The 122788-nt window shown below is 42.4% G+C and overlaps 1 protein-coding gene across 1 annotated transcript; it reads left to right on the forward strand.

Moving 5' to 3' along the window:
* The first annotated feature begins 7477 nt into the window (after nucleotides 1–7477).
* On the forward strand, nucleotides 7478–100517 carry ccdc13 (coiled-coil domain containing 13). The gene is made up of 15 exons (XM_060825738.1): nucleotides 7478–7929; nucleotides 18349–18497; nucleotides 29839–29978; nucleotides 31235–31321; nucleotides 32777–32896; nucleotides 33981–34085; nucleotides 36944–37114; nucleotides 41406–41582; nucleotides 41821–42027; nucleotides 57519–57673; nucleotides 67476–67559; nucleotides 73667–73786; nucleotides 74496–74644; nucleotides 77387–77501; nucleotides 99237–100517. The coding sequence occupies exons 1-15, from the start codon at nucleotides 7478–7480 to the stop codon at nucleotides 99391–99393; spliced, it is 2388 nt and encodes a 795-aa protein (XP_060681721.1). The 3' UTR covers nucleotides 99394–100517.
* Nucleotides 100518–122788: the final 22271 nt, after the last annotated feature.

Consider the following 122788-nt stretch of genomic DNA (forward strand, 5'->3'; position numbering starts at 1 on the left):
CATGTTGACTACCTGCAATCAAATTGTTGCTTGAGATGATTATAAATCATATCTCTCATAATCCTTTCCAAAACTTTTCCTACAACAGATGGAAGGCTCACTGGTCTATAATTAGGTCATCTCTACTGCCCTTCTTGAACAAGGGCACAGCATATACGATCCTCCAGTCCTCTGGGACTTAACCTGTAGACAATGATGATTCAAATTTCAAAGAAAAAGGCTCCAACACCACCTCCCTAGCTTCCCAGAGATTCCTCTGATAAATCCCATCTAGCCCAAAGGACTTGTCTACTTTTCACTCCTAGAATTGAGGACACGTCTCCCTTACTAGCTTCAATCCTTTCTAGTCTAATATCCCGTATCTCATTCTTCTCTACAATATTCTTCTTTTCCTAATTGAAAACCAATGAGAAATATTCATTTAACACCTGATCTCCACAGGGTCCACACACAATTTCCCACTTCTGTGTTTGGCCCTATTGCTACCCTAGTCATTCGTCATTCTTTTTTTCCTCACCATACCTATAGAAAATTTGTGTTCTCCTTTTATTCTACCTGCTAAAGTCACTCTCCCTCTCTCCCATCAAGGACACCATATCGGTTCCATAAACCAGCTCCACGTTTGTCTGCATCCCCTGCATTTTACTACCCCATTCTATGCACCCTAAGTCTTGCCTAATCGTATTATAATTGTCCTTACCTCCTCGAACTCCTGACCTTTGGCATGTACCTATCCCTTTCCATCACCAACTAAACAGAACTGAATTATGGTCATTCTCTCCAAAGTACTCCTATCACTAAATCAAACACCTGGCCTGGTTCATTACACTGGATCTGGTACTTGGTAGACTCCCTCTTGTCAGCCCTTTGCTGTACTGTCAGGAAACCCTCCTGCACTCATTGGACAAAAACTGATCCATCTGACGTACTACAGTTATAGCATTTCCAGTCAATGTTGGGGATGCTAAAGTCCTCCATAATGACAACCCTGTTCCTTTCACTCCTAGCCAGAACTGTTTTGCCAATCCTCTCTTCCACCTCTCTTGAACTCTGTGGAAGCCTATTTTTAAAAAAAACTTCCAGCAGTGTGACCTCTCCTGTTTCTAACCTCCACCCATACTACTTAAGTAGACGAGTCCTTGTCAGCAGTCCTTTCAGCTACTGTTATACTGTTCTTGACTAACCATGCCACCCCCATGTTTACCACCTTCCCTGTTCTTCATGAAAGATTTAGAACCTGCAACATCCATTCCTGACCCTGCTCTATTCAGGTCTCTGAAATGGTCACAACACAAGTACCACGTACCTATCCATGCTGCAACCTCACCTACCTTATTTCAGATACTCCTGGCATTGAAGTAGACACCCTTCAAACCAGCTTGCTGTCTGCCAGCACATTCTTGTGACTGTGAAATCCTGTCCATACCCTCCCTACTCCCCTCCTCCTGTGCACTGGAACTATACCTCAGGTTCCTATCCCCCTGCTGAGCTAGTTTAAATGCACCTGAATAACACCAGCAAATTTCCCACCCAAGCTATAAGTATCCCTCTGGTTCAAGTGAAGACTGTCCTGTTTGTAGAGGTGCCACCTTCCCCAGAATGAGCCCCAATTATCCATGTACCTGAAACCCTCCATCCTACACCATCCCTGCAGCCACGTGTTCAGCTATCTCTCCCTATTCCTTGCCTTGCTGTCACATGGATTAAAAAAACCAGAGGTAACAACTCTGTTTGTTTTAGCTCTCAGCTTCCAATCTCGCTCCCTGAAATCCTGCCTTACATCCCTATCCCTCTTCCTAATTATGTCGTTGGTACCTATGTGGACCATGACTTGAGGCTGGTCACCTTCTGCTTTCAGGACCCGAATGACACAATCTGAGACATCACGGATCTTGGCACCTGGGAGGCAACACACCAACTGTGAGTTTCGTTCATTCCCAACAGACCTATCTGGCCCTCTTGACTATTGAGTTGCCAACAACTAACATGACAGATCCTTAGCAAGCAGGATTAAAGAAAACCCCAAAGTCTTTTCATATATAAGGACCAAGAGGGTAACTAAGAAAAGGGTTGGCCCACTCAAAGACAAAGGAGAAATGCAACGTTTGTGAAGGTTTGTAGCTAAGGTTGAGGTTTAGGGTGTAGGTTTGCTCACTGAGCTGTAGGTCTGATATCCAGACGTTTCATTTTTTGGATTAGTGGTGCTGGAAGAGCACAGCAGTTCAGGCAGCAACCGAGGAGCAGCAAAATTGATGTTTTGGGCAAAAGCCCTTCATCAGGAATAAGGGTAGAGAGCCTGAAGCGTGGAGAGAGAGAAGCTAGAGGAGGGTGGAGTTTAGAAGATTAAGGGGACACTTTATAGAGACGTACAAGATAATGCATGGCTTGGAAAGGGTGGACGCTAGGAAATTGTTTCCATTAGGCGAGGACTCTAGGACCCGTGGACACAGCCTTAGAATTAGAGGGGTAAATTCAGAACAGAAATGCGGAAACATTTCTTCAGCCAGAGAGTGGTGGGCCTGTGGAATTCATTGCCACAGGGTGCAGTGGAGGCCGGGACGCTAAATGTCTTCAAGGCAGAGATTGATAGATTCTTGTTGTCTCGAGGAATTAAGGGCTACGGGGAGAACACTGGTAAGTGGAGTTGAAATGCCCATCAGCCATGATTGAATGGCGGAGTGTACTCGATGGGCCAAATAGCCTTACTTCCATTCCGATGTCATATGGTCTTATGGGTGGGGTGGGGGGAAAGTAGCATGGAGTGGGGGAGGGGATGAAGGTGATGGGTCAGGGAGGAGGGTGGAGTGGATAGGTGGAAAAGAAGATAGGCAAGTAGGACAGGTCATGGGGATAATACCTCCAGACTTTTCATTACCTGGCTAGGTAACACTTGGAGGTCGCCACTGATTATGTTACCTAGCCAGGTAATGAAACATCTGGATATCAAACCTACAGCTCAACGAGCAAACCTACACCCTACAAAGAAGAAATGATATGTATGGGACAGAAAATAAGTGAGATTCTTCATGAGTACTTTGCATCAGTATTCACTGAAGAGAGAGAGATACATGGCGGATGTTGAGGTTAGGGATAGATCTTTGATTACTCTAGGTTACGTTGACATAAGGAGGGAGGACGTGTTGTGTCATCTGAAAGGCATTAAGTTGGACAAATCCCCAGGCCGGATGGGATATATCCCAGGTTACTGAGGGTAGTGAGAGAAAATAGCTGGGGCTTTAACAGATTTTTGCAGCATTCTTGAACACTGGGGAGGTCCCAAAGGACTGGAGAATTGCTAATGTTGTCCCCTTGTTTAAGGGTAGCCAGGATAATCCAGGTAATTACAGACCTGTAAGCCTCACGTCAGTGGTAGGGAACCTACTAGAGAAGATAGTTCGGGATAGGATATATTCCTATTTGGAAGAAAATGGGAAATATAAGTAATAGGCAGCATGGTGTTGTGCAGGGAAGATCACGTCTTACAAACCTAATAGAATGTTTTGAAGAGGTGACAAAGTTGATTGAAGGAAGGGATGTAGATGTCATATACATGGACTTTAGTAAGGCATTTGATAAGGTTCCCCATGGTAGATTGATGAAGAAGGTGAAGTCGCATGGGGCCCAGAGTGTTCTAGCTAATGGATAGAGAACTAGCTGGGCAACAGGAGACAGTAGTAGTTGAAGGGAGCTTCTCAAAATGGAGACCTGTGACCAGTGGTGTTCCACAAAGATCTGTGCTGGGACCACAGTTCGTGATATACATAAATGATTTGAAGGGTAGTGTAGGTTGCCTCATAAACAAGTTTGCAAGTGACAGTAAGATTGGTGGAGTAGCAGATAGTGAAGGGAACTGTCAGAGAATACATCAGAATATAGATAGATTGGAGAGTTGGGCAGAGAAATGGCAGGTGGAGTTCAATCCAGACAAATGTGAGGTGATGCATTTTGGAAGATACAATTCCAGAGCGAACAATAGAGTAAATGGAAAACTCCTGATGAAAATTGATGTGTGGCAACGCAGGTCAGCAGCATGGTCAAGAAGGCATACAGCATGCTGTCCTCCATCAGACAGGGTATTGAGTACAAGAGTTGGCAGCTCATGTTACAGTTGTATAAGACTCTGGTTCGGCCACATTTGGAATACTGCGTACAATTCTGGTCGCCACATTACCAGAAGGATGTGGATGCTTTGGAGAATATGCAGAGGAGGTTCACCAAGATGTTGCCTAATTTATAGAGGGTGTTAGCCATGAGGAGAGGGTAAGTAGATTAGGATTATTTTCATTGGAAAGAAGGAGTTTGAGAGGATTGAGGCCTACAAAATCATGAGAGGTATAGATAGGGTGGATAGCAAGAAACTTCCTCCCAGAGTGGAGGACTCAATTACTAGGGGTCATGAGTTCAAAGTGAGAGGAGAAACGTTTTGGGGAGATATACGTGGAAAGTTCTTTACACAGGGTGGTGGATGCCTGGAATGCGTTGCCAACAGAGGTGTTAGGGGCAGGAAAGATAGCATCGTTTAAAATGTATCTGGACAGATACATGAATGGGCAGGGAGCAAAGGGATACAGATCTTAGAAAATAGGTGGCAGACTTAGATAGAGGATCTAGATCAGCACAGGCTTGGCGAACCGAAGGGCCTGTTCCTGTGCTGTAATGTTCTTTGTAGTGAAAGAGCTTCTTTGGCACACTTGTCTTCATTAGTCAGTGTATTGAGTATAGGAGTTAGGATATCATGTTGCAGCTGCACAGAATATTTGGTGAGGCCACTTTTGGAATACTTCATTCAGTTCTGGTTTCCCTGCTACAGGAAAGATATTAAAGTTGAAAGCTCTCAAAGATTTACAAGGATATTGGAGGATTTAAGCTATAGGGAGAGGTTGAATAGGCTGGGGCTATTTTCTCCTGGAGCGTTGAATGCTGACGGGACAAGCTAGAGGTTTATAAAAATCATGAGGGGCATTTATAGGGTGAATAGCCAATGTAATTTTTTTCCATGATAGACAAGTCCAAAACTAGAGGGCAAAGGACTAAGGTGAGAGGAGAAAGATTTAAAAGGGACCTGACAAGCAACTTTTCCACACAGAGGGTGGTGCGTGTACGGAATTAGCTGCCAACAGAAGTGGTGAAAGCTGGTACAATTACAACATTTTAAAAGGCATCTGATGGGTTAATGAAAAAAAAGGGTTTAGTGGGATATGCTGACTAATGGGACTAGATTAGTTTAGGATATCTGGTTAGTACAGACAAGTAAGGTAAAGAGTCTGTTTCCATGCTATATAAATCTGATTATATAATGACAAGTTTTCCCACATTATACTCCACCTGTCAGAATTTTTTTGCTTAGTCATTCCATCCATCTATAATCTGTCTCCTCTTTATCTTCATATTGTTAGTTCCTATCGTTGTGGTCTTATGCAAATTTAGCTACCGTGCATTTGCTCCTCAATCTTTCATGTAACTAACAATGTTGACTTTCTAGCACAGCCCATTGCAGGAATCCACTCATAACATTCTTGCCGATCAAACAAAGATCTATTTATGCATATCACTGTTTTTTGCCAGCCAGCTTATCTTCTGTCCATGTTCATCTGTTGCCCCTATACTATGAGCTTTCGTTCTAAAGACATTGATGATGTGGCGCTTTGCCAAATGCCTTCTGGAAATTCAAGTACAGTACATCTACAGGCTGACCTTTTATCCGCAGTGCATGTTTCTCCTTCAAATAACTCCAGTAAATTGGTTTAATGTGTTGTAACTTTGACAAAACCATGCTGACTTACTCTGATTATTTGTGTTTAATCTGTAAATACAGCAATGATCAACTCTCACCTTCCCCACAACTGATGTCAAGCTAACTCACTTAAAGTTTCCTCTTTTCTGCTTCCCACCCTTGATGTTTGGTACTTTGGTAATTTTACCATGATGATTACCAGAGTAGGAGAAACTGGAGTTCTTTACTCTGGACCCTGTAGCAGCCTTTTAAAATTCTGAAAGGGTTTGATAAGATAAACAATCCAGAATGTTTCTTATTTGCAGGTGCAAGTGGAGCGCCGCTCCAAAAGCTAGTGTGCTTCCAATTAAACCTATTGGACTATAACCTGGTGTTGTGTGATTTTTAACTTTGTACACCCCAGTCCAACACCGGCATCTCCAAATCATGACTCCTACGAATATGGTCTCCTTGAAACAGGCTTATGAATAGCAAAGCTTTAGAGATACCACCAACTATAAAAAATGGTGTGTGGTTGTTTCTAATATTAATGGTCTTCACCCTGATGTGCATTAGTCGTGGAAAGAAAAATAGTACAAGGGTCACGTGTTAGAAATACATGATTAAAAAAATCATTGTTTTGCTTGTCAATATATTCATTTTACCAGAAGGCATATGGCTTCCATTGGAGGTTTTTTTTGAGAGAGTAGCACTTACAATGCCTCGAGGAAAGGAGATGAAGTAGCCTTTAACAAAAAAGGACATTCCGAGATCCAAAATGAGAGAATTCGATGGGCTATAGGATGTCAAGTGAAGCGAGCACATCTGTGTTGGGTGATTTTGAATGGGCATATTATCTTACAGTGCTCGATGACCTGTTCATGAAGGTTGCTGCCACCATCCCCTTTAATTGCAGGAGACTGTGGTTTGCATGGCTATGTTGTAGAGGGAAAACCAGTTGCTGGTCTAACTGCGAAAAATTCTTGAATTTAACAAAGTATAGTTTACATGTTTGTAATCAGTTACAGGTGACACTGATTTGATTTACATTGTTAGAGACTTTGAGGAGCGTCAAATGTCTTGTCACACTCCTGCAAGACCTTAACTGTTCTGTCATAGTGAGAGATGCATAACTGAGCTGTTAACTAACCCTACTGCAAAAGGAAATGCATTAGGTCTTTACTGAGAGAAGTCGATTTGGTTCAAGTTTAGTATCAAGTGAAGTGTTTAGGATACAGGGTGTGTAATGCTGGAGGTGATGAGGAAACTGAACTGAAAGAGGTGAATGGAATACTGTGAATGAGGTTCAGGATGTACATTGGAAGAGGTCGAGCGTGTGTGGTGCTGGAAAAGCACAGCAGGTCATGCAGCATCTGAGGAGCAGGAGAATCGACATTTTGGGCAGGAGCCCTTCATGCAATCCTCACTTTTTCCCGTAGGAAGAGGTGCCTAGGGCAGATAGTGGATAAACTATAACTTGCACTGAAGGAATTGGGATGGAGGGTGAGAACTGGAACAAATGAATGACGTACAGAAGGCTGGATATCCCAGAAGGGGACAATTGCCACCTCTCAGATTTGTGGAGGATGGATGGTGAATCTTCAATGTTACTGAAAGCCTGCATGAGACTAAATTTAAATACATTTTTAAGAACCATGACGGGGCAGAAAGGGCATTTGTTTTTTTTTAAGTCACAATCGGGAAAAGTAAAAAGGAGTGGGATTTAAAAATAAAAACGATTGACGAGGGGCATGTGTTCAGTGGATGAGGAGGGTGAGGTGGCCAGGTAGGCCGCGTTTCCCCTGGTTACTGTTGCTATGCGACGTTGGCGGCGGCCGCCATCAGAGGCCTCGAAAGCGACCGGGTAGAAGGGAATCAGCAGAAAATATCCGCACTGGGGCGCGTCCCAAGAAGGGAGAGGGTAAGGCCGGCTCAGCAACAGCGGCCGGGCCGTGCGGGGGGTTTAACTCGATGGACAGCGCGGATGAGCTGGTGACCCAGGGCCTGAGGCAGCAGTTCCAGGCCCTGCAGGAGCAGCAGCAGCAGAGGAGGAGGCAGAGGATGGCGCTTGTACGCTGTGAGAAGAAGGAGCAGGGCCATGGCCCTGGCACCGGCACCGGCCCCGGCCCCGCGGGCACCTCCACACTGTCGGAGGAAGACCTGGGGCTGCAGCTGGTGAAGGCCGAGATCTGCAGCACTACCGACATCAGCAAAAGGTAAATACATACACGTACAGAAACGTATACAGGGTATATACAAACAGACATATAATACACACACATGCATATATAATATATATATAGACAGCAGACACATAGAAACGTATATATACAAACATATAATACACACATACTGACATATAAATGTACATACACACACAGATATGCACATACAGTATACTGATACTTACTCATAAATATGAGGGAGGGGACAGCCTAATAGTTGGACTTGTTAATTCAGAGACCTAGGGAGTAATTTGGGACCCTGGTTTGAAACCTGCCCACAGCAGATTGTGGAATTTGAATTCAATTTTAAAAATCTGGAATCAAGAGGCCAGTGATGACCATGAATCTGTTGTTTTTGACTGTCAGAAAATCTCATCTGGTTCACTAACGTCCTTTAGGAAGGAAACTGCCATCCTTATGTGGTCTGGCCTACATGTAAATCAGGTCCCACATGGCTCTTAACTAAAATTTTGGGCATAGGGATGGGTGATAAGTGCTGGCCCAGCCTGCAATGCCCTTGTCATACATACACACATACTTACACATGCATACATATAATACACATGGATACATATATACACATACCGATGCATACAAATATCCATACTAATACATATATATGTAGATACATAGAAGCATATATAATAAACATATATGGATAGATATATACACACATGCAAGCATACATATACCAACGCGCACACATATACACACATATAATGCACAGAATTAGATATATACTGACAAACAAACAGATACATAAATACGCACCCACATGCATATACACATATACATACACACACACACACATCTACATGCAGGTGTAAGTGGGCATTCAGTGTTTCTATTTTAAACAATCAATGTGCAAGAGGCAAAGACAGGAGAATGGTGCAAAGTGATGATGTTCATTTGGGAGAGCCGCAAGGGGATGAATGCTGTCCCCACCCCTGCACCGTAACAAATCTTAATCTCAAATAGTCAGCACAGTCAGAAGATAATTTATAAAAGAAGCAAATGTAAGGCACAAGTAAACATTTTCACACAGTGAGCAATCATGGCATGGATTGTGCTGCCTGGAAGTGGATATGTGAGTTCAGTTGAGGCATTCAAGAGGACATTGGATAAAACAGAGTGCAGGAGAATGGCACAAAATGGTGATGCTCATTGAAAGAGCATGTGCAGATATGATGGGCCAAATGCCATAACACTTCTGTTGATGCAGGAATGATGTTCCCAATCACGGGGGAGTCCAGAACCATGGGTCACAGTCTAAGGAAATGGGATTAAACCATCAAGACTGAGATATGGAGAAATTTCTTCACCCAGAAATTGGTGAGCCAGTGGAATTCACTATTAGAAAAAGCAGTTGAGACCAAAACATTGGCAAGAGTACAAAATGTGCTCTGGGTAGGAGATTTCAGTGTTCATTACCAAGAATGGCTTGCTAGCAGCACGACTGATTGACTGTGTCAAGCCCTAAAGAACATAGCCTGTGGCAGGTGGTAAGGCGACCTAGCCCTATCCCTACAATCTTCCCATGGCCTACACATCTCTGGACACTATGGGCAATTAAGCATAACCAATCCACCTGACCCACACATCTTTGGACTGTGGAAGGAAACCAGAGGAAACCCACACAAACATGGGGAGAACATGCAAACTCCACACAGACAGTCACCCGAGGCTGGAATTGAACCCGGGTCCCTGGTACTGTGAAACAGTAGTGCTAACCACTGAGCCACTGTCCCATTTCCTCCAACAGGTTTAGTGGCTTGGCCATGGTAGTTTGTTCCATAGCGTCCAGAGTCAAGTAAGCTAGGTGGATGCAGGGTTATGAGGTCTTGGTGGGATGTTTTCAGAGTGTTGGGGCAGAATCAATAGGCCGAAAGACCTCTATCTGCACTGTAGGGATTCTATGTCAGTATCAGTTAGAGTGATTTTGGAGACAAAATTAAATTGAGAAAACCCTTCACCATAAGACAGTGTTATTTTCTGGGTCTGTAGATTGTGAAGGAGCAAAAATGGCCTTTGCAGTGATATGTACTTGTTGTCAGATGTGGGAGTTTAAAGAGAGTTTAAGGGTTACTGTGGATTATATCTGCCATAAATGCTGTTGGATGCGAATCTTATCAGATTGAGTGGATCGGTTGGAGAGACAGATAGAAGCGATGAGGAATTTGCAACAGCAACAGTATATGATGGATAGCAGTTATAGGAAGGGGGGGGGGAATCTTAGATACAGTCACATAGATGGGTTAACTCGAGGAAGGGTGAGAGAGGTCGGCACCTAGGGCAGGAGTCTTTTGTGGATGTACCCATTTCAAACAGGTATGCTGTTTTTGAAAATGTAGGGGTGATGGATTCTCAGGGGAACGTAGCACGAACAGCCAAGTTCCTGGTATTGAGACTGGATCTAATGCAATGGGGGGTACGCCAGCTTGCAAGAGATCAATTGTGTTAGGGGATTCTGTAATCAGAGGTACAGAACAGACGTTTCTGTGGCCAGCAGAGAAAAAGCAGAATGATGGGTTGTTTCCCTGGTGCCAGGATCAAGGATGTCTCAGAGAGGGTGCAGAATGTTCTCACGGGGGAGAGGGGCCAGCAAGAGGTCATTGTCCACATTGGAACCAACGATATAGGAAGGAAAAAGGTTAACATTCTGAAGGGAGATTACAGAGAGTTAGGCAGGAATTTAAAAAGTAGGTCCTCAAGGGTAGAAATATCTGGATTACTTCCAGTGCTACGAGCTAGTGAGGGCAGGAATAAGAGGATAGAGCAGATGAATGCATGGCTGAGGAGCTGGTATACGGGAGAAGGATTCACATTTTTGGATCATTCGAATCTCTTTTGGGGTAGAAGTGACCTGTACAAGAAGGATGCATTGCACCTAAATTGGAAGGGGACTAATATACTGGCAGAGAAATTTGCTAGAACTGCTTGGGAGAATTTAAACTAGTAAGGTGGGGGGGACCCAGGGAGATAGTGAGGAAAGAGATCGATCTGAGACGGGTACAGCTGAGAACAAAGTGAGTCAAACGGTCAGGGCAGGTAGGGACAAGGTGGGACTAATAAATTAAACTGCATTTATTTCAATGCAAGGGGCCTAACACAGAAGGCAGATGAACTCAGGGCATAGTTAGGAACATGGGACTGGGATATCATAGCAATTACAGAAACATGGTTCAGGGATGCGCAGGACTGGCAGCTTAATGTTCCAGGATACAAATGTTACAGGAAGGCTAGAAAGGGAGGCAAGAGAGGAGGGGGAGTGGCATTTTTGATAAGGGATAGCGTTACAGCTGTGCTGAAGGAAGATATTCCTGGAAATACATCCAAGGAGGTTATTTGGGTGGAACTGAGAAATAAGAAAGGGATGATCACCTTATTGGGATTGTATTGTAGATCCCCCAATAGTCAGAGGGAAATTGAGAAACAAACTTGTATGGAGATCTCAGCTATCTGTAAGAATAATAGGGTAGTTATGGTAGGGGATTTTAACTTTCCAAACATTGACTGGGACTGCCATAGTGTTAAAGGTTTAGATGGAGAGGAATTTCTTTAAGTGTGTACAAGACAATTTTCTGATTCAGTATGTGGATGTACCTACTAGAGGAGGGCAAAACAGGGACATGAGATAGGTTTGGCAAATAGAATTAAGGCGAATCCGAAGTGTTTTTACAAATATGTTAAGGACAAAAGGGTAACTAGGGAGAGAATAGGACCCCTCAAAGATCAGCAAGGTGGCCTTTGTGTGGAGATACTAAATGAATATTTTGCAACAGTATTTACTGTGGAAATGGATATGGAAGATATAGACTGTGGGGAAATAGATGGTGACATCTTGCGAAATGTCTAGATTACAAAGGAGGAAGTGCTGGATGTCTTGAAACGATTAAAGGTGGATAAATCCCCAAGACCTGATCAGGTGTACCCGTGAATTCTGTGGGAAGCTAGAGAAGTGATTGCTGGGACTTTTGCTGAGATATTTGTATAGTCACAGGTGAGGTTGGCAAACGTGGTGCCACTGTTTAAGAAGGGCAGTAAAGACAAGCCAGGGAACTATAGACCAGTGAGCCTGAGCTCATTGGTGGACAAGTTGTTGGAAGAAATCCTGAGGGACAGGATATACATGTTTTTGGAAAGGCAAGGACTGATTAGGGATAGTCAACATGGCTTTGTGCGTGGGAAATCATGTCTCACAAACTTGATTGAGTCTTTTGGAGAAGTAACAAAGAAAATTGAGGAGAGCAGAGCAGTAGATGTGATCTATATGGACTTCAGTAAGGCGTTCGACAAGGCTCCCCATGGGAGACTGATGAGCAAGGTTAAATCTCATGGAATACAGGGAGAACTAGCCCTTTGGATACAGAACTGTCTTAAAAGTAGAAGACAGAGGGTGGAGGGTTGTTTTTCAGACTGGAGGCCTGTGACCAGTGGAGTGCCACAAGGATCGGTGCTGGGCCCTCTACGTTTTGGCATTTACATAAATGATTTGGATGTGAGCATAAGAGGTACAGTTAGTAAGTTTGCAGATGACACCAAAATCGGAGGTGTAGTGGACAGCGAAGAGGGTTACCTCAGATTACAACAGGATCTTGACCAGGTGGGCCAATGGGCTGAGAAGTGGCAGATGGAGTTTAATTCAGATAAATGTGAGATGCTGCATTTTTGGAAAGCAAATCTTAGCAGGACTTAGACACTTAATGGAAAGGTCCGAGGGAGTGTTGCTGAACAAAGAGACCTTGGAGTGTAGGTTCAGGACTCCTTGAAAGTGGAGTCGCAGGTAGATAGGATAGTGAAGAAGGCGTTTAGTATGCTTTCCTTTATTGATCAGAGTATTGAGTACAGGAGTTGGGAGGTCATGTTGCGGCTGTACAGGACAATGGTTAGGCCACTGTTTGAATATTGTGTGCAGTTCTGGTCTCCTTCCTACTGGAAAGATGTTGTGAAACTTGAAAGGGTTCAGAAAAGATTTACAAGAATGTTGCCAGGGTTGGAGGATCTGAGCTACAGGGAGAGGCTAAACAGGGAGAGGCTGAACAGGCTGGGGCTGTTTTCCCTGGAGCGTTGGAGGCTGAGGGGTGACCTTATAGAGGTTTACAAAATTATGAGGGGCATGGATAGAAGAAATAGACAAAATCTTTTCCCTGGGGTCTGGGAATCCAGAATTAGAGGGCATAGGTTTAGGGTGAGGGGAAAGATATAAAATAGACCTAAGGGGCAACGTTTTCACGCAGAGGGTGGTACATGTATGGAGTGAGCTGCCAGAGGATGTGGTGGAGGCTGGTACGATTGTAGCATTTAAGAGGCATTTGGATGGGTATATGAATAGGAAGGGTTTGGAGGGATATGGGCCGGGTGCTGGCAGGTGGGACTAGATTGGGTTGGGATATCTGGTCGGCGTGGACAGGTTGGATCGAAGGGTCTGTTTCCATGCTGTATATTTCTATGACTCTACGACGATATGTGATGTGGCATCATCATTGTGCTAAATAGAAGAGATTTCAAGCAGTTCCAACAATTTAAGACAGGACATCCATGAGGCACTACGGGCTATCAACAGCAGTAGAATTATATAAAGCACAATCTGCCATCTCATGGTCTAGCATATCTCCCAGTATCACAGATATCAGTCTCCAGCCAATTTGATTCACTCCACTCAATATCAAAAAACTGTTTGAGGCACTGGTTACTGCAAAGGCTATGGGCCCTGACAGCCGTTCAGCAAAAGTACTGAAGACTTGCGCTCCAGTACTTCCCATTCCCCTAGCCAAGTTCTTCAAATATGGTGGAAAATTGCCCGGGCATATCCTGCACTTAAAAACCAGAACAAATCCATTCTGGCCAATTATTGCCCCATCAGTTTATTCACAATCATCAGCAAAGTGATGGAAGATGTCGTCAACAATGCTGTCAACAATGCTATCTGCTCAGCAATAACCAGCTCAGTGATGTCCAGTTAAGTTCTGCCTGGGCCATTCATCTCCTGACTTCATTATAGCCTTCGTTCAAACATGGATAGAAGATCTGAATTCCACAGGTGAGGTAAGAGTGTCATCCTTGATATCAAGGCTGCATTTGACTGAGTGTGTTATCAAGGAGTCCTTGAAAAGCTGGAATTAGTAAGTATTGGTGCAAGTTCTCCACTGGTTGGAGTCATATCTGACACATAGGAACACCCACTTCTACCTGTATAGGAAGATTGTTGAGGTCATTGGAAGTCAGTCATCTCAGCTCCAGGACATCTCCGCAGGAGTTCCTCAGGGTAGTGTCATTGCCCAAACCATCTTCAGCTACTTCATCGATGACCTTCCCTCCATCATAAAGTCAGAAGGGGATGTTCGCTGATGATTGCCCAACGTTCAGCACCATTTGCAACTCCTCACATACTGAAGCAGTCCATGTTAAAAAAAAAAGACCTAACCAGTATCCAGGTTTGGGCTGACAAGCAGCAAGTAACATTTGCACCACACAAATACCAGGAAATTACCATATCCAATAAGAGACAACCTAACCACCGCCCCTTGACATTCAGTGGCATTGCCATCACTGATTTCTCTGCCATCAATATCCTTGAGGTTACCATTGATCAGAATCTCAACTGGAATTGTCATATAAATACAATAGCTGCAAGAACAAGACAGAGGCTAGGAGTACCATGGCAAATAGCTCACCATCTGACTCCCCAAAGCCTATCCACTGACTACATGGCACAAGTCAGGAATGTGATGGAGTACTCCCCACTTGTCTGGATGGGGAGCTACAACACTCCAGGAGCTCAACACCATTCAGGACAAAGCAGTCCTCTTGATTAGCACCATCTCCACAAACATCCACTCCCTCCCCCACTGATGCTCAGAAACAGCATTATGTACAATCTAAAACATGCAATGCAGAAATTCACCAAAGATCTTTTGACAACATTTTCTAAACACATAACCACTTCAATTTAGAAGGACAAGGGCAGCGGAAAAGTGGGAGCACCATCACCTTCAAGTTTCCTTCCAAGCCACTTCTCCCTGGGTCAGAATCCTGGAATTTGCTCCCTAATTGCATTGTGAATCAACATACTGCACGTGATCTGCAGCTGCTCTCGAAAGCAGCTTACCACCATCTTAAGGGCAAATGGGGACGGGCAATAAATGCTGGCCAGCAAGGCCCACGGCGCATGAATGGATAAAAACAAAAGTTCCTAAAATTATCCCAATGGCAGATGTTAATCTAACTAGTCTGTAGCTTCCTGCACGCTGGCTCCCTTTTTGAATAAATTATGTGGTGCTGACCTGTGGAGGGTTAGGGGAGAGGAGGAGTGTAATGAAAGCAAGTGCCTGTTAGAGCAGAAGCATTGTTGTAACTTGGTTTGATTTCCACAACAGTATTATTTGTATCAGAGTTTGCACCCCAAAATTTCATCTCTCAGCCCCCAGTTTGGAAAGCCCTGTTCTAGACCTTCCCCCAGAAGTAGAGCTGTTAAACTTGGTCCTGCCTATTAAAGCATTGCTGTAGATGCTGTAAATCGGAAAATTAAAGAAAAGATACTGAAAAATTTCCATGTAAGGCAACTGACATGGAGAGAGAAACAGATTATGTTTCAAATGCAGATCGTTGAGCAGAGACAGGACTGTTAACCATAAGGAAAGGTTCACACCTGTTCTCTCCACAGATGCACCTAAGTGCTTCCAGTATTTTCTGGGTTTTGTTTTGCTTCTGACACTCCAATATCTGCAAATCACTGGTTTCTGACCCACTGACTACACTGACCTCTCTGCGTCCAGGTTGAATACTGTATTTGTCCCGAGAAATTGTAATGCTCCAATATGTCCAGCAGGTGTCGCTTCAGGTATGTTGCATAGGGAAGTCAACCCAACCTCAGCATTTCAATTGGTAAGCAATGAAAACACTGAGCAATTTTCCAGTTTAGTTCACATACTCTAATAGTGAAAGTTTACAGAGACACAGCTTTTACAGCTTGGAACAAAGTTTTCTATCACTTGGCATATAGCCTTGAATGCTGTGGTATTTTTCTAAATATTTCTTAAATACATCTATTCCTCCTTCGGTGAGTTCTAGACATCCACAGTCCTCTGGGTGAAAACATTTTTCGTCGAATCTCCTCTAAACCACCTGCTCCTCACGTTAAAACTGTGTATCTTGGTTACTAATGAGAACCAAAACATCACCATTAACGGATCCTGTAAAGCTGTGGAAATGTTTTTATGGAAATCAGTTTGGGTTTTATTGATGTAACTTGTAAGATTCTGAGCTGTTCTGACACTGTCTTTTGTTGCTGGTGGTGATTTTTGTCAAACTGCCCAAAATAAATTGGACAGGATCTTCAACAGGGAAATTTGTACAGAGTGGAAGTATTTTGAACTGAGCTAATGCTGTATGAATAGTAGACACAGTTATCACACGTCCATCTGGCGTAAAATGCTTAACCTGTATCTCAAGCACTTGATCACCGATCCTGATGTCTCCTTTTTTAGCTTGCTGTCAATTTTTGTCTGATAACACTCTTGTGAATCATTTTTGGACATTTTGCTATGATAAAGCTCCAATATAGACTAGCTTCATCAAAGGAATACTTTTATTGGCATTTAAGAGTGGGAGTAAGAAATAGAAAAATGCAAAGATTTACAGACAGAATGTTGTTGAAATTAATTTCACTCTGCTGCTTTTTACTTTGGTGTTGATTCATCTGTTTGTAATTATTTCAGTATGATTAGATTAAGCAATTGCACCAGAATATTACTGGATGGAATCATATATCATGGTGTTTGAAAATATGAAATCTAATGGAACAAATGATAAGGAGTGTTTTCTAATTCTATGCTTCCTTTCTAAAAAAGAACTTTTATGTGATGTGGGCATTGCTGGCAAGGCCAGTATTTTGTTGCCTATCCCATTACTCTTAACTGAGTAGCTTGTTAGGCCATTTGAGAGAGCAAAGGAGAACCAACTTAGCTGTGGATGCAAAATCATACCTCCGTCGGACCAGGTAAAGAAGACCGATTTCCTTCTCCGAAGGACTTTAGTGAGCCAGATAGGTCTTTACAAAAATTATTGGTAGTTGTCATAGTCACTGTTGCTAGCTCTCAGTGCCACATTTTCTCAACTGAATTCAAGTTACACCTTCTACCCAGATTGTTCCTGCCCTGATCAGATTGAACTCGTTTTTGTTATTCATTAATCCCTGTTCTAAGTGATAGCAATCTAGGTTTGCTCAAAACTTCACATCAGTTGTATGTCACTTTGATCTTTTACTATAAATTCTGTGTTCTATAATCCTGTCCCACTAGTTGCCTGACAAAGGAACAGTGCTCTGAAAGCTTGTACTTTCAAATAAACCTGTTGGGCTATAACCTGATGATGTGTGATTTTTAACTTTGTCCACCCCAGTCCAACACTGGCACCTCCACATCATATTTGGTGTAGATCATTCATCGTGCTGTTAGGCTGCAAGTTCCGGGATTTTGACCTAGACTGAAGTAACTGTGATGTATGTCCAAATCAGGGTGACAAGTGACTTGAAGTGGAGCTTGCAGGGGGTCATATAAGCCTTGTCTTTCTAGATGGCAGTTGTCATGAGTTTTGAAGGTGCTGACTAAGGGAGCCTTGGTGAGTTTTTGCAGGCCATCTTACAGATGGTATACACAGCTGAATCTGAGCATCACTGGTAGGCAGATGGATATTTTTGTACCAGTCAAATAGGCTGCTTTATCCTGGATGGTATAAAGTTTCTCCAATATTGATGGAGCTGCACTCATCCAGCCAACTCAGGAATCAAAGCCACAAGATTAATTTCCAGTTTGAAGAATTTTAGTGAATCATATGAGCCAATATAACTTTAAGGAATGATCAGATTGAGGTTTATAAAATGATGAAGGGAATAGATTATGTTCAAGGTGACAGTTTGTTCCAGTTCAATAGTTTAGGGAGGACTAGGCCACAGTTATAAGTTGTTGCAGGTTAGATGTCAGAAGCTCTTCCCAGAAAATAGTGTAATTCTGGAACAGGTTGCCCACTTATTCAGTGGCTGGTATATTGTTGAATTCCTACAAGAGTAATCTGAACCTGTTTCTGGCAGGCGTGGAGATCACCTTGTATGAAAGATAGGCACTGAAAAGAATTATTCATGTCTGAGTGAGCTGCTGGACTAGTATCAATTGTCTCAGGGTCTGAAGAAGAAGTTCTCAGATATTTGTTTCCCTAAATCAGTCTGGGTTCTCTCCTGTCCCTATAAATCAATGGGTTTTCTGGGAGTGGTGGGAGCTAGTGTATCTGCTGTGAGGTCCCAAGGTATCATCATTGTCTGGGACTGGCTGGATGAAGCAGAGATTCTTCCGTTGACCATCCTTGTTTGCATGTCTGTAGTAAGTAGTCTTTTGTTTGAAACCTTGAACTTTCCAGCTTGCTGGAGAACGAGAACGAGCTGCTACAGGAGCAGATCCATGAGCTAAGGGATGAGAATGGACGGCTTTACAAACTCGTTAATGAAAAAAATTTTGAAATCAAACACCTGAAAAAGAAAAGTGAGGAAGATCGACTTGCTCTGGCAGGTAAACGTACCATTGGGGGTATGCTCTAGTGTATTGGTATGTGGATCTCTGTCTGAATGACTTCCAAAAGAATGAAGCTGCACCTCTAGTGGGGTTAAAAACCAAAAGAACTGCCAATGTTGTAAATCAGAAGCAAAAGCAGAAGTTGCTGGAAAAGCTTAGCATGTCTGGACGCATCTGTGAAGTGAAATCAGAGTTAATGTTATGGGTCCGGTGACCTTTCCTCAGAACACAGGAACCGAAACGTTAACTTTGACTTCTCTTCACAGATGCTGCCAAACCTGCTGAGCTTTTCCAGCAACTTCTATTTTTGCCTCTGATGGGGATGTTGAGGTGCTTTGGGAACACCACATGTCAATTTTATAAAGTAATTATCAAGAAGGGTAGATTCTTAGAATTAGCCAGGTGACATGCAATTCAACCTTATTGAATTCAGAAATTAGAAAATTAACAAAGGCCTGGTGGAAATATAAAACTACAACTTGTTCAGTGGGGTATTAACTATAAATGTGACTGATCATCTGTCCACGAGCTAAAATAAGAATATTTTCTTTCATTTTTTCTTTAATTTTTAAAAATATTCCTGAATGAGAAACACTGATTGGCCTCCAGTATTTTTGCATTATTCTAAGAGCTATACAGTACAGAAGGAAGCCATTTGGCTCATTGAGTCTGTGCAGTTCTTTGTGTGGACAATCCAGCTATCCCACTTCTCTTATTTTTGCCAAATCTATCCAATTTAATTTCTTCTCAAATTATTTATTCAGTTTATCATTGAAGACTATTGCAGATACACAATCGTTTAAACAAAACACTCGGGAACAGCTGGTATTCGGCATTCGGAATTTTTCGGAATAAGTGACAGCTTGACGGTGAAATTTTTAAAAGATCTTACCGAAAAGCAGATTCACTGTGAGTACTATGGGTACTGAGACAGAATTGAGGCCTGCCAGTGCTGGGCTATGCCCATCCATGTCGCATCTGAGTGGCACGCATTGAGTTGGTGTGGAGTTAGGTTAACTGTTTGCACACCAAACAACCTTAATTAAAAAAAACTTCACGAAGAAACCTTAGGCTTTTGGAACTTATTGGATTTCAGGATTTCAGATAAAGGGTTGTCTACCTGTAATGTATTGACCCATCACTGTATCAAGCTATGCATTTAAGCTCCGAAACAAAGGCTGGCTATGTAAAAAATTACTGCACTTGATTTCTGTTTTGTTTTTGCAAGTTATCTTAAATCTATGCCCTTGGATTGAGATTGTGGTGATTTATCAGTTATTTTCCAAACAGCAATAAATGGAATTGCATTACTATGAAGTGCAACATGTTTGGTACATATATATTTGTAGGAGAAGGGGAAGACTGTTAGGCCAGTATACTTTGAACTTTCCTGTTTGGGGATTCCTGAAAATATTTCCCTGACTGCACCGCCCCCACTCAAAATACACAGTCAGTAAGTAAATCCACCTGTAAGTCCCCAAATCACTGTGGAAAATTTAGAGAGCCCAGAGCACAGTTCTTGTGAACACAAAGTCCCAACTTCACCTTAAGAATATCCTCCATTTGTATTGATTAGAGGTATCATTGTGCTAAATGGGACAGATTTTGAGCAACTCAAGACTTAATATCCATGAGATACTGTGGGCCATCAAAAGCTGGTATGTATTAATCACAATCTATAATGTCATGAGCTCATATATCCCCACTTTACCTTTAACATCAACAAGCCAGGTTCAATGCATATGTAAGGTTTACGAAGCTAAACTCGGACAAGGCCTGTGAAGAATATAAAGAAAACAGGAAAGAACTCAAGCAGGGATTTAGGAGAACAAAGAGGGGCATAAAATGAACTTGGCAAGTAAGATAAAAAGGAGAATCCCAAGGCTTTTTAGACATACATTAAAAACAAGAGGATAACTAGGGAGAGGAAAGGACCACTCAAGGATAAACGAGGGAACTTGTACTTGGGTGTAGAAGACGTGGGCAAGACCCTAGATGAGTACTTTGCATCAGTATTCACCCAGGAGAAGGACATGGAAGATAGTGAGACTTGTGCGGAGCATGCTAATATGTTAAGGCACTTTGAGATCAAGAAAGAAGTGGTGTTAGGTTTCTTGAAGAGCATGAAAGTGAATAATTCCCCAGGACCTAATGATATATGCCCCAGGTTATTGAGACAGGTAAGAGAGGAGATTTCTGAGGCATTGACCAAGATCTTTGTGTCCTTGCTAGTCACTGGAGAGGTCTCAGAGGACTGGTATGTAGCTTGTGTTGTTCCTCGTTCAAGAAGGGAAAGAGGGATAATCCAGGAATTCTTGGTGAGAGAATTCTTTGGGTAGGTTTTATGCGCGTTAGGAAAAGCATGGCCTATTTGAGGATAGTTGGCGTGGCTTTGTGCAGGACAGGTCATGTCTTGCTAATTTGATGAATTTTTCAAGGAGGTAGTGAAGATGATCGATGAGGGTAGAGCATGTTGTCTACATGGATTTTATTAGGGCTTTTGACATGGTATGCTCATCCAGGAGATTAAGATGCATGGGATCCATGGTGATTTAGCTGCTTGGATTCAGAATTGACATGCCCATAAAAGACAGCGAGTAGTGGTGGAAGGGTGTTTTCCTGGTTGGAGGTCTGTGACTAATGGTTGTCCACAGGGATCCATACTGGGACCTCTGCTGTTTGTGATATATGTAAATGACTTGAATGAAAATGAAGATGTGTGGGTTACTAAGTTTGCAGATGACACAAAGATCAGTGGAGTTTTGGATAGTGTAGAAAGTTGTCAAAAGGAACAGCAGGATCTGGATCAGTTGCAGATAAGAATGGAGAAATGGCAGATGGAGTTTAATCTGGGCAAGAGGTGCTGCTGTTTGGGAGATCAAATATTAGGGAAAAGCATACAGTTAATGGCAGGCTCCTGAACAAGATTGAGGTACCAAGAGATCTTTGGGTTCAAGCCCATAGTTGCTTGAAAGTGACCACACAAATAAGATAGGATGGTAAAGAAGGTGTATGGCATGCTTACCATGTTCGGCACAACATTGTGGACTGAATGGTTTGTTCCTGTGTGTACTGTTCTGTGTTCTAATGAAGAGTACATGAGGGCATATCAGAAGTAGCAACAACTTACCTAAAAAGGTGTTAAATACCTGTTGGAGCCACAGAACAAGACAACATGTGTGCCAAACAGCAAGAGGAGCAAGTGGTACACACGCTAAGTGATTCCACACCCAATGCATCAGGCCTCTTTGCAGTTCTGCCACACCAGTCATGAAGACGGTGGACAATTAAACAAGAGATATAGTTAGTAAGTTTTTATATAACACCAAAATTGGAGGTTCAGTGGACAACGAAGAAGGTTACCTCCGATTACAACAGGATCTTGATCACATGGGCCAATGGGTTGAGAAGTGGCAGATGGAGTTTAATTTAGATAAATGTGAGGTGCTGCATTTTGGAAAAGCAAATCTTAGCAAAACTTATACACTTAATAGTAAGGTCCTAGGGAGTGTTGCTGAACAAAGAGACCTTGGAGAGCAGGTTCATAGCTCCTTGAAAGTGGAGTCACAGTGAGACAGGATAGTGAAGAAGGTGTTTGATATTCTTCCCTTTATTGGTCAGAGTATGGAGTACAAGAGTTGGGAGGTCATGTTGCAGCTGTAGAGGACATTGATTAGGCCATTGTTGGAATACTGCATGCAATTCTCGTCTCCTTCCTATTGGAAAAATGTTGTGAAATTTGCAATGGTTCAGAAAAGATTTACAAGGATTTTGCCAGAGTTGGAGGATTTGACCTATAGGGAGAGGTTAAATAGGCTGGGGCTGTTTTCCCTGGAGTGTTGGAGGCTGAGGGGTGACCTTATAGAGATTTACAAAATCATGAGTGGCATGGATAGGATAAATAGACAAAGTATTTTCTCTGGGATGGGGGAGTCCAGAACTAGAGGACATAGGGAAAAGGGTGAGAGGGGAAAGATATAAAAAAGACCAAAGTGGCAACTTTTTCACGCAGAGGGTGGTACGTGTATGTAATGAGCTGCCAGAGGATGTGGTGGAGGCTTTTACAATTGCAATCTTTAAGAGGCATTTGGATGGGTATATGAATAGGAAGGGTTTGGAGGGATATGGGCCAGGTGCTAGCAGGTGGGACTAGATTGGGTTGGGATATCTGGTCGGCATGGATGATTTGGACCGAAGGGTCTATTTCCATGCTGTACATCTCTATGACTCTATTACTGACTGGTGGAAGAGGCTCCGTAAATATCCGAAATCCTCTCAGTGATGGGAAAGTTTAGCACATCAATGCAGAAGATAAGGTTGAACCATTTTCAGCCTGAATTGCCATCCATCTCAGTCTTCTCCAGAGACCTACAACATTGTGGATACCATTTGAACCAATTCAGTTCACTCCATGTCATATCACTGTGGCACTGGATACTGCAAAGGCTATGAGCCCTGACTGCAACCCAGCAATGTTACTGAAGAAATGTATTCAAGTTGCTGAGCTCCAGCCAAGCTACCCTAATATAGCTTTGACACTGGCATCTACCCAACAATATGGAAAATTACCCAGGTGTGTCCTATCCACAAAAAACAAGATGTATCTAATCCTGTCAATTACCGCATCATCAGTCCACTCTCAGATGTCAGTAATGTGATAAGAAGGTGCTATCATCACAGTATCATCAGCAGTGTCATCAAGCAACACTTGCTTAACAATGTCCTGCTCGCTGTTACACAGTTTGGGTTCCACCAGCACCAGTTCTGACATTGTTACAACCTCAGTTCAAACACAGATCAAAAAGCTTGAATTCCAGAGGTGAGCTGAGAGTGTTTGCTCTTGATGTCACAGCCACATTTGACCAAGTATGGCATCAAGGAACCAGAGCAGAACAGTAATCAATAAGAATGAGGACAAACGTTCCACCTGTTGGAGTCATACCTGGCATGTAGGAGAATAGTTGTGGATATTGAAGGTCAGCCAGCTCTGCTCCAGGATATCTCTGTAGGCATTCCCAGGGCATTATCAAATGCCCCACCACTTTTAGCTGCTTCATCAATGATCTTCCCTCCAGGTTAAGGTCATAAATAGGTTCACTGATCATTGTGCAATGTTCAGCATAATTCGCAACTGCTCAGATTTTGAAGCAGTCCATGTCCAAGTGCAACAACACCTGTACACTGTCCAGGCTTGGACTGACAAGTAGCAACTAATATTTGTGCTATGCAAAAGCCAGGTAATGACAATCTCCAATGAAAGGCACGGGGAGAAACTAACCATTGCGCCTTGATATTTAGTGGTATTTTACCATCACTAAATCCCCATCTGTGAGTGTTATGTCAGTGTTTGGCAGAGTATTGAGGAGGATTCTGAGAGACAGGATTTATAATTATTTAGAAAACCACAGTCTGATTTGAGATAGTCAGCATGGCTTTATGTGGGTCAGGTTATGCCTCACAAGCCTTATCGAATTCTTTCAGGATGTGACAAAACATGTTGATGAAGGTAGAGCAATGGATATGGTGTATATGGATTTTAGCAAGCTGTTTGATAAGGCTCCCCATGGCAGGCTCATTCAGAAGTAAGGAGGCATGGGATACAGTGAAATCTGGCTATCTGGATACAGAATTGGCTGACCCATAGAAGACAGAGGGGGGGTTGTAGATGGAAAGTATTCAGCCTAGAGCTCGGTGACCAGTGGCATTCTGCAGGGATAGGTTCTGGGACGTCTGTTCTTTGTGATTTTTATAAATGACTTGGATGAGAAAGTGGAAAGGTGGGTTAGTAAGTTTGCCGAAGGCATGAAGGTTGGTGGAAATGTGGATGGTGTGGAGGGCTGCTGTAGGTTAACAGGATGCAGAACTAGGCTGAGAAGTGGCAGATGGAGTTCAACTTGGAAAAGTGTGAAGTCATTTACTTTGGAAGGTTGAATTTGAATGCAGAATAGAGTTAAAGGCAGAATTCTTGGCAGTGTGGAGGAACAAAGGAATCTTGGAGTCAAAGTCCATAGATCTTTCAAAGTTGCCACCCAAGTTGATAGGATTATTGAGAGGGCTTATGGTGTTTTGACTTTCACTAGCAGGGGTATTAAGTTTAAGAGCCTCATTATGCTGCAGCTCTGTAGAGCTCTGGTTAGACCACACTTGGAATATTGTGTTCAGTTCTGGTCACCTCATTGCAGGAAAGTTGTGGAACCTTTAGAGAGAGTGCAGAGGAGGTTTACCAGGATGCTGCCTGGACTGGAGGCCATGTCTTGTGAAGAAAGGTTGAGGGAGCCAGGGCTTTTCTTATTGGAGAGAAGAAGGATGAGAGGTGTATAAACTGTTGAGAGACATAGATAGAGTTGATAACCAGAGAATTTATTCCATGGCGGAAATGTCTGTCATGAGGAGGCGTAATTTCAAGGTAATTGGAGGCAGATTTAGGGGAGATGTCAGAGGCAGGTTCTTTACACAGAGAGTGATGGGTGCGTGGAATGCACTGCTGGCAGTCATAGAGATGTACAGCACGGAAACAGACCCTTCGGTCTAACCCGTCCATGCCAACCAGATATCCCAACCCAATCTAGTCCCACCTGCCAGCACCCAGCCCATATCCCTCCAAACCCTTCCAATTCATATACCCATCCAAATGCCTTTTAAATGTTGGAATTGTACCAGCCTCCACCACTTCCTCTGGCAGCTCAATTATACAAGTACCATCTTCTGCGTGAAAATATTGCCCCTTAGGTCTCTTTTGTATCTTTCTCCCCTCACCCAAAATCTATGCCCTCTAGTTCTGGATTCCCCCACCCCAGGGAAAAGACTTTGTCTATTTATCCTATCCATGCCCTTCATAATTTTGTAAACCTCTATAAGGTCACCCCTCAACCTCCAATGCTCCAGGGAAAACAGCCCCAGTCTGTTCAGCCTCTCCCTATAACTCAAATCCTCCAACCCTGGCAACATTCTTGTAAATCTTTTCTGAACCCTTTCAAGTTTCACAACATCTTTCCAATAGGAAAGAGACCAGAATTGCATGCAGTATTCCAACAGTGGCCTAACCAATGTCCTATACAGCCGCAACATGACCTCCCAACTCCTGTAGTCAATTCTCTGACCGATAAAGGAAAGCATACCAAATGTCTTTTTCACTATCCTATCTACCTGCGACTCCACTTTCAAGGAGCTATGAACCTGCACTCAAAGGTCACTTTGTTCAACAACACTCCCTAGGACCTTACCATAAAGTATGTAAGTCCTGCTAAGATTTGCTTTCCCAAAATGCAGCACCTTGTATTTATCTGAATTAAACTCCATCTACCACTTCTCAGTCCATTGGCCCATCTGATTAAAATCCTGTTGTAATCTGAGTTAACCTTCTTCACTGTCCACTACAACTCCAATTTTGGTGTCATCTGCAAACTAACTAACTATACCTCTATGCTCACATCCAAATCATTTATATAAATGACAAAAAATAGAGGGCCCAACACAGATCCTTGTGGCACTCCACTTATAACAGGCCTCCAGTCTGAAAAATAACCCTCCACCACCACCTTCTGTCTTCTACCTTTGAGTCAGTTCAGTATCCAAATGGCTAGTTCTCCCTGTATTCCGTGAGATCTAATCTTGCTAACCAGTCTCCTATGTTGAACCATGTCATAGTAGAGTCAGATACATTAGGGACATTAAGCGACTCTCAGATAGGCACATGGAAGATAGTACCATGAAGCGTGTGTAGGTTAGTCTGATCTTAGAGTAGGATTAAAGGCCGGCACAACATCAAGGACTGAAGGGCCTGTACTGTGCTGTACTGTTCTGTGTTCTATGTTTATCAACATCCTGGCAACTATGATTGACCAGAAACATAACTGAACTAGCTATGTAAATACTGTGGCCACAACAGCAGGTCAGAGGCAAGGAATCCTGAAGTGAATAATTAAAATCTTCAATCCTCAAAATTGCTTTACGATCTACAAGGCACAAGTGTGATGGAATACTTCCACTTGTCTGAATGCATGCATTTCTAAGAACATTGAAGAACCTCAAAACTACCCAGGACACAGCAGCAACTTGATTGGCACCATGTCCCCAAACATTTTTCCCTTCACCACTGACAATCAGGAACAACAATATTTACTACTTTATAAGATTCGCTGTGGAAATTCACCAAGGCTTCTTAGATAGTACCTTACAACCCACAATCGCTTCCATCTAGAAGGATAAGTGCAGCCAACACATTTGAATGCCACTACCTGCAAATTCCCCTCCAAACCACTCATCAGCCAGAATTGGAAAATAAACAGCTGTTCCTTCAGTGTTACTGGCTCAAAATTCTGGAATTCTTGCTCTATAGCATTATGGGACTATATATGGAAAGTGGACTGCGGTGATTCAAGAATGCAGCTCACCACCACCTTCTCAATGGCAACTAGGGATGGGCAATAGGTGCTAATGAATTGAAATAGCGAAGCAACCTGTGAATGGAGGAGCAGTGAGCAGTTGGTCAAATACTGGCAATGGCAGAGTTACAAGCTGATGTGCCTGCCAGAGACCAAGCATAGAGGAGGAAGAGAGTGGTGACTGAGAACCAGGACTGTATTTTGCTAAGACTAGGAAAGGGAAAGTGGGGGGTATGAGATGAATCCAAGTTCCCAAATAATAATGTGTACATTATAAACCTTCATCACATTAGTAATTGTCCGGATAAAATATTCCAGCATTTTAAATGTGCGATGGAAATGGATTAGTTGTAACCTCAGTAATCTGGAAAGTATGTTTCATAAGAACATAAGAAATAGGAACAGAAGAAGGCCATCAGGTCCCCACACCCACTTCACCATTCAATAAGATCATGGCTGATCTTTTTGTGGACTCAGCTCCAGTTGCTGGCCTGCTCACGTAACCCTTAATTCCTTTACTGTTCAAAAATCTACCTGTCTTTGCCTTAAAAATGTTCAATGAGGTAGCCTCAACTGCTTCACTGGGTGAGGAATTCCACAGATTCACAACCCTTTGGTTGAAGGAGTTCCTCCTCAATCAGTTCCAAATCTTCTCCTCCTTATTTTGATGCTATGCCCCATTTCTAATTTCACCTGCCAATAGAAACACCTCCCTGCTTCTATTTATCTGTTCTGTTCATAATTTTATATGTTTCTATAGGATCCCCCTTCATTTTTCTAAATCCCATTGAATATAGTCCCAATCTAAGTTTCCCTACACAGCGACATGCTGCAATTTTTCATTAGAGCTCTGAAGAGTCATCTAGACTGCAAACGTTAGCTTACTGCATCTCCATGGACACTGCCTGATCTGCTGTGGTTTCCAGCATTGTTTGTTTTCAGTACAGATTCCAGCATTTGCAGTCATTTGCTGTTACTTAGAAAATAATGGTGTAATTGGGGAGAATTAGCATGGATTTATTAAAGGAAAGACATGTTTGGTAAATATTTTGGAGGTATTTGAAGATGTTAATTATAACTCAGATAAAGGAGCATTAGAGGATGCGGTGTCTTTGGATTTCAGAAAGGTTTTGATAAGGTTACCACAAGGAAGTTGGTAAACAAAATTCGAGCGCTTGTGATTGGGGCTAATATAATGTATGAATTGAGAATTAGTTAACAGACAGAAAACAAAGAGTAGGAATAAATGGACCATTCTGAGGATGGCAGTTCTGCCTCAAGGATCATTGCTGAAGCTACAGATGTTCAGAATCTATATTAAAGATTTGAATGTGTGGACTGAATGTAATATTTCCAAATTTTCTGATGATACAAAACTATATGTATCATTGTAAGTTATGAGGAGAAAGCAAAGAGACCATAAGGAGATTTTGACCAGCTCAATTCATTGTCAAGAGCATGGAAGATGGAATGTAATGAAAATAAGTGTAAAAAAAGTATTCAATATTTCTCAAATGTTGAGGAGTTAGGAAGAATTGATGTTTAAAGGGACCTTGTTATCCTTATTCATGACTGACCAAACGCCAGCACACGGGTGCAGCAAGCGATTAGGAAGGCAAATGATATGTGGCCTTCATCACAAAGATACTTGAGTGGAGACAAGATGTTTTAGTGTAATTTGTAGATTCTTAAGGTGCCACACCTGGAGTCATGTATTCAGTCTTGGTCTCCTTATCTAAAGTGCTGGATTAAAATTCTGGAACTATCTTCCCAACAGCACTGTGGGTATCCCTACACGCCAAGGACTGCAGTGTTTAAAAAGGTAGCGCACCACGCCTTCTTAAGCACGATTAGGGATGTTGCATAAATGCTGGCCTAGCTAATGATGCCCACGTCAATTGAATGAATTTTTAAAAATACTTGCCATGGAAGGATTACATCAGAGTTTCACCACCTAATCCCTGGGATTGCGAGATTATTTTACGAGAAGAGTTGAAGGGGCCCACATTCTCTAACATTTCAAAGACTAGAATCTCATTGAAACTTACAAAATTCTTATAAGGTGGATGTAAATAAGATGGTTCTCATGAATCTAGAAACAGAGGTCATACAGCCCATTTAAAATTAAGATGAGGAGGAATTTTTCATTTAGAAGGTGGCGAATCTCTAAGACTGTGGAAGCTCAATCATTGAACATGTTCAAGGCAGAAACTGATAGATTTCAGGATACTAACAACATCAAGTGATTATGAGAACAGTGTAGGATAGTGATGTTGAAGCAGATAATCAGCCATCATCTAACTGAATTGTACAGTAAGCTCAATGCTCTGAGTGGCCTACTCCTGCTCCTGTACTCCAAAGCATCTTGACTTCATCCACCCATTATGAATTCATAACCCTTAATTCCCTTGCCTGACAAAAAAATGTTCTGGGAATCCCTTGAAGGCTGCAGTGAAGGGGACAAATTGAAGACAAGGGAAGAGTTAATTAGGTGGCACGGTAGCTCAGTGGTTAGCACTGCTGCCTCACCGTGCCAGGCACCCGGGTTTGATTCTAGCCTCAGGGGACTTTTTGCTTGAAGTTTGCACATTCTCCCTGTGTCTGCTTGGGTTTCCTCCGGGTGCTCCGGTTTCCTTCCACAATCTAAAAATGTGCAGGTTAGGTGAATTGGCAATGCTAAATTGCCCATTGTGTTCAGGGATGTGTATGTTAGGTGCATTAGTCAGAGGTAAATATAGGATAATAGGGTAGGTGGTATACATCTGGGTGGGTTACTCTTCAGAGGGTCGGTGTGGACTTGTTGGGCCAAATGGCCTGTTTCCACACAGTAAGGATTCAATAATTCTGTAATAAACATGGCATATCACTTGCCTGTTAATGAACCAAAGGCAGTCTCTGCAGGCAGCTCTTTGAAACACTATGCCAACTAGCTAAAGTGTATGACTGTGTTGCAGGAACAGCTGGTATAGCAGGGGACGTGGCTGCAACCAAAATTGTCGAGTTATCCAAACGGAATCGTGAGCTAACCGTGGAAAATGAGAGCCTGAAATCCAAAATCAAGCAGCTGGGCAACAAGTTACAAGAGCTGGAAAAGGTGGTGTGGCTGCTGCCTTCTCACGGAATCTCAGAGGCACAATGAGGAATTGGCAACAATGATATTCAATCTTTCACCCCAGTGTATCAGCCTGTGGGTACAAAAGAAATGTGACATTTCCACCAGAACTGTTCCTCTGACTTAAAAAAGGTGCCAGATGGACAGAGAGGTGTTTAGTTATAAATGTATTTTACCTCCGTAATAACGGTCATGGTAGCTTATATGTGAAGTCATTTGAGACATCTCATCTTTTCTAAGTAACATAGCCCAGACAAACAACAAAGAGTTTTGTAAGGTTGGAACAATTATCAATTCCTGAACTAGAGCATGTACTGTGCTCCAGGAAGTATTGTTGAATAGATTATTATCCTTGGCACTAGTACAAGTCCAGAGAGATGGATTTGGTACTGAGAGTTAGAAATCTTCTGATATGGCTCTGCCATGAACATAAAATCTGTGGGTAGATGTTGATCTCTGTTGATTCAATCTGTGTCTTTTAAAAATGGTACTGGGTTTTCTACTGTTGTCACATTGGCCAAACAGCAAGGTTTCTGCTAGAAGTACTTCTTGCACTCTGAGTTAACCTGATTTTAAACTATTGTTGTTTGATGTTCAGACTATTCCATAAGCATTTCATCCTGAGTCAGATCATTGAATATCAAGTAATATTTGAATTTTATGAGGGTTATGCTTCAAAAATGGCTGCGATTCTGTAATATCTTGACATAATATTGTTGTAGGAATTATACATTTATATAGCAAAGCTGCAGTATGGCATCAAATGCTTGTACTTGCAGTGGCTACAACCTGAATATTTGCTTGAAAAGGGCAAATTTAAACTTTGATTCTGTTTCCCAGACCTTACATGCAGGGTAGTGTTGGAGCCATTGCACTGTCCTTCCTGTACAAGTTGTCTGACTAATTGTAGCTAGTTTATACACTGTATAAAGATAATTAGAGATCAGCTTTTTTCATTGTCAATCTTAATGTTGTGGCCTGGACAAATGCCAGAGAAAACCACTATTTCAGAACAGGTCAAAGTTGGTTGTGGAAGTGGCATGCATGTTTGCCTCATGCCATCTCATATAGTCCTAATGTTGAAAATCTTGTTACTCCTTTCGCTACTGCTGTCAGGTAAATTTGTTTCATAAGCTGAAAAAGTGAGAGCACAATGGCCTACTGTTCCTGTCATCATTTTGATATTTAATAGTTGTAACATTTTTATGCCCTCAATTATATAATGGTTGTTTTGATAGCTTGATGCCACTCAAACAGCCAGCACCAAAGAATCATCTGGACGCACCAACAAAGAATTATCTCCCAGGATACAAAACAGCTCACTGGTCAGTGGAAATAATAAGACTGTGTATCTCTTACTCTTTTTGCCTTTCCTTTGTCTTTAGTTGTTCATCTTATATGCTTCCTTTATTTCCTACTCTGATGTTGCCAGTACTTGTAGCTATTGGCCTCCCTTCTGTCTGCCCATCTACACCTGATAGAGATATATGAGAAAATGATGGCTAGAGATAGGGTGGAAAGAATGTTATTCCATGAGTAGAGATAGCACATATATTTAAGGACAGAGGCAGAAGGCTAAGAGGAAAGTTGAGGAAGAAGTTTTTCATTCAGGGTGGCTGAAGTCTGGAGCTCACTGCCTAAAAGGTGAAACTCTTGTAACATTTAAGCTGTATTTAGATGTTCACTTGTGTTGCCTTAGCCTCCAGAACTGTGTGGCAAAAGCTGTAAAATGGGGTTAGTGTAGTCAGATCTTTGTTTTACTGGCAAGGATATGATGGCATCTTTCTGTGCTGCAAATATCTGAATTTTCTTCACAGTCATCTGTTACTTTTCTTTTGTTTCTTTGTACTTCTGCGTCTCCAGCTGGCTTTTACACTTTTTTTTCGCAAGTTGTTCCCCTACCTTCTTCACTTCCATTATCCTGTCCACCATAATTATGGAGATAGATTGGATAAGTTGGGATTGTTTCCCTTGGAGAAGAAAAGGCGAAGAGGAAATATGATTTAAGTTTTCAAATAACTTGAGGGGTCTGGACAGACTAGATGGGGACAAATTGTTCTCACTTATAAAATTATTGAGAGTGAGATGGCACAGTTCGGAAGTAATTGGTAAAAGAAAAAGCAGATGCGATGTGTGAAAAAAAGCTTTTCACACAGCAAGTCCTTAGACATGTGGTGGAGCCTGGTTCAGTTGACGGATTCAACAGGGTATAAGTATTAAATGACTAATTGAATAGAAACAATGTACAAGGTCACACTTGAGAAAAGGGCAGAATAATGGCAAGAAGGCATGATGCTTCTTCAGAGAACTGATGCGGACAAGATGGGCCAAGTGGCCTCCTCTTGCAGTGCTGCTTCGCACAACCTTCACTGTCCTTTGTCATCACTCATGCTTGTTATTTTTATGTTTCCTTATTTCCTTTGTTCTCTTCATGGGTTTTTGGTTTTTTTCCATTTCCAGTTGCCTTTCTCTCTGAATTTTCCTCAGTTCTATTCCCATTTTATTGCCTTCAGCAGACATTTGAGAAGCTCATTTATTTTATATGCAGTGGTAATACAGTCACAGATCAGGAAAATGCATCCTCCCTAATCTCTCTCTTTCCTTTGTTTTCTCATTTCTGCTGTTCCCATTCAACATGTCGCAATCAATTATTTTCATTTGAATAATTTTTGGCATTATTCACAAAAATTATTGAGAAAACTACAATGATAACCATGATCCTCAATCTGTACCTTGGTACACATTGTAATTATATGTTGAATTCTGGTGCTTGTTTACAGCAGTCTGACATCCTTGATGCAAAAGCCCTACATGAAAAACTTGCAGCAACCAATCTAAAACTGATTGAGTCTCGAAACCAAATACTGAGTGTCAAACAAGAGTTGAAAATGGCCCACAAGGTATGACATCTGAATTATGGTGAAGCTAGTAATATTGGTTGATTCAACAGCAGGCTCCTACATCCACTCCACCCACACCATAGAAATGAGCAAGTTACTGTTACCTGAAATGTTTTTACTTGTCATATAGGAAACATGTAGGATAGTATGAAATTCCAGTATCATAAACCCATCCACTGACTTCAACTGAGAGTAGAACTAGGCAGGGTTTAAACTGGCATTGCACTTAAACTTATCAGTTTTCTGAATTGAAAGGGGTGACAGTTAGGTTAAGGTTACTCCCATATGTAATCTCATTTGAAGCTTCATTGCAGCACTAATGGAGATGACAAATCAGTCTGATGTACATGTTTCAAGTTTCATCAGAACTAGATAAAAGCTGTATTAGCTCTTAAACAAGCATGTGAAGGTAAAGGATGGGAGGGGGGAAAGGATAAAGAGGTTCCTAATAAGTTGAAAGCCAAGAAAGGGGGAAAAATAGCAAAAAAGAATAATGTTGTAAAGCAAAGAAGATGATGATGTGAAAAGTAGAAAAAGTAAAGGTGGGTCTAGAAGAGGTTTAAATGGGGACAGCAAAACCATTGCTAACAGCTGTTGTCCAAAAGAATGGGGGCAGAAGTTTTTTTTAATCATTCATGGGACAAGAGCTTCACTGGCGAGCCCAGCATTTATTGCCCATCCCTAATTGCCCAGGGGCAGCTAAGAGTCAACCTCATTGCTGTAGGTCTGGAATTACATTAAGGCAAATGTGGTAAGGATGGCAGTTTCATTCCTTCAAGGACATTAGTGAACCTGAAGGGTTTTTCCGACAATTGACAATGTTATTATCTGGAATTGTTGATTTGGGTGCTGAGTGCAGCAAGGCTGCAAAATGCCTAGATGAAAAGTTAGGTGCTGTTCCTCAAATTTCTATTGAGCTTCAATGTAACTGTGTTTAGGAAGCAGAGATTCAGACACATCAGAATGGGGATTGGACGGAGAATTAAAGTGACTGGCAGCCAGAAACACGGGGTCATAGAGTGTATGGAGGTGCTCTGCAAAGTGGTCATCCAAAATGCAGTGAAGATGTCCTTATTTTTACCAGGTATTAGCTAATGAAGTGGGAGAAGATGTGAATATACAACATTTACTAAATAACAAGGGGACATGGCGCGGGAGAGCTCAGCAGATCCAAATCTTGCAGAAGAAGGTAAGGTATCCCAATGCATGTTGTAGAGTAAGGTTGTTCCTCATTTACCTGTGCTGGTAACTAAAATTGTAGCATCTGGGTTATTTCTGATTCATTGGTATTTGTTTCTGATTTAGATTAGATTTCTTACAGTGCGGCCCAACAAATCCACACTGACCCTCCGAAGAGCAACCCACCCAGACCCCTACACTTACCCCTTCACCTAACACTACGGGCAATTTAGCATGGCCAATTCACCTAACCTGCACATCTTTTGAACTGTGGGAGGAAACCGGAGCACCCGGAAGAAACCCAGGCAGACACGGGGAGAATGTGCAAACTCCACACAGACAGTCACCCAAGACTGGAATTGAACCCGAGTCTCTGGCGCTGTGAAGCAGCAGTGCTAACCACTGTGCATTTGGAGGAGAAGATCTGCAATGAGCCAGAACTTTGTCACTAATTTACTAAATGTAACCAAGTCTTAAACCATTTTCTTTCCTAATTTAATTGGAGGAATGTATGTGGTTAAATGTGGCCCAATATTATATATTAATCAAAGATGCTGGTTGAACAAAAGATTCAATTGCACGCTTGTGCTATAAACTGGAAGATAAATCCACTATTTCAGGCAAGGCTGAAATTTAAGGTTCTTTTGAACCAGTTTTCCAAATACCTTACAGATACCTTCCAAAATTCCTTATGCTATATATTGACACCTTTACAGCCTCAGTGCTCACAGCTTCCAGTACTGTCATTGTGCTAAGTCAGTATAGATTGATCACCTTCATAATCTTTGCTGGGCTTTGAAAGTTTTCTTTTCCGTTATCCTTCATCGAGTATCTTTACATCTCAGACAAGTCTAATTAATTTGATGGATTAATATTGGCATTGTCTACCTGTGTACTTGGATTCTCTGGTTTTGGTTTCCTGTCTGTAACACTGATGGTATGCCACTCCCAAATGAGATGTGAGAAATAATACGTCATCTCATAACCAATTGTCTTTTCATTCTTAGCCTCCAATCTCTGTCATTTTTTTTACCTTCTACAAAATTGAGCAGCACCGTCAGTCCTTCCTCACTCCTGCAATCTGCACTTTATTAAAGATTAGCTTTGTACTATCAAATCACACCTAATGCATAATCTTTAAATATTTTAAGACTGTGGTAGGTAGATTCTTAATTACCAAAGAAATGAAATATTGTCAGGGATATTGCAAGAATGTAGAATTGAGGTTAAAATTAATCAACCATGATCTTATTGAATAGCAGAGTAGATTTGAAGGGCCGAGTATGTTCATAATTGTCAGCTGTCGCTCAGTGGTTGTAATCTTACTTCTCTGTTAAAAGATTGTAGGTTCAAGTCCCATTCTGGAAAAATGAGCATTCTCACTGCACTACTCAGGAAGTGCTACACTGTTAGTATGCCAGTTTTCAGATGAGATGTTAGAATTATATTTGTCTGCCATTTAGGAAGTACAGAGGACAGCACGGTCGCTCAATGGTTAGCATTACTGCCTTACAGCAGCAGGACCTGGGCTGAATTCCACCCTTGGGTGACTTTCTGTGTGGAGTTTGCATATTCTCCAAGTGTCTACATAAGTTTCCTCCAGGTACTCAGGTTTCCTCCCATAGTCCAAAGATGTGCAGGTTTGGTGGATTGGCCATGCTAAATTGTCCATGGTGTACAGGGATGAGCAAGCTAAATGGATTAACTATGGGAGAGTGCAAGGTTAAAGTGATAGGGTGAGAGGGTGGCTCTGAGTGGGATGCTCTTCAGAGGGTCATTGTGGACTCAATGGGCTAAATGGCCTGCTTCCACACTGTAGGGATTCTATGATTCTAAAATAACCCATGCCACTGTATAGAAGAAAGGCAAGGTAGTTCTTCCAGATATTCTTGGCATTATTTTGGTATACCTTTGGTATTATGACTGTGAGACCTTTCTATGCAAACATTGGTTGCCTCATTTCCTATATGACAACAGTTTGAAGTGTATTCCCTATTTAAACTGCATTCTGCATTTTATTTTTATGCATTCAATAGATTTTGGGACTGTTGTCATATTTGTTTTCGCAAGATTATTGAGTTTGCTCATTCTTTTTTAGAATCAAACTATGGCTTCACTGTCTTTCCTGCTCACCACTTCCCTCCTTCTCACTACTTTTTCTGAATCTCTTGCACTCCCATTTCCTCTTGCCAAAGCCCTCCTCTTGCCAAACTCCTCCTCCTCGGTATTTGCTTACAGCGAGAGTTCAGTAGAGGGAAATGGCAAGAAGGAGGGGAGCCGGAGGATCAGGGAAGAAAGAGGCAAGCTGCAGGGTTGGAATATGATGGGGGCAAGCAATAGAAGAGGTGGTGAGCTGGAGGTAATTTGAAAGAGGTAATAAGTTCTTAAGAATTAGTAAGTGGATTTCTAGAAGTAAGTCAAGCTAGTCAATAGTTATCAATGTAAACATTACAGGCCAGGATGTAACCCATTCTAATTAAACATTTTCTTATGACATAACAATGTCTATTGAGCATATTTTTGATTAGCGAACGTTTTTTAGGAACACATTAAAAGTGTTAAATGAGGATAGCTTAGTATGACATAAAGCATTTTGGGATGTCCTGAAGTCATGAAGGCCTCTGTCTAAGTTGCAGTTCTTTCTTTCTTTCACTATCTCTATCTGCTGCACATTTTTTAGTTTTTTGATGCTCTGCATGATTGACCTGAGGCAATTCACCTCACTTTTTCAGTTTTAAAGAAAAGAAACTGCTGGTGATTAACAATGTTACCGAGGATATTTGAGGTGTGTAATCAGTTTTATTGCAAAAAATATCATTATGGCACAGTCTATTCTTGCATATCTTATTATTTCTCATGTTTAACTAGATCCAAGAGTTGGAAAGCCAAATGGGGCTAAATAACCAGAAGGGACGGTCATCTGAACACAGTGTAGAAGAGGAAATGCTAGGTATCTCAGGATTGCGGCGTTTGTCAAATCAAGACAAAAATGTAGCATACATTCGTACACTAGAGAAAGAAAGAAAGGAAGCATTGGAAGTAAGTACTTTATAACCTCTGGATAATACAGCACTATCCTTGAGAAATTCACCATTTATTTCCATTCACAAAGGTCTCAAGGCTAATTTCTAAATGTCAAAGTCAGAGTTGAGTTGCCCTAAGTGTTACGAATGCAGGGGGATAGAGGATGCTGAATTGTTCAGTATTCTCTTTGATTTGGTTGTACTTTTCTATCTCTCTTCAAGAATGTTGTAGGATCTTGTTATTTGTTCACATGAGTCAAAAACATTTGTTTTGTGATATCATAAGCATTCAATTATGGAAGACAAGTAGCAAGTTCTACAAACATTATTTACATTGATGCAAAGATTGTCCTGTTACTTTATACCTTGCTCAGCAGGTGAAACACAAAAATGCCACATTTCAAACAATCACAGTAATTACAGTACAGGGTAAAGGGTGCTGTTTGGCTGGTGAGTCAACTCTGAATGGCCAAGGCCATTGCAAATGGAGAAAGTAATGGGAGCTATAGAGAGCCCCAAGCTCCTGCATAATTAAAAGAAGGAGCAAGGAAAATGAAAATAATATGTTCAAGCCTTCTGCCTTATCAGTCAGCACCTTTTTCTCCTGTGGTATAGATTGTAGTTATCATTTGAAATTTGGTATTTTTGCATTTATCCCAGTGAATAGGAAACAAAAAGCTTTGATAGCAGGTATCATTTCAGCAACATTCACTTTACTAATAAGTGACCATTTGTCAACATTTTTTAATCAGGAGGCTTAATGATTTGAAATCAGCATACTGAGTAAAGGAAGGGCATAACAATGGAGAAAGAATTAGATGCAGAACTGAGGAGCCAAGAGTGTCACAAGGGAAGGGTGAATCTTCTTGACAAATACGAGTTTGCTATTAGAATAAGTAAGCATGAGGCATAGGAGAGTAGACAATAGACAATAGGTGCAGGAGTAGGCCATGCTGCCCTTCGAGCCTGCACCACCATTCAATATGATCATGGCTGATCATCCTTAATCAGTATCCTGTTCCTGCCTTATCTCCATAACCCTTGATTCCACTATCCTTGAGAGCTCTATCCAATTCTTTCTTAAATGAATCCAGAGACTGGGCTTCCACTGCCCTCTGGGACAGAGCATTCCACACAGCCACCACTCTCTGGGTGAAAACATTTCTCCTCATCTCTGTCCTAAATGGTCTGCCCCGTATTTTTAAGCTGTATCCTCTGGTTCGGCACTCACCCATCAGCGGAAACATGTTTCCTGCCTCCAGAGTATCCAATCCTTTAATAATCTTATATGTCTCTATCAGATCCCCTCTCAGTCTTCTAAACTCAAGGTATACAAGCCCAGTCGCTCTAGTCTTTCAGCGTAAGGTAGTCCCGCCATTCCAGGAATTGACCTCGTGAAACTATGCTGCACTCCCTCAATAGCCAGAATATCTTTCCTCAAATTTGGAGACCAGAACTGCACACAGTACTCCAGGTGTGGTCTCACCAGGGCCCTGTACAGCTGCAGAAGAACCTCTTTGCTTCTATACTCAATCCCTCTTGTTATGAAGGCCAGCCTTCTTCACTACCTGCTGTACCTGCATGCTTACCTTCATTGACTGGTGTACAAGAACACCCAGATCTCTTTGTACTGCCCCTTTACCTAAATTGATTCCATTTAGGTCATAATCTACCTTCCTGTTCTTGCCACCAAAGTGGATAATCATAGTTTTATCCACATTAAACTGCATCTGCCATGCATTTGACCACTCACCTAACCTGTCCAGGTCACCCTGTCATCTCCTAACATCCTCCTCCCATTTCATCCTGCCACCCAGCTTAGTATCATCAGCAAATTTGCTAATGTTATTACTAATACCATCTTCTATATCATTAACATATATTATAAAAAGCTGCGGTCCCAGCACTGATCCTTGCGGTACCCCACTGGTCACTGCCTGCCATTCCGAAATGGAGCCGTTTATCACTACTCTTTGTTTCCTATCAGCCAACCAACTTTCAATCCAAGTTAGTACTTTGCCCCCAATACCATGTGCCCTAATTTTGCTCACTAACCTCCTATGTGGGACTTTATCAAAAGCTTTCTGAAAGTCCAGGTACATTACATCTACTGGATCTCCCTTGTCCATCTTCAGAGTCACATCCTTAAAAAATTCCAGAAGTTTAGTCAAGCATGATTTCCCCCTCATAAATCCATGCTGACTCTGACCTATCCTGTTACTACTATCCAGATGTGTCGTCCTTTATAATAGACTCCAGCATCTTTCCCATCACTGAGGTCAGACTAACTGGTCTGTGATTTCCTGCTTTCTCTCTCCCTCCTTTCTTAAAAAGTGGTACAACATTAGCCACCCTCCAATCCGCAGGAACTGATCCCAAATCTATCGAACTCTGGAAAATAATCACCAAAGCATCCACAATTTCTCGAGCTATCTCCTTCAGTACCCTGGGATGTAGACCATTAGGCCCCGGGGACTTATCAACCTTCGGACCTAACAGTCTCTCCAACACCAATTCCTGGTAAATATAAATTCCCTTAAGTTCAGGTCTTTCAGCCACTGTTACCTCAGGGAGATTGCTTGTGTCTTCCCCAGTGAACACAGATCTGAAGTACCAATTCAATTCTTCTGTCATTTCTTTGTTCCCCGTAATATATTCCCCTATTTCTGTCTTCCAAGGGCCCAATTTTAGTCTTAACCATTTTTTTGCCTTTCACATACCTAAAAAAGCTTTTACTATCCTCCTTTATACTTTTGGCCAGTTTACCCTCGTAGCTCATTTTTTCTCTGCGTATTTTCTTCTTAGTAATCCTCTGTTGTTCTTTAAAAGCTTCCCAGCCCTCCGTTTTCCCACTTATCTTTGCTATGTTATACTTTTTCTCTTTTAACTTTATATGTTTCTTAACTTCCCTCGTCAGCCACGGCCACCCATTTCTCCTCCTAGGATCTTTCTTCCTTTTTGGAATGAACTGATCCTGCATCTTTTGCATTATACACAGAAATATCCGCCATTGTTCCTCCACTGTCATCCCTGCTAAGGTATTGCACCATTGTACTTTGGCCAGCTCCTTCCTCATAGCTCCATAGCTCCCTTTATTCAACAGAAATATTGTCACTTCCGATTGTGCCCTCTCCCTCTCAAATTGCAGATTGAAGCTTATTGTGTTATGGTCACTACTTCCCAATGGCTCCTTCACTTCAAAGTCCCTGATCAATTCTGGTTCATTGCACAATACCAAATCCAGAATTGCCTTCTCCCTGGTAGGCCCCAGCACCAGGTGTTCTAAGAATCTATCTCGGAAGCACTCCACAAAGTCTCTTTCTTGAGGTCCAATACCATCCTGATTCTCCCAGTCTACCTGCATGTTGTAATCCCCCCATAACAACTGGAGTATCATCTTTGCAACTGGCAAATTTCAGCTCCTGATTCAACTTACATCCAACATCCAGACTACTGTCTGGAAGCCTGTAGATAACTCCCAAGAGAGTCTTTTTACCCTTAGAATTTCTCAGCTCTATCCATACTGACTCAACATCCCCTGATTCTAGCTCACCCCACGCAAGGGACTGAATATCATCCCTTACCAACATGGCCACCCCATCCCCTCTGTCCGTCAATCTGTCCTTACGATAGCACGCATCGTCTTAAATATTCATTTCCCAGGCCCTGTCCACTTGAAGCCATGTCTCAGTTATCCCCACAATATCGTATCTGCCAATTTCCAAAAGAGCCTCAAGCTCGTCCATCTTATTTCTAATGCTTCGTGCATTCATATGTAGTATTTTTAATTTGTTACTGCCCTCACCCTTCCCATCAATTCCTATTTCACTCAACCTTACAGCATGATCCCTTTTTGAGTTTTCTGCCTCATTGATATAGTTGTCTTTCTTGACTTCCCTTGTTCTAACTTTCCCTTCAATTTCCTTCTTAAACATCCAGTTTGTCCCCTTCCCTCCACTACTTAGTTTAAACGTAGCTGTGTTGCAGTAGCAAACCTGCCTGCCAGAATGCTGGTCCCCAACTTATTAAGGTGCAAACTGTCTTTCTTGTATAACTTATGCTTACCACAAAACATACCCCAGTGATCCAAGAATTTAAATCCTTGAATGAAAGAATAAAACAATGGCAACACATTAGGAATACTGGAACATCCTTGTAGGGTCGAGCAATCTGTGAGACATAACGGCAGAATTAGTCCAATCAGTACAAGATGATCTACTGTCTAATAGTAAAAGCTGTCCTATCAATAGTAATTTCGCTGTATAGCCTGTTTTATATGCAAGTTGTGTGTGTGTATATTTGCTTAGAAAATGACTGGTGACCATGAGAGGTTGAAAAAAGATCACGAGGAACTCAAAAATAAATTTGATGGATCAAAAGCCCGGAACAAAGTTCTTTCCAGTGAGCTCAAGATTTTGAAGAGTCAAGTGGTGACCCTTCTTGAAAAAGGGAAACACGATGATGAACTGGTTGGTGCATTGCTGGTAAGCAATATTGTTTACTTAAATTGAAATAGGAGTGAAAGTAATAAGTAATTGAATGATGCCTGAATTGTTTGCTTCCCCCTCCTTCCCCTATACTCCCTGCATCCCCTGCATTCACCTCACTGGCAAGAATGGTAATATTGGGACTTTAATGTTGGATGTGATAAATAAAGAGAAAATGTTTGTACTTTAACATTGACTAACTTTAACTTGCCTATTACAATGGATTATTTTACAGAAACAGCAGAAACAAATGCAGGAGATTATGGGCCGTTTAAGTCAGCATGAGTCAAAGAATAAGGACACCAGCCAAATTCTGAGCCAGCAGCAGAACTGTGAAACCCAGAAGGAGGGCTCTGTGATTGGAGAATTAAAACAGATGGTAACTGAGCGGGAAGCTAAAGTGAAAGATCTTGAGAAAGAGATCAAACAACTGTTACTAAAGGTATGCACCATGATGCCCTGTCTGAGATCTGAAATCTTAGGTGGAAGCATTTCGTGACTGGTTTGAAGCAATATTTAGTCGTTCTAGATTTGAGAGTTTTCAATTCAAACACCACTGATTATATTCAGTATCTAATTAGAACATGGACCAAAATCACTTCCACGCCCCGAACTTCATGAATTTGATTCAATGCAGAGTTAGTTGATTATTCTCTGTCATGAAGCCCCAAATCAGCTTTCTGTTGACTCAGCATGGAAGTAGTAGCAATGGGTGGGGTCAGGGTCCAGGTCCTATTTGCTAATTGACACTGTCTCTTAATGTAGGATGACCTCCATTGATCTCCAGGCATTTATGATAATATTCCCACTCCAGCACAACTGGATTTGTCACCCTTACAATGGTGAGCTCACAGTTAGCAGTAGGAATTTCACTGGCATCTCACTTTGTATACTGAGTGCAATCTCCAACATATAGAAAATGATTGATTAGATTGGGGTGGAATTATAGCATTTGTGGAGGGTGAGATGCTGTTCTGTATCCTCGAGAACTGTCCAAAGAAGAGATTCTTAGCATCGAGTTACAGGAAGTCTACAGCCCAGAAACAGTTCATTAGATCCAGCTGTCCTCCTCCCAACCCTTCTTCATCTAAGGAGACAGTGAGGTCTGCAGATGCTGCAGATCAGAGTTGAGAATGTGTTGCTGGAAAAGCACAGCGGGTCAGGCAGCATCCAAGGAGCAGAAAAATCAACGTTTCAGGCCAGAGCCCTTCATTAGGAATGAGGCTGGGAGCCTCAGGGGTAGAGAGATAAATGGGAGGGGGGTGGGGTTGGGGAGAAGGTAGCTGAGAAAGCAAAAGGTGGATGGAGGTGGGGGTAAAGATAGGTCAGGGAGGAGAGTGGATCGGATAGGTGAGAAGGAAGATTGACAGGTGGGGCAGGTCATGAGGACAGTGCTGAGCTGGAAGATTGGAACTGGGGTAAGGCTGGGGGAAAAGCTGTACAGACTTCCTAGCTGCACTAGAACGTATGCTCAGAACTCAGTGATCGTGATCAGAATTCCATGACCGGTACTATAGTCATGGAAAGGGATAGGAGCAGCTGGTATGGGAAAGTATTTAATTGGGGGAGAGGAAATTACAATGCTATTAGGCAGAACTGGGAAATGCGCAGCAGAAACGTGGAGGTTGTTTAGGAAGCATTTGCTGATAATGCTGGATATGTTTGTTCCACTGAGGTAAGGAAGGGATGGTAGGGTGAAGGTACCTTGGGTGACAAGGGATGTGGAGCATCTATTCAAGAGGAAGAAGGAAGCCTACTTAGGGTTGAGGAGTCAAGGATCAGACAGGGCTCTAGAGGGTTATAAGGTAGCCAGGAAGGAACTGAAGAATGGACTTAGAAGAGCTAAAAGGGGGCATGAAAAAGCTTTAGTAGGAAGGATTAAGGAAAACCCTTATGTGAGGAATGAGGATGGCCAGAATGAAGGTAGGGCCAATCAGGGATAGTGTAGGGAACTTGGGCCTGGAGTCAGAGGAGGTAGGGGAGGTCCTTAATACTTCAGTATTCATGACTGAGAGGGATCTTGACATTTGACACTGTCTCTTAATGTAGGATGACCTCCATTGAACCCTCCAGTGATCTCCAGGCACTTATGATAATGTTCTCACTCCAGCACAACCGGATTTGTCACCTTTACATTGGTGAGCTCACAGTTAGCAGTAGGAATTTCATTGGCATCTCACTTTGTACACTGAATGCGAATCTCCAACATATAGAAAATGATTGCTTAGATTGGGGTGGCATTATAGCATTTGTGGAGGGTGAAATGCTATTCTGTATCCTCTAAAACTGTCTGAAGAAGAGATTTTTAGCATCGAGTGAGGGCAGCGTGAAACAGGCTGATATGCTTGAACAGGTTGGTGTTGAGAAGGAGGATGTGCTGAAAATCTTGAAAAACATAAGGATAGATAAGTCCCATGGGTCAGACCCAAGGTTACTACGGGAAGCGAGAGAAGAGATTGCCACGCCTTTGGTGAAGATCTTTGAACCCTCACTGTCCACTGGAATAATGTCAGGTGATTTGGAGGGTGTCAAATGTTATTCCCTTGTTCAAGAAAGGGAATAGGGATAAGCCTGGGAATTACAGACCAATCAGTCTTGTGTCAGTCTTGGCAAATTATTGGAGAGGATTCTGAGAGACATGATTTATGATTACTTGGCAAACCATAGTTTGATTAGAGATGGTCAGCATGGCTTGGAGAGGGGCAGGTCATGCCTCAGAAGTCTTATTGAATTCGTTAGGATGTGACAAAACACATTGATGAAGGTAAAGCAGTGGATGTGGTGTACATGAATTTTAGCAAGGTGTTTGATAAGGTTCCCCATGGTAGGCTCATTCAGAAAGTCAGGAGGCATGGGAAATGAAAAAAATGGCTGTCTGGATACAGAATTGGCTGGCCCATAGAAGGTAGAAGGTGGTAGTAGATGGAAAATATTCTGCCTGGAGCTCAGTGACCAGTGGTGTTCCGCAGGGATTGATTCTGGGATCTCTGCTCTTTCTGATTTTTATAAATGACTTGAATGTGGAAGTGGAAGGGTGGGCTAGTAAGTTTGCAGATGACATGTAGATTGGTGGAGATGTGGGAAGTGTGGAGGGCTGTTGTAGGTTGCAATAGGGCATTGACAGGGTGCAGAACTGGGATGAGAAGTGGCAGATGAAGTTCAACATGGACAAGTGTGAAGTGCTTCATTTTGGAAGGTTGAATTTGAATACAGAACACAGGGATAAAGGCAGGATTGTTGGCAGTGTGGATGAACAGAGGGATCTTGGGATTATGTCCATAGATACCTCAGAGTTGCCACCCAGGTTGATAGGATTGTTTAGATGGCGTATGGTATGTTGGCTTTCATTAGCAGGGGAATTGGGTTTACGAAGTTATACTGCAGCTCTGTCGAACCCTGGTTAGACCACACTTGGAATATTGTGTTCAGTTCTGGTTACCTCATTATTGGAAGGATGTGGAAGCTTCAGAGAGAGTGCAGAGGAGATTAACCGGGTTGCTGTCTGGACTTGAGGGCATGTCTTATTAAGAAAAGTATGAAACAAGATGGATGGAGCTGGGGCTTTTCACTTTGTAGCGAAGAAGGATGAGAGGTGACTTGATAGAGGTTTCCAAGATGTTGAGAGGTATAGATAGAGTGAATAGTCAAAGAGACTTTTTCCTATGTTGGAAATAGCTATCACAAGGAGGCATATTTTTAAGGTTATTGGAAGAAGTTTTAGGGAGATGTCAGAGGTTGTCTCTTTACACAGGGATTGGTGGGTGTGTAGAATGCACTGCTAGCAGTAGTAGTAGAGTCAGATACACGAGGAACGTTTAAGCGACTCTTGGATAGGCACATTGCTGATAGTAAAATGAAGGACATGTAGGTTAGTTTGATCTTAGAATAGGATAAAAGGTCAGCACAACATCGAGGGCCAAAGGGCCTGTACTGTGCTGTAGTGTTCTATATAACTAACGGACTATCCGAAGAGACACAGCAAGTAGTCAGACAAACCATTATATACTTTCTAACAAAGAAAATACAAACAAACAACGTCAACACCAAAGAGAGAGAAGCCCTAAAACCACTAAAAAATGACAAGAACACAATCATAGTACCAATGGATAAAGGCAGAATGACGGTTATTATGGACAACACCGAATATATTCAGAAAGCAGAGAAATTATTTGCAGATACGGACACCTACCTACAGAGGGAGCGTGACTCCATGCCATAGGTAACCAATAGAATAAACAACATACTACGGAACCGACAAAAAAACAGACTGATAACCAGGATTGACCGGCAAAGGATGAAACCAGAAAGCAACAACACCCCAAGATTTTACAGATTACCCAGGATACACAAACCAGACATACCACTTAGACCCATTGTAGCACTCCCAGGAGCTCCGTCGCGTAAACTGGCAAAAGACCTTCATCAAAACTGAAAGATCTTATCAGTGGATCCAAACACTCCATACAATCATCAAAGGAATTCATAGACAACATCAAGAACATTAACATAGACAAGGATGAAGCAGTGGTCTCATTCGATGTAACAGCACTATTCACTTCAGTTGACAAAACTTTAGCCAGAGAGACAGTAGCCAACCTCCTGGACCAGCAGAACAGACAACATGACGGGGAACCTATCAACAAGGCCTGCATACTCAAACTACTAGTCCTGTGCTTGACGACACACTTCACATTCAACAGCCACATATATGAACAGATCAATGGAATACCTATGGGCTCACCCATCTCTGGGCTCATAGTAGAAGCAGTAATGCAAAGACTGGAACAAACACCCCTCACACAAATCCAGCCCAAACTCTGGATCAGATATGTGGACAACACTTTGATTATTGTTAAAAGAACAGAAATTGAGAACAGCCACCGGATTATTAACATCATGCTCACATGAATTACATGAGAGGAGGAAACAAACAATCAATGCCCATTCCTGGAATTTTCTTAGAATCCCTACAGTGTGGAAATTGCCCTTCGGCCCAACAAGTTCACACCGAATCTCCGAAGAGTCTCCCACCCAAACCCAGTACTCTATATTTATCGCTGACTAATGCACTTAACTTACATATCCCTGAACACTATGGGCAATTTAGCATGGCCAATTCACCGAACCTGCACATCTTTGGATTGTGGGAGGAAACTGGAGCACCCAGAGGGTACCCACGCAGACATGAGGAGAATGTGCAAACGCCACACCAGACAGTCGCCCAAGCCTGGAATTGAACCCGGGTCCCTGGTACTGTGAGGCAGCGGTGCTGTGCCACTGTGCTGCCGATGTGATAGTGCACAGTACAGTGAATGCACCACAAAAGTGTACAGAAAAACCACACACACAGACCAAATCCTGAACTACAACATCAACCACCCAAACACGCACAAGAGAGGCTGCATTAGGACCCTGTTCAAAAGTGCTACAACACACTTAAGCTCTCCTGGCCCAAGAAGAGAACACCACCACAGAATCTTCGCCAAGAACGGATATCTCTGCAACTTCACCCACAGATGCCTGATAGTCAAAAAACGCGACACGGACATGCCATGACCTAACACACTAACCACATAGGCGAAAGTGAGTACTGCAGATGCTGGAGATTAAAAGTCGAGAGTGTGGTGCTGGAAAAGCACAGCAGGTCAGGCAGCATCCGAGGAGCAGGAAAATTGATGTTTCAGGCAAAAGCCCTTCATCAGGAATGAGGCTGGGAGCCTTGGGGGTGAAGAGATAAATTGAAGGAGGTGGGGCTAGGGTAAGGTAACTGAGAGTACAATAGGTGGTTGGAGATGTGGGAAGAGGTGATAGGGAGGGGGGAGGGTGGAGTGTGTTTAACACTTAACAACACTTTAACTCCCACTCTGACGAGGACATGCAGATCCTGAGTCTCCTCCATCGCCACTCCCTTACCACCCGATGCCTGAAGGAAGAACACCTCATCTTCCGCCTCGGAACCCTCCAACCCCAGGGCATCAATGTAGATTTCACCAGTTTCCTCATTTCCCCTCCCCCCACCCTACCCCAATTCCAACCTTCCAGCTCAGCACTGTTCCTCATGACCTGTCCCATCTGTCCATCTTCCTTCTTTCCCACCTATCCGCTCCACCCTCCCCTCCGACCTATCACCTTCATCCCATCTCCACTCAGTTCATGACAGCCCATAAGCCAATAGCCATGCTCAGACAGCTCACCAGAACAAAAGACCCCGTACCCACCATGTGCAAGACAAACATAATTTCCATGCAAAGACTGCTCAAAACACTATAGAGGACGTACAGACAGACAGCTAGCAATCTGCTTCCATGAACAGCAACTAGCCACTAATTGCTACAACCAGCTGTCCCTAGTAGCCACACACACCAATGACAAGGACCACAAATTTGACTGGGACAACACAGTGATCATAGGACAATCTAAACAATGGACAGCCAGAGAATTTCTAGAGCATGGCAGTCATCCACAGATTCCATCAACAAGCACATAGACGTAGACCCAATATATCGGCCACTATAACGAACAACCGGAAACAGCAAGAGCAGAACCAAATAAATTCCAGAAGACACAATACAGCAGCGCTTCACAGGAGGCTCCAAAGCACCGAAGATGTCACCTAAACAGGGAACAAAACGTCTACAAATCAACTTCTCAATGCGGAGAACATACCCACAATTTTGACCTTGTCTATTTACCTTATCTGTGCCCCTCACGAATTTATAAACCTCTATAAGGTCACTCCGCAGCCTCCAATGCTCCAGGGAAAACACCCCAGTCTATTCAGCCTCTCTCCATAGCTCAAACCCTCCAACCCTGGCAGCGTCCTTATAAACCTTTTCTGAACCCTTCCAAGTTTCACAACATCCTTCCTATAGCAGGGAAACCAGAACTGCACACAGTATTCCAATAGTATTCCACAGTATTCCAATAGCACCAATTCCAATTGGCGGCACGGTGGCACAGTGGTTAGCACTGCTGTCTCACAGCGCCTGAGACCCGGGTTCAATTCCCGACTCAGATGACTGTGTGGAGTTTGCACGTTCTCCCCATGTCTGCGTGGGTTTCCTCCGGGTGCTCCGGTTTCCTCCCACAGTCCAAAGATGTGCGGGTCAGGTGAATTGGCCATGCTAAATTGCCCGTAGTGTTAGGTAAGGGGTAAATGTAGGGGTATGGGTGGGTTGCGCTTCGGCGGGTCAGTGTGGACTTGTTGGGCCGAAGGGCCTGTTTCCACACTGTAAGTAATCTAATCTAATCTAGTGGCCTAACCAATGCTGTACAGTGCAACGTGACTTCCCAACTGCGGCACTGACCTGCCAAAGGAAATGACCCCAGCCCCGTTACTGAAAATTTAGTTTACTTCCATTTAAAAGTTTTCATTATCGGCAAATCATACCTGGTTTAACAAGCGTTACCTCTACTAATGGTAGAATGCAGATTTTAGTCTGGGTTACTGACTCAACTAAAGCAGAAGTGGAAACAAATTTGACACTAACACACAGAGGAGACATTAGTTCAAGTGGCTGACAGCTTGGTCAAAGAGAGAAATTTTACAGAGCAATTAAATTGAGATATTGAAGAAGAAAGCAAAGGGTAAGGGCAAAACGTAATCTGTCACTGGAAGCGTGAATGGGTGGTATTGCTAAGTGATGATCAGTTCGCTGATACTCATATTTTGTATAAACACAGTGTTATTGACCAGGCTAGACCCCATAAAACAGTTCAAGGAAGTAACCCAGACCCTAACTTTGTAGTTGTTTTAAGCAAGTGCAATGCAAATATTCTGGGAGGGACGGAGCTGATCAAACCACATAGTTTTAAACAAAACAGAATTTATTTATAAGATTACCAAATGAAACACAAACAGAAAAGAGCAGAATACCGAATAATTTAACCTATCCGAAAACCCAAAAGGTCACACCAAAATAATGATGCTGTTGCCAGTACTGACAGAGTCATAGAGATGTACAGCATGGAAACAGACCCTTTGGTCCAACCTCTTGCACAGTGGCTCAGTGGTTAGCGCAGCTGCCTCACAGCACCGGGGTACTGGGTTTGATTCCCACCTATTTGTGTGGAGTTTGCGCATTCTCTCTGTGTCTGTGTGGGTTTCCTCCGAGTGTTCCGGTTTCTTCCCACAATCCCAAGATGTGCAGGTTAGGTGAATTGGCCACGCTAAATTGCCCACTGTGTTAGTCAGGAGTAAATGTAGGGTAGGGAATGGGTTTGGGTGGGTTTCTCTTTGGAGGGGTGGTGTGCACTTGTTGGGTCAAAAGGTCTGTTACCACACTATAGAGTATCTAATCTAATCCCCATAAACACCCCTTTGGTACAAAAGGTAAAGTCAAACACAGGGCCTTACAAGAGAGAGTTCAGACTGACAGGGAGGGTGTCAGCATGGACCTGCTTCTCTTGGTCCAGCAGCTTCACGACTGTTTGACTGCTTTCAGTGAATAGCCAGACTGCCAAAACCAAATCAAACCAGAGAAAGGCTGAGCTGGGAGAACTGGCCACTCTCCTTTCATTGTACAAGTATTTCTTTTTTAAACTTAAAAGGGTTTTTGCCGAAGGCAGTATCTATTAGCTATAGATGAAGCATAGAGTCATAGAGATGCACAGCATGGAAACAGACCCTTCGGTCCAACCTGTCCACGCCAACCAGGTATCCCAACCTAACCTACTCACACTTGCCAGCACCCGGCCCATATCCCTCCAAACCTTCCTATTCATATCCCATCCAAATGCCTCTGAAATGTTGCAATTGTACCACTTCCTCTGGCAGCTCATTCCATACATGTACCACTCTCTGCGTGAAAAGTTGCCACTTTGGTCTCTTTTATATCTTGCCCCACTCACCCAAAACCTATGCCCTCTAGTTCTGGACTCCCCAATCCCAGGGAAAAGACTTTGTCTATTTATTCTATCCATGCCCCTCATAATTTTGTAAACCTCTATAAGGTCACCTCTCAGCCTCCGACGCTCCAGGGAAAACAGCCCCAACCTGTTCAGCCTCTCCCCATAGCTCAAATCTTCCAACTCTGGCAACATCCTTGTAAATCTTTTCTGAACCCTTTCAAGTTTCACAACATCTTTCCAATAGGAAAGAGACCAGAATTGCATGCAATATTCCAACAGGGGCCTAACCAATGTCCTGTACAGCCGCAACATGACCTCCCAACTCCTGTACTCATTACTCTGACCAATAAAGGAAAGCATAGCAAACGCCATCTTCACTATCCTATCTACCTGCGACTCCACTTTCAAGGAGCTATGAACCTGCACTCCAAGGACTCTTTGTTTAGCAACACTCCCTAGGATCTTACCATTAAGTGTATAAGTCTTGCTAAGATTTGCTTTCCCAAAATGCAGCACCTCGCATTTATGTGAATTAAACACCATCTGCCACTTCCCAGACCATTGGCCCATCTGGCACGGTGGCGCAGTGGTTAGCACTGCTACCTCACAGCGCCTGAGACCCGGGTTCAATTCCCGACTCAGGCGACTGACTGTGTGGAGTTTGCACATTCTCCCCATGTCTGCGTGGGTTTCCTCCGGGTGCTCCGGTTTCCTCCCACAGTCCAAAGATGTGCGGGTCAGGTAAATTGGCCATGCTTAAATTGCCCGTAGTGTTAGGTAAGGGGTAAATGTAGGGGTATGGGTGGGTTGCGCTTCGGCGGGTCGGTGTGGACTTGTTGGGCCAAAGGGCCTGTTTCCACACTGTAAGTAATCTAATCTAATCTAATCTATTGTAATCTGAGGTAACCTTCTTCGCTGTCCACTACGCCTCTAACTTTGGTGTTATCTGCAGTCTTACTAACTGAATCTCTTATGCTCACATCCAAATCATTTATGTAAATGACAAAAAGTAAAGGTCCCAGCACTGATCGTTGTGGCACTCCACTGGTCACAGGCCTCCAGTCTGAGAAACAACCCTCCACCACCACCCTCTGTCTTCTACCTTTGAGCCAGTTCTGTATCCAAATGGCTAGTTCTACCTATATTCCATGAAATGTAACCTAATCAGTCTCCCATGGGGAACCTTGTCGAACGCCTTACTGAAGTCCATATAGATCACATCTACTGCTCTGCCCTCATCAATCTTCTTTGTTACTTCTTGAAAAAACTCAATCAAGTTTGTGAGACATGATTTCCCACGCACAAAGCCATGTTGACTATCCCTAATCAGTTCTTGCTTTTCCAAATACATGCACATCCTGTCCCTCAGGATTCCCTCCAACAACTTGCCCACCTCTGAGGTCAGGTTCACCGGTCTATAGTTCCCTGGCTTGTCTTTACCGCCCTTCTTAAACAGTGGCACCATGTTTGCTAATCTCCAGTCTTCCGGCACCTCATCTGTGACTATCGGTGATACAATTATCTCAGCAAGAGGCCCAGCAATCACTTCTCTAGCTTCCCACAGAATTCTCAGGTACACCTGATCAGGTCCTGGGGATTTATCCGCCTTTAACCATTTCAAGACATCCAGCACTTCCTCCTCTGTAATCTGGACATTTTGCAAGATGTCACCATCTATTTCCTTACAGTCTATATCTTCCATATCCTTTTCCACAGTAAATACTGATGCAAAATATTCATTTAGTATGTCTCCCATTTTCTGTGGCTGCCTTGCTGATCTTTGAGGTGTCCTATTCTGTCCCTTATTACCCTTTTGTCCTTAATATATTTGTAAAAACGCTTTGGATTCTCCTTAATTGTATTTGTCAACGCGACCTCATGTCCCCATTTTGCCCTCCTGATTTCCCTCTTAAGTATACTCCTACTTCCTTTATACTCTTCTAAGGATTCATTTGATCTATCCTGTCTATACCTGACATATGCTTCCTTCTTTTTCTTAACCAAACCCTCAATTTCTTTAGTCATCCAGCATTCCCTATAGTTAACCTGGTGGGAATATACTTTCTCTGGTTTCTTGTTATCTCATTTCTGAAGGCTTCCCATTTTCCAACCGTCCCTTTACCTGCAAATATTTGCTTCCAATCAGCTTTCGAAGATTCTTGCCTAATACGGTCAAAATTGGCCTTTCTCCAATTTAGAACTTCAACTTTTAGATCTGGTCAATCCTTTTCCATCACAATTTTAAAACAAATAGAATTATGGTCGTTGGCCCCAAAGTGCTCCCCAACTGACACCTCGGTCACCCGCCGTGCCTTATTTCCCAAGAGTAGGTCTAGTTTTGCACCTTCTCTAGTACATACATCCACATACTGAATCAGAAAATTGTCTTGTACTCACTTAAGAAATTCCCCTCCATCTAAACTATGCCAGTCCCAGTCGATATTTGGAAAATTAAAATCCCCTACCCTAACCACCCTGTTATTCTTACCGGTAGCTGAGATCTCGTTCCAAGCTTGTTTCTCAATTTCCCTCTCACTATTAGGGGGTCTATAATACAATCCCAATAAAGTGATCATCCCTTTCTTATTTCTCAGTTCCACCCAAATAACTTCCCTGGATGTATTTCCGGGAATATCCTCCCTCAGCACAGCTGTAATGCTATCCCTTATCAAAAATGCCACTCCCCCTCCTCTCTTGCCTCCCTTTCTATCCTTCCTGTAGCACTTGTATCCTGGAACATTAAGCTACCAGTCCAGCCCATCCCTTAGCCATGTTTCCGTAATTGCTATGATATCCCAGTCCCATGTTCCTAACTATGCCCTGAATTCATCTGCTTTCCGTATTAGGTCCCTTGCATTGAAATAAATGCTGTTTAATTTATTAGTCCCACCTTGTCCCTCCCTGCCCTGACTGTTTGATTCACTTCTGTTCTCAACTGTACCAGTCTCAGATTGATCTCTTTCCTCACTATCTCCCTGGGTCCCACCCCCCCCCCCACCCCACATCTTACTAGCTTAAATCCCCCCAAGTATTTCTAGCAAATTTCCCTGCCAGTATATTAGTCCCCATCCAATTTAGGTGCAATCCGTCCTTCTTGTACAGATCACTTCTACCCCAAAAGAGATTCCAATGATCCAAAAATGTGAATCCTTCTCCCATACACCAGCTCCTCAGCCATGCATTCATCTGCTCTATCCTGTTATTCCTGCCTTCACTACCTCGTAGCACTGGGAGTAATCCAGATATTACTACCCTTGATTACCTCCTTTTTAAATTTCTGCCTAACTCTCTGTAATCCCCTTCAGAATCTCAACCTTTTCCCTTCCTATCGTTAGTTCAAATGTGGACAGTGACCTCTTGCTGGCCCCTGTCCCCGTGAAAACATTCTGCACCCTCTCTGAGACATCCTTGATCCTGGCACCAGGGAAACGACACAACATTCTGCTTTTTCTGTGCTGGCCACAGAAACATCTGTCTGTACCTCTGACTACAGAATCCCCTAACACAATTGATCTCTTGGGTGCCGACGCACCCCTCGTTGCATTAGAGCCAGTGTCAGTACCGGAAACTTGGCTGTTTGTGCTACATTCCCCTGAGAGTCCATTCCCCCGTACATTTTCAAAAACAGCATACCTGTTTGAAATGGGTATATCCCCAAAAGACTCCTTCCCTAGGTGCCGACCTCTCTTACCCTTCCTGGAGTTAGCCCATCTGTGTGACTGTATCTGAGACTTCCCCCCCCCCCCCTTCCTATAACTGCCATCCATCATGTACTGTTGCAAATTCCTCATTGCTCCTATCTATCTCTCCAACTGATCCATTTGATCTGATAAGATTCGCATCCAGCAGCATTTATGCAAATATAATCCGCAGTAACCCTTAAACTCTCTTAAACTCCCACATCTGACAAGAAATACATATCACTGCAAAGGCCATTTTTGCTCCTTCACAATCTACAGACCCAGAAAATAACACTGTCTTATTCCTCTACAAAACACTGTACCAGGTAAAATTAAGAGCTATGGCTTATATTTTAAGTTTAATCAAGAGACTTATCTCCGAAAACATATATCTCTTAATGTTATAATCTCTTTACCTGCTGTTCCTGGCCTATGCAAGTAAACTTTACCTTTGCAGGTATATGGTTTAAGAAGATCTGGTGCAGCTTTCTAGCCTCCACTGTGCTTTCTATGACTACTCCAACAAAACTCCCTGGCTTATCCTGTTTTACTACATCTACCTTCTGCGTGTTATTCCTAACCAATCACAGTATGATTTCATGTGGCCTACTTTATTGTAGTGAAAACACCGGATTTTTTTAGCTTCTCTTTCCCCTTCAAGGGTTTCCTTTTTACCCTGTAGTAAGTTATCCATATGATCTTCACCGAGATCCAACTTTCTCTCTTCACGTGAGGATTTCTGTTTTCCCTAATTTCTTTCCTTCACGAATTGAAATTTATTTTGGAAGCGAAACTTCGATTTATGAACCAACTCATAATCATCAGCCATTTCAGCTACTAATCTTACAGTTTTAATTCTCTGCTCTTCGACGTAAGTTCTCACCACTTCAGGAAGTGAATTTTTGAACTCCTCCAAAATAATCATCTCTCTAAGAACATCATAAGTTTGCTCTATTTTTAATGCCGTTATCCACCTATCAAAATTACTTTGTTTGATCTCTTCAAATTCAATGTAGGTTTGACCAGGGTCCCTTCTTAGATTCCTGAAATGTTATCTGTAGGCTTCAGGCACAAGCTCATATGCACTTAAGATGGCTTTCTTCACCTCTTCATATGCCCAAGATACCTCCTCTGATAGCAATGCGAATACCTCAGCAGCTCTACTACAAGTTTTGTTTGGATAAGACCATAAGACATAGGAGTGGAAGTAAGGCCGTTCAGCCCATCGAGTCCACTCTGCCATTCAATCATGGCTGATGGGCATTTCAACTCCACTTACCCGCATTCTCCCTGTAGACCTTAATTCCTTGTGACATCAAGAATTTATCAATCTCTGCCCTGAAGACATTTAGCGTCCCGGCCTCCACTGCACTCTGCGGCAATGAATTCCACAGGCCCACAACTCTCTGGCTGAAGAAATGTCTCCGCATTTCTGTTCTGAATTTACCCCCTCTAATTCTAAGGCTGTGTCCAAGGGTCCTAGTCTCTCGCCTAACGGAAACAATTTCTAGCATCCACCCTTTCCAAGCCATGTATTATCTTAGATCAACAAAACCCACATGGTCACTGGCTACTGGCCACTGTATTTGTTTAGTCAGCTTTTTAAATGAGATGTAAAAGGCTTCCACTTCCTTCTCATTAAATTTAGGTAATGCTTGAGTATATTAAGCTTCTCACCAGGCCTTTAGCTATCATGGGTTTGCTCATCCTCACTCTCTCCCTCACTAAGCTTGCCTTCAGTCTTCATCTCTATCCTTTTAAGTTGATTTTCCTGTCTAAGTGCCAATTTCTGAAGTTCAAATTCCCTCTCTTTCTTCCTTTCCTCTCTTTCTCTCTCTTCTGCTTTTAATCGTACTTCAAAATGTTTCATTTCTGTTGCCCTTTCCTTGCCTATTGCCTCTAACTCAAGCTTCTTCATTTTCAATTGAGTTTTAGCTATCTCTAAAGATTCTGATGGTGTTTCCAGCAAGTTTAAATGCAGAGCTATTGCTGTAATTATCTCTCCTTTCTTCATGGAAGAACGCAGCTCCAGCTCTAGCTTTTTTGCTACTTCCAACAGCTTGGCCTTTATCACCTTTTGCAAAACCCTCACAGTCACTTCTACCCCAGAAAACTTGTGATGACTGAAAGAGCCATTGCTATTCTAAGCACTGTTTAAGTCAACTGAATTCAACACCCAGAACAAAAGACTCTAACACCTACACTCGCTACCTTTAAGTTCAACAACCCTAATTCCAATTTGGAACTACAGAACAAATCTTGCAAAGAGCCCCCAATCTGTTATAGACCACACCAGACCTACTCAAAACATTTCAAGAAAGTAGTGCAGACCCTAACTTTGCTCGTTGTTTTAAGCAAGTGTAACATGGATATTCCAGGAGGGATGCTGCTGGTCAAACCACGTAGTTTTAAATAAAAACAGAATTTACTTACAAGATTCTGAATAAAACACAACCAAAAGAGAACAGAATACCGAATAACTTAACCTATCCGAAAACCCAACAGATTGTACGAACTTAATGATGCTGTTGCCAATACTTGCAACAATCCCCACAAACACCCCTTGACACAACAGGTAACATCAAACACAGGGTCTAATAGGAGAGAAGAAAGAGAGAGAGGGAGGGTGTCAGCATGGACCTGTTTTTCTTGGTCCAGCAGCTTCACAACTGTTTGACTGCTTTCAGTGCCAGTGCCAGACTACCAAAACCAAATCAAACCAGAGAAAGACTGAGCTGGGAGAACTGGCCACTTCCCTTTCATTATACAAGTGATTTTTTTTAACTTAAAAGCCTTTTGCCTGTCTTTTACAGCCAGTCTGAAAGAAAATCCAAGGACACTGTAATCTTGTTAAAGGAGCAGCATCATCACAACAAGAAAAATATCAAGCTATAATACTGACACTGGCTTGATGAGAGATCCTTCCATTTTTTCACACTAATAAAATTTCTGACGTCATTAAATATCTGGCAGCAATCTTAGATTACTCTTTTGCAAACCATCAACAGTGCAGGTATAATTGAGGCAGTTTCAATACAGAATAAATTGCTTTACTCAAAGTTGTGAACCTGTGGAATTCTCCAGCACAGGAAGCTATTGAGGCAAGTACATTAGGAATATTGGACATGGCACTGCGACTAAAGGGATCAAGGGTATGGAGAGAAAGTGGGAGTGAGATACTGAAAATGCATGATCAGCCAGGATCATGTTGAACGGTATTGCAGGCTTGAAGGGCCAAATGACCTACTCCTGTACCTTATTTCTATGTTTCAACCAGTAAGCCAAGCTGGTGGCACTATAGGTTCCTTGCCATCATTTTATATCATTTTGAAGATACCACATTTTGTGTCTCACTTGTTGCTACGAAATGATTATGATCACCTTTCTGTATTGTATTTCACAGCAACATCAAGAGAAGAAGCTTTCGGATGACCAGATGGTGGTGAATCTCCCCAAGTGTCGTCCTTCCTCAGCTCAGTTAGATAAGACCAATGGGCATTCAACCGAGAATTTTATTTCAGCTGACGCTGAAATCACAGGGAGACCACTTTCTGCTCGGTAAGACATTAAAATTTATTGAATGAATAAAGGCCATTTAGCCCAGACTGTAAGCAATATATTAAGGAGCAATATGTATGATTCTGACGACCCTCTGTAAAGATTTGGGAAGCCACTCATTTGTCACAAAGAGCACCCAGCACCACCTTCCTGAGAAAATTTAGTGATGGGTTATAAATACTGACTCTTGCAGTAACTCTCACATTCTTTGAATGAACAAAAGAAATGACGGCAACCTATGTCATTTCAAGTTAGTCAATGTTGTTTTAAATAGGTGGTGGAGCCCAGGTATTTAAACATCTGCAGGTAAGGTTCTATTATGAATTGGATGGATGCTTTGAAAACTAAGAAAAGGACAAAGGGATGCAACTTCAGACAATTATACCGGTTTTACTCTGTTGTGGGGAAAATCACCAGTCTTGGAGTCAGAATTGGAATTCAACAACCCGAGTTTATTGTACAAAGAAACTGGAAGTCCGGGGATAGGGAGAGAGAGAGAGAGAAAGCGAGAGAGAGAGACGTTCAGCAGCATGGCTGTTAGCTGCGAGCCATTTATCACCCCGTGAGCACATATCATGATATTTTATACCTTTGATGGTATAATAATCCAGGTATCAAGTCTTTGTTTTTGCAGCATGGCTTGTTTACAGAAAACATTACAGAGTCATTGTCAGTTTCAGCAGTCACGCAAAAGTCCATTGCTGCAGTAATTGGTTGTGATCGTTCTTTCTGAGAAGGAAGATCATTTTCCATTACTGCAAACCTAACGTATTAACACTTGTATGCAAGCAGGCTCAGGTAGTTAACATTTCTATTGAAAGTGGTGGCTGGACTCAAGACACTTCAGCAGGCAGTAGACTTTACTAATGTGTATTCTCTCCCCCATCCGTCTTAAACTAATTATCTATATTCTGTGTGTATTGTGCTGGTGTCCTGTTGGCCTCAGGCAGTATCTGTGTATGCTTTACTTTTCCATGTCTTAGCTCAGTGGCCATCTTGAGTGCTAAGTGACCAACTTATGGCTCAGCAGTCATCTTGTGTCTGTGTGCCCCGTGTCAGCATGCCCCTTGTCAGCTTCCACTTCACTACCCTCTTTGTAGTCAAGGAGGTGACTTTGGAGATCTCCCATAGACCACCCAACTCACATATAGAGGTAAGCCTTTTCTTAAAGTCTCCTCATCCAGAGGGGTGTCAAGGAGTGTGAGTTTCGCTGGGGGCTCTTCTGTGGTGACACTCGCTCTTGGCCTGCATCAGTAGCATCTTACAGCAAAGCTTTAAACACCCATAGCATAGGCAGAATACTAGTATGAATGAAATTAGGGGAACAATCCCATGTGCCAAACAGGATCCCTAGAATTTGCCTATCAGCCATTATAGCCAGCTATCTCCTCCTGTGACTCCTTATCTGAAGTCATCTAGCTGATCCTGAATGTTTTTGATCGCCTATGTAATATTGTAAGAATTGTCAATGACATGGATTATGCACTTGTCACCAATGACTGTACATACACCCCCTTGCTGGGCTAACTGATAATCCAGCGTCTGCTGTGTGTAAAATCCGAGTTCAGCCAATTCACCATTAATTGCTTTTAGAGCCTTTGATGTATTGTTCCCCAAGACACACACAATGTAGTTTCAGTTTTTAGCACTGACAACCCCTACTGTCTCTTCCAAAAGACAAGAGATCCTAAAACCCATACCCCAATGATGATCCCAGAGTGGTGGGGATCTGCCGATCAGTGCAGAATTTCTGGCTAATTAGATTAGATTACTGACAGTGTGGAAGCAGGCCCTTCGGCCCAACAATTCCACACTGACCCTCTGTAGAGCAACCCACCTAGACCCATTCCCCTACATTTACCCCTGCACCTAACACTACGGCAATTTAGCGTGGCCAATTCACCTAACCTGCATATTTTTGGACTATGGGAGGAAACCGGAGCATCCGGAGGAAACCCATGCAGACACGGGTAGAATGTGCAAACTCCACACAGACTGTTGCCTGAGGCGGGAATTGAACCTGGGTCTCTGGCGCTGTGAGGCAGCAGTGCTAACCACTGTGCCATCGTGCTGCCCTTCTTCAAACATGTCCCCCGCTGGGGCATGGTATAGTGAGAAGTCTTATCGTTACTACTGCAAAAAGGTTCGGGAGGTTTAGTGTGTCAGTAGCATAAATCCCCTTAAATAAGAAAACAAATCCCTTCGCTGTACAATAGCATACGGTGGTCCTGTTCATGGCATACAGTTTGTCTACCCATCTCGCCTCTGACTCCCTGTTTGTTCCACCCAGCCGGTAGATATCAAACTGGTATGTTCATATGGCAGAGCTTATGTGAGTGCCATTGCACTGTCCGCATATAAACTGCTTTCCTGACATCATATTCAAGTATGCCTGCTTGCTGCAGGTGCAGGTAAGTTGTCCCCGGGTGATTGTACAGTGCTGCTGAGTACATTGTGTCTGCACTCATGAACTGTTTCTAGGTACCAGGGCATAAACACATCCCCATCCCTACCTTGTGAAACAGAGTGAGTTAATGTGAGCGATGTTTTAATGTCTTTCCCTCCCTCGGTTGGGGCGCCCGACCCCATTGGCTGGTAGGCTTAACCAATGCCACACACCTACCCTGGAGTCCCCTTTTGTGTTTTCCTAGCTGTCCCTTACATGGTGCGCCCAAAGTATCATGTATAAATCGCGATGGGTGGCCACAAATAGTGATTCAACCAATCGTGCCAATGGGTAACAGACAATTTGGTTCCCATGTAAATTTAGGTGGGTTTTGTAAAAGAGGTTATCCTCAAATCCTTCCAGCTAACGCAACGTTTAGAAACAGTAATATATACTCTAGTATTTACATGATTAAATCTAAATGAGGTTAATGGTCAGTGTCTCTTTTTTTAAGCAATGGTACCTGGAAGTCGGCACCAGTGGGTGATTTCTCTGTCTTGTCAGCAGTTTTATGCGTGCTTCTGGGTGGTTTGCTTGGTTGTGGTCTAAGTGCTCTCCCCTTAGTCACTGTCTTGTTCGCAGTTCCTGTCTGTGCGTGGGGGGTGGTCAATCATATTAGTTCATTCATAGGAGTCCTTATACAGTTTGAATTGGGTCCAATGCTTCCACGTGCCTTTTCCCCTTGTGTCGATACAGGCGCAGGTGTCACCACTGATTATAACTTCATATGGCCCATTCCATTTTGGGGCAAAACCTGGTTGGTCAGGCAGGGTTTGTGTGAGGACGTGGCTGTCAGCTGCTGGGATCTCAGGGAAGGTTTTGAGTTCACCTGCCTTGTCCTTTTGCTCTTGTCTCTCAGTTACCAACTTACGCATCCCTTTTAATTGGGTGCTTAATTCGATTACATATCTCCGAATTTTGTCTTTTAGCAGACCTACATCGATCCCACCTGTTATAATGGTCTCTGCTAATTGCATTGCTCACCCGGTCATTAATGTATAGGCTGATTTGTAGTGGCTCTTAATTTCGTTAGTAGGCTGGCCGCACTTTGGCCTACGTCCTCCCTGATGTCCGCATGGCCTTAGCTAAAGCATTTTTAAGGGTCTGTTCATTCTCTCTACCATCTCTGAGCTCTGGGGGTGATAGTGGATATGAGATTTTTGTTTTATCCGGAGTAGCTGGCATACCATTTTCATAACTTTGCCTGTGAAATGTGTCCCTTGGTCATAGTCGATCTGTAGGGGTACTCCCCACCTTGGTATCCCCTCCTCTGTTAGAATCCTGGCTACAGTGGTAATGGTACAGTTCTTGTTCAAAGTTTGTGAGAAGATTTGTAGCTCGGGTGCTCATTGTTGTGGTTCTGTTCGCCGAGCTGGGAGTTTTTGTTGCAAACGTTTCGTCCCCTTTCAAGGTGACATCTTCAGTGCTTGGGAGCCTCCTGTGAAGCGTTTCTGTGCTGATTCCTCGGGCATTTATACTGGTTTGAATCTGCCGCTTCCGGTTGTCAGTTGCTATCTGCTGCAGTGGCCGGTATATAGGGTCTAGGTCGATGTGTCTGTTGATGGAATTTGTGGATGAGTGCCATGCCTCTAGGAATTCCCTGGCTGTTCTCTGTTTGGCCTGCCCTATAATAACAGCCACTCATAACGGCACACAAACCAACAGCCACTCTCAGACAACAACTCAACTGGACAAAGGACCCGATACCCAGCATGAGCAAAACCAACGTAGTGTACAAAATCCCATGCAAGGACTGCACAAAACACTACATAGGACAAACAGGAAGACAGCTAACAACCCGCATCCATGAACACCAACTAGCCATGAAACAACACGACCAGCTATCCCTTTGCCATACACTCAGATGACAAACAACACGAATTCGATTGGGACAACACCACTATTATAGGGCAGGCCAAACAGAGAACAGCCAGAGAATTCCTAGAGATATGGCACTAATCCACAAATTCCATCAACAGACACATCGACCTAGACTCTATATACCAGCCACTGCAGCGGACAGCAACTGACAACCGGGAGCGACAGATTCAAACCAGTATAAATGCCTGAGGAATCAGCACAGAAGCGCTTCACAGGAGGCTCCCAAGCACTGAAGATGTCACCTTGAAAGGGGACGAAACGTTTGCAACAAAAACTCCCAGCTCGGCGAACAGAACCACAATAGGTACAGTTCTTGGTCAGAATGCCTATACCCACAGGTGAACTGGTCTATGATGACCAGGCAGCACGTTTTCCCATGGGAAGGTGATAGTGGCCCTGTGAAATCCATTTGATGGTGTTCCCAGGGTCCTCTTGGCCTTGGTTGGTGTCCTATCCTAACTTTTATGGCCTATCTGGCTGGGCTGTGCTATGCGCAAACCATGTATCTGCTGCAGTGTTTGGCTATATCCCTTCCCATTCCCTTCCACCAGCACTCTCTCCCTAGACTTGCGATCATACCTTCCCTGCCTGTGGTGCAGCTCAAGCGAGGTTTTTTTATGCATGCTGGTGCTACTGCCTTGTCCACTTGCCTCCAAACACCATCCTCCCCTGTAGTCTCAGACTGCTGTGGCTTCAGGTCTGTCAGCTACCTGTCTCCATTGGTCCACTGGGCAGGTTGCCTGGACCAGCTGGTGTATATCCCTCAAGTGCAGTTAGTGCCCTACCCATTTACTGTCTAGCTCTTCCCAGAACCTAGTGTTTTCACTGCGGGGCTGTTATTTGCCCAGGGAGGCCATGATCTGTTGCCTTTCCCCCTGGGTTAAAGGGTTTATAGTTTGCTTTTGACTGCAACTTTGTCCCCCCTCTAGTGGCTGGCACTAGATTATATTCTTGCACCTCCTGCTCTGCTGAGGGAGCAGTTGGTCCTTGTACAGTTTCGTAGGAAGAGAGCGAGTCAGTCTCCCTTTCCTCCTGTACTTTTTCTAATCTTTGCTGTAGCTCCTTTATTCTATCCTCCAGTTCCTCAATTCATTCTTGGTCTTTTCTCCACCTGCTAGTGGAGGCACCTACTTGTTCAGTTAGGACTGCCAATTGGTACACTAACATTATCCCTCTCTTTTTAGTTTTATTTCATTTTTCTTTGTCAATCCAATTCCGCTACTGTACTGATGTCTGGGATGGGTCCCAACCACCTTGCTTCATCTGTTCTGTCAGCATTAGTCTGTCTGTCTTGTATTTTTCATTAATGGAACCTGCAGTATCCTCTTTAAAATCCTGATCTGCCATCTCACAAATTGTGTGCCCCAGGATACCACCAACAGTAAAGTGTCCTTAATCAGTGGGACTTCTCTACCTCCTCGCAACTAATACTGTCCCTGCACTGTCCATATGGCCATAACAGCCTCCTAGCAAGGTGTGCTCTCTATTGGTGGGACTTCTCTACTCTCCCGGCCGCCATTACTAGTTGGTACGTACCAGTCAGCTTGGAATGTTGGCTCAATAGGTTGTGCTCTCTAACGGGACTCCTCTACCCTCCCAGCCAGCTCTACTTTCCATCACCGCCCGGTAGGCCCAGAAACCTACCTCTAACTTGGTGTGCTCTCTACCAGAGGGTCTTTTTACCTCTCAGCCACCGCCACTCTGTCGTTCTGCTACAGACTGATAGGGTATCACGGTTACTCACAGTGTCCACACTTCCCACCTCGGTAACGTGCTACTCCACTGGAGTTTGGCTCGTGATCAGAGGGACCAGCTCCTTTTCCTCACCACTTCAATTTAAAACACAATAACAGACAGTACCCAACCTTTGATCAGGCTCTAACTGGACTCTGCATTGTTCGCTCCTACAGAGTCCAAGGTAACCCGACTTTGCCACTTGTGCTTCACAACTCCTAGTGCCTTTGGTGCCTCAATTCCCACTTCAATTCCCAACCATCGCATGGGGGGGCTACCCCTCTTAACAACCGGTTTACGGCAGGGTGTTTGAGGCTGTCCTCTGGTCATTTCAGCACAAGCAGCTGATTATCACACTTATGCTCCACTTTCCCACTTATGCTCCACAGGCCTGCACTTATACTCATCCCAGTAATATTGCACAAGTTACACGTTACAATGGTATACCCTTTTAAACTGTCTTTGGCCCGGTCTGACTCTTCCCTTTTGCAGATTCAAAGTGTCTCTTACTCCGGCTCCCCAATTGTGGCCTTTGACCAGAGCACCAGGAATAAGAGATCCTGCCGACTACACCAGTTGTTGTGAGGGTCTCAGAGTCAGAATTGGAATTCAGTGACAGAGTTTATTGTACAAAGAAACTGGAGCTCGGGGAGACAGAGACTTTTTTTAATTTCAAAAATATACTTTATTCATAAAATATTTTGATCTGTACAATTGGTCATGCCATACATCCGAAAACATTCCATTTCTTGGTATACAGAGACAGAGTAATCATTCATATATATGTCCAGCAGCACGGTTGTCAGCTGCAAGTCTTCTGTCACCCTCGGCGCACATATCATGATATTTTATACATTTCATGGTAAAATGGTCCAGATATCGAGTCGTTGTTTGTGCAGCATGGTTTCTTTACAGAAAACATTACAGAGTCATTGTCAGTTTCAGCAGCTACGTAGAAGTCCATTGCTGCAGTAATTGGTCGTGATCATTTTTCCTGAGAAGGAAGATTGTTTTCCATTACTGCAATTCTAACGTATTAACACAGTGTCAGGTAGTTAACATTTCTATTAAAGGTGGTGGATGGACTCCGATACTTCAGCGGGCAGTAGACGTTATTGATGTGTATTCTGTCCTCTAACCGCCTTAAACTAATTATCTATGTTCTGTGTCTATAGCGCTGGTATCCTTTTGGCCTCAGGCAGTATCTGTTTATGCTTCGCTGTACTTTTCCATTAAATGGCTCAGCGGCCGTTCTGTGTGCTCAGTGACCAACTTATGGCTCAGTGGCCATCTTGTGTCTGTGCCGTGTCAGCATGCCCTGTTTCAACTCCCACTTCAACTCTGACTTAATGCCTCAACTAAGAATTGTTTCCTATTCCTCAGCCAGTTTCTTATCTGTATCAGGGGTTCATTCTGATTTCTCTCAACTTTTAGTTGAAGCGTAGCCCTTCAGAAGGAACTATATGAAAAGCATTTTGGTAGGCAAGGAACACCACTTCAGCAGGCTTGTCACAATTTACTCGGGTTTTCACTGCCTCAAATGAGTCAGTGAGATTAGTGTGGGAATAACTTCCTCTTTCGACCGCTGACAATTGTTAAATAAAATGTTGTTTGCCAAGTTGTTTGAAGCTTAAGTTTGCTCCTGACAATTGGTTTCATTATTTTACATGTAATGCGAAACCACCCAGCTAACGTAGATAACCATGGCCTAATTTAAACTAATTGTTCTGCAGTTGAATTGTGTCTCTTCTGACACACTTCTCGAATGTCAACATCATGTTGTCTGTTTCCAATCTTCGGTCCCCCCAGTATCCAATTACTTGCTTGTAACAAATGCCAGTGTTTCATCAATTTCTCTCTGCACCCTCGGATAAATAACATACATTTCTTTTTATTTGTTTTCTTTAAATTCAATTGGTTCCCGTCAGTCTTTTGTCTGATTTATATCAAATCATTGAATTTTTTTCATAAAATGGAAGTTACACATTATGAACAGTCGGAAGAGATAGTCATTCTGAATATTTGTGTTCAGCTTTGGTTTCAAATTTATTTTACATCTTTTTTGTTTGTTGTGCTGGATTTCTGCTGCAGTGCTTTCCCCAGGGCTTGCTTGTCTCATCATTTTTTTCACCAAGTTTCTCCAATTTTTTTCTTATGTGTGACCAGTGAGTGGTCCCTTTCTCCACTATCAAATTTACACTTTCAGTCTTAGTTTGTCCTTACCTTATTTCTAATTTATTGCAATACTTGTGACCTGTTTGTTTAGTCTGAGCTTTGGGTTGGATAATTTCTCACTGTTGCAATTTAAAGATTCTTGCAAGTGTTTGCTTTGTAGAAATAAAGCAGGATTCCAATGTTGCTGAGTCATTTCTCTGTTGAATGAGCTACCTTTATAACTGATACAGAGCAGTTGGTGGAGTATGTAATGGAACATGTCCCAACACTCAACTGCACAGATCAGCAAACCAGATTGCATCTATATCCCAATTTTGAAAGTAAACTAGGCGTTCTGTATCTGATTTTTTTGAGTGCAGATCAAATGCTAAAGAATGCATTCCAGTGCTCCCAATTGGTTGCCCAGGTCAGGGAGTCGGGGTTTGGTGGCCTTTCTGTTCATCCTGGGTGGTTTCCTGCTCAGAGTGCCTTAAGTGTTTGCCAATTGAAATGCGTTAAATAATTGGACTCTCATTAATAGCTCAAAATAGTGGCCTTGGCTAGTAGTCAACTTCAATTAATGTTTTGTCCTGGATAGTTAATTACTGCTACTCAGAGTATAAAAGTGCTTCAGGTGCAGAGGAGAAAATAAATCAGTTCAGAGACCAAATCTAATTAACCAAAAAGTAGATGGTTGGCTGGTGTGAAAGCAACACAAGTTATATTTATGTTTCAGCTACTTTCGTCTGAGTAAGTGAACCTTAATGAAATTATGAACATATGCTTAAAGAGCAAGGGTAAAAGAGGCAGAAAGGATTTGATTTGATTTATTATTGTCACATGTAAAGTTTTATTTTGCATGCAATGCAGACAGATTCATAACATACAAAAACACAAAGGTGATTGAACTGAGTGAGGAATACAAGGTACAGCTGCAAACAAGGTGTACAAAAAGCAAGATCAACATTAGATTTGAAATTTGAGAGGACCATTTAGAAGTCAAATAATAGCAGGAAAGAATCTGGATGTAGGTTTGCTCGCTGAGCTGCATGGTTCATTTTCAGATGTTTCGACACCATACTAGGTAGCATCTTCAGTGGGCCTCCAGATGAAGCACTGCTGATGTTTCCTGCTTTATATTTATATGTTTGGATTTCCTTGGGTTGGTGATGTTATTTCCTGTGGTGATGTCATTCCATAAGGTGATGTCATTTCCTGTTCTTTTTCACATGGCGTGGTGAATAGGGTCCAAATCAATATGTTTTTTGATATAGCTCTGGTTGGAATGCTGTGCTTCTAGGAATTCTCGTGCGTGTCTCTGCTTCGTCTGGACGCTCACTGAAGATGTTACCTAGTATGGTGACAAAACATCTGAAAATGAACCTGCCAGCTCAGCGAGCAAACCTACATCCAGAACCTCAACCTGAGCTACAAATCTCAAAACTTGCTAGCAGGGAAGAAGTTGTTCATGAACCCATGTAAAGGGATAATATTGATAAAATTGAAAATTCACCTAACATTGAGTGACTAATCTTTTCAGTATACATTATCCAGAAATTTATGCATTTATTTTGTTGATTTCAACAGAGCAGTGTCCAAAATGGGGCACTCCCTGATTGAATGTGCAACAGTGCGACCCCTCTCAGGGAATGCAATTGGAAGATGCGTCAGGTTAGTTTATCCTTCGCATTGAATGGAGTGCTTTCTGTTTTGGATAAGGTTCTGAATTTTCTAAATAAAAACAAAACCAAAAACCTGGATGCTGAAAATCAAAAACAAAAACAGAAATTGCTGGAAAAACTCAACAGGTCCGGAACCACCTGTGAAGAGCAAACAGTGATTATGTTTCAGGGTCCAGAGATCCTTCTTCAGATTGGTTAGCTCTGCTTAGTCTAGATTTCCGAGGTAGTTCGGGGTTACCTGACTTGAATGCCTCAGACCAGGACTTCAGTAGGGAGTGGATCTTCTGGTTCATTCATGGTTTCTGGTTGGGGAAAACACAGATTAAAATCCCTACAGCTGGGTAGCAGCCATTCAGCCCATCAAGTCCATACTGACCCCCTGAAGAGAAACCTACCCAGAACACCCCTCCCCCACCTCCGTAAACCTGACTTTCCCATTGCTAATCCACCTAGCCTGCACATCCCTGGACCCATGGGCAATTTACCATGGCCAATCCACTAACCTGCACATCTTTGGAATGTGAGAGGAAACCAGAGGAAACACCGGGGACTAACACCTTCAACGTATTGTCTAGCTATCACCATTGTTAACAGCTAACCCGAGAATACAACTTTTAAAAAAGGGTTTTGTGATTTACACATGAAAGAAGTGTATTCACTGTATTCTAACAGATGAAAGGCTTAACAGACGATCAGTTTTTCAATGTATAATTTCAGTTGCATCACACTGCAAATTTTTGCTGTAAATTCTGTGTTACGATCGAGCTCTCCACAATCACCTGATGAAGGAGCGTTGCTCCGAAGGCTAGTGTGCTTCCAATTAAACCCGTTGGACTATAACCTGGTGTTGTGTGATTTTTAACAGAGGAAACCCACACAGACACAGGGAGAAATTCCAAACTCCACACAGCCAATCACCTGAGAGTGGAATCAAACGTGAGGTCCCTAGAGCTGTGAGGCAGCAATGCTAAACACTGAATCATGCTCCCCACTTTGGCACACGGTCCTCTATACACTAACTGATGAAGTTTGTGACAGCGGGGGCATATTTATTTAGGTCAGCCACTGAGTTCTTGAATACGAACCAGTCTGCCGACTCCAAGTAATCACATGGGAACTCATCTGTTACCCCAGACCTGCACTGTACAACTTTCTGTAGTGGATCATCAGGCTTCAGTTTCTGTTTGTAAGTTGAGTGTCAGCCTGTAGAATAGTGCTTTTACATTGTTGGGATGTAGGTATCCCCACTAAGGCTGCTCCGAGTTACCCAGCAATGGGATAACCTTAATCATTTATTGTTTTTGTAACTGAGCTTTATGACCCTTTGCTTCGAGTGCACAACTGGGAGAGAAAAGCTCAGATTCATATGGTTGGAGGCCTGAATGGATAATTAGTTGGAACAGAATCCTCTAATTGTACTGACCTAGGGGTATTTAACAGCACTATGGGTGAGCCTACTCCCTAACAACTGGAACATTTCAAGAAAGTATTCACCACCACCTTCTCAAAGGGATGCACGATAAATGCTGGCCAACATCCTGTAAACAAATGTTAAAAGAAATATCTCTGATTAATAGATTGGAAGTTTTCTTTGCTTGCCAACTAGGTTTAAAATGTTCCAAGAGGGCATAAAACTGAATGTTGAACTGCCGTAATCCAGTACTGTTCTGAAAAAAATCAATGTTCTTACTGAATAGCCATTGGGATGATTGGCAATAACACCTATTTAGAAATTAGTTTAGATTAGATTCCCTACAGTGTGGGAACAGGCCCTTCGGCCCAACAAGTCCACACCGACCCTCCAAAGAACAACCACTCAGACCCATTCCCCTACATTCACCCCTGACTAATGTACCTAATACTACGGGCAATCTAGCATGGCCAATTCACCTAACCTGCACACCTTTGGACCGTGAGAGGAAACCGAAGCATCTGGAGGAAACCCACACAGATACTGGGAGAATGTGCAAACTCCACACAGACAGTTGCTCGAGGCAGGAATTGAACCCAGGTCCCCGGTGCTGTGAGGCAGCAGTGCTAACCATTGAGCCACCGTGCCGCATAGTTTAGAATCCCTACAGTATGGAACCAGGCCCTTTGGCCCAACAAGTCCACACCGATCCTCCAAAGAGTAACCCATCCATTTACCCCTGACTAATTCACTTAATCTTCACATCTTTGCATTGTGGGAGGAAACAATTCCTCCAGAGCACTCAGAGGAAACCCATGCACACACGGGGAGAATGTTCAAACACCACACAGACAGTTGTCCAACGCTGGAATCAAACCTGGGTACCTGATGCTGTGAGGCAACAGTGCTAACCACTGAGCAAATGTAGCATCCCCACCGTACTATTATGTCATATGTTTATATAGTACATTTTAACGTAGTAGAAATTTTAATCGTTGGAGAGATTTGACATCCACCATCTTGCAATAATGTTAGAGCAAATAAAGAAAATGGTCAAAGAGAGAGATGTGAAGCAATCCATTAAAATAGAGTATAAAAGTAATGAGGTGGAGTGTTTAGGGAAATGTTGAAAGCTTTGGGTCTAAGCCATTGAAAGCATGGCTAATATTGGCATGATTTAAATTGGGACTATAAGGAGTTAATAGAGTCATAGAGATGAACAGCATGGAAACAGACTCTTCGATCCAACCTGTCCATGCCGGCCAGATATCCCAACTCAATCTAGTTCTACCTACCAGCACCCGGCCCATATCCCTCCAAATCCTTCCCATTCATATACCCATCCAAATGCTTCTTAAATATTGCAATTGTACCAGCTTCCACCACATCCCCTGGCAGCTCATTCCATACACGTACCACCCTCTGCATGAAAAAGTTGCCCCTAAGGTCTCTTTTATATCTTTCCCCTTTCACCCTAAACCTACGCCCTCTAGTTCTGGACTCCCCAACCCCAAGGAAAAGACTTTGTCTATTTATCCTACCCATGCCCCTCATAATTTTGTAAACTTCTGTAAGGTCACCCCTCAACCTCTGACGCTCCAGGGAAAACAGCCCCAGCCTGTTCAGCCTCTCTCTATAGCTCAAATCCTCCAATCCTGGCAACATCCTTGTAAATCTTTTCTGAACCCTTTCAAGTTTTATAACATCTTTCCGATAGGAAGAAGATCAGAATTGCACGCAATATTCTGACAGTGGCCTAACCAATGTCCTGTACAGCCGCAACATAACCTCCCAACTCCTGTACTCAATACTCTGACCAATAAAGGAAAGCATACCTTCTTCACTACTCTATTTACCTGCGACTCCACTTTCAAGGAGCTATGAACCTGCACTTCAAGGTCTCTTTGTTCAGCAACACTCCCTAGGACCTTACCATCAAAAGTATAAGTCTTGCTAAGATTTGCTTTCCCAAAATGCAGCACCTCGCATTTATGTGAATTAAACACCATCTGTCACTTCTCAGCCCATTGGCCCATCTGGTCAAGATCTCGTTGTAATCTGAGGTAACCCTCTTCGTTATCCACTAATGTTTAACACTGGCAACAAAAACAAATTGCTGAAATAACTCAGTAGGTTTGGCAGCATCTGTGAAGACAATTCAGAGTTAATATTCTCGGCCCGATGACTCTTCCTCAGAACCCAAAATATTAACTCTGATTTCTCTTCACGGCTGCTGCCAGACTTGCTGAGCTTTTTCAACAACTGTTTTCATTTCTGATTTACAGCATCCACAGTTATTTTGGTTTTTAATGTTTAACATTGGCTTGCTGAGTATTGTTTTGCTTTAAAGTCATTAGGAACAGAAATCTTGTTTAAAGTTGCAACATACATTTTAACATTGTTTTCATTACCTTGCCTGAATGGTATGTTTTTCTGCAACCTCCCTCTTTCTCAGACTTAAAGCTGTTCCAAGCCCTCTGACTTGTGGCCTAACTCAATGTTGCACCACTATCAAGGACCCCACATTCACCAGGCCCGGGACAGCCCATCAGTGCCAACCCTTACTCGCAGCCATCAGACAGCTGCGAAAGGCACTCACAGCTCCCAGGTCCCACCTAGACAGGATGGAGCCACCCCAAGGTCCTCAGGAAACTGGCCATGAGTTAGCTTGATAGCTCCCCATCGCTGAGGTCACAGCAGGTCCAGCTTTTCCCTGTTGAACAAGGAACAAAAACCTTAACTGAGCTCAGTAGACTCCCCCAGCACCATTCACTTGCGGCAGCGGCAGAACCATGCGCTCTGCACAGCTTGCAGCCAATAGAACAATGCAGAAGAGCCTCTAAACGCCATCTAAACCAGAACAGTTATCACCCTCTTCCCCCGTTAACCTGGACCCATCAGCTCTGGCACACTGCACCAGTGGTCATGAGCCACAATTCACTGCAGGATCCCTGGCAATGAAAACCATAAATAAATGTCAGTGAGAACTCACTTACAACAAAAACTTAGTTGGCTGAGGGAGGAAGGCCAAGCCTTGTAGACAACCAAGGAGCAGTTGCCCAATCAGACCCCAGAGACAGCAACAGTAGCTAGTTGGAAAGAATCTTTGGACTTGCCAGAAAACACTGCTTTACAGTGGCCACAGGAACAAGTGACAGCATTCAGTCCCAGCAAGTGGGGCCTGATGAGCAGAATGTCCAGCACAGACTCCAGGGAGCAGTCTCCCTGTTTCCGCTCTGAGGCTTTGTTACAGGAGGTACTGTAGTTAGAACATTATATTTTGTTTTTACGTTTTAAAATTTGTTTTATTTTGTTATTTCATTTGCCAATGTATGAACTTAGCCATTTAAAATACTTTATTTCAACTTAAAAGCTAGAGGAGAGATATAAAGTTATTTCCATACACCAAGCCCAACTGCTTCACTTATAGTCAGGTTTTCAGGAACACAACTCTAACTTAGAGTGTGCCCATTTAGTGTGGCTGGAAGAGTACAAAGGACTTGGATGATTGTAGGGCTGGAAGAAGTTACGGAGATTGGGAGGGAAGACCATGGATTGGATTGGATTGAAAGAAGGATACTTATTTTAAAATTGAGACATTGCTTGGAGCAGGCATTAAGGAAGTTTAGAGAGCACAGGGGTGAATGGAAGTTGGGGCACAGAAGAGATTTGGATTACCTCAAATGTATTGAAATTAGAACTTGGGGTACCAATGGGTGAATATTAGAATATGGTTTAGACACAAGAAAGGAAGGGGTGAGAATTTCAGCAGCAGATGAACTGTGGTGGTGACAGTGTTGGGTAATGGTGCAGAGGTTCATCTCTGTACCCGAGTAAGTATCTTCCTGAAGGAGTGGATATGTTATCAGAAGCTCATTTTAGGGTCATGTTAAACACCAAATTTGCAATTGGTTTTGTTGAACTTCGAAAGTTGGCAGTGAGAGAATGAGTAAAAAATGAGGTCTGCAGATGCTGGAGATCACAGCTGCAAATGTGTTGCTGGTCAAAGCACAGCAGGTTAGGCAGCATCTCAGGAATAGAGAATTCGACGTTTCGAGCATAAGCCCTTCATCGAAATGCATCAGTGAGAGAATGATGTTGGTATCTAGGAAAGAAATTGTATATTGGGACTGAGCACTTGTAGCTTCAGTCTTTCCAATGTGTAGTTGGAAGTAATTTCTGCTCATAAAACGTGAGGTGTTGCCGCGTAACAAATCAGACATTGGAAAGGTCAAGAAGGGTAGTTATGAGGTAGAATTGAATGTTGTCAGTGTATACATGGAATCTGTATTTTCAGGTGATGGAGCTGAGGGGCAGCATGTAGATGGGAAATTGGTGGAGGCTGAAGATTTCCTTGATGTTCCTTAGATTTCCTTAGGTGAACACCAGCATTATCAGTACGAGGGCTGAAGGTGAAGTCATTGTAAGTAATTCTTTGACTGAATTGGAAATGGGTTAGGATTACAAGATAAGAGCAAGGAAATGTCCTTTTCAGACTGGTGTATTGTAAATATTAAAGTTTAGATATACTATCAGGACAGTATTAAGCAAGTGCTGGTCCACGCCACCACAATGTGCTATAGACTTAAACTGGATGGCCCCCTGAACACAGCCCCAACAAATAGTGTATGAATTTAAACCAAATGAAGCTGTGAATCCTTCACATGATTTCTCTTTCTCCACAGCGTGAATGAAACTGATGCGAAAACTCTTCAGTTACAGTGCACAGAATACAAAGCCTTTTACCAAGCCGCAGAAGTAGAAAGGGACAAACTAACGGAGCTAGTTACCATTCTACAGAAGAGGTAAGATCAGGGCGCAAATTAACTTGAAGAGAATCGTTTAGTATTTTCAGTAATTTTACAGTTGGTACAATAATTATTTCAATCTAAATTTAATTTGAGACATTTGCTGAGATTTAAAATACCTAATGACAACACCACTGACCATAAGATGAAAGCCATTCAGTGCAACAAGTCTGCTCCGCCATTCAATAAGATCATGGCTGCACTGATAATCCTTAACTCCACTTTCCTGCCCTTCCCCATTAACCCTTAATTTCCTTACTGATTAAAAATCTGCCAATCTCGGCCTTGAAAATACTTAACAATCCAGCCTCGACAGCCCTTCTTTAGTGAAAATTCCAATAATTCACAATTCTCTGAGAAAAAACATTGCTCGTTTCTGTTCAAAGTGAACGACCCCTTACTCTTAAGATTATACTCTCTGCTTCGGGAATTGGCCAAGTTAAATTGCCCATAGTGTTCAAGGATATGTAGACTAGGTGCATTAGTCAGGGGAAAATGTAGAGTAATAGGGTAGGGAAATTGGTTGGGAGGGATACTCTTCAGGAGGGTCGATGCGGATTTTTTGGGCCAAGTGACCTGTTTCCCCACTGTAGGAATTCTATGATTCTATGAAACAACCTCCCAGCATCTAACATCAAAGCCCCCTAAGAATCCTGAATGTTTCAATAAGGTCATCCCTCCTTCTTCTAAATTGACTATGCTTTAGGTTAGAAGATAGTAATGACAAGATTTTGGAAACTGAACAGAAGCTCCTCGAGCAGCGGCGGTGGTCTGTGACTTTGGAACAACAACTTGGAAAAGCCAAACTGGATGCAGGAAAGACCCATGACAAACCTTCAAGTAAAAGTAAAGCAAGTATGTGCATTTGTATTTAACTGATCTTTTCTGCTGGGCCCCCACAGAAACTATTAAAGTTTTCTGACCAGGGATGATACAGCAGTCTGAACTGTTACAACACAAAATAGAGGATACTGCCTCATACCTCCAATGGTATTCTAAATGGACAACTAGAACTCTCTGGGAAGCTAGAGAAGTGATTGCTGGGCCTCTTGCTGAGATATTTGTATCATCGATAGTCACAGGTGAGGTGCCGGAAGACTGGAGGTTGGCAAACGTGGTGCCACTGTTTAAGGACAAGCCAGGGAATAAGAGACCAATGAGCCTGACATCAGTGGTGGGCAAGGTCTTGGAGGGAATCCTGAGGGACAGGATGTACATGTATTTGGAAAAGCAAGGACTGATTAGAGATAGTCAATATGGTTTAGTGCGTGGGAAATCATGTATCACAATCTTTATTGAGTTTTTTGAGGAAGTAACAAAGAGGATGATGAGGGCAGAACGGTAGATGTGATCTATATGAACTTCAGTAAGGCGTTCAACAAGGTTCCCCACGGGAGACTGATTAGCAAGGTTAGATGTCACAGAATACGTGGAGAATTAGCCATTTGGATACAGAACTGGCTCAAAGGTAGAAGACAGAGGGTGGTTTTTCAGACTAGAGGCCTGTGACCAGTGGAGTGCCACAAGGATCGGTGCTGAGTCCTCTACTTGTTATCATTTGCACAAATGATTTAGATGTGAGCATAAGAGGTACAGTTAGTAAGTTTGCAGATGACACCAAAATTGGAGGTGTAGTGGACTGTGAAGGGGATTATCTTAGATTACAACAAGATCTGGACCAGATGGGCCAATGGGCTGAGAAGTGGCAGTTGGAGTTTTATTCACATAACTGTGAAGTGCTGCATTTTGGGAAAGCAAATTTTAGCAGGACTTATACACTTAATGGTAAGGTCTTAGGGAGTATTGTTGAACAAAGAGACTTTTTGAGTGCAGGTTCATAGCTCCTTGAAAGTGGAATCGCAGGTAGGTAGGATAGTGAAGAAGACGTTTGGTATGCATTCCTTTAATGGTCAGAGTATTGAATACAGGAGTTGGGAGGTCAGGTTGCAGCTGTACAGGACATTGGTTAGGCCACTGTTGAACTATTGCGTGCAATTCTGGTCTCCTTCCTATTGGAAAGATGTTGTGAAACTTGAAAGAGTTCAGAAAAGATTTACAAGGATGTTGCCAGGGTTGGAGGAATTGAGCTACAGGGAGAGGCTGATCAGGGTGGGGCTATTTTCCCTCGCGTGTCGGAGGCTAAGGGGGTGATCTTATAGAGGTATACAAAATTATGAGGGGCATAGATAGGTTAAATAGGCAAAGACTTTTCTCTGGGGTCGCGGAGTCCAGAACTAGAGGGCATAGGTTTAGGGTGAGAGGGGAAAGATATAAAAGAGATCTACGGGGCAACTTTTTCACACAGAGGGTGGTACGTGTGTGAAATGAGCTGCCAGCGGAGGTGGTGGAGGCTGGTACAATTGCAACATTTAAGAGGCATTTGGATGGGTATATGAATAGGAAGGGTTTGGAGGGAAATGGACCAGGTGCTGGCAGGTGGAACTAGATTGGGTTGGGATATCTGATCGGCATGGACAGGTTGGACTGAAGGGTCTGTTTTCATGCCGTACATCTCTATGACTACTGCTTCATTAGCCGAGTACATGGTGATCAACAGGAGGCTTGCTTGCCCATTTTTGACCTGATGCCATGACATTTTATACAGTCCTGAGTCAATGTTGATGACTGTCTGGGCAACTCCCTGACATCAATGTCTGATGGTGGGACAAAACTTTCCCAGGTCGTGGGGATGATGTGTTCAAGATTGAGTTTAAAGTATGACTCCATGAGCATAACTGTCAGGCTGTTGCTTTCGTAGTGTTTGAGACAGATCTCTTGAGAGTTAGCGCTGATGCAGTGCAGTGGGAGTTTTCTTCAGATTTGTAATTGGACCAGCCGAAGTGTCTCCAAATCCAAAGTACAATCATACCTCGCCTTCAGTATAGAATAACAAATATAATTATTATGTTGATCCTCTCTTCCCACAAGGTAAACAAGAGCTTATATTTCTATGGTAGTAAATGTGAGTAAAGGAATGTCATTCTCCTAATGGAACACTGCACTATCAAGTTTTTTCCCAAATGAGTCAGTGCCTGGGACGGGGGAGCACTTCAGGGTGAAATACCTAGGGCTCTCGGCCCAGAGTACTCAGGACGGATGGGGTCAGTCTGCTTGGGCTTCCTGATGAAGGGCTGCAGCCCGAAATGTCGATTTCTCTGCTCCTCGGATGCTGAATGACCTGTTGTGCTTTTCCAGCAACACACTCTCAACTCTGATCTCCAGCATCTGCAGACCTCACTGTCTCTTGCTTGGGTTGGCGGTCAGCAGTGGAATTGGCTGTGCTCAGATTAGGCACAAGTCCGTTGTGTTTGCTTCATGATACTGACAGACCTACTGAGTTTTGTCAGCATGAGCTGCTTTTACCAAAGATGTGAAAGTGGACATTGATCAGGGTCATAAAACTGGTGGCATTGCATTTACCACCATTTATAAGAGGCACCCAATATTAAGTTCTTTAGAAGTTGACAGGTGAAATGCATAAAAGGCAGCTATGTCATCGGATATGTTTTGAAAATCTGCACATATCCTAATTCACTTCCTATCTCTCTGCTCATTGCTGAATTAAAACTGAACTCAATCCTATTTTCTCCAATGAAGTTTCATCCAGCAGCACCAGCCGTCAGTGTCAGAGCCTGTGTGGCAGTGGGGACCTAATTCCTGGAATGCCATCGACCACAGCTTTGGATATTCAAATGGAAGAACTGAATACCCGGTAAGCTGTTTTAAAGGAGTGCATGTCCTTGTGCTGATGTGTTCTGGTGTACTACATAAAGCAGCTAATTAAATATAGTAGAATAATTTTATATCAGTACATTCCTGTATACTCCAATTATTTCACAAAACCACTCAAAAATAAAAAATTGCAAATAATGGGGAAATTCACCATATTGAGCCATGTGAAAATATAAAAGCATAATATTTGGTCCCTATTTACATCTGTCCAACAATGCTTGTGTTGAGAGTATGTTGTGTATTTATTTGAATGTGGTGAGGACATGTGAATGAAAGGTCCTGCCAATATTACATCAGGTTAGGAAAGGATCATGGTGGTTATGGGAGGCTTCTGCCTACCTCACACCATTCTGACTTGGAACAACATTGTCATTCTTCTTGTCGCTAGGTCAAAATTGCGGAATGCCCCTCCTATCTGTGCATGTACCTACACCAGGTGGGGTGCAATGGTTCAAGAAGATTACTGTGGCTATAAGAGCAGGTCAAAGGCTAGGAATTTTGTGACAAGTAACTCACTTTGTGTCTCTTCAATGCCTGTTAACCATTTAGAGGCATAAAGTGGGATTGGTCCCTATTTACATCTGTCCAACAATGCTTAAGTTTCTTGCATCAATGTTTTGAACTATGTTTACTTTCCACTTGCCTGGATCAGTAAGGTTCCAGCAAAACTCAAGAAAGGGGAAAGCAGCCCACTTGTTTGGCAGCCCATCCATTCAATACCCAATCCCTTCAGTACCAATGCACAGTAGCATTAGTGTACACCATCTACGAGTTGTGCACTGCTATAACTTACCAAGGCTCCTTCGACAGCACTTTCAAACCTGTGAACTTTACGTCTAGAAGAACAGGGAAGCAGACAAATGGGAACACCATGAATAGCAAATTCCCCTCATAGCTGCTAACCATCCCAATTTAGAAATATCACTGTTTCTTCCCTGTTCCTAGGTCAAAATTCTGGAATTCCATTTGCAACAGCACTGTAGTTGCATTTATATACCATAGGCTGCAACTGTTGAAGTCATGATTTGGAGATGCCAGTGTTGGACTGGGATGTGCAAAGTTAAAAATCGCACAACACCAGGTTATAGTCCAACAGGTTAATTTGGAACCACTAGCTTTCAGAATGCTGCTCCTTCACCAGGTAGTTGTGGAGTATAAGATTGTAAGACACAGAATTTATAGCAATTTATAGAATTTATAATGTGATGGAACTGAAATTATATATTGATAAAGACCTGGATTGTTTGTTAAGTCTCTCGGCTTTTAGAATTACCATGTTGGTTTCAGTTCTTTCATGTGTAAATCGCAAAAAGTTTTCCACAAGTTACATTCTCAAGTGAACGTTAACAATTGGTGTCATGTCAACCCAGATAATGCATTGAAGGTGCGAGCTGCCCTGTGTGAGACTGTCTGAGCCACAGTGGTCAGATTGATTTAATCTAAAAAATGGATTTACAGAATCTGACATGGATTCATGCAGTTTTTGAACAAAGTAAAATGTAATTTATGTATGTATGGACGGGTTATGACTGTCTGTGAGAGAATGTGTATATGTTTGTGAGTGTGAGTGTAAAGGAGTATAAGTCTGTAAGACAGTGTATGAGTGAACGTATGAGGTGTGTGTGTGTGTGGTCATCTGTAGTTTGAACCCAAGCTCCCAGTTGAGGCCATTCCCATGGGAACTGAACTTGGCCATCAGCCTCTGTTCAGCCACTTTTCATTGTTGCCTGTCCCAAAGTCGGCATTGGAGGATGGTCACCCGAAGTCCAATGTTGTTATGTTATTCAGGTGGATATCCTCAATAGGTATGGGTTACTACCGGATTAAACTACAGTACCTCGGGCATATACCTGAGGCCGTTACCTGTCAAGTTTACCAGTGGTCCCTATTGACTGTATGGTCCTGATAGCTACAAACTCGGCTGGGTTTATCGCAGGTCTCTAGGTCCCTTCAGTTTATCCTTTCACCTAGGAGTGAGAGGGATTCACTTTAAGTCAATCCTAATGCCTTCTCAGCTAAGTTCTAGACTTAACATACCAACACAATGGTAAACATATCTTATCAAATAAAGGTTCGGCGAATACGAAGTGTGTGGTGTAAAATATAATAGAAATTTATCAATATAATAAGTTGAATACTCACAATCAGATGTTTTCAGTTAATCACAATCGTTACAGCCTTTTTGAATGTTCTTAAAAGATACCTAGGATAAAAGCAGAGCTTAATACCTGAGTGTCCCAAATGGGATCTTCATAGACTAGCGTGTATCAGCTAGTTGGTTCAGATTGTATCTTCTTCAGGCTAGAATGCAGTGCCTCAACCGAGAATCTTTTAGGCAGGCGTATTTCAGCAAGCTCTTAGCCGTCCGTATGTTTCATCCGATCGGTCCGTATTTTGCACAAATGTGTCTTTTCTGCAAGCCTGGTGGTTCAGAGGATGGTTGGGTGACTCATTGTCTGTGTTTCAAGACAAGAGTGAGTTCTGTCTGTTTTAGCTCTGCTTTATATCCCTTACAGTCTAAGTTAAGCAATTACATCATTTGTTTAAAGAACTGGAATCTCAAACTGTGCCTCGGTCAGCATTGTTTAAAGGTCGCGTTAAACACTTAATTAGCTGAGAAAACAATAAGTAGCTGATAAGTAGCTGGTAGAGAGCAGTTGCCACATAGTCATAGTTATACTTAATTGTTGCTAGGCTAAAATACAATAAAGAGTTAATAGTATCATTGTTGCTACAATCTAATATAATCAGGTAAAATTCCACAGAAGAATTGAGTCTTTTCATGAAGAAGTAGACAGATCCCATGACACTTAACGAGTTAATAGCATCATTGCTGTTAAGCTTAATCTTATACAATATAATATAATCAGGTAAAATTCCACAGAGGAATCGAGTCTTTTCATGAAGAAGTAATGGATCCCGTGACATTTAACGAGTTAATAGCATCATTGTTGTTAAGCTTAATCTTATACAATATAATATAATCAGGTAAAATTCCACAGAGGAATCGAGTCTTTTCATGAAGAAGTAATGGATCCCGTGACATCCCCCTCTTGAAAAGCGAGATTTCCCCATGTGTCTTTAAAAAGTTCAAATGATAGCTGAACAGAGTTCTACAATGATTGTTGTACCAATAGCAGCATGTATCAGGAGTTTTTCGTTTTTCTGCGCTCCATTATTATTATCTTCACTTTATTCATCAGCGGTGTAGTTTGTTGCAGTTGACGCTCTTATTATGAGAGCTATTGTGAGTAAAGCGGAAAAGTCAACATTAAATCAACGCATACATTTCATTTAATTATGCGAAATCATTCTGAGTCAGACTTCCCATGGCGGGTTTCATGATCAGATTCAGTTGTTGGGGTTCCGACGAATTTCATCAGTGGATTTCGTTTCCAATCATGTTGGTGGTCAAAGAGCCGGACCTCTGGTTTCCATGTTGGTTTTGGTTCGGGGCCTTGACAGCCATCGTGTTTCCAACTGTACCATGAAGTTTGTTGGACCATCCGTTTTGGTCTTTCATTCAGAATCCTCATTTTGTACTCATGGTAGTCTTTGAGATCCTGTTTGCGGTCTCTTTCGCATGCCATGTAGGGGGATATTTTGTGTTTTCTCCGGAGTTCCCTCAGGAGGCAGTCATTGTATCCAGGTGGGTTCTTATATTCTCTTTCCGTCCATTTCCAATCATGGGTCGGTGATGTATAAGTTACCACCGTTTCTATGGCTTTAGGTGACCATGTCCATTTTGACCATTCGGTTATCATATCGATTTGTGGATGAGGTAACGGTCTGTTGGCTTCTCTGGTTACGTAATTAAACTCGTCTTGTTTTATGTTGGATCGGAGCATGTTTAGGTCAGTTAGGTTTTCTTCATTCCGCTTTTGTAGTTTTGCAACATAGTTCAGACAGTCCACAAAGGTATATTTTCCTTTGGAGAGTATCATTAAGTGTTCAGCCAGGTTATGGCCTCTTCTACGGTCATACTGTACCATATATTCTTTTGAAAGGGGTGTTTGTCGAATGCGTTCCCCTTTGATCAAATCTGGGTCTGGCAACATCTTTGTTGGTTTGCATACAGAAAGTAATATGTTCATATTCAATTCTTCGAATAGCATTGAGCAAAATGTGCATATTAGTCTCTGTGCCTTTTTACGTCCATTACAATTTAAACATTGTCCAATGTTGTGTTCTTTTAGAACTGTTCTTGGCTCAGTCCACCATCCGTATTCCGTGTGGTGTTGGTTTCCTTCTTTCTAGTTACCCATTCTTTAATTTTTGGATATTGATAAAGGAATATTGAGGTTGTTTTTTTTTTCGCATAGATGCAGAGGGTTTGTTGAGTTCCAGTAATGTAAGTTTTTGGTTCCATTTTGGTACGCAGGTTTTCTGTGGTTTTGGTTTCTTCCAAGGTGGTAGCTGCTTGGACTTATTTTGTTTTTCTGATTTAGCGTCACCCAAAGACGGGTCGCGTCTGTGTTTCAAAGGTTTGGTTTGGTTTTTGGTTTGGACAAACGAAGGTTTATCCTGGTTTGAGGTCTGTGTTAAGACCGAATGACAGACAATTAATGTCTTTAGAATCAAGTGAATGGTAGCACAAGAAATGGCCCATTCTGGTTCGTAATTAAAAGATATGATTATGGTTGAGGAGATCAGTGTTAAAAACGATCCCCATTCTCCCTTAGTAATTTCAAATTTTCTTCGTTTAAATTCAAAGCCAATCATAATTGTGAGAATTAGTCCTATACCTAGGGTCAAATGGACCCATTTATATTCTACCAAGCCCCAAAGGAGCTGGAGTCCTTTCAGAATGTTTCCTCCTATAATGGGTAGGTGGTGGCAGTAGGCGTCCCATAGACTTACGGGCATGACTACAGGGCTAAATTGTTCTTTCATGTGGGAGAAAATATCACATTGGTTCGAGAAATTCCCGTTCCTTCACAATAGTTCAGAGTCCCAAGTAAGTCTTGGTTTTGTTTTCCCAGGAAGTCTAGGACTTCTTGGTATTTGGTTGTGGTTTCATCCATGCTTGCTGGTCGAGGAAGCAGAATGTGGTTTATTTTCGTTCTGGAATCAATCCCTTGATTAATGGCTTGAGAAATGGCCAAATTACGACCACAAACACCCAGAGTAGGATAAGTCTCACTAAGAGCGGTGTATGTTGTTCTAGGCCAAGCCATGATAGAATCCAATAAATCCAATCATAGATTTGCACCCAAATGTTTGCAGTAGTTTGTAATACTGACATAGTCCTTGCATTAATATGCAAGTTATCATACCAATTTTTTCTTGATTCTTCTACACATATTTTTATCTCTTCCTGTAGAGTTTTTTGGTCAGCCTTCCTTTCTTTTGATATTAGGTTCTGGAGGGTCTTTAGCTTCTCGTCATCCGTTGGGCCCGAGAAGGTTATCTCCATCCATTGCTTTTCTGAATAGATGGTTAGCATTCTTTCAAAATGTTCTAGGTCAGGTTTGGGTTTTTCTATTTTTAGATTAATTTTTTTCTGCCGGGTTCTTATAAGTTTCTCTGTTTTGTCTCATAATTTTGCCATTACATCCGACATGTCCTGTCGTAACATTAAATTCTCCTGACTGGTTTGTTAGCCAGGTATTTCCAGATGGGAAGTACTCTATCTGGCAATCTTTTTTTTTAACATATTGAACCGTGTTATTATCACAGGGTTTTAATAGGATTAAATTAGAGAATTTGATCAGTTGAGGCTGATTGTTAATTTGAATACATTTTTCCTTTTTCAGCCACCCATTTTTTAGGCTTTGCCAAATTGGTTGTTTTATTTTAGTTTCGTAATTTTCGTTTGTGAGGATGGATTTGATCTCTACTAGTGAGATCTTTAGTTGTTGATCTTTGTTTTCCACGTGGGATCTGTATACCCTTGAGGTTAAATCAGCTATTGTCCTGTTTTCTGTTCTTACGGTGTTATGCAACCATCGTCTAGTTATTACATTTAATTGATTTCTAAGGTCATTAAAGGCAATTTGCCAGGCTTGGTCTTTTTTTGATTGTTATCACTTCTATTATTAGGTTTTTTGAGTTTTCCCATTGTATTTTCTGATTTTTTGAATAAATCCTTAATATATGCTTCTGCCTGTTGTTGTCTATTATTATCATTATCGTTGCTGTTACTGCTTTTTTTTTTGTGGTTATCACCAGCCATCTATCAGGAGAAGATTGTTCCCAAAAGGTGGCATTCTGCTTTGTTTTGTAGCAGTACATCCTGCCCCAATGGTAGCAGTACAGAGTTGTATTTTCTACTTTTATTTCAGTTCCCTGTCTTTGTAGGTCTTTTAAGAAGTATTTTAATTTTTTCCAGTCTTGATATACTGATTTCCATTTAGATGTTTGATTTCCATCTGGGTTTTCTGCCTCAGTGTTATACGTTTTGGTATTATTTTCATAGTAATTATCCTAAGGAACTTCATAAGTGTATCCACATTTAAATCTACCGTGTTCTATATATACTACTTTTCCTGAGTTGGGAATTTTGCAGGACCATGGTCCATGGGTTTCATTTCTTTTTGCTCTATTATCATTTGGGCAGTTTTGGAGGAGAGCGGTATTGTATCCTGATGGGCTATAACATTGTGTGGCTTTATCGGTGCATCCAATTATATGGGTGTTATTTTTATAATAATAGGATAGGAGCAGTTATAGTGGTTTTTTGATCCTGGATCTGATAGTCTGAACGGTTATACGTTTTGTATAAACAGTAGAGCCATCTATCTCTCTCTGAGGTTTCTTCATTTGTTGTAACATTTTGTATACTATAAGATAGTAATTCGTCTATCCAATTTTGTATAAGATTATCTATTCTTTGATCTTGTTCTTGGTTTTCATTCACAAGCTCCTGTTTTAAGACTATTATGTCTAAGGTGTATGTGTGTCCTATAATTTCTTCTCCTATTATTTCTGCTGAGGGTCTTGGATCTGTCCAAGTTTCATATTTTTGAGCTTGCGCAACATTTATCGTAATTAGTCCTAACATTACTAGGGCCATGTTGGATAGGGTTAATCCTCCTATTATTAGAGGCATTCCTGCTGAATTTGTCGAGTTACTGTTGCTGTCGGGGTTATTACCTGTGTTACATTCCAGGCTGCGCTTTATTACTGCCTGAAGTATCCATCCTATAGTTAGAAAGGCTAATACTATAAATAGTAGGGTGTGTTGAACTATATTACACTTAGAGCAGCGTTCTGCCATGAGTTTCTTTTGTTTAATCGTTTTAGTCTCTTCTTTCTTGGTTTTTTTTTTATTTAAGTTTAGGAGGGTTTTTTTTTACTTTTGGTATCCTTTTGCCTTTCCCTAATTGTCCTAACTCCATATTGTTCTGTTTTTGTTTTTTGTTTCCTTTAAATATTTGTTTCCAATTTTTTTCATTTCTGCTGTTTACATCTCTCTTGGAAGTTAAAAATCCCTCCATTTGTTCCCTGTGTTTCTCTTCTTCTCCTAAATATACAGCCATTCAATCTGCCATGTTCTTAGTCTTTGTTAACTGGTCTTATATTATCTACAGATAAAGTCCTTTCTTTACCTTCCTTCCCGACTGTCACTGTCCTATTTCCTACTTGGATTATCTGTTGAGGCAAATGATAGCGGGCTTTAAAGGCTCTTCCTGATTTATTTTGTTTTTTCTCTTGTACCCAATCTCCTACTTTAGGTTGCCAAAATTTTCTGTCTTCTTGAATTTTCTGTTCCCTTTGTTGTCTTAATTCTTCTTTTTTAGTTTTTAGGAGATCTATCCATTCTTTTTTAAGTTTAGTTTGGGTTTCTATTTCAGGCTTATTTTCTGTATTCATTTGTACTCCATATCTCAAATAGTGCGGAGTTATATGGTTCTCTGCTCCTAAGAGATCTATGGGTGTGTTATTGATGGCCAGCTGCACCTCCTTCAACCATTGACTCCAACTACCACCGCGAGTGCACAATAATTTTGCCAAGGCTAGTTTGACATCTTGGTTTCTCCGTTCTACCTTTCCTGCCGATTCAGGATGGTAAGGTGTGCTAAACTCAAGCTGTATCCCATGAGCGGTACACCACATGTTAAAGTCCTGGTTTTTAAAGCCAGGTCCTTGGTCTGTATGAATTACTCTGGGAGGCCCGTTAGCGACCAGAATCAACTCACTAGCTTCTATAGCATCTTGTGTCCTACAACTCTTTGTTGGGATCAGGGTGGTGAATCCGGTACATTCATCAATACATACTAGGCAATATTTATTCGGTCTTTTAAATGGCTTTTTCCCGTGAGAGGTCGGCAATGGGCCGATAAAATCCATTATCCATTTATCCCCGGGCTCCATATTTTGTGACTGAATAATTTTCGGTTCTTTTTTAGTTCCTCCCTTGATATTATATTTTAGGCAAGTTTTGCATTCATTACAATATCTTTTAACTTCTGCATTCATCCCAGGCCACCAGTATTTCTGCTTTAGGTGTGACTGAGTGGTTTTTATTCCTGGATGCACGGCCCCTAAGCCTTCGTGGGCCGTCTTGATAAGTTCTCTTCTCCCTTTTCTAGGGGGTATTATCTTAGCCTGTTCTGTGGTTTGATCTTTAAATTTGGTTTTGACTACCCCATCAGATTCTTCCCAGTAGTCCTGATTTTTAGGGTATCCTTTTACTTCCTTGCCCTGAAGTAAGTCTTCCAATTCTTTGTCCTGATTCTCTTTTTGCATTTGCCTAGTTATTACTCTTATTTTATATTCTTTTCCCAAACTTGCGGCTTTGGCTGCTCGGTCAGCTAGATCATTTCCTTTTTTGTGTTCACCTTCTTTCTGGTGTCCTCTGACATGTATTACTTTTACATTTGGGAGGTTTTCTTTTAATCTAGCTATTTCTTCCCATATTTGTCTATATTGTATGGGGTGATTCCTACAATCATGGAATCCTTTTTCACTCCATTTATCTAGTTCCTCGTTATAGCCTCTACTGGCATAAAAGCTATCTGTACAAACGAGAATTTGGAGTTCTGCAGGAAATTGGCTTGCTTCTTTTAAGGCTAATTCTAACGCCTTTACTTCTGTTTTCTGGGCTGAACCTCCCAGTGGTCCTTTTATTTCTAAGACCTTTTCTTCTTGGAACTCATTGTTTAGTTTTGTACCGATTACTATTCCTATTCCTGTTAATTTTTCTTCTTTACCTTGTTTATCCAGGCCTTTTTGGGCACTACCATCTGTATAGATGTACATATCTGGATTGAATTCAGTTTTTTCTTCAGTAGCAGCTAGTTTATATTTCGGTGTCCACCAAGTATCTGTTTTTCCTGTAAGGGGCTGTATTTCTATAGTGGGGTCAGCTAGTAGGATATCCCATTTTTCATACCTGGCCGAGTGGACCCTTTGGCTCCTTTCTATTTTTTGTTGTTTGGATTGTAATTCTGCCAATTCCGTGAGGATAATTATCTTTCCTTCCCCTTGGATTTTTCTGATGGGTTCCACTGCTCTAGTTATGGCTACCCATGTTTTTTCTATTTTTGGGTATTTCCTCTCTGTTTCTGTAAAGTTTAAAGAGATATATTGGAAGGGTTTGTTCTGTCCTTGACTGGTTACTCTTACGGTGGCACTTTCTTGCCCTATAATTACTTCTAGTGTAATGTCTTTCCCTGGTTCATGCTTTCCCATGTTTTCTGCTTTATTTAATTGGTTGATTAGTTCATTTAGGTTATTTTGATCTTCTTCAGTCCATGAGAATACTTTCTCGGTTAGTTTTTTGTACAGGGGTTTAGATATTTCTGCATATCCTGGGACAAAGTCTCTGGCATAGTTACATAGGCCTAATATTGCTTGTAATTCTTTAATTTTGGTAGGAGGTTGAATATCAGCTATTTTTTCACTGTATTCTTCAGTTAGTCCTTTTCCTTCATTGGTTAGTTCCACTCCTAAGTATTTTACATTTTCTCTGGCGATCTGGGATTTTGCTAGTCCAATTATATATCCCTTATGGTACAGGTGTTCCATTATTCTATGTAGGCAGGCAAAATGTTCTTCTAGGTCACCATGAGTGATATAAATATCATCTACATAGCATTCTATTTGTCCTGGCGGAGCTAAGTTTTGTACTGTTTTTCTGACTTCTGCAGAAAATATTACTGGGCTGTTTAGGTATCCCTGAGGGAGTCTGGTCCAAACTAATTGTCTCCCTAGGGTGTCTGTTATGGCTGTATATGGCCACTCTTCTTTTGGGATTGGATGACTCCAAAATCCATTTGATAAGTCTAGGGTAGTTTTATATTTCTCCCTTCTTAAGGTATTCAATGTAGTCTGAGCTCCTTTAAAGTATGACGAGAAGGGCACTGATCCTGAATTCAAGTCTCGGTAGTCACAGACAAGTCTGTACTTTCCTGGCTTATCAGGCTTTGGTATTCCAATTATGGGTGTATTGTATGGGGATCCTTTTTCTATTAGGACTCCCTGTTCCTCAAGTCTTTCTATGACTTTTTGGATTTCCCTAGCTATCTCTGGTTTGTTGATGCCATACTTCTTTTTGATTTTGAAGTGTCCCATTCCTGTGGGAGTGGGATCAATGTTTAGATTACCGCAATGGTATGAGTCTTTTTGCCAGATTTCCCAGTGAGTTTGCACTAGGTGTTTTATTTTTGCTCTGATTTTGGGGTTGCTTTCTTTATCTAAAATTTCTTTTAAGTCTTCTGTTCTTTTGTCTTCTGTTTGTTCTAGTAGTTTGTGTCCTTTAATGTCTTCCCATCCTAATATTACTGGTTCTCCCTGGTCTTTTAGACCTTCTATAATTAGAGCTTTAGTCTCTATTTGTTTTCCATTTTTTAGGATTAATTTGATTTTTCCTACATCTGCCCATTTTACAGGTGCTCCTATGCCCTGATAAGGTTCTGTTCCTACTTTTGGTATGTTTAGTTTTTCTGCCAAACTTTTGTCCATTAATGACATTTCTGCCCCTGTGTCTAGCATTATTGTGAGCCATTGCTGTCTGTGGGGTTTATACCCCTCTATTTTTCCTTGTTCTTGAGGGTAGCATGGTTCTGCTGCTGTCTGTCTGGGTTTTCTCACCATCCCTGTCTGGTGGATTCTTTGCCCTTCTGTATTCCTTTCGTCCCCTTGTGTTTGCACTCTGGCTGATCCAGAGGTTATTGCTTGTCCCTGACTGTTTCTGGGTCTCAGGTTGTATCGTTCTTGTTGAACTTGTCCATTTGGAGGCCTAGGTCTAAAATTTTGTTGGGGTGGCCTATATTCCCGAGGTTGTTGTGGTTGCTGGGCTGGCTGTAGTGGAGGTTGGTATCCCCCTCTAGCTCTTGGGTCTTGATAATTCGGAATGGGGTTTCTCCCTAAATAGTTTGGGCTTACTCCTGGAATTGGTCTAGGAGGTAGCTGCTGTCGGGGAGGTCCCTGGTTTCTGGGTTGGACTTTTTCCACTACCTGAACCAATGGTTCATATTGGGGTCGGTATGTCCATGGTTTTCTTTGGTTTTGTTGGCGTCCTTGCGCCTTGGATTTCTGGGTTTCTGATTTAGGTTTTTCTGATTTCCTTTCCTTGGCTTCTGGTTGAGGTCCGTGGGGATTTTGTTTTCCTATTCTATCTAGGGATAGATTGAGGACTTCTCCTAAGTTGATTAATTCTTGTCTGAATACTTGCCATGGGTTTTGTCCCTGTCCTAGTGCTCTGTTTGTGGCTTCCCTGAGCCTGTTTGCATGGCCTTCATTCTGGAATTGTCTGAATAATTGCGACCTGACTTGGACATAGTTTATTTCTAGATCTTCAGCGGATTGTGCTACCTGGAGCATTGTTCTCCCTGATTCCAGGAGTGTTTTGAATATCTTGTTGGCTGCTTCTGCTCTTTGGGTTCCATATACCCGGTTGTGGGCTTCATGGAGTATGGTAACTAGATTTATGGTGGTGTGCGGTTCCTGATCTAAAGCAGGACAATCCAGGGCTTTAAATAAATCTGAATTTTCTTGGGGGGTTAGTCCTTCCAAGAGGGCTTTTAGTTTTTCGAAATGTTGAATTATATATTTTATTGCTGCTCTGTCATCTGAGGGAAAGTCTAGGAAGCAGATTTTAAAATTCTTCAGTGAGGGATCACCGTACACACGGCGGGCTGCTACCGGTTGTGGTGCTTGTCCGGCTTGTCTGGGCCTGGGATTATTGATTAGCCATCGGGCTTTTTCTACAGCATGTTGCGCCACTAGGACTTGTGCTGCTACTCTATTTAGTTGGGGTATTTGGAGCACTCTGTCTGCTGCCACTATAATTTGCTGAGCTATATCTTCTGCCCAGGCATGTTCTGACATGCCTGGTACTAGCGGTACTTCTCTTCCCCTTAGGTCTGTTTCTCTTCTAATTACTGTTACCGTATGTTGAGCTGGTAGAACGCCAGCGGTATGCTGGTGGGCTGGTTCTAGGGGGTTTCCAGTTCCATCTGCTGGTATGCATCCATCATAGTGATGGTGAGTTCCATCTACATATTCTATTCTGAACCTGTATCGGAGTCTTGCTGCTATAGGTTCTCCATTGAGTCTGTTTAGTCCTTCTAGGACTGACTCATCTGCCCTCAGTCTTACCTCCTGACCTCTTAGGTTAGGTGGGGAGACTATATTGTCGTTTCCTGCTGCGACTATTTCTGCCCAATCATTTCTAAAATAACAGGCAGGTATATTGGCCATTTTCTTTTTCTTTTTGAGGGGCTTTTATTTTTTTTTGTACTATTCGCTATATCCCTACAGAAGGAGTTTATTTGGTGACAAAGATAATATTTACGCCGTGAGGTTCAAGATAGTGCAATCTCTCGAGCCCCACGTTGGGCGCCAATTGTTATGTTATTCAGGTGGATATCCTCAATAGGTATGGGTTACTACCGGATTAAACTACAGTACCTCGGGCATATACCTGAGGCCGTTACCTGTCAAGTTTACCAGTGGTCCCTATTGACTGTATGGTCCTGATAGCTACAAACTCGGCTGGGTTTATCACAGGTCTCTAGGTCCCTTCAGTTTATCCTTTCACCTAGGAGTGAGAGGGATTCACTTTAAGTCAATCCTAATGCCTTCTCAGCTAAGTTCTAGACTTAACATACCAACACAATGGTAAACATATCTTATCAAATAAAGGTTCGGCGAATACGAAGTGTGTGGTGTAAAATATAATAGAAATTTATCAATATAATAAGTTGAATACTCACAATCAGATGTTTTCAGTTAATCACAATCGTTACAGCCTTTTTGAATGTTCTTAAAAGATACCTAGGATAAAAGCAGAGCTTAATACCTGAGTGTCCCAAATGGGATCTTCATAGACTAGCGTGTATCAGCTAGTTGGTTCAGATTGTATCTTCTTCAGGCTAGAATGCAGTGCCTCAACCGAGAATCTTTTAGGCAGGCGTATTTCAGCAAGCTCTTAGCCGTCCGTATGTTTCATCCGATCGGTCCGTATTTTGCACAAATGTGTCTTTTCTGCAAGCCTGGTGGTTCAGAGGATGGTTGGGTGACTCATTGTCTGTGTTTCAAGACAAGAGTGAGTTCTGTCTGTTTTAGCTCTGCTTTATATCCCTTACAGTCTAAGTTAAGCAATTACATCATTTGTTTAAAGAACTGGAATCTCAAACTGTGCCTCGGTCAGCATTGTTTAAAGGTCGCGTTAAACACTTAATTAGCTGAGAAAACAATAAGTAGCTGATAAGTAGCTGGTAGAGAGCAGTTGCCACATAGTCATAGTTATACTTAATTGTTGCTAGGCTAAAATACAATAAAGAGTTAATAGTATCATTGTTGCTACAATCTAATATAATCAGGTAAAATTCCACAGAAGAATTGAGTCTTTTCATGAAGAAGTAGACAGATCCCATGACACTTAACGAGTTAATAGCATCATTGCTGTTAAGCTTAATCTTATACAATATAATATAATCAGGTAAAATTCCACAGAAGAATCGAGTCTTTTCATGAAGAAGTAGACGGATCCCATGACACTTAACGAGTTAATAGCATCATTGTTGTTAAGCTTAATCTTATACAATATAATATAATCAGGTAAAATTCCACAGAGGAATCGAGTCTTTTCATGAAGAAGTAATGGATCCCGTGACAATGTCCCAGACCGCTGAAGTGTTCTCTGACTGGGGGGGGTATTACTCCTGTCTGTTGATTGTTGTGCAGTGTCCGTTCATCTATTGTCATAGCCTCAGCTTGGTTTCGCCAATGTACCATATCTCAGGGCATCCTTGCCTGCAGCATGTGAGACAGACAACATTGGCTGAATTGCATGAGTACCTGCCACATACATGGTAGGAAGTGTCCCTATGCATAACAGTGATATCAGTGTCAACATTCAGACAGGCCTTGCAGCGTCTACCATGACAAGGTTGTATGTATTGTCCTGAAAGCCCAGCAGTTTGCTACAAACAATTATCTGTTTGGAGATTAGATTAGATTACTTACAGTGTGGAAACAGGCCCTTCGGCCCAACAAGTCCACACTGACCCACCGAAGCGCAACCCACCCAGATCCATTCCCCTACACTTACCCCTTCACCTAACACTACGGGCAATTTAGCATGTCTAATTCACCTAACCTGCACATTTTTGGATTGTGGGAGGAAACCAGAGCACCTGGAGGAAACCCACGCAGACAGGGGGAAAATGTGCAAACTCCATACAGAGAGTCACCTGAGACGGGCATTGAACCCGGGTCTCTGGCGCTGTGAGGCAGCAGTGCTAACCACTGTGCCACCATGCCGCCCATTGTTTAAAGGGAATAAGTGGAAGCGAGGGGAAGGTCTTGGTGAGGTGCTCATCCTCATTGATAATGTGTTGCAGGCTGCAAAGAGCATGGCGTAGTTCTTCGGCTCCTGGTAAGTACTGGACAACGAAGGGTACCCTGTCAGTTGCAACTTGTGTCTGTCTCCTGAGGAGGTCATTACGGTTTCTCGCTGTGGCACATCGGAACTGGCGATCGATGAGTGAGCATTGTACCCCATTCTTATGAGGGCATCCCTGAGTACTTCCAAGTGCCTGTCACGTTCCTCCTCATCTGAACAGGTCCTTTGTAAGCTAGGGTTTGTCCAGAGGGGATTGCTGTTTTAATTTGTTTCGGGTGGAAGCTAGAGAAGTGTAGCATCATGAGGTTATCCGTGAGTTTGCGGTAGAGTGAGTTGCTGAGATGCCCATCCTTGATGGAGATGCATGTGTCCAAGAATGAGACAGATAGTGGAGAGTTTGATGGTGGAATGAAAGTCGTTGATATCACTGTGTAGTTGTTTCATTGACTCCTCGCCATGGGTCCAGAGGAAGAAAATGCCATCAATGAACCTGGTGTATAGTGTTGGTTGGAAGTTCTGCATAGAGAAGAAGTCTTGTTCGAACCTGTGCATGAAAATGTTGGCATATTAAGGTGCACCTTTGATTCAGGTCCCCATGGCTGTTCCGTGTGCCTGGGTGAAGAACTGGTTGTCAAAGGTGAAGATATTGTGATTGAGGATAAAGCGGGTGAGTTATAGGATGGTGCTCAGAGATTGGCAGCTGTTGGTGTTGTGTACTGAGGCTGTTGTCACGATGCCATTGTTGTGGGGAATGCTGGTGCAGAGTGCTGAAACATCCATTGTGACGAGGAATGTTCCTGATTCAAATGGTCTGTGGGTGCTGAGTTTCTGTAAGAAATCTATAGTGTCGCGGCAGAACCTGGGGGCCTCCTGTACAATGGGTTTCAAGATGCGTCATGGTGGCACAGTGGTTAGCACTGCTGCCTCACAGCGCCTGTAGACCCGGGTTCATTTCCCGACTCAGGCGACTGACTGTGTGGAGTTTGCACGTTCTCCCCGTGTCTGCGTGGGTTTCCTCCGGGTGCTCCGGTTTCCTCCCACAGTCACAAAGATGTGCGGGTCAGGTGAATTGGTCAAGCTAAATTGCCCGTAGTGTTAGGTAAGGGGTAAATGTAGGGGTATGGGTGGGTTGTGCTTCGGCGGGTCGGTGTGGGCTTGTTGGGCCGAAGGGCCTGTTTCCACACTGTAAGTCTAATCTAATGCCGTGTCGAAGGCATCTTGACACTACAGAATTTCTTACAGAAACTCAGACCCATGGACCAGTCAAACCAGGAACATTCCTCATCACAATGGAAGTTTCAGCACTCTGCACCAGCATCCCCCACAATGATGGCATCACGGCAATAGCCTCAGTGCTCAACACCAACAATTGCCAATCTCTGAGCACTGTCCTACAACTCATCTGCTTTATCCTCGATCACAACATTTTCACCTTTGACAACCAGTTCTTCATCCAGACACACGGAACAGCCATGGGGATCTGAATCAAAAGTGTACCCAATATGCCAACATTTTCAAGCACAGGTTCGAACAAGGCTTCTTCTCTATGCAGAACCTCCAACCTACACTATACACCAGGTACATTGATGGCATTTTCTTCCTCTGTACCCATAGCGAGGAGTCACTGAAACAACTACACAGTGATTATCGACAACTTTCATCCCACCATCAAACTCTCCACTATCTGTCTCATTCTTGGACACATGCATTTCCATCACCTCACTCGACCGCAAACTCATGGATAACCTCACGATGCTCCACTCTCCAACTTCCACCCGAAACAAATGAAAACAACAATCCCCTATGGACAAACCCTATACAAACGCAGGATCTGTTCAGATGAGGAGGAACGTGACAGGCACTTGGAAGTACTCAGGGATGCCCTCATAAGAATGGGGTACAATGCTCACTCATCGATCGCCAGTTCTGATGTGCCACAGCGAGAAACTGTAATGACCTCCTCAGGAGACAGACACAAGTTGCAACCGACAGGATACCTTTCGTTGTTCAGTACTTCCTAGGAGCCGAGAACCACGCCATGTTTTTTGCAGCCTGCAACACATTATCAATGAGGATGAGCACCTCGCTAAGACCTTCCCCACACCTCCACTTCTCACCTTTAAACAACCATCAAACCTCAAACAGATCATTGTTTGTAGCAAACTGCTGGGCTTTCAGGACAATACCATACAACCTTGTTATGGTAGACGCTGCACGACCTGTCTGAATGTTGAGACAGATACCACCATAATGCGTAGACACTTCCCAGGTACTCAAGTGACTCAGCCAATGTTGTCTATCTCATATGCTGCAGGCAAGGGTGCCCTGAGACATGGTACATTGGCGAGACCAAACAGAGGCTGCAGCAACAGATAAATGGACACCGCACAACAATCAACTGACAGGAGTGTTCCCTCCCAGTCAGAGAACGCTTCAGCGGTCCGGGACATTGGACTTAGGACCTTCGGGTGACCGTCCTCCAAGGCGGACTTTGGGACAGGCAACAACGAAAAGTGACCAAGCAGAGGCTGATAGCCAAGTTCGTCCCATGAGAATGGCCTCAACTGGGACCTTGGGTTCATCTCACACTACAGAAGACCCCGTTGCACTATGCACATGCACACGCACACACGCGCACACACACACACACACACCCTCTCTTATCCGCTCACTCTTACACTCCCACACATACCCTCACATAGACTTATACCCCTTTACACGCACACGCATACTCTCACAGACACTCATAACTCCCCCCCACCAAACACGCGCGCGTGCGCACGCGCACACACACACACACACACACACACACACACACGTCTGTGGGGTGAATTTGTACTTGCAGAATTACATTTTACTTTGCTCAAAAACTGCATGTTTCCATGTAAGATTCTGTAAATCCGTGTTTTAGATTAGAATCAGTCTGACCACTGTGGCTCAGTCAGCCTCAGACAGGGCAGCTCGCACCTTCAATGCATTATCTGGGCTGACATGACACCAATTGTTAACGTTCACCTGAGAATGTAACTTTTAGAAAAATTTTTGCAGTTTACCTATGAAAGAACTGAAATCAACACGATAATTCTAAAAGGTGAGAGACTTAACAAACAATCCAGGTCTTTTTCAATATATAATTTCAGTTACATCACACTGTAAACTTTTGCTGTAAATTCTGTGTCTAACAATCTTATACTGCACAACCACCTGATGAAGGAGCAGTGCTCCGAAAGTGCTTCCAAATAAAACCTGTTGGACTATAACCTGGTGTTGTATGATTTTTAGCAGTTGAAGAAGGCAGATATTCACACCTTCTTGAGCGCAATTAGGAAATAAATGTTGGTCCCAATAGCAACATCCACATGCCATTAAAAATTAATGAAGAAACATTTCAGTTTCTTGTGTTGCTTATTTGTATGTGTCGCACTGTCCCTGATCTGCATTGTCTTACATGAGATCCTTTGGGCCTTTCGAACAAGAATACTGTGCAAGAGCAATTTTCTTTATCAATGTTTTGAACTATAAATAGAAAACACTATGGCTAAGTACAGATGCGTGTTTTGTTAACATTCTCTTCACAGTGTGGATTAATAAAGGCTTCCTTTAGTATGCACAAAAATTCAATAAAAGGAATTAATGGCGTAGAGAAGAAACTCATTACATTGCTGACTCTTTATAGTGTTTAGAGAATGGAAAAAGTTTAACATTTCAATTCTCTTGTTTTGAGATTTAAAAAACATGCTGTCTCACCTGTACAGCTGTGTTCAACACTGAAGAATAAACCTGTAGCTCTATTCTTTGACTTGTGATTTTTTTAATGGGATGTGGGTATCATTGGCAAGGTCAGCATTTATTGCCTGTCCCTAACTGCTTTTGAGAGAGTAGTGGTGAGCTGCCTTATTGTACTGTTGGTTGTATGTCTCACACTAGAAACTATGGTTTCCCTATTTTAAAGTTGGATGAACTTTTAAACATTTGTAATTATGTATAATTGAAGGACATAATGTGTGCATACAATGGTTTTATTCAGCTATTGTACTGTAGTTCCTCAGTCATGTGTAACCCAAATGAATCTGAAAAGGAGACCTCCATTTTAGTGAATTACGACGTGGAACAAAGAAGAAACATTTTATTAGGGTTTAAGATCTGATAAATGAAAGGGAGAAAGGTAGGGTTCAATGACCTCGATTGATGTTTTCAGTTACCGGGCTCGGTTTTTCTGATCTGAAAATGTGTTGCTGGAAAAGCGCAGCAGGTCAGGCAGCATCTAAGGAACAGAAAATTCGACGTTTCGGGCATAAGCCCTTCATCAGCCATCCTGCTGAAGGGCTTATGCCCGAAACGTCGAATTTTCTGTTCCTTAGATGCTGCCTGATCTGCTGCGCTTTTCCAGCAACACATTTTCAGCTCTGATCTCCAGCATCTGCAGACCTCACTTTTTCCTCGGTTTTTCTGATGTTGCAGAGGTGGTGATGATGCCTTTTGGTTTGTTCCATTGTTTTCAGCCCAAAATTTCAGACTAAAGTAGAAATTTAAAATAAGAATGTACAAATATAGGAAAGTAGCTAAAGGGGATTGAAAAGTTCCATCCAAAAAAAATGGAAATTTTGTTTTGCAGATGAGTTTTTCTTGCAGATGCTGACGGCCCTGCTATGTATTTCCTATATTTGTCTATTTTTTTCAAATGTCAGGTTTCCAGCCTGTGTGGTTATGGCAGTAATCCTAGTTGCTTTCCAAGATTTTTAGACAGAAGAAAAGCTTAAAGTGATTTACAGCCAATGAAGTATTTTTTGAAGTGTACAAGACGGTCATTGTTGTAATGTGATACCTCATAGCAAGGTCCCACAAGCAATAATTAGCCAAACAACTAAATATTTTGAATGTGTTAGTTTTGAATGATGAATAAATAAGAGTCAGGATACAAGGATATTTCCCCTTCTTTTTGAATAGTGTCTCTGGATCATTTACACCTATCTTGATTTTAACATCTCATTGAAATCGTAGTTAAAAATCACACACCAGGTTATAGTCCGACACATTTAACTGGAAGCACTAGGTTGCGGAGCAGCACTCTGAAAGCTAGTGCTTCCAATTAAACCTGTTGGACTGTAACCTGGTGTTGTGAGATCTTTAACTTTGTACATCCCAGTCCAACACCGGCATCTCCAGGTCGAAATCATCGCACTCTTTCTGTATTGCACTAAAACCCAAATTAAGTGAATCCCTAAAGTGGGTCTTGAACCCTCCTGCTTCAGATGAGGGTGCTTCAACTGAGACATGGTTGATACATACTTTACAGAAAGAGATCACTAAGGCCATCATGTCTATGATACAGCTTTTGAGACAACTGTTGTGATCCCAGGTAACATTTGACAAATCAGACATGAGAATGAAAACTAGTTTAATAAATCACATTGTTAATTTTTGCTGTTGGTTATCATTGTGATTAGCCACCCAAACATATTTAGACAAGGTTGCAGGTATATTCTAACAACAGAACCTTATTACATGGAAGAAAATACAAATGTGTCAATGCAAAGTTTCAACCTGTTTCCCAACACTATCTGTTACAGAGATTCAATCCCAGAGAATAATACTTGTAGATCAGCTTTTTAAATCTGAGATGGCACTTTCCAGTTTCTTTCCGTTGGACTGCTGAGGTTGTTTGTTTTAAAATTCCTTTGAATCCCTGACATGATGAATGTTTCACAATGGTCTAACCTGATATGTCTGATGGTCTGAACTTACCTAGTCCTAACAACTTGAAGACTTTAATCCAAGCTCTCCTTGTTTGAAACTTTCACAGTCCAGAGACCACTCTGCTGATGGTGACTTTGTCCCCTGAACTGAACTGAAAAATATGGTTCAACTACAAGGTGAAAAACTGTCCTCTGAGCTGAAGCTTTGACCTATAAGTTCTAAAGTCAAGATCAAACAAAAATTGCCTTATTGAGTTAAACTCAATAGTTAAAAAAAATGTTTTTAATTCATTCATGGGCTGTGGGGATCTTTGCTTAGATCAGCATTTATTCCCATCCTTAATTGTCCAGAGGGCAGTTAAAACTCAACCACATTTCTACAGCTCTGGAGTCTAATGTAGGCCAGACCAGGTAAGGATAAAATTAGAAATTCTGTATTTAGGTCACTGTTCAAAATACTTCCTGACCTTTTTTTTTGAAAAACACTTCATGGAACTAACCAAAAGTCATTTGCCTTCCTTTTTCTTTTGAAAAGAAATCTGAATTTCAAAATTGCTTAGACATTATATATAATGTTGTTAGGTCACATCTGAAATATTGCTTGCGGTTCTGGTCGCCACACTACCAGAAGGATGTGGATGCTTTGGAGAGGGTACAGATAAAGTTTACTAGAATGATGCCTAGATGGTTTAGTTATGAGGAGAGGTTGTTTGTTTTCACTGGAAAGACAGAGGGTGAGGAGTGACGTGAAAGATGTCTACAAAATTATGAAAGGCATAGATAGGGTGGATAGTCAGAGATGTTTTTTCAGGGTGGAAAGGTCAACTACAAGAGAGCACAGGTCCAAGTGAGAAGGTGAAAGTTTATGGGACAGCATGAGGAAAATTTTTCACACAGATGGTCGTGGGTGCATGGAACACACTGCCAGTGGTGGTGGTGGAAGCCGGTACATGAGCAATATTTAAGACATACCTGGATTGACATATGAATGGGAGGCAAACAGGGATAGAAATCACGGATAGGCAATACGTATCAAGTCTAAATAAAAATTAGGAATATGCACAGGCTAACGAGCCTGTTCCTGTGCTGTATTGTATTGTGTATCACTTAACCATTTATCCCCACTCTCCTTTCTGTATAACCCTGAAATTGTTTCCTCCTCGAGTTGTCAGTTTGTGTTGATGATTTAATCTGACTGTAGAAATGTGTTTCTTTATTTCAGACTTGCCATACAGGTGGATGAGAATGAAGCCTTAAAGACCGCTTTGCAAAGCACTTTAAAAGCTAAAGAAGAAGATCTGAAATTGTACCATGACACAGTGGCCCAAGTGAAGCAGGTCTTCTTGCAGGTTCTTCGACAGCACAAAGAGAAAACATAAATTGAGCACTTCTCCTACAGAGACATTTGTTGATTTATTGTTGAGAAGGCATTTGGAGAACAGACACAGTGAAAAGAGGAGAGGAACAAACCCAACTCAGTGCCACATTAGCCCACACAATTGCAAACTAGTCATCGGACTCATTGCGTGATTATCGGACAATCATTTGGTTCCTCTCTTGCCTTTTTTAACTGAAAGGTCTGAGGAGCTAAAGTCATGTAAGATGTCAAATGAGGCAAGTTAGTCAGCCCATCTGTGATCACTCTCATCACGCTACCCGACTGTGCCTTAAATTACTCTTGGGGTTTTTAATCCCATTTGAAGTCCATTTCAAATATGTATCAATTACAGTAATGCCGGAAAAGGGACAATAAATATAGGAAGCAGTCAGGACCAGAAACAGCTGTACCTTTTCTCACACTTACATGTCAATGAAAGGGATTAAAATTGGTTTGTAAGAGTTGTTTCTTTCCAATAGACACAGCAACTGTTAAGGTTAACTCCAAATTAAGCTCATTTTGTTCTGTGCAATCAGATATCAAAGATTGCAAATCCACCTTATAGGAAGCAGACTTCCAATAACAGAGTTGATGTGCCAAGTGCCTTATAAAATATGTGATTGAGAAAATGAGATACCTATCTCACTGGTACCTTAATGCCAGTTTTCATATTCAGCAGATTCTGGAGATGCAAGTTTTAGAAAAATGTTAATCAAATCCAATGCTGCAGTCACTCCAATAGGAACCCATTTTTTAGAGCAAGGGCACATCCAAAGGTGAGCAGATAAAAATAAAAAATTTGTCTAACTGAATTGCCAACAATTCAGCATTCTCTATCCTAAAGCTGGAAATTTAGCCTGCCTCAATTATGTATATTCTTCCTTCCATCAAAATTGAGATATGTTGTTAGGGATGTTGCAAATTGCAGTGAGAGTTTACAGTGTCTACCCAAAGAATACATGAGATGTCAATATCTGCCTGGCAGGAAGGTATCACTTGCCCATCACTGTTCTCCTTCACCTCAGTGAACATGTATACATTGCAAACAAATGCAGCAGGTCACTAGATCTAAATGTGTCAATGTATTAGCCTCTTCCAACAATAAATGTTCCTTCATTTTGTTAACAGGAATTGTGTATGCAGCTTAATTTTATTTTTGAAAATCAAAAAAATAAGAAATAAATCAATGGAGGGAATAGACTATAAGTTTAACAAATGCTAATAGAGAAATGAATGAGACTGAAGGTAGATAAATCTCCAGGATCTGCTGGTTTCCAATAAATAAACAAACCAATGAAGAAATTCCAAATTTGTCATGATCTCCCAAAACTCTATTTCAGGAGTTGATACATGTCACACAGACTGGATAAGAATGGAAGATTTCTTTCCATTATTGAACTAGATGGATTTATGATTTGATTTGATTTATTATTGTCACATGTACCTAGGTACAGTGAAATGTTTTTCATGCAGTACAGGCAGATTATAACATACAAAGATCACAGGGTGATAGAACAGAGCGGGGAATACAATGTTACTGCTGCAAAGAAAGTGTACAAAAAGCAAGATCAGCATTGGATTTGAAATTGGAGAGGTCCATAGAACATAGAAGGATACAGCGCAGTACAGGCCCTTCGGCCCTCGATGTTGCGCCGACCGAATCCTACCTAACCTATACTAGCCCAATAACTAGGTCCATTTAGAAGTCTATTAAATGTGGGGAAGAAACTGTTCTTGAACCTATTGTTATGTGTTTATGTATTTGTATCTTGTGCCTCACAGAAGAGTTTGGAGGAGATTATAACCAGGGTGGAATGGGGCTTTGATGATGTTGGCTGCCTTACAGACGCAGCAAGAAGTATAGTTGGAGTCAATGGATGGAAGGTTGGCTTGCAAGATAGACTGGGCTGTGTTCACAATTCTCTGTAGTTTCTTACGGTCCCGGACAAACCAGTTGCCATTACCAAGCCATGATGCCTCAAGATAGAATGCTTTCTATGGTGCATCTGTAAAAATTTGTGAAAGTCCTTATGGAAATGTTGAATTTCCATAGCTCTCTGAGGAAGAAGAGGAGTTGTTGTGCCTTCTTGACCAATGCCTCAATTTAGATGGTCCAGGACAGATTGTTAGTAATCATCACACCTTAAAACTTGACACCCTTGACCACCTCCACCTCAGCTCCATTGATGTTGGGCGTGTCCTCCTCCTTGCTTCTGGAAGTCGATGACCAGCTCTTTGATTTTGCTGATATTGAGGGGAGAGATTGTTATCTACATCACATAACCAAGCACTCTGTCTTTCCTCAGTCTGTGAGTTTGGAGAGTAGTTTAGTTGGGATTATAGTACTGAAGACAGAGATGTAAACAAGAAGTAGAAGCCTGACATAGGTTTCCTCATTGTCCAGATGTTCCAATGATGAGTGTAAGGATAGGAAAATGGCGTCTGCTGTGGATCTGTTGCACCAGTAGACAAATTGCAAGGGATTGAGACAAGCTGGGAGGCTAGTGTTGATATGAGCTATGACTAACCTCTCGAAGCACTTCATAATTATGGATGTCAGAGCCACCAGGATAATCAACTAGTTACTTGATCACCATTATTTAGTTATAATCATACAGTACAGAAGAGGCTATACACCCTATGAATCCATACCACCAAAAATACACTATATCTACACTAGTCATAGAATCATTGAGTTATATAGCATGGAAACAGACCCTTCAGACCAATTCATCATGCTGATAGAAATCCTAAAGTAATCTAGTCCCATTTGCCAGCATTTGGCCCATATCCCTCTAAACTCTTCCTATTTCATACCCTTCCAAATGTCTTTTGAATGTTGTAATTGTACCAGCCTCTACCACTTTCTCTGGCAGCTCATTCCATACACGTACCACCCTCTGCTCCTTAGGTCCCTTTTAAATCATTCCCCTCTCACCTTAAACATATGTCCTCTAGTTTTGGAGTCCCCTACCTTGGGGAAAAAAAAGACCAGTCCCATTTTCCAACACTGGCCTCCAGTCACACAAACAGCCTTCTACCATAGCCCTCTGTCTCCTGCCACTAAACTATTTTTTATTCAACTTTTCAAGTTATCCTGGATCCCATGAGCTTTTACTTTTTTTTAATCAGTTTCCCATGTAGAACTTTGTCAAAGGCCTTGCTGAAATTCATATTAACTACATCATTTGTCCTTCTCCCAACTGGTCATCACCTCAAATAATTCAAATTTGTTAGGCATAACCTCCCTCTGACAGAGCCATGTTGACTCTCCTTGGTCAAACCTGGAAATTAATTTACTCCTTCACTATTTTCTTCAATAGTTTTGCTCGCACTGATGTAAGACTCACTGGTTTACCTCTACTACCCTTCTTGTAAAGTGAAACCACATTAACTGTCTTCCAGCCTGGCATCTCTCCTGAGACAGTGACAATTTAAAAATTTGGTTCAGGGCCCCTTGTGATTACTTCCCTCGTCTCCCACAGCAGCAGGGGTACAACTTAAGGATCTAGGAATTTGTCCACTATTAAACCTGTAAAAACCTCTCATAACCCCTCATCTCTTACATCAATCCGCTCAAGAGCTTCACAATCCATCTTTTCAAGTTCTGTACTTGCATTCCCCCCCCCCCCTCCCAGGTAAAGACAAATGTTTAACACTCCTTCGGTGTTCTCCAGTTTCGTGCACAGATTGTTCCCTTGATTTCTAATGGGCCCTGCTCTTTCCCTTAACATACTTGTGGAATATCTTGGGATTCTTCTTAATCCTGTCCTAGCATTTCTCTGTACCTCCTCTTACTCTCCTAATTGCAGAATTGATTCAAAATTCTCCAGCCATCATGGTTGGATTTGAACTCAAATCTGTGCATACTCAGGCCTGGCCTCTGAATTACTCGTCCAATAACATGGCAGCTATGTTGCCATTTCATGCACCGACTCACTTATTGTGGAGACAAGCACTTTTTGCCAAGACCAGTGGTAACTGTCCTCATTTATCGTTTGCTCCTGTTTAAATCAGCACTGCCATCTTGACCTGTCCTACCTGTCCATCTTCCTTCCCACCTATCTGCTCCATCCTCCACTCTGACCTATTAACATCCCCCCCCACCTGCATCTACCTATACCTTCCCAGTTACCTTGCCCCCAGCCTCACCTCTCTCGTATTTATCTTTCAGCCCCCTTCTGCTTCCTGATGCAGGGCTTATGCTCAAAACATCGACTCTCCTGCTCCTCAGACGCTGCCTGACCTGGTGTGCTTTTCCAGCGCCATACTTTTCGACTCTTTTTTTGACTCAATCTTGTAAAGACTTAGGTTACTATTTGTTATTCAAATTTCTTTTCTATCCTGGAATCTTAAATCCTAGAGACCATTAAAAAAAGAAATCTTGCATATGTCTAATGCTTTTTACAACCCAAGGTGCTCCAAATAGCTTTGCAGTCAATTAAGCATTCCTGAAATATAATCACTCCTGTAATATTGGAATATATGAGATAGTCACAAGTGAACGCAGTAGGGAAATTAGGAAAAATGTCTTTGCTCAGAGAGTGGTGAGAAAATGGAACACAAATAACCAAGAAGTATTTAAGGAGAATCTAGAAAACCACATGAAGCTGAAAAATTAATTGTTATCTTGGTTCGTTGTGGTGAAGTAGTGTTGGGAGAGGTTTGTATGAAACATAAAAAAAAATTGACCAGTTGGATCCAGTGACCTGTTTCTGTGCAGGGAATTATAATAGATTATTTTAGTCTTGATGGTTTCTTGACACATTGGGTCTCAGGCCTTTGGCCCTGTTCACCATAACTCTGGCATTTTTTTGTGCATATATAGCTGAGTCAACAAAGTTTCTGCAGACAGGAAAGAGTCAATTGAGCAGCCAGTAGGTAAACAGGAGTATGCAAACCCCGGGTGGTCACTGGTCCAAGATGACAGTGAAGTAAGGCTCCTGTACCAGAGCTCATCTGTTCTGACCACTTTTCTTATTTTTCCTTTTTTAATTAACTTATCTTGTCCTGAGCTTGGACGCATCGGCGGCGGGGGAGAGCCCAGCGTGCAGGTCTCAAACAGTCTCAAGCCAGGCCCAGGGTGCAGACTTCAAGTAGGCCTGGTGCAGAGGAGTGTGGGCCCAGTGCAGACCTTAAGTGAGCCCTTACTTACTTTTCCAGAGCAATCACAGGATTTGGGATTGGCATCTGCCATGCCATCCGAGACAATGTTGGTGAGGTAGGCTCAGTGGCAAAATTTGGCACCTGAAGATTGGTTGCTTCGTTGTTGATTGGGTCCGGCGCTGGCAGCAGCAGAAGGGCGTCGTGGCCATGTTGATGAGGTAAGCCCAACACTGACATAGGTTGGTCCAGCGCAGGTTGTATTGGAGGAGTATCAGCCCAGTGGCAAAGATGGCACCTGAGCAACAGCGGCTTTGGTATTGGTTGGGTCTGGTATAGACGGTGGTAAGGTGATGGCAGAAGGTTGGCGGCACAGGCGATGCTGATGGTGATGAACTGACTCAGGACTGATGGAGTCTTCAATCTATATCTTTCTTTTTTTTCCTTATTCTTAAATTATTCAAAATGGTACAGCATCGTGGCAACAAATGAAAGCTTTTCTCTGGATTGTATTCTTATTGTAACACACACGTGACAATAAAATCAAAATCAAATCAAATAAAGATCTGAGGCTTAGAATCATATTATCACAGAGCACAGAACAGGCCTGAGATTCTGAAGAAGGGTCACTGGACCAGAAAGGTTAGTTCTACTTTATCTCCAGCAGATTTCCAGCATCTTTTGGTATCTTTTTCAGGACAGGCCTTTCAGTCCATTGATCGTGCACCAATCAAAGAAAAAACTACTCAATACTCAGATTACAACAGGATCTTGATCAGATGGGCCAATGGGCTGAGAAGTGGCAGATGGAGTTTAATTCAGATAAATGCGAGGTGCTGCATTTTGGGAAAGCAAATCTTAGCAGGACTTATGCACTTAACAGTAAAGTCCTAGGGAGTGTTGCTGAACAAAGAGACCCTGGAGTGCAGGTTCATAGCTCCTTGAGAGTGGAGTCGCAGGTAGATAGGATAGTGATGAAGGCGTTTGGTATGCTTTCCTTTATCAGTCAGAGTATTGAGTACAGGAGTTGGGAGGTCATGTTGCAGCAGTACAGGACATTGGTTAGGCCACTTGGAATATTGCGTGCAATTCTGGTCTCCTTCCTATTGGAAGGATGTTGTGAAACTTGAAAGGGTTCAGAAAAGATTTACAAGGATGTTGCCAGGATTGGAGGATTTGAGCTATAGGGAGAGGCTGAATAGGCTGTGGCTGTTTTCTCTGGAGCGTTGGAGGTTGAGGGGTGACCTTATAGAGGTTTACAAAATTATGAGGGGCATGGATAGGGTAAATAGACAAAATCTTTTCTCTGGGGTCAGGGAGTCCAGAATTAGAGGGTATAGGTTTGTTGTGGTTCTGTTCGCCGAGCTGGAAGTTTTTGCTGCAAACGTTTCATTCCCTGGCTAGGGAACATCATCAGTGCTATTGGAGCCTCCTGTGAAGCGCTGCTTTGATGTTTCTTCCGGTATTTATAGTGGTTTGTTCTTGCCGCTTCCGGGTGTCAGTTTCAGCTGTAGTAGTTTGTATGTGGGGTCCAGGTCGATGTGTCTGTTGATGGATGTTCTTGCCGCTTCCGGGTGTCAGTTTCAGCTGTAGTGGTTTGTATATGGGGTCCAGGTCCATGTGTCTGTTAAGGACAAACAGGAAGACAGCTAACAATCCGCATCCATGAACATCAGCTAGCCACAAAACGACACGACCAGCTATCCCTAGTAGCCATACACTCAGACAACCAGGAACATGAATTTGACTGAGAAAACACTACCATCATAGGACAAGCCAGACAGAGAACAGCCAGGGAATTCCTAGAGGCATGGCATTCATCCACAAACTCCATTAACAGACACATGGACCTGGACCCCATATACAAACCACTACAGCTGAAACTGACACCCGGAAGCGGCAAGAACAAACCACTATAAATACCGGAAGAAACATCAAAGCAGCGCTTCACAGGAGGCTCCAATAGCACTGATGATGTTCCCTAGCCAGGGAACGAAACGTTTGCAGCAAAAACTTCCAGCTCGGCGAACAGAACCACAACAACGGACACCCGAGCTACAAATCTTCAACCAGGGTATAGGTTTAGGGTGAGAGGAGAAAAATATAAAAGAGACCTAAGGGGCAACTCTTTCACACAAAGGGTGGTACGTGTATGGAATGAGTTGCCAGAGGAAGTGGTGGAGGCTGGTACAATTGCAACATTTAAGAGGCATTTGGATGGGTATATGAATAAGAAGGGTTTGGAGGGATATGGGCCGGGTGCTGGTAGGTAGAACTAGATTGGGTTGGGATATTTGGTCGGCATGGACAGGTTGGACCGAAGGGTCTGTTTCCATGCTGTGCATCGCTATGACGCCATGACCTACACTAGGTTGTTTCCTTTGATGTACTAAGTGGCTGATCTCAGCTAGGGTAGGTGTGGATGATCAGGCAGCATCCAAGGAGCAGGAGAATCAACGTTTCGATTCTTCTGCTCCTTGGATGCTCCCTGACCTGCTGCGCTTTTCCAGCAACACATTTTTCAGCTCTGATCTCCAGCATCTGCAGTCCTTACTTTCTCCTAGGTGTGGATGATGAAAACTGAGCACCTTGACACGGAAAAGTGAGAAAATAAATTGGCTGGGATGTCAATCTTGATTGAACAAAAAATCTTGAAACAAGATTCTTTTCGGAGTACATGGGCAGTGAGAGAATCTAGGACCAGTGAACCTAGAGTAAAGGGCCACCCAATTAGAACAGAAATGAGAAGGATTTTTTTCCCCACAGAGCATTGTGAATCTAGAATTATTTACCACGGAGGCTTCTAGAGGCAGGATCATAAGGTTATTCAAGGCTGAGATAGATTTTTAATCATTAAGGGAATCCAGGGTTATGGGAAAAAGCAGGAAAGTGGAGTTGAGGATTATCAGAGCAGCCATGATCTCATTGAATAGTGAAACATACTTGACAGATCAAATAGCCTACCTCTGTTCCTTTGTCTTATGACCTTTTATGTGTGTAGTCAGTGGTGAGGGTAGAGTTTTTAGTGGTTGGGATGCTGCTGGGAAATCACCCTGTTGCTATTTAATAATGAAGAAAAGAGCTTTGGTATAAACACAGGCATGTGTGGATTTGATGACACAGTGAACTAGCTCCTTACAGGGTGTTGAATAAGAACAAAGCTGTAGGGATTCTCAGTACATTAGTCAGGAGTAAATATAGAGTAGGGGAATGGGCCTGGGTGGGTTACTCTTCGGAGGGTCGGTGTGGACTTGTTGAGCCAAAGGGCCTATTTCCACACTGTAGGGATTCTAGGTGTCAAAGCTGCATATAAATGGTCAAAATTTTAAGAGCAAATGTAGACAGAACACAAAACTTAGCAAATAACAAACCTTTGCAGCTCTAAAGTAATGCTCAAGGAATGCAAAGCAGTAAAAGTCATGTGGTCCAAAAATGGATCAACGCTGAGAGACAGATTTCTCGAGTCAGATTTCTGCCCATCAGCACCTCTGAAATGGCTGAGACAGATGACCTTCAGTATCTCAGAATGCTATGGTTTCACTTATGGAAGCAAATCAAGTGGGAGGGGTGAGGGTGGTGTTTCAAGCAAAATCATTCCCCAAAGAGTGGGAATAAAAGCAGATGGAGACCCCTATTCAAGGCTGGCTCCTTGTTCCTGTATCAGCTGAGAAGTTGGCTATGATAGCTGTGGCCATAGTGGGAGAATGGGTCAGCAGTAACAAATATTACATTCCTGTCACTTTCCTCCCCTCTACTTCCCCTCACCTAAAATTCTCTTAAAGGGACTTATTTGCTGCAGGTGGACTGAATAAACAAACTCCAATGTTTAATTTCCCAGCAACGTTACAAATTAATTGAAAACATCAGTATTTGGACCCTGATGAAAATGGAAACATATTGTTGAATTGTCTGAGCACAGAGCTTAAGGGTATCAAAATCAAATGGACCTTTGAGAGAAGAAAGAATTTATTTAACTGAAAGTGGATACGTGAAATGGAGCTGGGTGGATTAGCAGTTTTAAAAAAAGAGCAGGAGGGCTGAGACCATTGAGTATAGGATTTGGGACGTCATGTTGAGGTTGTACAGGATGTTGGTAAGGCCACTTTTGGAGTACTGTGTCCTGTTCTGGTCACCCTGCTATATGAAGGATATTATTGAATTGAAAAGGATACCAAAAAGACTTAAAAGGATGTTGCTGGGACTAGAAGGTTTGAGTTATAAGGGGAAGCTGGATAGGCCGGGACTTCTTCCACTGGAGTGTCGAAGGTTGATGGGTGACCATAAAGAGATTTATATAATCATGAGGGCAATAGATAAGGTGAATAGCAAATGTCTTATCCCTAGGATGGTGGAGTTCAAAATTAGGGGGCATATTTTTAAGGTGAGAGGAGAAACATCTAAAAGGGATCCAGAGGGCAATATTTTCACACAGAGGGTGGTTCATATGTGGAATGAACTGAGGAAGTGGTGAATGCAGATACAGCTACAACATTTAAAAGGTATTTCAAAAGGTACATGGATAGGAAAAGTTTAGAGGGATATAGGCCAAATGCCGGCAAATGGGACTAGTTTAGTTTGGGAAACTTGGTTGGTATGGATGAGTTGGACCAAAGGGTCTGTTGACATGCTGCATGACCCTATAACTCCCGTCTGGGACAGGATTGAAAAATCAAGAAGGTTGAATGCTGTCAGGTCCCATTATGATTCCTGAACAAGTAGTTATCAGGAGGGCACAGGACATGCTTCCAAGGTGAAGCCTCCCTGAACATATGTGATATTCTCATTGACTCATGGGAATTTCTTGCCCAAGACCACTCAAACTGGAGAACAAGCAGAAGCGAAAATGCCAACCATTTTGAGCCTTTACTACAGGCCCAGATGGAGACTGAGTGAAAACAGCAGGGGAGGGCAGGGAGGCAGAAACTTAAGTATCCCACCTACCAGCTGTTCAAACGCCAACGGTCTTAGCTGTAGCAGGGCATGTGGATCCAACATAGATGAGGGATACCTGGACCGAATGCACTACAGGATTCTACAGGGGATAGCTGAGGAGATTATGAAAATCTTTCAGGAATCATTGAAATCAGCAAGTGTCCTAGAGGACTGCAAAATGATTAATGTAACACCCCTGTTTACGGAGGAAGGGAGGGAAGCAGAAAATGGGAAATTATCAGCCTGACCTCTGTCATTGATAAGATTTTAGAATCCATTATTAAGGATGAGTTTGTGGACTACTTGGAAGTGCATAGTAAAATAGGAGTGAGTCAGCACAGCCTTGTCAAAGGGAGGTCATGCCTGACAAATCTGTTAGAATCTGAGGAGGTAATGAGTAAGTTAGACAAAGGAGAGCCAGTGGATGTCATCTGTTTGGATTTCCAGAAGGCCAATGACAAGGTGCCGCACAGGAGGCTGCTAAATAAGGTAAGAGCTTATAGTGTTAGGGGCAAGGTACTGGTGTGGAAAGAGGATTGGCTCTGACTGGCAGAAGGCAGAGAGTGGGGATAAATGGGTCTTTTTCAGGATGGCAGCTGATGACTAGTGGAGTTACGCAGGGGCCAAAGTTGGAACCACAATTATTCATGTTTTATATCAACGATGTGGACAAAGGAATTGATGGCATTGTGGCTCAGTTTTCAGATGACACAAAGATAGGTGAAAGAACACGGGTAGTATTAAGGAAGCAGAGAGGCTGCAGAAGGACTTGGAGGGGCTTGGAGAGTGGGCAAAAAAGAATGGAATACAATGGGGAAAAGTGTGATGCCAAGCACTTTGGTAGGAAGAATTGAGGCGTACACTATTTTCAAAATGAGGAAGGGCTTCAGAAACCGGCGCACAAAAGGACTTGGAGTCCTCGTTCAGGATTCTGTTAAGGTTAACATGCAGATTCAGTTGGCAGATAGGAAGGCTATTGCAATGTTAGCATTAATTTCAAGAGAGCTAGAATACAAGAGCAGGTATGCGCTGCTGAGGCTGTGTAAGTCTCTGGTCATACCCAATTTGGAAGAAGGTTGAATGCTGTAAGGTCCCATTATGATTCATGAACAAGTAGTTATCAGGAGGGCACAGGACATGCTTCTAAGGTGAAGCCTCCCTAAAGAAGGATGTGTTGACTTTGGAGGGTATCCAGAAGAGATGATTCCAGGGATGTAGGGCTTGTCATATGAGGGGCAGTTGAGGACTTTGTGTCTGTACTCAGAGTTTAGAAGAATAAGGGAGATCTCATTTAGGCTTACAGAATCCTGAGAGGCCGAGATAGAGTGGACATGGAGAAGATGTTTCCACTAATAGCAAATATTAGGACCCAAAGGCACAGCCTCAGAGGTAAGGGACGACCCTTTATAACTCAGATGAGAAGAAATTTCTTCAGCAAGTGATCTATGGAACCCATTCAGCAGAGGGCTGTGGAGGTAGGTAAAAACAAGGACTGCCGATGCTGGAAGGCAGAGTCTAGATTAGTGTGGTGCTGGAAAAGCACAGCAGGTCAGGCCGCATCCGAGGCGCAGGAAAATCAACATTTCGGGCAAAAGCCCTTAATGAAGGGCTTTTGCCCGAAACATTGATTTTCCTGCTCCTCAGATGCTGCCTGACCTGCTGTGCTTTTCCAGCACCACATTAATCTAGACAGATGGCTGTGGAGGCCAAGTCATAGAGTCATGGAGATGTACAGCATGAAAACAGACCCTTTGGTCCAATTCAACTCATCCATGCCAACCAGATATCCTACATTAATCTAGTCTCATTTTCCAGCACTTGGCCCTTATCCATCTAAACCCTGCCTATTCATATACCCTTCCAAAATGCCTCTTAAATGTTGTAATTGTACCAGCCTCCACCACTTCCTCTGGCAGTTCATTCCATACATGTGCCACCCTCTGTGTGAAAACGTTGCCCCTCGGATCCCTTTTAAATCTTTCCCCTCTCACCCTAAACCCATGCCCTCTAGTTCAGGACTCCCCACCCTGAGAAAAAAAACCTTGTCTATTTATCCTATCCAACAAGGAGCATGCCTTGCTCCTCCTAGTGTCAGGAAAACAAGACATTATTGAACAGTTTTGCTCCTGCAATTGTTGCAATCTGAATTACACTGCTCACTCATTCTGGTTTCATAGAGGACCCCAGCACAGAAAAGGCCCTTCCGCCCACTTAGTACACGCCAATCAAAGAGAAGCATCTACAAGCATTTTCCAGCACTTGTCACATAGCCTTGTATGCCTTGACATCACAATTTCACATCTAAATACTTGTTAAATATTGTAAGGTTTTCTCCTCCACAATAAGAGTCTCAATGCAATTAAAGACAGAAAATGCTGCAAAAAACTTGGAAATTAAGGCAGTGTCTGTGGAGTAAGAGATAGAGTTTAATGTTTCGAATCAGTGACCTTCCATCACTATCTGATCTACTGCGAATTCTCCAACTTTTGCTGCTTTTATTTCAGATGCCCCTCTCTCCCAGTGCTTTTTACGACCACTGCTATTCACGACCCCTTGACCAGCAAATGAATGATGAAAGGGTTAAGAATCTGACACCTTGACTATGGTTTTGCAGAAGGTCAAAGCAATTCACCCCTGCAAAATAATAGAAATCAATGCTCAGTTTAGATAAAAAATCAATAAGAAACATATCACAGGTCTCTCTGGGAGTGGCAGAAGGGAGGGATGAAATTAGCGAATAGTTTTAGTGCAGTATTACTTTTTTTATTCATTGGATGTGGGCCTTGCTTGCTGGGCCAGCATTTATTGCTCAATCGCTAACTTCCCTTGAACTGAATGGTTCAGCCATTTCAGAGGGTGGTGAGCAGTCATTGATTGGAATTACATTGGTTAAGTGAGGTTTTGGAAGACTGATGGGTGACTAATGTGTTGCCCTTATCAAAGAAAGGTTGCAAGTAAAAGCCTGGGAACTATAGACCAGTGAGTCTAACGTCAGCGGTGGGTAAGTTGTGGAAGAGGATTCTGAGAGACAGGATTCATGTGCATTTGGAGAGGCAAGGACCGATTAGGGATAGTCGGCATGGCTTCATGCATGGGAAGTCATGGCTCACAAACTTGACAAGAATGTTTTGAGAATGTGACCAAGAAACTTTATACAACGCAGTATGTCATATGCTTTATTTAAATGGATATTTCCAGGTTCTGAGCACCATCCTACAAATAATAGTGAATATATGTGCTCCAGAACTTGCTGCTCCCTGAGCCAAGCTCTTCCAGTTCAGTTATAACACTGGCATCTCCCCGACAATGTAGGAAATTAGCCTGGTATGTCCTGTACACAAACAGCAAAAGAAATCCAAGCCGGCCAATTACTGCCCCATCAGTCTACTCTCGATCATCAGTACAGTGATGAAAAGTGTCATCAACAGTGCTATTGAGCTGCACCTGCTCAGCAATACCCTACTCACTTAGCCAAGTGTTCCAGCGCCTGACATCATCGTGGTCTTTGGACATGGACTTGAAAAGGTTCAGAAAAGATTTACAAGGTTGTCGCCAGGATTGGGTGGTTTGAGCTATAGAGAGAGGATGAATAGGCTGGGCCTTTTTCCCTGGAGTGTCACAGGCTGAGGGGTGACCTTATAGAGGTTTATAAAATCATGAGGGGCATGGATAGGGTGAACAGCCAAGGTATTTTTTCCAGGATAGGGGAGTCCAAAACTAGAGGGCATAGATTTAAGGTGAGGGGGAAAAATTTAAAAGGGACCTGAGGGGCACCCTTTTCATGCATGTATGGTGCATGTATGGAATGAGCTGCGAGAGGAGGTGGTGGTAACAGCAGGTGCAATTACAACATTTAAAAAGCATCTGGATGGGTACCTAAATAGGAAGGGTTTAGAGGTAAATGGGCCAAATGCTGGCAAATGGGACTAGGTCAGATTTGAGTGTTTGGTCAGCACAAATGAGTTAGAATTTGTACAAGTACTTTGCGTCAGATTTCACAGTGGAAGACATGAGTAATATCCCAACAATTAAAGGGAGTCAGGGGGCTGAGTTGAGTATGGTTGCCGTTACAAAAGAGAAAGTGCTAGAAAAGCTAAAAGGTCTTAAAATTGATAAATCTCCTGGCTCTGATGGGATACAACCTAGAGTTCTGAGAGAGGTGGCTGAGGAAATAGCGGAGGCATTGGTTGAGATCTTTCAAGAGTCACTGGAGTCAGGGAAAGTCCCAGATGATTGGAAGATCGCTGTTGTAATCCCCTTGTTCAAGAAAGGATCAAGACAAAAGATGGAAAATTATAGGCCAATTAGCCTAACCTCAGTTGTTGGTAAAATTCTAGAATCCATCATTAAGGATGAGGTTTCTAAATTCTTGGAAGAGCAGAGTCTGATTAGAACAAGTCAACATGGACTTAGTAAGGGGAGGTCATGCCTGACAAACCTGTTGGAATTCTTTGAAGAGGTGACAAGTAGGTTAGACCAGGGAAACCCAGTGGATGTGGTCTATCTAGACTTCCAAAAGGCCTTTGATAAGGTGCCACATGGGATGCTGCTGAGCAAGGTGAGGGCCCATGGTGCTCGAGGTGAGCTACTGGTATGGATTGAGGATTGGCTGTCTGGCAGAAGGCAGAGAGTTGGGATAAAAGGTTCTTTTTTGGAATGGCAGCCGGTGACAAGCGGTGTCCTGCAAGGTTCAGCATTGGGGCCACAGCTGTTCACATTATATATTAATGATCTGGATGAAGGGACTGGGGGCATTCTAGCGAAGTTTACAGATGATACGAAGTTAGGTGGACAAGCAGATAGTACTGAGGAAGTGGGGAGGCTGCAGAAGGATCTAGACAGTTTGGGAGAGTGGTCCAGGAAATGGCTGATGGAATTCAACGTGAGCAAATGCGAGGTCTTGCACCTTGGAAAAAAGAATAAAAGCATAGACTACTTTCTAAATGGTGAGAAAATTCGTAAAGCCAAAGTACAAAGGGATCTGGGAGTGCTAGTCGAGGATTCTCTAAAGGTAAACATGCAGGTTGAGTCCGTGATTAAGAAAGCAAATGCAATGTTGTCACTTATCTCAAAAGGGTTGGAATATAAAAGCAGCATTGTGCTACTGAGACTTTATAAAGCTCTGGTTAGGCCCCATTTGGAGTACTGTGTCCAGTTTTGGTCCCCACACCTCAGGAAGGACATACTGGCACTGGAACATGTTCAGCGGAGATTCACACGGATGATCCCTGGAATGGTTGGTCTAATATACGGGGAACGGCTGAGGATCCTGGGGTTGTATTCATTGGAGTTTAGAAGATTAAGGGGAGACTTAATAGAAACTTACAAGATAATACATGGCTTGGAAAGGGTGGACGCTAGGAAATCTTTTCCGTTAGGCGAGGAGACTAGGACCCGTGGACACAGCCTTAGAATTAAAGGGGGTCAATTCAGAACAGAAATGCGGAGACATTTCTTCAGCCAGAGAGTGGTGGGCCTGTGGAATTCATTGCTGCAGAGTGCAATGGAGGCCGGGACGCTAAATGTCTTTAAGGCAGAGATTGATAGATTCTTGATGACTCGAGGAATTAAGGGCTACGGGGAGAATGCGGGTAAGTGGAGTTGAAATGCCCATCAGTCATGATTGAATGGTGGAGTGGACTCGATGGGCCAAATGGCCTTACTTCCACTCCTATGTCTTATGGCCTTAATGTTTTATGGAATGAAGGAACTGGTTCTGTACTGTATGACTCTATGACTGTATGATTCTCTAAGATAGATGAGGGCAGAGCAGTAGACGTTGTCTACACTGACTTTAGCAAGGCCTTCGACAAGGTTCTGCATGGTAGACTGGTTAGTAAAGTTGGATCATATGGGATTCAGAGAGAGCTCGTCAATTGGATATAAAATTGGCTTGACATTAGGAGACAGGGGGTAGTGATGGAGGGTTGTTTTTCAGACTAAAGGCCTGTGACCAGCAGTGCTCCACAGGGATCAGTGCAAGGTCCACTGTTGTCTGTCATTTAAATAAATGATTTGGATGTGAATATAGGAGGGATGGTTGGTAAGTTTGCCAGTGACACCAAAGTTATACACCAAAGTATAGTGGTCAGTGAAATAAGTTGTTTAAAAGTACAACGGGATTTTGATCAGCTGGGCCAAGGAGTGCAGGTTGACTTAAATGTAAGTTGTTGCATTTTGATAAGACAAACCAAATAATGTTAGGGCCCTTGGGAGTGTTCAGGTACACAGGTTCTTGAAGGTTGTGTCACAGGTAGACAGGGTGGTTAGGAATGTATTTGGCATGCTTGCCTTCATTGGCCATAACATTGAGTATAGAAGTTGTGATGTCATGTTGTGTTGGATGTTGGTGAAGCCACTTCTGGCATACTGTGTACAGGTATGATCACCCTGCTATAGGAAGGTTATAATTAAATTGGAAGGGGTACAGAAAAGATTTACTAGAATATTGCTGGGACTGGAGGGTTTGAGTTATAAGGAGAGGCTGAATAGGCTGGGACTTTTTTTTTCTGGACTGTAGAAGGTTGAGGAGTGATTTTTGAGGTTTATAAAATCATAAGGTGAATAGCACATGTCTTTTCCCTAGGACAGGGGAGTTGAAAATGAGATGGCATAATTTTAAGGTGAGTGGGGAAAGATTTATCATAGAATCCCTACAGTATGGAAGCAGACCATTCAGTCCACACCGATCCTCTGAAAAACATGTCACCTAACCCCCCCGCCACCTTATAACCCTTCATTCCCCATGGCTAATTCTCCCAACCTACACATTCCTGGACACCATGGGTAGTTTAGCATAGCCAATCCACCTAAGCTTCACATCTTTTGACTGCGGGAGGAAACCTGAGCATCCGGACAAAACCCATGCAGACACTGGAAGAACCTGCAAACTCCACTCAGACAGTCGCCTGAGGGGGAAATTGAACCTGGATCCCTAACACTGTGAAGCAGTACTACTAACCACTGAGCCATTGTGTCACCCTTTAAAAGAGACCTGAAATGCAACCTTTTTGCACAGAGAGTGGTGCATATATGAAGTGAACTGCCAGAAGAAGTGGTAGTTGCAGGTACAGTTACAATAGTTAAAAGACATTGGACAGGTACATGGAGTCGTAGAGATGTACGGTATGGAAACAGATCCTTCAGTTCAACTTGTCAATGATCACCAACTATTAGCAAGTTTTGAGAAGGTTTGTAACTCAGGTTGAGATTCTGGATGTAGGTTTGCTCGCTGAGCTGGAAGGTTCATTTTCAGACATTTCGTCACCATACTGGGTAACATCTTCAGTGAGCCTCCGGACGAAGCGCTGCTGATGTTTCCTGCTTTCTATTTACATGCTTGGGTTTCTTTGGGTTGGAGATGTTATCTCCTGTGGTGATGTCATTTCCTGTTCTTTTTCTCAGGGGGTGGTAAATGGGGTCCAAGTCAGTGTGTTTGTTGATAGAGTTCCAACCGGTTGGAACTCAGTCTCAGTATGACTTCCCTACTCCATGCACTGACCAATAAACATAAGCAAACCAAACGCCTTCTTCACTATCATGCCTGAGTGCAACTCCATTTTCAAGAAACTATGAACCTGCGCTCCAAGATCTCTTTGTTCAGCAACAATCCCCTGGACTTACCATTAAACATATAGGTTTTTCCCTGATTTTCCCTACCATAATGTAGCACCTCACATTTATCCAGATTAAACTTCATCTGCCACTCCTCAGCCCATCTGATCAAAAAGGAGCAGTTGACCTGCACAGCTGACTAACCAAGCAGTGAATTTCACAGCAGACTACCTGTCCAGCATCTCTGGACATCAGAGTTCAGTCTAAGAAAAATAAATGTGAATAGGAAAGATTTAGAGGGGCTAAGTCCAGAACTAGAGGGCATAGGTTTAGGGTGAGAGGGGAAAGATATAAAAGAGACCTAAGGGGCAACTTTTTCACGCAGAGGGTGGTACATCTATGGAATGAGCTGCCAGAGGATGTGGTGGAGGCTAGTAACTTTGCAACATTTAAAAAGCATTGGTTTGGATATATGAATAGGAAGAGTTTGGAAGGATATGGGCTGGGTGCTGGCAGGTGGGACTAGATTGGGTTGGAATATCTGGTCATCATGGACAAGTTGGACTAAAAGGTCTGTTTCTGTGCTGTACACCTCTATGACTCTATAAGTAATACTAGTTTAGTTTCGGAAACCTGATTAGCACAGACAAGTTGAATGAAGGGTCTGACACTGCACTGTATGACACCATGACTGTATGACATGTAGGCCAGATCAGGTAAAGAAGGCAGATTTCCTTCCCTAAAGGATATTAGTGAACCAGATAGGCTTTTTCAATAATTAATATTGGGGTTTTTTTTGCTGTTCTTTCACTCTCTGGATCGGATGTCACAGTGCATTAGGTATACTGTCTTTTCCCCTCTGGGGCTATGTGTCATAGTGGGTTAGATACACTCTCCTTTCTCCTCCTAGGAACACATGTCACAGTGGGTTAGATATGGTGTCCTTTCCCTCTGTGGACCAGTGTTACAGCGCGGTAGAGACTCTGTCCTCCCCCACACCTCTCCCCCAAGACCGGGTTTCACAGTGCATTAGATACACTATCCCTTCCCCTCTGGGACCAGGCATCACAGTACATTAGATATACTGTTTTTTCCCTCTTTGGGACCAGGGGTCACAGCGCATTAGACGTACTGTCCTTCCCCCCTTTGGGACCAAGTATTACAATGCAACAGATACATTCATCCTTCCCCCTCTGGGACCAGGTATTACAGTGCATTAGATACACTATCTGTTCCCCTCTGGGACCTGGAATCACAGTGCAATAGATACCACTGTCATTTCCCCTTCTGGGACCAGGGGTCACAGTGCATTAGATACATTGTCCTTCAAATTTAACCGTAATGGGACTTGTACCCTTGTTTCCAGAACATTATACTTGGTTTCATAGATTTACTGGTCCGGCGACATTACACCCTTCCATTAAGGAAGGGAGTGACATATTTCTCTCAAATTCCATGCTCACAACGATGGTCTGCCTCATCTTTACTGGGCAGTGACAGAAGAAACAGTCTGTGCTGAAATACATGATTTATATGGCCAACTGGAAGATCCACGGACCCTCATCTCTTCTGTTGTAGTCTCTTCTCTCCTTGAAGGCTGTGGTATGCATTTTGGAAACCCTTTTTAGGAATACAACAGACCTACCACTTTCTCAGTCAGTGCGGTGAAGGCTAAAACATAAATAACTTTCTCCAGTTTGTCTTTAGGGATGGAGCAAAAGGTTGTCAATTTGAGAAATTACATTTCCTCGAGCATTTACGGTCCACAGCATTTCCACGCTGTCTCTGCTTCTCCTACATTCCCACTGGCACCACCATTTATATTAATGTGGAGCTGCCTTTGTACTCCTGAAGAATTCACTAACTTGTGAGTTCAACCTATTTTGAGAATGACCAAGCTCAATTAAAAATCCTATCACATTGTTACCACACCAGAACTGTAAATTATGCATACATTTATGTAGCATCTTCTGTGATCCAAGGATGACACAATACACACTGCCAAAAACATTTGATGTGTAGGTACTGTTTTAAATTGAAATTTCAACAGTCAGTTTTTACACACAATTTGTACAATCTCTCACAGATTGGAACAAACCTGGCCAGGTGGTTCTCATTGACCAAGAGATTCCTGATTGGGACTGTTGACCTGTGCCAATCAGGAAGCCCTGGCTGACAGATATAAGCAGGACTCTCAGGAACTCTCCTCACTCTAGGGACTGACTCTGAGCTACCTGGTCAGAGTCCATGCACTGTACACATGTAAATAAAGGGTGACTTGGTGATGGGATACTGGCCTCTGTGGAGTTATTTCAACTCAGTATAATTGTGGGTTGCTATAGTCACAGAGGGCCATAGGCTGCACTCTCATTAGAGAGAGAGAGAGATACAACTGGCAGTGAGTTTATCTGAGAATTGTGACCCCTCAGGTTGAAGAGCTGAGGCACTCTGTTGAAGCCATGCGCACAGAGTTGTGACTGGATTAACAAACTGTGCAGTCTATCTGGGTGATGTAGTGATTTTTAGTGAGTCCTGAAAAGATCACATGGTACAGCTGGCAGAGCTCTTCGAATGATTAAGAGAAGCAAAACTAGTAATAAACTTAAAGAAAACAGAATTCACAAAGGCAGTGGTGATGTTCTTGGGACATAACACTGGTCATGCAAAGACGAAGGTCATCGAGGAATTTCCACAACCAACCTCAAAGAAAGAGGTGGTTTAATTTTGTGACTAAGCGGATTCTACGTGAAGTTTTTTCTTAACATCAGCAGCACAGTGGCACCGTTAACAGATTTGCTGAAGAAGAACACAAACTTTCAGTCATCAGAACAATGCCAAGAGGCATTTGACAATTTAAAAGCAGTAATAACCACCACACCAGTTTTAGCTACACCAAACATTTTGAAACCCTTCAAATTTGCAATAGATGTTAGCAACAAAGGTGTTGGAGCTGTACTGCTTCAGGAAGATGATGATGGAATTGAACTGCCAGTTAGTTACTTTTCAAACAAACTGAACACCCACCAGAGAAAATTCAATATAAAAAAGGAATTATTGAGTTTGGTACTGGGCTTATAGCATGTTAATGTTTATGTCATGAACAAGATGTCGGTTATGTACACAAATCACAATCATGTTACATTCTTGGAAGGATTTAAATACAAGAATATGAGACTTTCGTTGGAGTCTTATGTTGCAGACTTTTTACAAATCATACATGTTGCGGGAGATAAGAATGTGATAGCAGATGCTTTATCATGATTTAACAGATAAAGTATAAATAAGATTGAATAAATACCAATGTGTTTTATATATATATATATATATATGTATGTGTATGTGCAGAAATTAATATGAACTGAAGATTAATGTCCTATGTATCTTAAGGTATTAAGGTTAAGAATTAAAAAAAAAGTTGAAGCCATCTTTTCATTATGAATTTTTCATTTTTTTCTTAAGGGGGGAGGTGTTATGAAGTTGAAGGTGTGTACTGTACCTTTAAGGGGTAGTGATGGGTGTTTTGGCAGTGAGAGTTTGCAGGCAACTGTCTTGTGACTAACTCACATTCTCATAGTGTACTGCAAAATTGAAAATATGTAACATTCGGCTACAAACTAGATACTCCAGTTGTTTTGACCATCATTTTCATGTAACTAATCAGTTTAAGTTATGCCCCAGGGTACTAAAACCCAATCAAATTTGAATTTTACTGTTTTGACAACATCAAACCAATGAGACGATCCTATATTTGGGGTATAAAAGAAGCAGGCATTTTGGACAGTTAGCCAGACAAAGCACCAACTGCCATCGAAAGACTGCTAATCACCACATTCTCTGTCAAAGGTACCTTTCTCATATGAAACATCTCTGCAGCAGAAGATCGAAGATTAGATTAGATTAGATTAGACTTACAGTGTGGAAACAGGCCCTTCGGCCCAACAAGTCCACACCGACCCGCCGAAGCGAAACCCACCCATACCCCTACATTTACCCCTTACCTAACACTACGGGCAATTTAGCATGGCCAATTCACCTGACCCGCATATCTTTGGACTGTGGGAGGAAACCGGAGCACCCGGAGGAAACCCACGCAGACACGGGGAGAACGTGCAAACTCCACACAGTCAGTCACCTGAGTCGGGAATTGAACCCGGGTCTCAGGCGCTGTGAGGCAGCAGTGCTACGGGAAATCTACAAACAGAGGAAAATCAATACTGGAAATGACAGCTGCTGTCTGGTTTTGAAAATTATGTTGCTGTAAGTTTAGTAGGAACTTTGTTGGATCAGTATATTGTTACAGAGTGGGAGGTAGACAACAAATCTTTAAGAGAAAGGAGGCTTAGAGTTGTAATTAGTTGTTGTTCAATGTTCACTTTTAGCGTTAAAGAATAAAATTGATATTTTTGTTAAATAGTGGAGTTTGGGTAGTTCCCTGTCACTAATACTTTAACAGATTATGAGGTGAGGTGAGCTTTTCTGTGTGGTTGGTTTAATTAGCAGAGGGATTCACCTCCTGTCCTCCTGGCATTGTTCAGTCCTCTGAAATTTTGTGTTCTTCTATCAGTCCAAATTGCAAAGCAGTTACTAACTCCCACAATATAACATCCTTCTGTTCCAACCACCAGGGTGATTCCTCCACCCATGGGTGTCTTATCCTCCTCATGAGGACTGACGGGGCTCTAGTATCTTATCTTGAGTATAGCACTGGCATTGAAGGTCATCCTCGATTTGTGCACAAGCCTCTGGAATGGGACTTGATCTTTCCTTCACTGAAGCAAGAGTAGTGTCAACTCAGCTACATCTGACACTTTGGAAAATAAATGAATAAAAGGGTTTGAATTCATACAGTGTATTTCATGACCACTGGACTGCGAGTGCCTTTTGAATCATTGCTGCTGCTGTCATGCAAGAAACACAGAAACCAATTTGCACACAGCAACCTCACAAAAAATAACAATGATTGAGTAATGTTTCTGTTATGTTGACCAAGGGCTAGGACACCAGGAATACACTCCCTTGCTCTTCTTCCACGTCCACCTGGGTCAGCAGATGCAAACTCAGTTTAACATCTCATTAAATTTACCACATTTCCTACCATGCAGTAGTCCTTCAGTGCTGGATTGACAGCCTTGATTTTAATGATCAAGTCCCAAAGGTTCTTGAAGTCAGAACCTTCTGACTCAAGGGTGAAGCTGTTGTGAACTGAGCTGCAGCTGACACAATAAGCATAAATGTACCTTTGTTATGTTTGTTTCTTTATTCACAAACTCCAGCTCACAAATATAATTAGCTTTTACATTTTTGTTTCCAGCTTTCTCCCTAATGTACTGATTCATATTCAGACGGGGTTGCACAGATATTGAAACCCCTCTGGTTGTTTGCCAGTTTGGATAACCTCCCTATCTAATCTTAAATGCTGAGGGCCAGAAATTGGTTCAATTTCCAAACGAGAAATGAGGGTAAAATAAAAACAGATTTCTGGAGACAAACCACCATGCACTGGAAGGCAAACTGTTCTATAGAACACTACCTCTGACACTGCAGTGTTCCTTCAATGCTGCGCTGGAGCAGCAGTGTAGATGTTCTGTGGATGGCAGCAACTGGACAGCATCACCTTCTGAGAATCGCATGGGATCTGGCAGGGTCTATGGGCAAGCCTAGTCCAGAGATAAGAAATTACTCAGAAAATTAACTCACTGCCTCCCTAAATCCAGAAAAAGGAGATTGTAGCAAAATGCAGAACTGAGCCGAAAGGAAGGAAGGAAAGAGTTTATTGCAGTAGTCACAAATGTTCAGCTGATGGCTTG

The sequence above is a fragment of the Hemiscyllium ocellatum genome, chromosome 5 (assembly GCF_020745735.1).
Source record: "Hemiscyllium ocellatum isolate sHemOce1 chromosome 5, sHemOce1.pat.X.cur, whole genome shotgun sequence".
Lineage (NCBI taxonomy): Eukaryota > Metazoa > Chordata > Chondrichthyes > Orectolobiformes > Hemiscylliidae > Hemiscyllium > Hemiscyllium ocellatum.

What these genes read in the sequence shown, in the direction of transcription:
- ccdc13 (XM_060825738.1), top strand. Translation starts at nt 7,478, where the DNA reads ATGAGGAGGGTGAGGTGGCCAGGTAGGCCGCGTTTCCCCTGGTTACTG. An exon ending in AGTTGAAAATGGCCCACAAG is followed by an intron (nt 32,897 to 33,980) that starts GTATGACATCTG and finishes TATTTTTACCAG; the next exon opens with GTATTAGCTAATGAAGTGGG. An exon ending in GGGAGACCACTTTCTGCTCG is followed by an intron (nt 57,674 to 67,475) that starts GTAAGACATTAA and finishes TGATTTCAACAG; the next exon opens with AGCAGTGTCCAAAATGGGGC.